The 144,179-nt window shown below is 42.1% G+C and overlaps 2 protein-coding genes and 2 long non-coding RNA genes across 11 annotated transcripts in view; all 4 read left to right on the top strand.

Annotated features, from left to right (window-relative positions):
• Positions 1 to 22,877, top strand: part of TAF1A (TATA-box binding protein associated factor, RNA polymerase I subunit A) — a 34,304-nt gene extending 11,427 nt beyond the window's left edge. For 5 of the 8 annotated variants that reach the window (XM_082349554.1, XM_082349553.1, XM_082349552.1 and 2 more), the window contains exons 5-11: positions 3,530 to 3,728; positions 8,788 to 8,918; positions 9,661 to 9,819; positions 16,428 to 16,494; positions 17,559 to 17,682; positions 19,201 to 19,355; positions 21,852 to 22,877. In XM_082349554.1, the coding sequence (XP_082205680.1) occupies positions 3,530 to 3,728; positions 8,788 to 8,918; positions 9,661 to 9,819; positions 16,428 to 16,494; positions 17,559 to 17,682; positions 19,201 to 19,355; positions 21,852 to 21,964 (948 nt within the window). In that variant the 3' untranslated portion in view covers positions 21,965 to 22,877. Of the gene's footprint in view, positions 1 to 3,529; positions 3,729 to 8,787; positions 8,919 to 9,660; positions 9,820 to 16,427; positions 16,495 to 17,558; positions 17,683 to 19,200; positions 19,356 to 19,941; positions 20,070 to 21,851 lie in introns of all 8 variants that reach the window. The other 3 variants (XR_014233152.1, XR_014233151.1, XM_082349556.1) reach the window with 3 other exon arrangements.
• A 2,722-nt stretch (positions 22,878 to 25,599) lies between these two features.
• HHIPL2 (HHIP like 2) lies at positions 25,600 to 54,116 on the top strand. The gene is made up of 9 exons (XM_082351908.1): positions 25,600 to 29,257; positions 32,324 to 32,976; positions 33,870 to 34,013; positions 35,820 to 36,151; positions 37,725 to 37,851; positions 45,217 to 45,362; positions 49,078 to 49,159; positions 52,416 to 52,498; positions 53,207 to 54,116. Exons 1-9 carry the CDS (start codon positions 28,946 to 28,948, stop codon positions 53,623 to 53,625), a joined length of 2,298 nt encoding a protein of 765 aa, XP_082208034.1. The 5' UTR covers positions 25,600 to 28,945; the 3' UTR covers positions 53,626 to 54,116.
• Positions 54,117 to 60,873: 6,757 nt separating this feature from the next.
• Positions 60,874 to 107,783, top strand: LOC309606864. The gene is made up of 2 exons (XR_014232089.1): positions 60,874 to 63,458; positions 79,239 to 107,783. It is a non-coding gene; the product is annotated as an uncharacterized lncRNA (long non-coding RNA).
• A 143-nt stretch (positions 107,784 to 107,926) lies between these two features.
• LOC309606353 lies at positions 107,927 to 137,207 on the top strand. The gene is made up of 2 exons (XR_014231774.1): positions 107,927 to 117,397; positions 117,758 to 137,207. It is a non-coding gene; the product is annotated as an uncharacterized lncRNA (long non-coding RNA).
• The last annotated feature ends 6,972 nt before the right edge of the window (positions 137,208 to 144,179 follow it).

Raw genomic sequence — 144,179 nt, 5'->3', positions numbered from 1 at the left:
CTTGTGCTTTTGGTGTCACACCCTAAAAAATCATTGCCAAGACCAATATCAAGGAATTTTTTTCTCTGTTTTCTTCTAAGAGTTTTATAGTTTCAGATCTTGCCTTTAAGTCCTTAATCCATTTTGAGTTAAGTTTTGTGAGTGGTGTAAGTTAGGGGTCCAGTTTCATTCTTTTGCATGTAAATATCTAGTTTTCCCAACAACATTCATTGAAGAGACTGTCCTTTGCCATTTGAGTATTCTTGGCTCCCTTGTCAAATATTAGTTGACGATATATGGATGGGTTTATTTCTGGACTTCCAGTTCTGTTCCACTTGTCTGATGTGTCTGTTTTTATGCCAGTACCATCCTGTTTTGATTACTGTAGCTTGGTAATATAGATTGAAATCAGGAAATGTGATACCTGCAGCTTTGTTCTTTCTCAAGGTTGTTTTGGCTATTCAGGGTCTTTTGTGGTTCCATACAAATTGTAGGATTATTTTTTTCTATTTTTGTAAAAAATGCCATTGGTATTTTGATAGGGATTGCATTGAATCTACAGATGGCTTTGGGTAGTGAGGACATTTTCACAATATTGACTCTTCTGATCCATGTGTGAAAATGTTTCAATGTTTCTAATGTTTAGGTGGAACTTTCTCCTTTAATAAAAGCCTTATCCAAAAGAATTGATACACTCCAAAATGTTATGACATCTCCCTCTGTCTAGTATATATGAGACTAAAAGCACTTTCTCAATAAAGTTTTTAAGTGCTTTGCTTTTTAATTTTTTTTCAGTGCCTCTAAACAAAGCTTTATTGGAACATTGCCACACTCATTCATTTCCATATTGTGAGTAGCTGCTTTTAGTAGGACAATGGCAGAGTTGTGGTAGAGACCATATGGCCTGCAAAGCCTAAAATATTTACCCTCTGGTTTTTTGTTTTTACTTTTCCTATTTTCCAAATATTTTTAAATTGCTGTAAAATATGTATAACATAAAATGTGGTATTCTAACCATTTTTAAGTGTGTAATTCAGTGGCATTAATTACATTCACATTGTTGTGTAACCCTCACCAGTATTTCCAAAACTTTTGCATCACCCCAAATAGAAACTCTGTACCCATTAAGCAATAACTCCTCATTCCCTCCTCCTCCCAGGCCCTGGTAACCTCTGATCTGTTTTCTATGTCTATGCATTTGCCTATTCTAGGTATTTCATATAAGTGGAATTGTATAATACGTCCTTTTATGTTTTGCTGTTTCGCTTAGCATAATGTTTTCAAGATTTATCCATGTGTTGGCATGTATCAGACTTTATCCCTTTTTATGGCTCAATACAATACAATATTCTATTGTATGTATCTATGAAATTTTGTTTATCCTTTCATCTCTTGTTTGGTTGTTTCCACCTTTTGGCTATTGTGAATAACACTGCAGTGAACATTGGCATGCAAGTATCTATTTGAGTTCCTGCTTTCAATTCCTTTGGATATATACCTAGGACTAGAATTGCTGGGTCATATTTTTTGTCATATATACAAATACATATATATATATATATATATATATATAAAGTATGTATGAACATATAATTCTATGTTTAACTTTTTTAGGAATCACCAAAATGTTTCCTATAGTGGCTGTAGCATTTTGTGTTCCCACTGCTCTCTAATTTTGAAAAATGATTTACCTAGTTTAGGATTCTTTTCAGATTTTATTAATTTAGGAAAAATTTTTTGCTTCTCTTATGTGCCAGGTTCTCCCTTATGATCTTATTTTCTGGTAGACCACATACATTATAAGTAGAAACTAAATGGAGGCAGCATATGGTTCTACTTTAGGAAGAATTTTGTAAGTGAACAATTGGAAAAAGGGAATGGCCTGCCTTGGTGTTGTGTGCTCCCATTTTCTTCTTTCAGGGAGAAACTGGATAGCCATTTGATTGGAGAGGGAAGGTAGAGTTTTAAGTAAATTATTGGTTAGATCCTTTTAAGCTCATAGAATCTACTCAGTTGAAGTAAAGAAACCTGAGAGGAACCTTATTTCATACTCTGGAGTCTGAGGGTGGTAGTTAGGATAGGCAATTAAACATGTTTTGCTGTTAATAATTTTAAAAACACTTGCTGCTGTTTTCCAGACAATGTGCTAGCCATGGTTCTTGCAGTAGGGGGAGACAGGCATGTAAATGGAATAAATGGTTATGGGTGCCATAGTAGAAATGTACTGTACGGTGAGAAGACAAAGTGGAAAATGGTCGGCTCTCTGGAATTTTGGAAAGGGCTGGGATTGAATGAGTGGGGGAGTCGGAAAAGAAAGGAAATGAGGCTTGAGATGAGTCTGATAAAGCTAGTGGGTATTCACAGTGCATACTGTGGGAAAGAGTAGTCTAGCATGGCAGGGGGTAATAAAGAGTTTAATAGCTCTGTGTCTAATGCTTTAGTTACTCTAAAAACTCATGTGGGGAGAAGCCAGGGGAAGTAAGCTGAACTCTGTGTGCCATTTCTAAGGAGCTTAGATTTTTATTCTGTAGGCAATGGGAACTATTGAAAGATTTTACACAAATGACTAATGAGATTTCTTTGGCAGTCAGATCCATCTTTGAAGATGGATTGTAGTGGGGCAGGATTAGAGACACCAGTTGAGAAATTATTACAATAGTTTAAGATGAAGGTTTGAACTCTGACTCTGTTCAGATGATTAACTGTACTTCCCATTATTCTCCTCCTTAATGTCCTCCCTACTTGTACTGCTCATTCTTTGTGTAATTATTCTTTTTTTTTTAAATTGAAGTATAGTTGCTGTATAATACTGTGTAAGTTACAGGTGTACAGTATAGTGATTTACAGTTTTTAAAGCTTATACTCCATTTATAGTTAATGTAAAATATTGGCTGTATTCCCTGTATTGTACAATGTATCCTTGTAGCTTATTTTACACATAATAGTTTGTACCTCTTAATCTCCCACTCCTATATTGCCCCTCCCCTCTGTGTGGAATTATTCTTATTGCTTCTCCTGTATCAGGCATACACTTTCCATTTGAACCAGTGCCATTCTTCAACACCCCTTATTAAGATGTTTTCTCTGAGTTTATATAACATGTATAAAATAATTTATTGTCTGCTATGGGCTAAACTAGGTATTAGGTGGTATACAAATATCATCTCACTTAATCCCCTTAATGGCCTTCAAAAGAGTTAATAATAATTGTTCCATATGAAAGAGGAGACTCACAAAGGGTAAGAGTAACTTACTCAGGTTTGTGTAGCTTTAAAGTAGCATTTGAGCCCGGACTCTGTCTTCAACGTCCCTGTTCTTTTCACACTGCCTTCTGTTTGTAAGTTTATATAATTTAGTTCTCGTTTACGTAATGATAATTTTTTCATTTGTCTTTCTGCTAGATTTAAATTTTTGATAATGAGGACAATATTGCTCCATCATTTGTGTCCTACCAAGGTCTTAGCCCAAATGTATCATATATTTACTGAGCTTTTTGACTGAGGGTTATCTAATGACCTATATGATGGTGGGCTTTTTCTTACTGTTGCAGATCTCCTTACAACATGCATTATACCTTCTGCATCATGGTATGCTTGAGGATGCGAACAGAAATCTCAGCCAGGCAGAGACATGGCGATATGGTGAAAAGTCGTCTTCTCAGGAAGTGTTAATCAACCTTATTCAGGCCTATAAAGGGCTTTTGCAGTATTATATTTGGTCTAAAAAGAAGATGGAATTGTCTCAGCTTGGTGAGTGAATATGAGTGATAAGTAGTAAGACTGACTCAGAGGGACAGAAAGGGTCTGGAGGAGTAATCTAATTCCCCTACTTCCAAGCCCGGCTTTATCCAGATAGTACAGAGAACAGACATTTCTGTGGATGTAAAATTCTTGATCATCCTTTATAAAATTTCTGATATTTAAAAAAACTTTTCAGACATCAGTTAGGTGATTTATAGATTAAGTTCATGACCATTTTAGATTCACTGCTTTCTTAAACATGATTTCCAAGATAGGTTACAAATTTTCTTCAGCAGGCATTATTGCATATAAGAAGCATTATTTCCTCTGTGTTTACAGTGGAGTTTAGTTTGTTTCATTATGTTGTTTCTTAGGAAAATACGTTTAAAGAGTAGGGCAAGATAATGTTGTTTCATTTCTGTATAAAGGTCAGAACAGACAGTTTTCTTGATTTACTGACCACCCCCAAAATTGACTATGTGTTCTTCTCAAACTGACTCTCCGTGGTGATGTCATCCTCTGCTGTCCCTAAATTTCTGTTCTTTGGAGCAGTGTGATTCTCTGTACTTTTTTTCCCTTGTATAGTTTTTCTCCATAACTCCTCTAGGATTGACCCCTTCCTTTCTATTTTCACATCCTCCACCCAAATCTCAGTTCTGACATTTATCACATCATTTGTGTTAAGCAGTGTTTCCTTACTGTCCTTATGTGATAGTATTTCCTTGGTCTCTGGGCATGTGGGTTCACTAATCTCAAAATTCCCTTCCTGCTTCCCATCTTTGATCTCCCCCAAGACACTTCTGAAATGCTGTCTTCATCATGATAATATTGTGAGGCCTTTGTGCATTCTCCTCCTCTAGAATGCCATCTGCCCTTCAAGACTCATTAGACCCTGCCTTCTTTTACCTTAAGTCTAACGTATCAGCTGCATGTTCAGCCTATATCATTTGGCTCTTCACCTCTTGCTTTTTAATCATTCTAAGTTTTTTCATGTGTGTTTTGTGTTGTATCTCCCTGTCTAGATTCATCAGTCTTTTGAGGTCATATATCTGTCCTCTATTTCTTTTGCTAACCGTGCCATAATGCCTGCCGTAAAGGCTTGCTGATACTGATTTAGGTAAGTTTTAAAGTCAGTATTTACTTTTCTTCTTACACTTTAAGTAGAACTCAAGCAAATATATGATGATTAAAGCAGTTGGAATGTGGCATTTACACCATCACTGCCATGGATAGATAATTCAGTACCTTCTGCAGCTGACACTCTTCTGTAGCAACAAGAGATAAAGATGGGATAATATGTGGCACTCTTTAGATGGTCTTTAACCTCATGTGTCTGTTTAATGAGAAAAAAAGTTAGGACTGGTTTTGTATAACCAACTCATAAGAATGGAGCATGTGAATGTATGCTCAGAGCTGGTTTGGGATTTTTCCTTGCTGCTGTGGCCTGTGCTCGTTGGCTTTGAGGCACTTGGTGGCTGGGAATCCCCTTCCATGGTAAATCCATACCTAACTTGTACTTACTCAGGGATCTGCCTTTATTTCTTAACCATTTTTTTTTTTGATATCATTTCATACCTACTTTCCTGTTACCACTTCATTTCCAGGTTCATATTGATATTTATTCAATTGATCCACTGGGAAGAGAATACCAATCCCTGTTTGGGGGTGGGGGCTACTTTTTTGGCCAAAAAGTGGCACTGGTACCAAAAAGTGTTTGTGCTTCTATCAGCTGTTGCTTTCGAAAGACTGATTCTCCTTTTAAACCTTTAAGGTTGTGAAATATATCCCGAAACAGTGTGTAAAACAAATGTCTGGTAGAATGGATAATTATAAAGCAGACATCCGTGTAACTGCACCCAGATTAGGGAGCACAACATGGCTGACCCCCTAAAAGTTCCCCACGTGTGCCTAATCGCACTTCCTCCCAGTGTCTCAAGAAGACTGTCCTGACTTCAAGGGTAATTACTCCCTTGTTTTCTTTAAATACTTTTACCACTCAAGTATGTATCTGTAATTTAGTTCTGCCTATATCTCAGTGTCATATTTGGATTCACACTGTATATATTCTTTTGGGGCCTTGCATATTTTGTTCAGCATTTAACATGTGTTCATATAGTTGAATTAGCTCTAGTTTGTTCATTTTTATTGTTGTAAAACCATACATTGTATGATATTCATGGAATTTATTTATTCCTTCTATATATTGATGGCCATTTAGGTTGTTAATAGTTTGGGGCTATTGTAATTAATGCTGCTTTGAAATTCTTGGGCACGTGTAGTGATACACATATGTGTGTATTTCTAGGAGTAGAATTGTTGTCACAGAGTATGTATGTCTTCAGCTTTACTGTATAACAGGCTGAACTCTTTCCAAAGTGGTTAACAATTTATATTCCACTAGTAGTCTGATTTGGGCTTTCTTTTGTCTGTCTTCTCCTCATTGTTTGTTATTGTCAGAGTTTTCATGTCACCCAATTTATTGGGTGTGGTAATCTCATGTTTTTTTTTAAGAACAACAGCTTTATTGAGAATTGAGATCTGATTCTTAATATGGTTCACCCACTTAAAGTATAAATTCAGTGGTTTGTGGAATATTCATAGTTGTGCATCCGTTACCACAATCAATTTTAGAACACTTTTATCACCCCAAAAAGCAACGCTATAGCCATTAGCAGTAACTCTCGACTCTCCCCAGTTCCTCCTGTCCTAGGCAACCACTAAACTACTTTTTGTCTCTAGAGATCTGTCTATTCTGGACAGTTCATACAAATGGAGTCCTAAAATATGTAGGACTGACTTCTTTGTTACTGACTTCTTTTCACTTAGCCTAATGTTTTTAAAGGTTCACACACATTGTAGCATGTAATGGCACTTCATTCCTTTTTATTTATTTTATTTATTAATATTCCACTGTATGGATATACCATGTTTATGTATCCATTATCGGGTGATGGACATTTGGGTTGTTTTCCACTTTTTGGCTATTTTGAATAATGTTGCTGTGAACTTTTGAGGGACCTCTGGACTGTTTTCCAAAGCAGCTGTGCCATTTTCCATTCCTACCAGCAGTGTATGAGGAGGGTACTAATTTCTCCACGTCTTTCCCAACACTTGCCATTATCTGTCTTTGATACAGCTATCCTACTGGGTGTGAAGTAGTATCTTGTGGTTTTGATTTGCATTTCCCTAGAGGCTAATAATGTTGAGCATCTTTTCATGTGCTTGTGGGCCATTTGTATATCTTCTTTGGAGAAATTTGCATTCAGATCCTTTTCTCCTATTTTAATTGAATTATTATTTTATTATTGAGTTATAAGAGTTCTTTATATATTCTAGGTACAAGTCCCTTTTCAGATAGGTGTAGGATTTGGAAATGTTTTTTTTTTCTATTCTGTGGGTTATCTTTTTTACTTTCTTAATGGTGTTTTTTGAGTCACAAAAGGTTTTAATTTTGATGAAGTTTAGTTTGTTTTTTCTTTTGTTGCTTGTGCTTTTGTTGTCGCATCCAAGAAACCTTTGCCTACTCCAAGGTCACAAAGATTTAGACTTATGTTTTCTTCTGAGAGTTATATAGTTTTACAGTTGTTTTTCTAAAATTCATTTTGAGTTAATTTTTTTATATCACGTGAGGTAGGTAGGGGTTCAACTTTATCTTGCATGTGGGTATTCAGTTGTTCCAACATATTTATTGAAAAGGCTATTATTTTCCCACTGAATTGTCTTGGTACCCTTATCAAAAATCAGTTGCCCATATATGAAGTTTTATTTATGGACTCTAAATTCTCTTCCATTGATCTATATATATCCATATTTATGTCCATATCACAGTCTTAATTACTGTAGCTTTATAGTAACTTTTGAGGTCACAGTGTGAATCCTCCAAATTTGTTCTTTTTAAAGATTGTTTTGGCTATTCCTGGTCCCTTGCATTTCCATATGGATTATAGGATCAGCTTGTCAATTTATGCAAACAAGCCAGCTGGGACTTTGATAAGAATTGCATTAAAGCTATAGATTAATTTAATAAATCTTCCAACCCATGAACACAGGATGTCTTTCCATTTATTTAGGTCTTCTTTAATTTCCTTGAACAATACTACTTTTCAGACTATAATTTTATGTCTCTTTTGTAAAATTCATACCTAAGTAGTTTATCATTTTTGATGCTATTGTAAATGGCATTATTTTCCTAATTTCATTTTTGGATTGTTCACTGCAAGTATATAGATATACAATTGATTATTGTGTGTTGATTTTATATTATGCAACTTTCAACTCATTTATTAGTTATAATAAGTTTTTAGTGTATTCTTAGGATTTTCTGTGTACAAGATCATGTCATCTGCAAGTAGAGATAGTTTTACTTCTTCCTTTCCAATCTGGACGTTGTTTGTATTGTTTTCTTGTTAAATTGCCCTGCCTAGAACCTCCATTATAATGTTGAATAGAAGTTGCAAGAGAGGACATTCTCTCTTGCCTGCAGTCATTCACCATCAATTCTGATATTAGTTGTGGGTTTTTCATAAGATGCCCTTTATCAGATTGAAGAACTTCCTTCTTTTCCTAGATGTTCAGTGTTTTTATCATGAAAGGTTATTGAATTTTGTCAAATGCTTTTTCTGCAACAGTTGAGATGGTTATGAGGTTTTTGTCATTTTTCTATTGATTTGAAATATTGTATTAATTGATTTCAGATGTTAAACAACCTTGCATTCCCGGAATAGATCCCACTTTATGTGTTGCTAGATTCAGTTTGCTAGTATTTTGTTGAGAATTTTTGTGTCTATACTTATAAGAGATATTGGTCTGTAATTTTCTTGTGTCATCTTTGTCTGGTTTTGGTATCAGGATGATTCTGATCTTATAGATCAGTTGGGAAGTGTTTTCTCTCTGTCCTTTTTTTAGGGGGAGAGTTTGTGATGAATTAGTACTATACTTGAAGTGCTTGTTAGAATTCACCAGTGAAGCCATCAGGGTCTGAGCTTTTCTTGTGGGTAGTTTATTGATTACTGATTCTGCAGAAGTTCTCAGTACTGAATACTTTAAAAAATCTTTTGTCTTTGGACAGATGAGGATGATTATGCTTACAACACAGCATCCCAGAATATGCTCAACCACAGCTGGAAGACATCTATAAACCTTTGTGCATTGATTCAAATTCCTGGAGTTTGGGACCCTTTTGTGAAGAGTTATGTAGAGGTAAGTAAACTTTTCATAAGTTTTTATTAGTTTCATTTTGTTATAAGCTTAATCTTTATTGATCAGAAAGCAACTAATGGAGAAAATTGTTTAAAAATAAAAAGAATATGATGCTTTTTTTTGGTCTGAATAATTTTTGTTTATTTTACCAATATACTGTAAATGTTGCTGCGTTTATTTTCACCACTGGATAATGTGTCATGGCCAAATGCAGTAGTCCCTCAGTATCCATGGATGCTGAAGTCCCTTGCTTTTTGAAAGTTTCATTAGTGCTAAAGTGATAATTATGTTGTCCGAAGATAATCTCTGCAACCGTATGCTAGTGAATCTGGAAATTCCTGTGTCAGGATGGGAAGGAATGAAAGGAAAGGAATTGTAATTCCTTATGCACTCCTTTTGTGGCTAAAGTTATGTAGGGCACTGAGGTTAGTTGCATCGTTTGAAGACTTTATTTCTCATAGGAACACTTCTTATGTTGAAGTTGCTGCATTTTTCAGTAACAAAATATGATAAGGGAAAAATGGGAAACCATGTAGGCCTTTTTTATGATCTTCTGTGTTCTATGGAGGTTGTAACATATGCTGGTGGAAGCAAAAACTGGCATCACTATTGTTCCCTATAAAATGCTGTTTTTCAGTTGTATGAATTTTTTTGTGCTCATCAATAAAGTTAAGTTGTACATGATATTTCATATAGCTATCTTACAGAATTTAGCTAAGATATCATGACTTATTTTATATAGATGCTGGAATTCTATGGGGATCAAGATGGAGCCCGAGAGGTGCTTACCAATTACGCCTATGATGAAAAGTTCCCATCAAATCCAAATGCTCATATCTACTTATACAACTTTTTAAAGAGAGAGAAGGCACCAAGAGAGAAACTGATAAGTGTACTTAAGGTAGAGAATTTTTTTGTTGGTGTTTGAACAGGGTTGGGGATCTACTTTAAGACATTCTTAGGTCACTGCTTTCCAACTTTCATGTTATAGCATCCAGAGAAAATGATAGTGTATGTATGGTACACTGAGGTAAAGACAGGAGGCTTCAGGCTCCCGGCAGACCCCCCCATCACTACCATTCCCCCATCTTCTGCCCAAGTGAGGCGGAGGGGAGAGGATCAGTATTTCAGAAACTGTTTGTCACCCTGGTTGGAAAGTTCTGCATTGCTTTTTTTTTTTTAGGATATCATCTTTATTGAAATTTAACTTACATACAATAAAACAGATATTTTAAATGTACACTGGGATGCATTTTAACAAATATATGCATCCATGTAACACTATAATAATCAAGATATTGAACATTTCCATCACCCTACAAAGTCCCTCATCTCCCTTTACAACCAAGCCGCTCATGTACTCTTGGCCCCAGGCAGTCACTGATCTGCTTTCTGTCACTATAGATTAGTTTTATCTCTTCTAGAATTTCATATAAATGAAATCTGACAGTATGTACTCTTTTTTTTCTTTAGGTCTGGATTTTCTTGCTTAGTAGAATGTTTTTGAGATTTATCCATATTATTGTATCAATAATTTATTCCTTATTACTGCTGAGTATTATTCCATTTTTATACATTCACTTCTTGATGGACATTTGGGTTATTTTCACTCTTTGGCTATTATGAATACCACTGTGAACATTCATGTACAAGTTTTTGTGTGCACATATATTTTCATTTTTCTTTGGTAGTTACCTAAGAGTGGAATTGCTGGAAGGTATATGTTTAACTTAAGAAACTGCCCAACAGTTTTCTGAGGTGACTACACCATTGACATTCCCACCATCAAAGTATGAAAGTTCAGTTTCTCTTATTTGTCTTCTTATTGATTTGGAAGTTTTTTTTGTTTTGTTTTGTTTTTGTTCTTTGCTTTTTTTTAAATTGTGAGAATGGGTACCATTTTTTTTAAAATTAATTATTTATTTATGGCTGTGTTGGGTCTTCGTTTCTGTGCGAGGGCTTTCTCTAGTTGCGACAAGCGGGGGCCACTCTTCATCGCGGTGCGCGGGCCTCTCACCGTTGCGGCCTCTCTTGTTGCGGAGCACAGGCTCCAGACGCGCAGGCTCAGTAGTTGTGGCTCACGGGCCTAGTTGCTCCGCGGCATGTGGGATCTTCCCAGACCAGGGCTCGAACCCGTGTCCCCTGCATTGGCAGGCAGATTCTCAACCACTGCGCCACCAGGGAAGCCCTGGAAGTTTTTTTATATAATCTGGGTACAAATCCTTTGTCAGGTATATGGATGGTAAATATGTTCTCCCAGTCTGTGGCTTGCCTTTTTGTTTTCTTTACAGTATCTTTCAAAGAGCAGAAATTTCTAATTTTGATTAAGTTCAATTTACTCGTTTTTCTTTTACAGTTAGTATTTTTTGTCTAAGAAATCTTTGCCCACTCCAAGATAATGAAGATTCTCTTCTGTGTTTTTATTTCGAGAAGTCTTACAGTTTTATGTTTAGGTCTGTGACAGATTTTGAGCTAATTTTTTTGTGTAGTGTGAGGTAAGGGTCATTGAAAAGACTGTCCTTTCCCTGTTGAATTACATTGGTAACTTGGTTGAAAATCAATTGACCATGCATATAGACTCTATTGTGTTCTAGTAATGTGTATTTCCATCCGTATACCAATACCGCACATCATGACTACTGTAGCTTTACAGCGAGTCTTGGAATCATGTCATGAAAGTCATACAAATTTGTCCTTTTTCAAAATTGCTTTTAGCTTCTCTAGGTCCTTTGACTTTTCATGTACATTTTAAAATCAGCTTGTCAATTGCTACAAAAATATCTTGTTGGGATTTTGAATCTGTAGATCAATTTTGAGAGAATAGACATCTTACTAATACTGAGATTTCCAAACTGTGAACATGGTATGTCTCTCCATTAATTTAGGTATTTTATTTCTCTCTGAAATGTTTTGTAGTTTTTAGTGTATATATTTTGTTAAATTTACCCCTAAGTGTTTCAAGTTTGGGATTGTCACTGTATATGGTATTCCTTAAAATTTTTTTTTATTGTGGTAAAATATATGTAATATGAAATTTACCATTTTAACCATTTTCAAGTGCACATTTTTTCTTTTTTTTTGGCCGCGCTATGTGGCATCTGGGATCTTAGTTCCCTGACCAGGGATCGAACCTGCGCCCCCTGCATTGGAAGCTCGAAGTCTGAACCACTGAACCGCCAGGGAAGTCCCTCAAGTGCACATTTTAATGGCATTGCCATTAAGTACATTCACAATTTTGTGCAACCATCACCACTGTCTACTTCCTGAACTTTTTCATCATCACAAACAGAAACTCTGTATCCATTAAACAGTACGGCTCCCCCAACCCCTAGTAACCTCTATTCTACTTTTTTTTTTTTAATATATTGAAGTATAATTGATTTACAATATTGTGTTAGTTTCAGGCATACAGCAACCTCTATTCTACTCTGTCTCTTTATAAATTTGCTCGTTCTAGGAACCTCATCTAAGTGGAATCATACAGTATTTGTCCTTTTATGTCTTATTTCATAATGTTTTCGAGATCCATCCATGTTATAACATGTATCAGAATTTCCTTCCTTTTTAAGCCTGAATAATATTCCATTATATATATATAATGGAATATTATATATATATTATATAAATATATTCCACATTTTATTTATCCATTCATCTCTTGGTAGACATTTGGGTTGTTTTCAGTTTTTGGCTCTTGTGGGTAACTCCACTATGAGCATTGGTGTACAGTACGTGTCTGAGTCCCTGCTTTCAGTTATTTTAAGTATATACCTAGGAGTGGAATTGCTGGATCATATGATACTTCTTTGTTTAACCTTTTGAGGAACGATCAAGCTGTGTCCATAGCAGCTGTACCATTTTACATTCCCACCAGCAGTGCATGAGGGTTTAAATTTCTCCACATCCTCACCAACACTTTGTTACTTTCCTTTTTTAAGAAATTGATAATAGGTCTCCTGAGGTGTACAAAGCAGTGGTATCTCATTTTTATTTTGATTTGCATTTTCCTGATGGTAGTGATGTTGAGCATCTTTTCATGTGCTTAGTGGTTATTTGTGTACCTTCTTTGGAGAAATGTCTGTTTACATCCTTTTTTTGAATTAGGTGTTTCATTTTTTTGTTATTGAATTTAGGAGTTCTTTATATATTTCATGGTCAGGTTCTAATCATATTTTAGAGGAATAAGAAAAAGAAAGGTCCTTTTCAGCCTATACAAAGGACTGAGAAAAATCCTTTTCTACCAATCTTCCTTTTAAAAAGCCAGTTAGCTCTAATCTGTACTTGTATAGTCATCAAAATTGACATTATCAAACCTTCAGATGTGGAAACTGTACATTTTATAAAGTTTTCAACAGGCTTTGTTTTACTGCATAATACTTAAAAAAATGTTTTTAAAGAAAATCTGGTTTATTCTTGATTCAAGGCACTTTACATTTTCTTAACAGCTTTTTTGAGATAGAATTTATATAACATAAAATTCACTGTTTTAAATGCACAATCCAATTTTTTTTAGTATATGTACAGTGTTGTGCAGCCATTATCATAATCTATTATAGAACATTTAATGACCCTCCAAAGAAACACCGTACCCGTTAGCCCACACCCACCCTCTCCACCCAAACCCTAGGTAACCACTAATCTACTTTCTGTCTCTATAGATTTGTCTATTCTGGACATTTCATATAAATGGAGTCATACAATATGTGGCCTTTTGTGACTGGTTTCTTTCCCTTAGCATATTTTTAAGTTCATCCATTTTGTAGCATGTGTCAATACTTCATTCCTTTTTATGTCTCAGTATTATTCCACTGTATGAATTATACAACATTTGTTTATCCATTAACCAATTGACAGACATTTGGGTTGTTTTTACTTTTCAGCTATTATGAATAATACTTCTGTGAACTTTTGTGTAAAACTTTTTGTGGGACATACGTTTTCAATTGTCTTGAATTGAAAGGGTATGCATACCTTGGAGTTGAATCACCAGAATATGCTAACTTTGTTTTACTTTTTGAGGAATTGCCAAGCTGTTTTGCTAAGGAGCTGCACAGTTTTACATTCTCACCAGCAACGCATGAGGGTTCTAATTACTCCACATCCTCGCTCATATTTGTTACTGTATTATTATTATTATTATGGCCATCCTAGTAGATGGAAAGTAGTATCTCATTGTGGTTTTGATTTGCATTTCCCTAATGACTAATGATGTTGACCAACTTTTCATGTGCTTATGGGCTATTCGTTTATGTTCTTTGGAGAAATATTCCTTTGCCCATTTTTTAATTGGGTTGCTTATCTTTCTGTTGTTGAGATGTAAGAGTTCTTTATATATATTCTGAATACTAGACCCTTATCAGATATATGATCTGCAACTATTTTCTGTTTTCTTCCTTTCTGTGGGTTATCTTTATCATTCTTGATAATGGTTCTTTTTTTTTTTTGGCTGAGTGGTGCGGCTTGCGGGATCTTAGTTCCCCCACGAGGGATTGAACCCGGGCCCTCGGCAGTGAAAGTGCCGAGTCCTAACCACTGGACCACCAGGGAGTTCCCTTGATAGTGTTCTTTGAAGCACAAAAATGATTCATTTTGATAAAGTCCAATTTAGTGTTCTTACTTTGGTTGCTTGTGCTTTAGTTGTGTCATATCTATGAAACTATTGTGTAATCTAAGGTAACACATATTTACACCTAGGTTTTCTTCAGAGTTTTATAATTTTAGTTTTTACCTTTAGGTCTTTGATCTATTTTGAGTTAATTTTTGTATGTGGTGTGATGTAGTGGTCTAGCTTCATTCTTTTGCCATGTGGATATCCAGTTGTCCCAGCACTGTTTGTTGAAAGGAATTTTCATACTCCCATTGAATTGTCTTGGCACCACTGTCAAAAATTAATTGATCATGGATATATATGGTTTATTTCTGGACACTGAATTCTGTTCCATTGATTTATATGTCTATCTTTATATCAGTACCACAGTCTTACTTGCAAACTGCATAATATACTTTTAAAGTTGCTATTTTAATTTTACTCTCCAAGATTTCTCTTTACCCATTTGTGCAAGAAAATACTAAGGACAGTTACAACAAAAGCAAGATGCTGAACTTCACTCAGGTTGTCAATCATTAATGGTGTTTTGAAAAGACTTTAAAAAATGGAACAGAAAATAACTGTATTCAGCACTTATCTTCAAGACAAGATAGATTTAGAGAAATTCTGGTTTTCCTTTTGAAAAATACAATATTTGAAATTAACTCAATAAATGGGTTTAAATAGATTGAACATAGCAGAAGAGAGAATTAATGAACTGTGTAGAAAATCAGGCTAAAGAAGGAAGAGCAAAAAGGATAAAAAGTGTGGAAAAGAGTGTACGAAGGACTCGGTGAAAGGTCTGAACTACTTGTAATTGGAGCCCAGGGAAAGGAGAGAGAGAACGGGGTTCAGAAGCAAACAAACAGGCAAAGGCAATATTTAATGAGTCAATGGCTAAGAATTTTACAAAACTGATGAAAGACTTCCAGAGTTCTGATAGTGTTCTGTCTTTTGATCTGGGTGCTAATTATGAATGTGTATAACTTGTGAAAGTTTATTGAATGGCACACTCATGATTTGTGTACCTTTCTAGTACATATGTTATATTTCAATATTTTTTAAAAATCTAAGTGAATTGAACCATGTACAGAATTCCCTAAATCAAAAAAAAAATGTGATTTTGTAAAAACTGAGTTTTAATAATACTCTCTGATATTGGTATATTGATCATGTTGATTGATCTCTTATTTAAAAACTATTAAGAGAAATTAACAAATTTACTTTTCATTTTGTGGGAAATTATTTCAGTGTAAGGTTAAATTACCTCAGCAGCAGACAGAATAAATTCATCTCTAATATTAAATGTGTTTAAGTGAGAAATATACTTTCAATCTTATTTTTTGCATATTCATAAAAATTGTCCATCCTATTTTTAGAAAGAAAAACCTTTAACTTCTCCCTGTTGTGTAAAAAGATTGTAAAAACATTGACTTGAATACTCTTAATGTACTGTGTTCCTGAACACAATCTCCCAAAATAACTAGCCTTGCCTTTTTTGGGTTTTGTTTTGTATATTCTGTGACCTTTTGTGATCAATAAATATTAAATCTCTTTCCTATGTGATATTGATTCTTTTTCTTTATTTTTTTCCTCAGTCCTGGCTACTGAAAAGAAATTAAGTTTTTAAGTGTGGTAAACAGTATAAGTATAGAGAAAATAAAAAGTCTCCGTCTATCCACATCCCCCCACCCTCCCAACCAACTATCTTGTTATTAGGAGGGATTTTTTTTTTTTAAATAGCTTTACCTAGAACACCTTTCTATACCAAAATTGAACTGGATAAAAGCAAAGTATCTTTTAAATCCTTGATTCCTTTACTGAGGGCATATTAGATAGTAAGAACTTTATTTGAAAGTAAGCTGAAATTAGAGAAACGCCTTTCGAATGTGTAAAAATTACAAGATTATCCTTTCTTCCAGATTTTGTATCAGATTGTACCATCTCATAAACTGATGTTAGAATTCCATAGATTACTGAGAAAGTCAGGTAAGTAGTTTGTTTTAAATCTCTTTGTGCAGACAAGCTGTAGACTGGGGCTCAGCAGACTGTGGCTATGGGCCGGATCCACCTCTTGCCTGTTTTTTTTTTTTTTTTTTTTTTAATATTTCTTTCTTTTCTTCCTTCCTTCCTTTCCTTCTTTTCTTTCTTTCTTTCTGCATTAGGTCATCATTGCTGCACCCGGGCCTTCTCTAGTTGGGGCGAGCGGGGGCTACTCTTTGTTGTGGCGCGCGGGCTTCAGTAGTTGTGGTGCGCAGGCTCTAGAGCTCAGGCTCAGTAGTTGTGGTGCACGGGTTTAGTTGCTCCGTGGCATGTGGGATCTTCCTGGACCAGGGCTCGAACCCGTGTCCCCTGCGTTGGCAGGCGGATTCTTAATCACTGCACCACCAGGGAAGTCCCCTCTTGCCTGTTTCTATAAATCAAGTTCTGTTGGAGCACAGCCATGTCCACTTATTTATATACATAAATATAAAAGCAGTCTTTGGCTGCTTTTGCCCTACGACAGTAGTGTTGAGTAGTTATGACAGCCTGTAAGGCTTGCAAAACTTATATAGTGTCTGGCCCTTTACAGAAAAAGTGTGCTGACCTCTGCTATAGAATTTAGACAATGGTTGCAAAAGAAAAACGGCTTCAATTTATATGATTCAGCTCATTTTAATCTTTACTGGGATTCAGCTCAGTATAGAAAAGAACATAATTCTTCATAGGAAATCCGCTTGTTAAGTCCAGTAGGTACTGGGACTACCTCGGTTCTTCTCCTAATAGAAGAGAACATATATAAAATGCCCAAATAGGGCCAGTACCTTAAGTAATGTTCTCAGTAGTATAAACCATATAGAGATCAGACTCACCACCCTGCCTTCATTAATGTGGACTAAATTATCGAATTCTTCAGATTCATCACAGGAGAGTATGATCACAATGAATTGTTTTAAACTGTTAATCAAACTAGAAGGCTTATGATTCAGTGGTACTTTATCAGTGGAATATAATCTTTTAGCTTTGCGCTCTTCAGTGCTTTCTGTAAACTCTAGCTGTTGTGACCATTGCAGAAAATGAAGAACACCATAAACTGGGGTTGGAGGTATTATTTGGAGTCTTAGATTTTGCTGGATGCACTAGAAATATAACTGCTTGGAAATATTTGGCAAAATATCTCAGACAGACTTTAATGGGGTAAGTAAGAAACATACAGTGTTTATTACTGGATCAGCATAAATAATGTTTTATAATTTTTTAGCTAATAAAGTTCTTTGTTTATGTTTTTGGATTTCTTGAACTGTGTCTTCAGCTGTTTTCTTCTGAGTATGTCAGAAGAACAGGAAATAGGAAGTCACAAGTAAAACATACAAAAATTCTATCCAGATTTTTTGTGCTATCAAAATGGGTAATAGCCCTTACCACTACTCTGCTAAGAGCTAAGTTTGTGCTTTCTAATTGGAAATAGGGACCAGAAGGGGTCACCTCCACTCTTCACTAGATTCTTTGTAAAGCTTTTTGTGATTTGTGTCATCAACTTGTAAGATCACATGGGAAGCAGCTTTTCTCCCAACTGTTCTCAGTCATTTTCAGTGGGTTTTTTAGGACCTCATAAAATCGTCTCGGTTATTCATTCAGCAAATATTTATTAAGTCCCTTGTGAGCTGGGTATCTAAAGCTATCCCTCTGATCAAAATAATCATCAGTGCCACATTTTGAGTAAAAGAAAAGGAGTGGCCCTTGTCATTTTTACCTTGTGTGTGAGAGAATAAAGGATATCACAAAAATTAAATTTCATTGATTTATTATATCCATTTTAGTTGCTTAGGAAATTCATTATCAGTGGGAACTTGCTTCAGGCTTCAGACCTGACTTGACCTTAGAACAGTCTTGATTAGGAAGTATTTTTGGTGTGATATGTTGATGTACTCACTGTAAACCACTTTCCAAATCTAAAGCACTGTACAAACCCTTACTAACCCCAAGGTTCTTGAAGGCAGAGAAATGTGCTGCTCACTTTTTAAACCTCTAGAAGTTTTGCCACAGGGGCAAATAGGTACTAAATAAGTCTTTGCTCTATTAAATTATTGATGAATACTTAGCATTGCCTGGGTTCAACTGTCAAACCTATGTGTTCCTGTGTTTGTATAATAATGCCATCTCAATTTGGATAGTAATTCTTTGTAGCATATAATTTTAAAGTAAGGTTTTAAAGTAACTTTTAAGAAATAAATAACAATAGCTAACATTTGTTGAAAATTTACTTTGTACCATATAAAGCATGCAAAGAGCTTTATATGACACTTGATATACTACAGACCAGTTTAATCTTACTAACAATGCTACGAGATGGGCACCATTAATATCCTCAAGGAAATTGAGGCTCAGAGAGATTAAGCAACTTGCCGAAGATCACATAGATAGTAGATGGAAGATCTGGGATTTGAATCTGAGATTTTGACCTTAGAGTCTGTGCTGTTACCTGCTGTGCTGTACTGAACTGGCTCTTTCATTAAATGGAAAATGGGACGTGGATATCAAAGAGAACGAAAAAGGATTTGCTTTCATGCGTGTGCTATGCCATGGCCATACTCAGAAGCTAGTTTGGAAACATCTTCCTTGTCATCTTTCCACAGACCCTACTTAAGTTCAGATTCTGACACTATAGGTCTGTCTTCATCAGTGACCTTCCCTTTTAACATTTTTCTTTTCCAGGAGTCATCTTGCCTGGGTTCAAGAAGAGTGGAACTCCAGGAAAAACTGGTGGCCAAGCTTTCACTTCAGCTACTTTCGGGCAAAAAATGATTGGAAGGAAGATAAAGCTTTGGCTTGTGAGAAAGCTTTTGTAGCTGGGTTATTGTTAGGAAAAGGTACATGTTTTGTTTTCTTTTTATCTAGCCGTAGCTTTCAGGTGATTTTGAAATTACAAAGCGTGACCATTCATTCATATTAGAGTTTACCCAAACAGTATCTAAGGGTATTAGATGCTGGAAAAATAACTGCTGAGTGGAAAAATGAATACTGAATTCGGGCCAGGTGATCTGCTTGTAGTGAATTTCCATGGATTAGAAACAGTGATTTCATATTGTTCATCATCATTGGTTTTTATGCTCTAACTTGAGTATCTTTAGGGGCCATTAAGATAAAGGATGCACCGTTTTCACAGCAAATGACCATTTGGCTGTGCTGTAGAGAAAGTTTACTGAGTTTGTCTACTATATTAGACATAGAAAAATATTCTTTATTGACCTCATTTTTTTATGACAGCTTTGTTATTTATATTTACTTACCTGTTGCTGTAAGGATGAGACATTTTCTTCCCTTCAGAAAAGAAAAAAAAAATACCTCCTATTAACTTACTTAAAAGTCCTCTTAAAAGAAAGGGAAATTGGTCTTTTCTTTGGGGAATATCTTGGCTGTTAAAACGCTCACCTGCTTTGTACCACTGAAATATAGAAAGGTAGCCAGTACTGAAATGAGACTGCCACAGAACGTGTCCAGAGATGAAGAAAGTGACCTCACAGTGGCCATGAGTAAGCAGTGTGTGGCCAGGGAGTTTAAAGTATCCTAAAGAGATTCTTCAGGTCGGTTTAGATATAATTTGTATTGATTTAGAATTAGTATTCTCAGTTAATGTTTCAGATGGTTACTAAGATTAGTAAGATACTGATTTTATGGGAGGAAAGGGATTAGTAAACATGAAAGTAGTTTTAAAAATTTCTCTCTGATGTACTGATGACAAGAAACAAATGTGATTTGGATTGTGACTTTCTACTTCATGAGTATAGAGGTTTCTGGTACAGATATCAAAAGGTATCTGTGTTTGAGTGGGGTCTGAAGACCTGGGTTAACTTTCCAATTCTCTCCCTTACTTGCCAGGTCACTTAGGTCAAGCAGTTAACCTTTGGGAGCCTTCTGTTTGAGATGGGCAGTGTAACACATGCCCCGTTTGCTTACAGGATTGCTGTAAGCATCACACAAACATCACATCAAAGTGCTTTATACATTCTGAGGTATCCTGCGAATATCAGGCATAAAATGTCTGAGAACGGGCTCACCTTTTCTTCTTTCCGGGTGTTAGTATGGGGGTTGAGTCAGTCTATTGGGAGTTGTGCTGGGTTTTGTTCTTGATCTGGTTACCCTCATCACATCCTGGGATTTGAATTTTCGTCGTGGCCTCCCTTTGCTTTGTGCTTGGAGTAGGGTACCGTGGCTGCCCTTCCTCCCATGCTCTGCTCAGGGTGAACCAGGCCCGCTTCTCCTTGGAGGGGCCTTTCCTCCCAGCACTTCAGGCTGCTTGGCTGCCCTGTGACTTTAGCTCGGTGGGCTTGAAGTTAGGAATGGTAGTTTATTTGGCTTTTTCTCTGTGTTAGATTGGTAGCAGAGTTTTTTCCAGTTTTCTGTATTCTAGACAGAAGCAGAAATCTGTGTACAAAGTATTTTGTTTTTGCTGAAGTGGTAGATGTGTTTAGCAACACAAAGTATTATATTAACACCACACACACCACTGCTTCCCAGCTAATAAAATATTAGCAGTTCTCACCTACTATTTTCAGGGATAATAAAATTGTTACTCTAGGTACAATATATATATTCCAGCAATTTCCCAGAGAATATGAATAAATGCAAGCTGAGACTGTAATAAAATTAATTTTCCTATTTTTTTATGGTCTCATTTATTAAATAGAGAAAATCTCTTATAATATCCAGCTTACATTTTTCTTACAGGAATTTGATTCACGTCTCTGAAATACTTAACTAGTGATCCTCTTAGCTTTGTAAGACTATGAAAAGCAGGTAGAACTTGTGATGAGCACCTTTGGCACCTTTGGCACATCTGCATGATCACCATCCAGCTGCCTGCTAGATGGCGGGAATGGCTAGATTAAATTTTTGATCTCTTCTAATCTATGATTTGTTTATTCTAATTCTTCACATCAGGGTTTTCTACAGAGAACTTCCTTATTGTCATAGATGTGTCTTTGGCTCTTTTACCAACTTATCATTGAGAAGGAAGCTCTAGTAGTTTGCTTCTGGAGAAGGCTCATTTAATATATGAATATATATATAATATGCATATCACCTTAACTAAGGTTTAGGAGGGAAGGTAGAAAACAAGCTAAAGTATATGCTTTAATTATGATGGATCAGAAATATTTTTGTATGTAGGAAGCAGTACATTTCATTGGTGACAGCTCTGAGAATGGGCTTAGACATATTGGTGTAGGTAATACAAATCCGTCTACTTTTATAATCATCAGTATGCCAGAGTTGAAGCAAAATTTTTAAAATGTAGAAAAATACTTGAAGAATTTGATGATAAGTATTAAAACTTTCTGTTTATTTTGCCTTGTTTTGTTTCTTAGGTTGTAAATATTTTCGGAATATTTCAAAACAAGATCATCAAGTCTTAAATAAGAAAATTAAGCAGATGAAGAAATCAGTGAAAAAATACAGCATTGTAAATCCAGGACTCTGATACTGAATTTTAGTTACTTCAGATTAGTAGCTACAGAGTAGTAACTCAGTTGATAGCTTTAAATGTATTTATTTATTTGGTATTTTAAGAAGGTAGCTTATTTGGCTATGAAAAGGTTATTTTTATATTTTTTTATATTTTCTTTTACTATCCGTTATAGCTAGAGAAACAGTCTCATTGCCTTTGCTCTTTGTAAATATATTTTTTCTTTTTTTTGTACTGTTAAATGTAACATTTATTAAGGAATAATCTTCAAATAAAAATATATTTGTTTAATCAGAGCATATAGCTCTACAGCAGTTATTGCTGTTTGCAGATAATTTGCCTCTGATAATTGTGTAATAAAATATAACTTGTGGGACTGTTAAATGAACATGTGTATTCTTTTACATGCTCAATGATCCATGTTAGGTTTACCACCATGAAGAATATATTGGTGATGAGTTCTGTTGAGGAAACAGAGAAGGACTTAGAAAAGAACTCCTCCTGTTTCTCTTTTTGGTAGTAAGACATGGCAGTGTGGGGTTAAGTGACCTCTGGTAGAGAGCTACCTTTGACTCTGGAGGACTCATTTGGGTCAGAGAGGGTAGAGGGGCCTGGTTGCTTTTAGCTGGCACTGGCCTGACTTTAAAGGATTCCAGCCTGGTTGGTTTGCATGTTTGCCTGGCACAGCAATCTAAGACGTGCTCTAGAACTACTGTGCGCCTCTCCTTTCTCTTGGAAACCGGAACGCAGTGCAGCAGTAGGTAGCTGGACAGTGGAGAAGTCGCGTCCCAGGGTCGTACAGGAAGCCCACGGGGAAAGCTTCGCTCAGAAGCCAAGGACAACTTGCCTGGGATATCAGCTGAGCTTTATAATACGTTGTGGTAACTGGTGGAGTAAGTGCTTCTTGAAAGCTGTCTTGGCTCATATACATTTACTGTTCAGATAACTAGTATTTGAGTTCCACGAAGGCTCCCTAACTTCAGAGCAAGTCCGATATTAAGATGGCAAACCACACGTTTTCCCCATTGGCTTATATATTCCTACCAATTTCAAACCATCTGTCAGAAAATTAGGGGACAAATTATGCTTTGTCAATAATTTAATTCGATATTTTATATGTACAGAATTGTTTTTTTATTTTTATTTTTATTTTTTTTTTGGCTGTGTTGGGTCTTCGCTTCCGCGCGAGGGCCCTCTCCAGTTGCGGCAAGCGGGGGCCACTCCTCATCGCGGTGCGCGGGCCTCTCACTATCGCGGCCTCTCTTGTTGCGGAGCACAGGCTCCAGACGCGCAGGCTCAGCAGTTGTGGCTCACAGGCCCAGTCGCTCCGCGGCATGTGGGATCCTCCCAGACCAGGGCTCGAACCCGTGTCCCCTGCACTAGCAGGCAGACTCCCAACCACTGCGCCACCAGGGAAGCCCAAATTCGATATTTTATACTTCGTAAATAAATGACTATCAACAAATAACTACCCAACTTTATAATATTTGTGTGAAACAAGTAGGTGCCCCACAGAACCAAAGTAAAGCAAGTGAAAACTACCAATGAATAGGGCCGGCTTCACCACTGGGAGTCCATGCTTGGGTGGTAAAGGAGTTCCGTATAAGATCAACACTATAAGGGTGAAAGTCCCAGAGGATGTGGACAAAATCTCAAAGCCTAAGCCAAGATCGTCAGGGCATCTACTCCCTGAAACCTATAGTCAAAAACTCTAAAATAGGATTTATGAATTCTCATGATCCCTAGCAGGATGGAGGTGAGAATGAAGGAGAAATGAGTAGATATGGTTATCAAATGTTCGTATCTAATAGCACAATAAGAGCAATGTGAAATTTTTTTCAACTGTGAAATTTTTTAAAGCCCTCTAAGATTAAAGCTAGTTTCATGAGTCATAATGGCTAAAATTTATCAAGCACGTTGGGCTTTACATTTCGTCATCTCATCACTGCAGTCCTATGAATTATCCCTATCTTAACAAGAAAGAAAGTGGTGTCCTCAGAGATTAAGTAACTTGCCCAGGGTCACAGCTGGTAGGTGCTGGCTCTAGGACTGTAATCCGATCAGTGTGGTTCCAAAGGTCACACTCTGTCTGTGCTATGTGTACTGCCTTCCAGTTTAGTCATGTTTATAACCTGCAGCGCCCTGAGCTAGGGAGCAGGAAAAAGAATAGAGGGGATCCATCTCCCATCCTTTCTCCTGGGCATGGAAGGTTCCCTCTCTGTGTCCTCACTGATCCCTCCCCATACAGCCTCTCGTGAAATCACCACATTGTTTAATAGTCTTTGTACATCTGTCTTTCTCAGTTGTATATTACCTAGCCTTAATAATCTCCGTATCACCAACACCTAACAGAATTTCTGGCTTATTAAATATTGAGTAGAACTGAATGAAAATTTATGAAAGTTATGGACTGAGCACGCCTGTCCCATAGGCAGTAATAACCTTGGTGAATTTCTGCCAAGGGTAGGGCCTCAGGGGACTGTTAGGTTTGAATCCTGGGTTTATCATAAGCTTTCATTGTTTCTTTACCTACAGAATGAAGACAAGTAAAATTGATTGCTGTACTTTCTTTTTTATTTTTATTTATTTATTTATTTTGGTTGTGCTGGGTCTTAGTTGAGGCATGCGGGATCTTTAGTTGCCATATGCGGGCTTCTTAGTTGCGGCATTTGGACTCAGTTGTGGCACGCATGTGGGATCTAGTTCCCCGACCAGGGATCGAACCTGGGCCGCCTGCACTGGGAGCGCAGAGTCTTACCCACTGGACCACCAGGGAAGTCCGTGTACTTTCTTTAAAAAAATGTTTTTATGCATCATGATGGAATGAGAAAAATCTGGGATGTAATTCAGAACACCTAAATTTTCTTGCCATCTTTTGCAGTCACCTAAAGCATGACCCTGAATGTTTCATGGAACCTCTCAGACTTAAGCCACTTGTCTATACATTGGTAATGGCATATCTACCCTGCTTAGCTAATAGAATTATTGTGAAGATCACATGAGATGAAGTGAGAAAATACTTCATAAACTATAGTACATAATACAAATGAGAAGAATTGTTAATACTTTCCCTAAGCTCAAACGTGCCTGCTCATTTTCAGACTGTGAGAGAACGCAGATAGATGCCAGAGAAATCAGTAAACTATATGAGAGGCTACTGAGCTGGGACATTTCTTTTTCTATTTTTTCTACTTTATTCCATGACCTGATTCTAGGATAAACACCAGACTCTTAACCTCTCAAAATCGTTTTTAAAAGGAACTTGCTGGGCTTCCCTGGTGGCACAGTGGTTAAGAATCCGCCTGCCAATGCAGGAGACACAGGTTCGAACCCTGGCCCGGGAAGATCCCACATGCCGTGGAGCAATTAAGCCCATGTGCCACAACTACTGAGCGTGCACTCTAGAGCGCACGAGCCACAACTACTGAGCCCGCGTGCCACAACTACTGAAGCCCGTGTGCCTAGAGCCCGTGCTCCACAACAAGAGAAGCCACTGCAATGAGAAGCCCGCGCACTGCAAGGAAGAGTAGCCCCCACTCGCCGCAACTAGAGAAAGCCCGCATGCAGCAACGAAGACCCAACACAGCCAAAAATAAATAAATAAATAAATAAATTTTTAAAAAATTAAAAAAAAAGGCACTTGCCATAGGAAGCAACATGTGTGTATGTGTAACTGCTATGGGATGAATTGTGTGTCCCCAAAAAGATGTATTGAAATCCTAACCCCCAGAACCTCAGAATGTGACTTTATTTGGAGATTGGATCTTTATAGAGGTAATCAAGTTAAAATAAGACCATTAAAGTGAGTGCTAATCTGACTGATGTCTTTATAAAAAGGGGAAATTTGGACACAGACATGCACACAGGGAGAAAGTTGTGTGAACACAACGACAGATATTGGGGTGATGTATCTACAAGCTAAGGAATGCAAAACATTGCTGGTAAACCCTGAAAAGCTAGGGGAGGGACGTGGGCCAGATTCTCCCTCCTGGACCTCAGAAGGAACCCACCCTGCCGACACCTTGATCTCAGACTTCCAGGCTCCAGAGCTGTGAGACAGTAAATGTCTGTTATTGAAGCCTTGCAGTTTGTGGTACTTTGTTACGGCAGCCCTAGCAAACTAATACAATAATTTTTAAAGAAAATATCATGCCTGCTTCAAAAGTGAGAGCTAAAGTGATTTCAGATACTCAGTCTTGGCCCAGCTGGTGGTTCCAGGTTTATCTCCTAAGCTCACCTCACAGTCAAAATTTGTCGTCCGTTCTTCCCCATCTGTGCCTTATCTCAATACCCTGCTCAACCCTCATTAAGATTTTTTTCTTTGTCCCCTCCAGCCTGATGTCATCTCTCCCTCCTTGGAATCCACTGGCAGTTTGTTCCTTCCTTATTATCTTAATATAATCTGCCGTGTATTATTTGGAAACTTATTTTAACTTTTCTTCTCAGAGCATAAGCTTCTTGAAAAAGTTTGTTTCGTGCATCAGTTTTCTGTTCAACATTCCTCTTCCAGCATAAGCTTTGCACATGATCATACAAACCTACTGAACTGACATTGAGACATCTATTATAAAATTAATTACTGCATAATTATTATATAACCACATGTATTATGGTATTATATCTCAAATATTATGCAGTCCCATCTGAAATATTACATACTTTAATAATGAGAAATTCATGCTGTCATTACATCTGATGGGACCTGCAAGCCAATCTCTCCCTGCTAATTTTGTAATCACTCTGCCCAAAGCAATAAGATCTGATTTACATGTCCTGGGTAGGTAGGAAGATTTGCGTTTTCATATGTCCAAGTTTATTTTTTTAATGCCGAGTTCTAATTCTGTAAACAGAATCATTTAGAATTATTTTCCAAAAAGGAGGCATTCCTTTGGACTCAGTTGTTTTTTCATGGCAAAGGAAAAGTGAGACAAACGTTAGTACAATCAAAAAGTACTCTCAGGTCCTACACGGAACAAGAGAATGCACTCATTCTTACACGTCACAGGGTAAACGGTCACCTCCCATTTCTGAGAAGGCCTCAGGGCTGTAGATTCACTGGCGGAAGTTGGTCCAAGTGTAGCTCCTCCCGCCCAAGGCTTCCAGAGCGATGACGTTATCTGACCTTCGAGCAAACAACCCCGTGGAATCAGCACAGCCACCAATGAATTACTGATGCTGTATTATCTTTTAAAAAGCAACATTCAACGAGGTATGCTGTTGAACAGTACCCCCAGGAGAGCAGGGCTGTTTGGGGATCATTCTAAGCACTCCCTCCCCTTGACTTTTCTCTTTAGTTACAAAAACGTTGCTTGTATTTTAAAAGCTACTTTGGGCTTTCATAATCCAGAGCATCATGAGCACAGCCTTGGCTAGATTGAGGCTCAGTGTCCCTTCTTGGTGACGCTCTGGCAAAGGCTATTGGTGGTGGTGGTGGGGAGCCAGTGAGAAGAATCTTTGACTTTGTCTGCATTTCAAAGGCCAGTTTTTGCCAGTAGGGACATTTCAGGCTGGAGTGAAACCGTGGAAAATACCCAAAGGAAAGTGAGCTCAGGTACCAAATGTTCCCTGTGAGCCTGAGCCCCTGTTCGTGCCTCTGTTTGGGTTTGGGTTTGGGGCCGTGTGAGTTTGGGGTGCCGTGTCCTTTATCATCATTCAAGAAATATTTATCAAAGGCCCGTTATGTGCCAGGGACATGTATAAAGCAAAAGATGTATTAGTATTCTTCAGTACTAATGTTGAAACATATGCTAAGTGAGGAGGGATGCCCCCAAAGCAAGTATAGGTTTGGCAAAAATAAAGAACCCAGATGTTCTGTGCTTCCTGATGAAACTGTCCCTAAAAGTCCTTGCCGATGCCGTGCTTTCACCTGGCCACCCTCCCTCCTTTTCCTTCACCATCTCCTCTTTTTTTTTAAAATTTTCTTTCAGTTTTATTGTGTTACAGCACTGTATAAGTTTAAGGTGTACAGCATAATGATTTGACTTCCATACATTATGAAATGATGACCACAATAAGTCTGGTGATGGTCTATCATCTCACATAGATACAAAATGAAAGAAATAGAAAAAAAGTTTTTTCCTTGTGATGAGAACTCAGGATTTACTCTCTTAACTTTCATATGAAACATACAGCAGTGTGAACGATATTTATCATGTTGTACATTACATCCCTAGTACTTATTTAGCTTATAACATAGCATAACATAAGGAGGAAGTTTGTACCTTTTGACAGCCTTCATCCAATTCCTCACCCCCCGCCCCCGCCAGTAACCACAAATCTGATTTCTTTTTCTATAAGTTTGTTTGTTTCTGAAGAGTAATTGACCCACAACACTATGTTAGTTCCTTTTACACAATGTAGGGATTGGTTATTTCCATACATTTCAGAACGATCACCACGATAGTTATATTCACCGTCTCCTCTTAACTCGTGAGATGTCCCCTCAGAATACCCACCCTTCCGGATGGCAGGAACTGCACCATCCACTGCCTCCCCCATCCCCCCTCTGTCTTCCCAGACCCACACCCGTGTTCCCGTGTTGCTGCTGGCACGGCATCGCCTTCCAGTCTGCTGTCTGGGACCGTGTAATGTGTGGCGTTCTCCTTGGAGATCCTGGGCTGCTCAGCTTGTGAAGGACTATAAACAAAGTGGGGAATTCCTGCAGGAATTCTTTGCAGTTTTAATGAACCACGGCATGTCTGCCGTGGACATCACCGCACCTTTCTGCCAGCACCCCAGTAGCTCCGCAGTCAGGGCAGGCCTTGTACCAGCTTCCTGTTTAGGGGACTGGAGGAGAAGGGACGCCTCTCACTGCTTTCACAAGAGACAGCTACCCAGCTCCCAGAAGGGACATGGCTCAGAAACCGCCTCAGTGAACCTGGTTGTGGGGGGAAGAGAAGGAAGGAAGAAAAACTCAGCGCGGGAGGGAGGGAGGGAAAGAGCAGAGAGCAGGAAGCCAGCCTGAGCACACAGCAGCCGGAGTGTGCCAGGACCAGGATGCTCAGGAGGTCCATTCCCAGGGGTGGTCGGGCCCCCTGGCTCCTTACCTCTTCTCGAATTTTCTGCCTCTGCCTCACGGTCTTGTTGGGCCAGGGGGGCTTGCTGCAGGGGCACCCCCAGTGCCTGGATTATGGGCCCCCCTTCCAGCCCCTCCTGCACCTCGAGTTTTGCTCTGACTATGAGACCTTCGGCTGTTGTGACCAGCGTAAGGACCACCGCATCGCTGCCCGGTACTGGGACATCATGGAATACTTTGATCTGAAGGGCCACGAGCGGTGCGGCGGTTACATTAAAGACATCCTTTGCCAGGTAGGTCTGAGCAGAACCCTCTGGGGAAGTGAGGCAGCCAGCTTAGAAGAGTGCCCTCCAGCCCCAGCTGATGGGGTGCTGGGCTGGCCGGCGGGGGTCCTGGCAGGGAGGGCTCTTTGGGCGCCCAGCCCTTTAGAAGCTTGCTCACCCGCCAGCTGCCTCTACCTGGGGCTTTAGGCTCTGGACAGACACACTGAGGCAGAGTTTGGTTCCCACAGGTTTCCCAAAGCTCTCCCTCTGGGGTTCTGCGGGCCCTGATGCTTTCTCAGGCCCCAGAAGAATGCGATTGGTATTCTTCACGGAGCTCCCTGGGCAGCCGTGGTCTGGGTCCTCCCTGCAGGGCTCTGAGAGCTGGGCACGGCACACACCTGTGGTGCTCACGGAGCACATGGGGGCACTGGTGGCATCCGTTGGGATGCAGCCCTCGTCCGGGTCATTTGTGCCCGGGGGTCTCTGGTGTGATGATGGGGGCTCTCCCCAGCTTTCCAGACCTGGCCTAGGAGAGCTTCAAGCTGCTGAGTGGCAATGACTCAGAGGTTCTGCTTCTCCTGGCTCTCCAGTAGCCAAAACCCACATCCTTGGCAGACATCACCTCAGTAGGGCTCAGCCCGAACCCACGCTGGATGCAGACTGCACACACTGACTTTGTGGGAAGAGGGGTTCAGGGGTAGAGGGGAGAGTCCGTGTTGGAGAGCAGGTGAAAGAGGTTGCCGTGAGGAGTAGCGCTCTAATGACGTGCTGGGGGTGAGACACAGCAAATCCAGGCAGACCTTTGATCTGAGACCCGTCTGGGCATGTCAGCACAATTACTTGGCTCTCCTGCTGTGATTCCAGAGCCAACTGGCCACCCCAACTTCCAGTGGAGGGAACTTAGCAGAGCCTGGCACAGAAGCCAGCCACCTGTGAGGCCTCGCTCCGGGCTGTCCTCTCTCACCTCAGGCTCCACCCCTTGGCTGTTTCCTGGAGAATTAACTCTGGGATAACCATCTGGGCAGAAGCTGGGCTCTTATGAGCAACACTGAGGCTCTTAATTTCTGAGATATTCCCCTGATAAAAATGTCTCTTCCCTCCCTCTCTCCTGCCTCCCGCTTCCCTTTTGGGTGAGGTTTCAGAAAGCCAAATTCAACAGCTCTTCTGTTTTAAGGATTTGAGGAATAAGAATAACCTACACATGTCTATAACGGGAAAGAATACAAAAACGAATATATATATGTATAACTGAATCACTTTGCTGTACAGCAAAAATTAACACAACATTGTAAACCAACTATATACTTCAATAAAATTAAAAACAAAACCAAGAAGGAAACAAAAAAAGAATAAGCTACAAGTGTCTATTTATTAAAATTCACAACTTTATTCTCCCTCTTTCTCACCCCCCCCCCACACATGGTGTGTTCCCAGCAATGATCCTGTAGGCATCTACTAGGACCCCCCATTTTACTGATGAGGAATCAGGAGTTTTAAAGGACTTACTGAAGGTCAAACAGTGTCGGGGCACAAATCCGGAGGCTCAGGCTCCAAGTCTCGTGCCCTTTTGATCACACCACGCCAAAGTAGAGTCACAACGGCCCTGGCCCATCCACTCAGTGGTTCTCTGACCTGGGGCAAGCGTAAGCTCCACTAGAACAGAGCCTTTGTGCACCTTGCACGCTCTCATAGCCCCCGTGCAGAGGACAGTGCTTGCTTGGCACACAGTAGAGACTCTTCCTGGGCCTTCATTTTCTAAGACAGAGAAACGATAGTTCCTGAGCTGATTGAGTAAAGGCAACTGTGCACACTCTAATATTGCTGCATAAGAGTGTGCCATGGGAGTGATTATATGTCCACAGCCTCCTTTGCTCCTGGGTATTTCATCCTTATTTTTGTCTTCCGTCTCTCTTCTTCTTTCTAGTCCCCAGCGGCGGACAGCTCAGTCAGGGACTCCGAGCCGTTCCTATGGCTTCTTGTCAGCAGCTCTGACAAGTATCCTAAATAGAAACAGACGGCCCAGGGAGAGACGCTGTGACTCTCTGGGCTTTCTTCTGCTCTTCCCGATAACCAGGAAGTCGCTCTGCAGTCTGCAATCAGGGCTGAAATAAGAAAGAATGGGGAACTCAACATATCTGAGAAACGCTGCTGGTCCCTCTGTTAAGTGATGAGAGAACAGACGTGAATGAGTCGGCCCTGGGGGAGGCATCAGTGGTCAGAAGCGGGTTCTGGGCCAGAGGACCCTGCCCTACTCCACAGCCCCAAACCACCCCCTTTAAATTGGTCTTTCTTACTTTCCTCATCTCACTTGCCTCTGCCTTTCATCACTACTGAGAGTTGGTTGTCTGCCCACAATATTCTATTTTCCTCCTAGAAAACGCTATAGTTTAGGGAAGCCCAAGTAGCAGATATTCCTTTGGTTCACAGTCCTTGTATGTTTGTCAAGAGCAGTCATATGGCCCCAGAGCCACAATTTAAATTTCTGTGGCTCCCAGCATGGTGTTTTGTATATATTAAACACTTTAATATTTTTAATAAATAAGGGAAGAAATTGCTAGATGCCTAATCTCTGGGAATGATGTAGCGTGTTCATTTTGATCATTTTATTTTTAAATTATACAATATTTTGAACATACGGGAAAGCACAGAAAATTAAGTAATTAACACTACGGATCCAACACTGAGATTCAACAAATGTAAAGCTTTTGCCACATTGCCTCAGATGTGCATAAAGGAATTAAATCTTACAGACACAGCATTTATGATAAAGGGAAAGTACATTTGGTACTCTCTCTTTTTTAGAAAAAATTGATCGTTTAATAAAACTACGTCAAGAATGAACTTAAAATGCTAGAGATAATGTAGTGAATATGAGGCTTTTTTTTTTTTTTTTTTTTTTTCCTTTCTGCTTTCCAGAAGCATTAACTGGGTAGAAAATTTGGGTCCCAGAGAGGAACTTTACCAGTAGTTGGTAAAAGGAGCTCCAGAATCCTGGCTCTTTCCCAGATCTTTTTTCCCACTGTTTGCTCAAAAACTGGTTCCAGCTCAGTCGTGGTCAGTCTGCCCGCTGGGGCTGAGCTGCCTCTTCTTTTCCAGGAGTGCTCGCCCTACGCAGCCCACCTCTACGATGCTGAGAACCCGCGGACGCCCCTCCGGAACCTTCCCGGCCTCTGCTCTGACTACTGCTCTGTATTCCACTCTAACTGCCACTCTGCCATCTCCCTGCTCACCAATGACCGCCGCCTCCAGGAATCCCATGACAAGGATGGCGCGCGCTTCTGCCACCTCCTCAACGTTCCCGACAAGGACTACTGCTTCCCTAACGTCCTGAGGAGTGACCATCTCAACCGCAACCTGGGGGTGGTGGCCGAGGACCCTCGCGGCTGCCTGCAGCTCTGCCTGGCCGAGGTGGCCAACGGGCTGAGGAACCCGGTCTCCATGGTCCACGCTGGGGACGGCACCCATCGCCTCTTCGTGGCCGAGCAGGTGGGGGTGGTGTGGGTCTATCTGCCTGATGGGAGTCGCCTGGAGCAACCCTTCCTGGACCTCAAGAGCATCGTGCTGACCACTCCCTGGATTGGGGATGAGAGAGGCTTCCTGGGGTTGGCTTTTCATCCCCAGTTCCACCGCAACCGCAAGTTCTATATTTATTATTCATGCCTGGGCAAGAAGAGGGTCGAAAAGATCCGGATTAGTGAGATGAAGCTTTCTCGGGCAGATCCCAACAGAGCTGATCTCAAATCGGAGAGGTGAGGCATACCCACGAGAATCTGCGGCTGTGTACTGTGTTTCAAAATATTGCCAGTCAGTCCTCTGAGATGATATAGGGGAGCTTTCCTGGGTTTCGAGCTACTAGCTTATAATGATGATAAAGGAGTCATTGTTGATTACTGAGGTTAACCCAAGTTAGCTTCTTGAGTCCATGGCTTATTCATGGCTATAGCCACCCACCTTACAGTTGTTATACCTAGAACCATGCTTGCTTGATTTTACAGAGGGTAAGCAAAGGCCGGCAGCCATAAGGATTTGAGAAATGATTTTAGATAATATCAATATATTAAATATAATAGCAGCCTCTGATTATTGCGTGACCATTAGATCCCAGGCCCTTTACCATGAACATGGGAATTCTCATCCTTGCAGGAAGCTGTGACGCAAGGCTGTTAAGTTACTGATGCCTGGTCAGATGAAGGGCTCAGTTCTAACTGACCCCACGCTCCTGCTCTTCCACTCTACCATTCCGCCTTTTTTCCTTCTCCTTTCTGCCTTGTCTCTCTCTTCCCATATAGACAGGTTAGGGGATTGAAAAGAGCACGAAGAAGTGATAGACTGACCCCTGTGTGGTTGCCCAAAGGAAGTGACTGAGGGTTCTTGTAGAGCAGAGAGTAAGGCTGAGCCCCAGAAAAGGGTGATTGTTACCCAGCTGTGTCTACAGCTCATGTATTCAGGATATGAAAGAAAAATGATCCATGAGGGAGTCATACTAGGAAACAAGGGGTGTCCCAGAGCCCCCGAACTACCTGCTTTGTGATCCTTGGGAACTCTGAAGCAGGTCTTGGCTGGCTTGGACCAGTCATTTCTGGATGTCTCAAGAGGATGCTGTTTCAGTTTGTATCAAAGCATGGTTTCTTTTTCCTTCCAGGGTCATTTTGGAGATAGAAGAACCAGCCTCAAATCATAATGGTGGACAACTTCTTTTTGGCCTGGATGGCTATATGTACATATTTACTGGGGATGGAGGACAGGCTGGGGATCCCTTCGGCAAGTTTGGAAATGCTCAGAACAAGTAAGCTGGATGGAGGCTGGGCCCCTGTCCCTAAAATTTAGGATGAGCCCTGGTGTAATGTTTTTGCTGAGATGGAATCTGCAGAGGGTCAAACCCAGATCACTTACTGTAAGATGTAACCCCCTCTGTTGATGTAATGGGAAGAATATTTGGTTTTCTGTCCTATACATTTCAGGCATAATGTAATTTGGTAATTAATATTATGGGTGCTCAATGTAACTCTCAGAGGGCCATGTAGAGATGAATTCAGAATTTTTAAAAAATATGTATTAGCGGGACATTATTTACTATGCCAAGATCTGACCGTCCAGTTCAATTCAACTCAACAGTATTATTGATCACTGTGTTCCAGGCACTGTGTCTCATGTGGAGACACATGAGAAGTCAGTTAATAAGAGCTAATGTATACTGGATGCTCACTGTGTGTCCAGTGCTGTTCGAAAAGCCTTATGTCTATTTGAGCATGTAATTCTGACAACCACAAGGGCAAAAATTTTAGTCTGTTTTCTTAATTGACGTATCCCCAGCACCTAGAATAGTGCCTGGCACCGGAGTCATGCCATAAATACATCTGGAATGAATGGATTCTATGAAGTGTAGGTATTATGATAGCCATTTTATAGACAAGAAAATAGAGGCAGAGAGGAGTGAAGTAGTTTGTCCAAGGTCACACAGGGAGTCAGTGGCAGAACCAGAATTCAAACTCAGACAATCTGGCACAGGAGCCCAGCGAGGCTGTGCTAGCTAGATAAACGACACCTGATCTTTCTGCCCTTTGCACCCAGCAAGCACGTGGCTCTCAGTATCCCTAGTAATAAAAATATTAGGGTTGGTAATACAATAATAAAGAGCTAACATATGTCAAATGCTGACTGTATGTTAGGAATTGCGTGACATGCTATATACACAATAACTCATTTAACCCTTACATCACAACCACGTTTCAAGGTAGTTACTCTCCCCTGCCTTACAAAGGAGGAAACAGAGGCTCAGAACCACAGTCATTGGTAGAGCTTCTTAAAAGCCTCTGTTCTTTCCACTGATGACATTGTTATATGAGGAAGAATAGAACCAGCTCCTTTAAAAAATTCATAGTATTAGACCAAACCTGAGAGAAACCATCCCATTATAAAAATAGAAAAATTGAAGCTGCAACTTGCTCTGTGTCACATGGACCAGGACTACATCAAACTTTTGCCTAGTAGCTCTCTTTGAGTCAAAAATCAGGAAGTCTTAACACTATATATGGTATATATAGAGCGAGTATGTGTGTGTATATTACCTCCCCATGTGATTCTTGGTTGTCACTTGAGACTAACTATCAGTAGGCTCTCTTGGGCGGTCTCCTCTAGTTCTGTGACATTTTATTTTATTTAGAATACGTAACATGAGATCCACCCTCTTAAAAATTTTAAGTGTGCAATGCAATATTGTTAATTGTAGGGAAAATGTTGTACAGCGGATCTCTAGAACTTATTCATCTTGCACGCAAATGGCCAACAGGTACATGAAAAGGTGCTCAATGTCATTAATCATCAGGGAAATGCAAATCAAAACCACAATTAGATATCATCTCACACCTGTTAAGATGGGTATTATAAAAAAACAAAGGACAAGTGTTGGCAGGATCTGGATACATTTGAACCTCTGTATACTATTGGCGGGAATGCAAAATATATAGTGCAGCTGCTATGGAAAACATTATAGAGGCTCTTCAAAAAATTAAAAATAGAACTAGCATTTGATCCAGCAGTCTCACATCTGCATATTTATCCTGTGCCTGTTTCTTGGCCTTCTTCTTTTCAGAAGTTCCCTGCTGGGAAAAGTGTTAAGGATCGATGTGAATGGGGCAGGCTCAGGTGGCAGGCGGTACCGAGTGCCCCTGGACAATCCGTTTGTTTCTGAGCCAGGGGCCCATCCAGCCGTCTATGCCTACGGGGTCAGAAACATGTGGCGCTGTGCCGTGGACCGAGGGGACCCCATCACGCGCCAGGGCCGAGGCCGGATGTTCTGTGGGGATGTGGGACAGAACAGGTTTGAAGAAGTTGACATCATTGTTAAAGGCGGGAACTATGGCTGGAGGGCAAAGGAAGGGTTTGAATGTTACGACAAAAAACTTTGTCACAACGCCTCTTTGGGTAAGTGCGAAGCTCTCTGATTTCTTGAATGAGTTCAGTGAGTTGCAGGTGGAGGTGGGGGAATAAAACCTGGGAGTGTCTTGCCCTGCAGGTGCCTTTGTTTGTGTCCTGTGGGCTCGTGCTTCTTAGGGTGGTCCTCCAGCCCCTGGCACCTGAAACGCCTTGGTGCTTGTTAACCTAATTAATTTAAATACTGGGTGGATTGGGGGGGGGGGGTGGGATTGACCTAGGAATCTATACTTTAAATAAGTTACTCATGTGATTTTCAGGCATACAATTTTGAACCACGGGCAGAGGAAAATAGGTGGCTATATGTTTTTATTTATTTACCATTTGAGAGGGCCCACTGAAATGATATTCTGTGTACAATCAAGTAATAGTATAATGCCTAAGCATCAATAATCAAGGTGTGCTTTAGAAACTTCATTTGGCTTAAAATTCCAACTTTCTGACTTTATCACCATTGCTTAGTCTTTTTTGTCCTCTTGTTACCGAACTCAGGTTTGGCTGCTTTGTCGCTCAAGATTCCAATACTGAGAGACAAGTGTTGGGTAAAAGGAAAGATAGTTTTATTGAGGAAGCTGGCCATCCTGGGGAGAAGGTGGACTCATTTCCCAAAGAACCAATTTCCCCTTGCCACTCAGGTGGAAGAGTTTTAAAGGGGGGTTTCAAGGGTGTATAGGTGGAGGGAGAGGGCTACGTGCAGGACAGCACAGGCATCTCCGACGATCATCTTGAAATTGGTCACGCGGTGTGGTCCGATCAGAGTCATCTTGATTGGTTATTTTTTTTTTTGATTGTTTTAAATACAGTTAATTTTTAGTTCCAGGGTTGGTTTGTTTCCACTTTCTTGAGGTCAGTTCTTGGAAATGTGGAAGATGGAGCTACTTATGTCATGGCTACAGTCTGGCCATCATGTAGTTAACTTCTTCCACCTGTGAGGGTTTCAGTATCTGTAAAACAGCCCAAAGGATATGGCTCAGTATATTATCTATCGCCTTTGAGGAGGAACTAAACATCCTTGACTTTGTTTAATGACTAAATTATTATTATTTTGTCCTGTTTGACTATTTTCCTTGCTTCTGCATTTTTTCATTTATCTGATTAAATTTATTCTTTGGCTAACGTTTTTCTACAAACAAAAGGCAGGTGGAGGGCTCGGGGTGGTCTGTCCTGGGAAGGCCTTGGAGGGTCCTGTTCTTTACACTCTTAAGTTACAAAGCAGACATCCAGATCCTTGCAATATTCCAAATCCTTAAACCTGAGGATCTGCAATATCAACCTAGGGGGAAAATTTAAGTGTGTGGATTTCCAGGTCACTGCCCCACATATGGGAGAATTTTAGGCTTCCTCTCTGCTTTCAGAGATCAGTCAGATGGGAAGCTCAAGAATATCATGGCTGGTCTGTTGAGAAAAATAGACATGATTCGCTTGGCTGCCTGTTCTCCCAAAGACCAGGAGTTGAAATATTCTCCACTTAGTCAGGCAACTGCATTAAAAAGCTCCCTTCTTCCTCCTTGAAGCTCCCAGTTTTTAGCCATGACACTCACTCTTTTTCCTTGTTTCTGGACAGATGATATTCTGCCAATCTATGCTTATGGCCACGCAGTGGGGAAATCTGTCACTGGAGGTTACGTCTACCGTGGATGTGAATCCCCAAATCTCAATGGCCTCTACATCTTCGGGGACTTCATGAGTGGGTAAGGAAGGATTGATGTCCTCTCCCCTTTTTTTAATAATTTTATTGAAGTATAAGTTACATATGACAACATGCAGTGTCTTAAGAGCATGGTTGGATAGTTTTACAAATGTATACACTCATATTAAGACCAATCATATCAAGATACAGAACATTTCCATCACTCTAGAAGGCTCCTTCTTGACTATTGGTTGTGAGTACCACCCCTTTCTCTCTCTCTCTCTCTCTCACACACACACACACACACATACACACACACACACACACACACACACACACTAAGCCAGAGATAACCACTCTCATCACAGATTAATTTTGCTTCTGGAACTTCATATAAATGGGATATATAGTATGTGCTCTTTTTTTGGGTATGCTTCTTTCATTCAGTGATGTCTGTGAAATTCATCAATGTTGTTGCATGTATCAGTAGTTTGTCTCTTTCATTGCTTTGTAATATTCAATTGCATGAATATGCCACAGTTTATTCATCTGTTTTCCTATTGATGGATGCTTTGTCTGTTCCCAGTTTGGGGATATTGTGAATAAAACTGCTACAAGGCTTCGTAGTTTTCACTGCAAAGGACTTGCACATTTAAGTATTTCATAGTGTTTGATGCTATGTTAAATTTTGTTAAATATATTTATAGCATGTATCCAGCAACCTTGTTGAACTCCTTATTAAAGTGACATTTTTGTTGATTCTATTAGATTTTCTATGTAGAAGATCATTTTGCTGTGAATATAGATACTTTTTTCTTTTTCTGAATTGGAAGCCTTTTATTATTATTTTATTGACTTGTTGCTTCACTTCAAACCTTCAGTACAATGTTGGATAGAAGTAGGGGAAAGCATTCAATTTTTTACCAATAAGGATGATGTCAGCTGTAGATGTTTTGTATATGCCCTTTATCAGATTTAGGACATTTCCTTCAATTCCTAGTTTGCTGAGAGTTTGTATTAGGTATGGATGTTGCATTTTGTCATATGCACCTTTGCATCTGGTGAGAGAATCATGTGGCTTTCTCATTTTTAGCTTGTTAATATGGTGAACTGCATTGATTGATTTTTTTGATCATTGAAGCAATCTGGCATTCCTGGGATAAACACCACTTGGTCAAGTTGTATTTGATTAACATATTGTTTTTGTTTTAATATATTGTTGAATTCAATTTGCTAATATGTTGTTTGGAGTTTTTGCATCTATGCTCATGAAGAAATAGTGAGCTGTAGTTTTCCTTTCTTGTATTATCTTTGTCAGATTTTGTTATCAGGTTAATGTGAACTTTATAAAATGAGTTGAAGAGTATTTCCTCTTCTTTAATTATCTGGACTAGTTTGTGTAAAATATGTGTTTCTTCCTTCTAAGTGAAGCCATCTAGATCCGATGTTTAATGGTAGATAACACGTAGTTGGGTCCTGTTTTTTGATCCACTCTGACAATCTCTGTCTTTTAATTGGTACATTTAGGCCATCAACATTCAAAGAGATTATTGATAAAGTTGCATTAATATCTGCCATATTCATTACTGCTTTCTATTATATTCGTTGACCTTGCTCTTTGTTCCTATTTTTTCTTCTAGTCTTTATTCTGCCTTTTGCAGATTTAATTGAACACTTTATCTGATTCCTTTTTTTCTCCTTTCTTAGCATATCAGTTACACTGTTTTTTGTAATCTTTTTTTAGTGGTTGCTTAGCGTTTGCAATATACATTTACAACTAAGCTAAGTCCACTTTCAAATAACATCGCACCACTTCAAGGGTAGTCTGTGTCTTACAATAATACAATAATCCCACTTCCTCCCTCTTGTCCCTTGTATTACTGTTGTCATTTATTTCACTTATATGTAAGCATACATAAATATATATAATAATCATTAATATATAATAATTTTAGCAATGATATATTAAATAATAATTATTAATATAATAATATATTTTATAATTTAATAATACTATTATTTTACTGTATACATAAGCATATATAATCAAATACATAGTTGCTATCAGTATGTTGAACAAACTTCTATCTGTTAGATCAATGAAGAATAAGATAAATAAAAGTTTTGATTTTTACCTTCACTTATTCCTTCTTTGATGCTCTTCCTTTCTTTATATAGATTTGAGTTTCTGACCTATATCATTTTTCTTCTCTCTAGAGAACTTCTTTTAACATTTCTTGCAAGGTAGAGGTACTGGCAACAAATTACCTCAATTTTTGTTTGTCTGAGAAAGTCTTTATTTCTCCTTCATTTTTGAAGTATAATTTCACAGGTACAGGATTCTAGGCTGGCTGCTTTTTTCTCTCAACACTTTAAATATTTCACTCCACACTGTTCTTGCTTGCATGGTTTCTGAGGAGAAGTTTGATGTAAGTTTTATCTTTGCTCCTCTATAGGTAAAGTTCTTTCCCCCCTGTGGCTTCTTTTGAGATTTTTTTCTTTATTTTTGATTATCTGTGGTTTGAATATGATATACCTATGAGTAGTTTCTAAAGCATTTATCCTGCTTGGTGTTCTCTGAACTTCCCAGATTTGTTGTTTGGCATCGAACATTAATTTGGGGAAATTCTATATAATTATTGTTTAAAATATTTCTGTTCCTTTCTCTCTTCTCCTTTTGATATGCTTGTTATGCTTATATTATACCTTTTGTAGTTGTCTCACTTTTCTTGGACACTTTGCTCTTTTTTTCTCCAGTCTTTTTTCTCTTTGCTTTTCAATTTGGAGGTTTCTATTGAGAAATTCTCAAACTCGGAGATTCTTTCTTCAGCCATGTCCAGTCTACTAATAAGCCTGTCAAAGACATTTTTCGTTTAAGCTATAGTGTTTTTGATCTCTAGCATTTCTTTTTGGTTCTTCTTTAGAGTTTCCTTATCTCTGCTTATATTGCCCATCTGTTCTTGCATGCTGTCTACTTTATCCATTAGAGCCCTTAGCATATAAATCATAATTGTTTTAAATTCCTAGTCTGATAATTCCAACATCCCTGCCATGTCTGAGTCTGGTTGTGATGCTTGCTTTGTCACTTCAAACTGTGTGTTTTGCCTTTCAGTATGCCTTGTAATTTTTTACTAATTGCTGGTTATGATGTACTGGGTAAAATGAACTGCTGTAAATAGGTCTTTAGCAAAGTGGTGTTGAGGTGTGGGAGAAGGGAAGTGTCCTAGTCTTATGACTAGGTCTCAATTTTTTAGTGAGCCTATGCCTCCGGACTGTGAACTTCATCTGTGTTTCTCAGTTTCTCTCCCCCTTCCATACACATTTAGGTGGGACAGGATGGCTACAGTGGGCTGGAGATAGGTACTTACCTTCCCCAGGTCTGTGAGGCTCTGATAAAATCCTGGCAGGTTAGTCTCTGGTTAGTTGCTCCTGAGGAGAGACATTTGTTAAGAAAAACAGAAAACACTGGTGTATTTCAAAATGGTTCCTTTTTCCCTCCCCACTGCTGGAAGCACAAGGAGATTTTGCTCTGATATTTACTGTGGGAAACTGGTCCAGTTCCTGGAGGTAAAAGTCACAAAAGTGTGGGGACCCTCGATGACTGGGCACTCCTGCAGCTTCTAACTCTCAGACTTGCCCACACTGAGCTTCTAGAAATTTGTCAATCATAGGTTAGGTTTTCCAACCCCAGAACTGATTCCTGTGAAGGTTTCTGCTTGTGGTTTTCTATAAGTTGTAATTCTCTGTATCTGCCTGTTCGTCTCTCCAATTTTGGGGGCAGTGGTTTGCCCTGTGACCTCACTTCTCTTAGGGATCTAAGAATAGTTGTTGATTTTTCAGTTTTTTCAGCCTTTTGCTTATCGTTAGGATGGTGTGATGACTTCCAAACTTCTTACATGCTGGACCAGAAACTAGAAGTCCTCTGAACTTTTCCTCGTGGAGATTTTTAACTACAATTTCAATTTCTTTAATAGATACAGGCTATTCAGTTTATTTCTTTCTTTCTGAGTGAGCCTTGGTAGTCTGCCTTTCAAGGAATTCATCCAGTTCATGTTATTTGTCAAATTTATTGGCATAAATATTCTCTGATTATCCTTTTAATAACTGTGTCACTTATACCAAATATTGGTAATTTGTGTTTCTCTCTCTCTCTTTCCTGATCAGTCTGTCTAGAGTTTTATCAAATTTATCGATATTTTAAAAAACCAGCTTTTGGGTTCATTGATATTTTTCCTATTATTTTCCCGTTTTCTATTTCATTGATTTATCCTCTTTTCTTTCTTCCTCTTGCTTTGAGTTTAATTTGCTATTCTAGTTAAAGTTTCTCAAGATGGAAGCAGAGCTCATTGATTTGGGACCTGTCATCTTTTCTAATGTATATGTTTAGTGCTATAAATTTCCCCTCAAGTACTGCTTTAAAAGCATCCCATTAAATTTTGATATATGTTTTCATTTTCATTCAGTTAAAAAAAATATTTTCTAATTCCCCTTTTGATTCTTTGTCCCACAGTTTATTGTGAAGTATGTTGTTTAGTTTCCAAATTATCTGAAGGTTTCCAAAAATCTTTCTGCTATTGATTTCTAATTTAGTTTGATTGTGGTCACAAAACATACTGCATATGATTTGGGAGATTATCCTGTATTATCTGGATGGGTCCTAAATGTAATCACAAGCATCTTTAGAAGAAGGAGGTAGAGGGAAATTTGAAGACAGAAGAGGTAGAAAGCAATGTGACAATGAAAACAATGAGAGAAAAGGCAATGTGACATGGGACCATGAACCAAGAAATAAGGACAGCATCCAGAAGCTGGAGAAGGCAGGGAAACAGATTCTCCTCTAGAGCCTCTGGTGGGAGCACAGTCCTGCCAACACCTTGATTTTGGCCCAGAGAAACCCATTTCAGAATTTTGGCCTCCAAGACTGTAAGAGAATAAATGTGTGTCGTTTTAAGCCACCAGGTTGTGGTAATGTGTTACAGTGGCAGTAAAAATGAAAACAGTTACCATTCCTAATACTCTTCATTCCTTTGTGGAGATTCATATTTCTTTCTGAGATCGTTTTTATTCTGCCTGAATAGCTTCCTTTAACATTTTTGGAAAAATGGGTCTAGTGGTCATGAATTCTTTCCACTTTTGCAGTCTTTATTTTCCCTTCATTTTTTGAAAGATATTTTTGCTAGGTATAGAAGTGTATGTTGACATATTCTTTCTTTAATTCTTTAAAAATGTCCACTATCTTCTACTTTGCATCATTTCCAATGAGAAATCTGCTGTCATCCTTATATATGTTCCTCCATATTTATGTGTCACTTTTTTCCTCTGGCTGCTTTTAAGATTTTCTCTTTACCACTGGTTTTCTGAAATTGCATTAAGACATACCTTGGTGTAGTTATCTTCATATTTCTTGTGCTTGGATTTGGTTGCACTTATTGGATCTGTGAATTTATAGCTTTCATCAAATCTGGAAAATTTTATTTTTATTTTTCAAATTTTACTTCTGTTTCCTCACTCCCTTTCTCTCCTCTCATTTGGATACATTTATACTGGGGCATTTAAAGTTTTCCTACAGCTCACTGATGATCTATTCGTGTTTAAATTTTTTGGCTAAATTCATTTTTGGATAGTTTCTATTTCTATGTCTTCAGTTCATGAATCTTTTCTTCTGTAATATCTAGTTTGCCATTCATCCCATCCAGTGTGGGTTTTTAAAAAAAATCTCAGATGTATTTTTTGTCTCTAGAAACTTGACTTTTAAAAAATATATCCTAGGTCTCTATTTAATGTTTTGAACATACAGAATATAGTAATAATCACCTTTTTAATGTTCTTGTCTGCTGATTTTAACACCTGTGTCAACTCTGTGTCAGGTTTTGTTGATTTTTCTCTCTATTATGGGTCATATTTTCCTCATTCTTTACCTGCTTAGCGATTTTTGATTGGATGCCAGACATTGTTTACTTAACTTGTCGGTGCTGAATATTTTTGTATTCCTATAAATATTCTTGAGCTTTATTCTGGGACACATTTCAGTTACTTGGAAATAGTTTGATCCTTTCAAATCTTGCTGTTAATATTTGTTAGGCAGGACCAACATAGAGCTTATTCTAGAACTATCTATTCTTCAGTATTGAGGCAAGACTTTCCCAAGAACTCTACCCAATGCCCTGTGAATTACATTCCCAATATTTCTGACCCTGAGTAAGTGCCAGGTACTTTTAGTTCTAATTATTTTCCTTGATTTAGCTATTTTCCTCACATGTGTCTGCTGTTAAGTATACTGATAGATTCTTGAGGATGACCCTTTGCAGATCTCTGGAGTCCATTCTCTGTGCAGCTCTCTTCTCTCCAATACCTGTCCTACAGACTCTTCCTGCATTGGTCTTCCTGGACTCTCATCTCTGTCTTTTCAACTCAAGGCCTGTGCTAGGCTCTGCCTATGTTTTTCTTCCTTATGCTAGAAACTCTTTCAAGGTAGTAAGCTGGGACAAGTGTAGGGTTCACTTTGTTTATTTCTCTCTTAGGGAACACAGTCCTCCATTGTCTGATCTCTAGTATCTTTTAAACCATTGTTATTCTATTTTGTCTAGGTTTTTGACTATTTAAGGTGGAATGGTAATTCTAGTCCCTGTTACCCCATGTTAGTTACAAAGGATGTTAATATTTTCATGCTGCAATCCTTCATTACAGAGATAAGGTAGAGTTAGTAATTGGGTCAGTTCCTTTGTCATCACTTGTTAGATCTTTGGGATTTAATTGTTCTTTATGTTTTTCCCATAACCCGCATCTACAATGATTCTTAATTAAAGCATATGCATTAGAATTACCTGTGGTTGGGCATCTCTGTTTCTATAAAACTCTTCAGGTGACACCCCTGGTTACCCAACTTCCTTTCTTTTTTCTTCTAAAAACCTGCTTTTAGTTCAGATAGATGACAGAGGAATAGGAGACATCTATCTGCTACTATACAGACATAATAATAATAATAGCTACTGGTTTTGAGCCCTCACTATAGGCCAGACACTTAGTGAGATATTTATATATATTATCTTATTTAACATTCACAATGCTTGCCTATGGTAAATTCTCTTACCATCCCCCATTTTATAGATTGATAGATTTTATAGAGGCTTAGAGGTGTAGAGCAACTAGCCAGTTAATAAAAATTAGATTAGTCTTTTGTAGTGGTGCAACCTTCACAGGGCACCAAGCTCCTCTTATAATAGCAAGTGAACTTCCCCATCTAGGGCAAGTGGGTGACTGAAATATCTCTGCAGCAGCTTTCTTGATTCCTGAGGGAGGCTAGTTATTGATCTCCTGTGGGAAACTCAGTCCTAGTAGTCAAGGATTCCCTGATTCTAGGAGGAAAAAATATCCTGCATGGTGGAAATATGGATTCCTAAAATATAAGGTTTTGCTTTTCATCTAGTCGACTTATGGCTTTGCAGGAAGATAGAAAAACCAAGAAATGGAAGAAAAAGGACATTTGCCTGGGCAGCACTGAGTCCTGTGCCTTCCCAGGGTTGATCAGCACATACAGCAAGTTTATCATCTCCTTCGCTGAAGATGAAGCAGGTAACAAACGTACAAGGTTATTCTATTTCTGCTTACTGGAACTTAGATAATCACAGGCATTGTGAACTGAACATTTACTATCATAATAATCATTATTATTACTATTGTTATTATTACTCTTATTATTGTTATTGAAAAAGCAACTACCACTTTTTTCTATTTTCACTGTCATTTAGTCACCTTTTATAATGTACTGGATACTGTTCTAAGCACTTTACATTTTAAAATCTTATTTAGTAATCACAACACCCCCATGATGTAATTATTATGTTTATTTCACCAATGAGGAAACAGATTGACTATGTCGACTTACCCCTTCTTTGCTGAACTGCACAGCTCACTGTGCAGGGCAGACCAAGGTCTACACTGTAGTCTCTTCAATCCTTTGACTATGAAGGAGGTGCATGTGCTCCTTCCTTCCTGATTTTATTCTAATCTGCAATTATACAAATGTGAACAGGGCCAACAGTGGGGCAGACAGTGGGTGTTTATCCTGCTGGTGTTGCCTGAGAGAAAGTACCTCTGATGATCCCCCGGCTGGGCTGGGCTCTTCCTGACCCTGCCAACAGTTTGTTAGGCAATTTCTGTGAATGAACGACGGAGAATTTCTTTCTTGAGAGATCTGAGAAAAGGGTAGACAGCTAGGTAGGAGGCTACTCCCTAGAGAGATTAGGCATATGTTAAGGGCATCAGCAAAGCAAGGAACGCGTGCACATAAGAGCGGGGGGGAGGGAGGGAGAGAGAGAGAGGGACTCAGCTTTAATAAATATCCTCAAATTTTGAAATCAGAAGATGAGGTTTTAATTTCAGCTTTACATAAGTTATGTGTCAATTTGAAAGTTAAATTTTTTTTTTTGTTTATGTAAGTGGCAACAAGGCCTGTGATCCTTCCGGTATTTGGCACTGCACCTAGCCATGCTTGGAGGCAAGGAAGAGAATAAAATGATCTCTTAGGGGTCCCTTCCAGACACAGGACTCTCTACAAGTGTAAACCAAAGCCGTGATGGTTTTCTCAGTGTTTGGTTACTTTCCACTCTGAACCATGGCTGGCTGTACAAGAGCTTCACTTGAGTTGGACGTAAGGAAAACCGGTCAGCAGCTGCACCGTTTCCTCTCAGCTAGCTTATGAATAGATAGTTCAGGATGAATATTTTATAGGAGAGGATATTTTGGAAAATTTAAGCATTCTTAATAGAGAAAAGTCTTTGTGAGTTCCACATTGGAAGTCCAAACATACAAAAAAGCAGAGAAACCACAGGCTGGCCGGTGATGCTTACTGGAAAGTAGATGATGTGAAAGCCACAGGCCGTGGTGGGGCCTCTCTCCTGCTGGTGCCCCAAGGAGGCTGGACCCCCCAGAGGCTGGAGACCCTAGGAGGCAGCCTGCCTGGGGCCCCTGGGCTGCCACATTCTGTGGCTTGCTCCTTTTCAGGATGCCACAGAAAACCCAGGTTTTGGAGGTTTGGTTTGTTGAGCCGGTAGACTTCTTGCAGGAGAAAACAAGGCAGTTTTTGAATACCACTCAAGTACATTTGGCAGACAAAACGAAGTGTCCTTGGCCGAATTCGATGGAGTGGACTTGCCAAAGTGTTCCCAAGCCAGACTTTGCCCAAGGGCAGCCCTAAAGCCAGGGAGGCTCTCCCCAAGGCAAGTTATTTTCTTCCAGAGTTGCTTGCTTTTGTGTTTTTGCAAAGAGTGATTCAGATTTTCTGCATGTGTTATAGTCTTTCCCATTATTGACCTATTTAGAAGTCAGTATTATTTCATTATTTTACTATCAGTCACCAGCTTGAGATAAGCCACATTTTAGTTGCGCCAGAGCTCTGTCTTCACTGTTGCTACAGTTTATTTCCTGAGTTCTTCTAGCCAACAGCTGACACAAATAAGTGAGTGAGTAAATAAATGAGTGAGTGGCGGGCGTGGGGCTACCTGCGGCTGAGTTCTGATGGGTTGGATTTCTGAATATCAGTCACTGGAGCACATCCTCAAGAGGACTGGCTGAGGTCATAAAGCTTGTAGTAAATTCACATTGCATGCATTTTGCTTTACATGGCCTGTTATAGTTTTTTGGTGTGTTTTTTTTGCCCTAAAATACATTTTAAAAAAATGTCAGACCCTACAGATGAAATTCACTTCTAGCATTGTCTTCCCCTAAAAATGCAGTGGGAAATCTATGGCATGTTTGGAACATATAATTTACACCAACTGTAGTCATGCGTAGGGAATATGCAGCAATGCAGGGTTTCCAATTCTCCTTTTAGACCAGAAATTGTTTGCATGGTTGGGAGGGACCCCTGCCCGAGGGTGACCTGTGCACATGCAGACAGCTGGTAGACACCTCATTTATCTAATGTCAGTATCACCTTGGATGGTACCTGGGGTTTCTAATCAGAGGGGCAAACTGGCTCTAGGGAAGGGTTTGTCCTAAGTCCTCAGACCCCCTTACAAGGGGAGGATTATAAATACAGTTTGTCAATACACAAAACCAAAGTCTATTAGGCAGTTGTTACCTTGTGTGCGTTACCTCTGCAAAGAACATCAGTCTCACAGTCGGCCGGAGACAAACATTAGTCACTGCTCTCCACGAATTCAAGGAAGAAGATTGTTTAACTAGCTCAGAGCTGTCTAAAGCTCTAGGCTTTTCCAATTTGCACCTGATTAAGACGTTTCCTTCCATCAGGTTGAGGGAGAGCTTGTGTAAAGCACACAACAGCAAGTGCATTAAACCCAGTGCGATAGCACAAAAGTTGTGTCAGGCTCACAAAACTGTCACGGTGCCAGCCTTTAGGGAACAGAGACATAAGGAAGTAAGAGAAACTGCCGATGACGGAACACTTTCTCATTTAATACCTAATAATCAGGGGAGATAGTCTTATCTCCCTTTTACAAATGAATAAATAACACGAGGGTTATCCAGGTGGAGAGGTTGCCCAAGACGACACAGATGGTAATGGGTGTTATCAGATTTCAAACTCAGATTTATCTAACCAAAGTTGGGCTCATAAACCCTACACTGTCCCTCACAGGGAACCGTGAAACGAGGTGGAATGAGGTACTTACTATGAGAAGGGAGCGGTGTTTTCTGGAGTTCAAATACGAGGAAATGGGAGGAAACAGGGGCCCCTGGTAAAAGAGATGTGGAAGACGGTGGGTGGAGGTGATTTCTGTGGGGTGTGGAGAAGACCAAGGGGGTGCTGAGGAGTGGGGGGTGTCGCAGGAAATAAGGAACCCAAGACTGAAGAAGGTGGAGCTGGAGGACAGAGTGAGATGGGGGAAGGGGGACTAACACAGTAAAGAAGGGGTAATAGAATATAAAGTATCTAATAAGTGGTCCTCAGCCTGTGGCTTGCCTACCTCTGGGCTTCACGGAGACTCCTTATCAGTAGTGAAGAACTGGGGAGGGAGATGGAGGCTCACCGAGGAGAAGTTTCTGAAAGCAAAGAGGTGATAAATGAGATGAGAAGCCCTTTGGTTCAGGGAACAGGAGCAGAAACGTGCCTCTGCTGGGGGACACCCCAAGCCGGTCTCGGGGGCTGAGATGGACTTTCTCCTTGGGGAGCTCACTGACAGCCTCACTGTCAGTCGGGATTTCAGGGACCCCTTCCTGGGGCTCACGCATTTCAGGGCCACAACCCCTGGTGATGATTTTCTGTGTGTTCAGCTGTCTTGGCCCGGCCTTGTGTCCTGTCCTTGATGGCCTGTTCCTATTTTATCAGGGGAGCTCTACTTCCTGGCCACCTCTTACCCGAGCGCCTACACACCGCATGGATCCATTTACAAATTTGTTGACCCATCGAGGTGAGACTTGGGTTACCTTTTCTTCTCAGGCGATTGGAATTGGTCTTTATCTCCACGGCAGGTCAGAAAAACAGTCCTCACTCCCCAAGAATTACCAGATATGATCAACGAAGCGTATCTTTCTTTTAGATGCAAAGCAGATTGGTCTGGGACTTCCCTGGTGGCGCAGTGGTTAAGACTCTGAGCTCCCAATGCAGGGCGGCCGAGTTCAATCCCTGGTCAGGAACTAGATGCCACATGCACGCTGCAACTAAGGAGCCAGTGAGCTGCAACTAAGGAACCCGCGTGCCACAACTAAGACCCGGTGTAACCAAATAAATAAAACAAAAAAAAGCAGATTGGGCAGACAAATGTGTAGGACAATGCATCTGTAGGAATTATGGAATATTTGGGAAACGGTCTCTTTGTGGTTGGATATGAGGATTTTGAGCCTTTCTAGGATGACTAGTCTAGACCTGTGGCTCCTGTCTTTTTTTTTCTTTTTTTTTTAATATGCTTCTGGAAACTTCTGTCTGGGATCATCTGACAGTGGGTGTACACCTCTGCCCACCGAGTAGATATTGCTGCCCTATCCCGTGGGTTGTTCTTTGGCACATACAGTTGGTCCTCCGTATCCGTGGGTTCCATGTCTGTGGATTCAACCAACTGTGGATCAAAAATATTTTTAAAAATTCTGGAAAATTACAAAAAGCAAAACTTGAACTTGCCACGCCCTGGCAACTATTTATGTAATATTTACAACTAATTACATAGCAGTTATATTTATTTACAATTATTTACATAGCATTTACATTGTGTTAGGTATCATAAGTAATCTAGAGATGATTTAAAGTATATGGAGAATGCGTAGGTTATATGCTAAACACCATACCATATTACATAAGGGACTTGAGCATCAGCGGGTTTTGGTATCTGCGAGGTCCTGGGACCAATCCCCAGGAGCTGTATCTTAAACTGTCAGGTTTCTCAGTGTCTCCACCTGATCCTTTCTGGAATTCAGTGACAGTATTTATTCACTTGGTAGACTCTATGATGTTTAACTCTGCTTCTCTGCCCACCTCTCTCAGAGACTAACCAACCTTCAACTCATCAGGCAAAAGCCATACTACAGCCTCCCATCTGTGAAGCTGTTGAAGGTGTGTCCGTATCTGTCCCTGGGAGAGAGATGCAGTGTATACATCCTGAGAGCTCTGGGCAGTGTGCGGGATTTATCTCAGGATTCTTACCCAAAGCCAGAAAGTCTCCCCATGAGTCAGCTTGAAGGTAGACCTGCAGAGGAAGACTTCCCTGTGAGGTTTATGTTACCATATCCGGGGTGGTGTTCAGAGGACCTTTGCTGCTGGTGAGGGCTCAGAAGCCCAGCCCAGCACAGCTCCCCTTGGCAACCGGGCTCGGGTTTGGTGTTCTCAGAAGTTCCCAGAAGAGACTCAGTCCCTGAGGCTGTGCCCGGGGGCTTTCCTGGTGGAGTGCAGGGTTGTCAGGGGTGAATTAGGGACAGGCTGTCTCCACTGCTGGGTCCACTCCATGCAGATCTCCTGTGCTTGAGGGATGCAGCAAACCCAGGGTCTTTAAAGTGTTTCCAGTGGCTGACGGTGCCCGGGTGGGGAGTTTTCTGCTCTTTCTATCAACAGGTTTCCTATGTGAATCCCTTTTTCTTTCCTTTGACAGTTTCCTGATTTGGTTGGGGGATAATTTAGCTTACCTCTAGTGGCATGAGAGGTCAATCATAAAGCAACTGTAGAGGCTGCTTCACAATGAAGACACCCTTTCTCATGCACCTTTCTCTCAGTTGACATTTATGGAGTCATTTCCGTGTCCCAGGCAACGTGCTGGGTGCTGTGTGTGTAGGCTGACATTTGATGCTGACAGAATCCCAGTGAGACAGGGTAACACCCTCAGTCTACAAATTAGGTAACTGAGCCTAGCTGCCTTCAATCCCTTGCCCGAGGTAGAGCTGGTGAGAGGTGACAGAGGATAGGAATGCATTCCTCTTTCTGGCTCAGTCATTTCAGCACTACCTGTTCACTTCAGTTATAATGACGACTTGAATTGTACAAACTTCTGTAGCAGTGGATCCAGTTTCTGCTCTGCTTACTTCTTCAGCCCGTCTTTGCACTAAATGCACCCTTCCCAGCATTCTAAGGAGCAGTTGGGTTATTTATGTATGATTTCCCCCTTCCATCTTTTCCTTCTGCCCTTCCCTTAGAATCATAGACCCTGGATGCTGGGTTTGAATCTTGGCTTTACCACCAACTAGCTGGGAGTGTTCCTAGTCTGCAAAGTCCCTTTTATTTCAGAAGATGCACCCAGGGGACAGCAGTTTAAGAATCAGAATACTAGGAGGCAGAGAGGCTGCCATTACTTAAGGGGCCATGCCATGAGTATCTGAAGAGATTTTCTTTAAAGGGAATCACTTTTGTACATGCTGAGCACTGCTCCAAGTGTTTTTTAAAATCTCATTTAAAAAATAATTTAAAAAATTATATATCGGGGCTTCCCTGGTGGCGCAGTGGTTGAGAATCTGCCTGCCAATGCAGGGGACACGGGTTCGAGCCCTGGTTTGGGAGGATCCCACATGCCGCGGAGCAACTAGGCCCGTGAGCCACAACTACTGAGCCTGCGCGTCTGGAGCCTGTGCTCCCAACAAGAGAGGCCACGATAGTGAGAGGCCCGCGCACCGCAATGAAGAGTAGCCCCCGCTTGCCGCAACTAGAGAAAGCCCTTGCACAGAAACGAAGACCCAACACAGCCAAAAATAAATAAATAAATAAATAAATTTAAAAAATAAATAATTAAAAATAAAAAATAAAAAAAAGAAACTGCCAAAGTGTTTTAAAAAAAAATTATATATCAGTCACTTATGGTGTGCCAAGCATGCAGTTCTTATTTAATCCTCCCCATCTCCCTGTGAGGATGGGTGATATTACTTTTCTATTTTATAGAAGCGAAAATCGAAACTTAGCAAGGCTTACTTGCCCATGGTCCCCAGGATTTGTACCCTATTCTCTCTGTTGCCAAGCCCATGCTCCAACCCCCTCACTACACTGTCCCCGAAGCGCCTGCAGTGTCCCTCTGTTGTCCATGTCCTTTCTCCTCTCTGTCTGGGCTCATTGCAGATTTCCTGTTACATCTGTCCCATCCCTATGGATAAGGGAGGGCTGAACCCAGTTCTTGCACATGTATGCCTTCTGGTGACCGGGATTTCGTGGTTCCATCTTCAGAGTCTTGTATCCTCACTTTTTCTCTCTGTTTTTAGGCGAGCACCTCCAGGCAAGTGCAAGTACAAGCCGGTGCCGGTGAAAACCAAGAGTAAGCGGGTCCAGTTCAGACCACTTGCTAGTGAGTCCATCTCTGTCTTTAGGCTCAGGCCTTGGCATCGAGGTGCCGGCACAGTGCCCTCTGCAAACAGCTGCAATCCCGGGGTGGCAGGTCTTATTTTCTCACCTAAGGCTTATCCTCTGGCTGAGGGCTATGACCTGTGGCTCAGTCATTATGTCTCCTCTGTGTACCAGGGTGAGAGGGGGCAGCACCTGCTTCTGCTGTGACCTGCTGCCATTCATTCATTCGTTCGTTCAAGTATTCATTCATTCATTTAGTACTTACTTTGTGGCAGTCCCTGTGCCAGTCCCTGGGGATACAGCAGTGAACTTGACCTGTAGGAGTTTAGAATCAAAAGAGAGGAGGGCATGTAGCGCAGGCAAATGAAGAAGTAAATATGTCATTGATATTATCCTTCTGGCAAGAAGGATGTCCAGGGGACTGAGAGGGCCCTCAGAGTGAGAACCTCTTCCTCCCGGTAGGGTAGTCAGGAAAGACTTACAGGGGAGGGACACTATCTTAAGGGAACTATTCTAGAGCCATGCATCTCTGGAGTGGTCCCATTACAAAAGTAATCTATTTAGATCAAGGCCAGGGAATTAAACATATTAATTTCAAAAGAATTTATATTCAAGAACCCTCAAGTGGGCATAGGATTCCTGGGCGGCACTTCCCTTCGAGCTACTTTCCAGAACTAATATTTCTCCTAAATAAACGCTTGTTTCCCAGAAACGGTGCTGGACTTGCTAAAGGAGCAGTCCGAGGAAGCTGCTAGAAAACTGTCCAATGCAACTTTAGCCTCCAGTCCAGACCGGGCCTCGTCTCAGAAAGGCTCCTCCAAGAAGCCGGCTTCTGCCACAAGCAGCAGGAAGACTTTTCCAAGGTCTGGTGCAAAGCAGAGAGCCAGAGCGTGGTCCCCAGGCCCCCAGGGGAAGAGGAAGAAGAGCCCGAGACGCCCCCGAGGCAGAGGCAGCCAGTCGGCACAGTGGAGGCGAGCTGGCAAGAGTGTCCCTCTTCGGTCTCGGCGGCTGGTCAGGGGACGAGGGCCCAGAGAACCACCTTGCCACGCGGAAGCTGCTACTGCTGAAGGTGACCTTAGACGTATGGGAAGCCGGGGGTGGAGGTGGGAACCGGCGGAGAGAGCTTGATTTAGGCGGCACGGTTGTCCTGTCCACGGGAATTTTTCCATCTAAACGGATGCTCCTTGTCAGCTTCTGCGGGGAGACCAAACCCCATGTTGCCTGGGCACCTGGCTACTCATGTGCACTGGTCTGTAAACCTGCTTGGAATTCCACTATGCGTTTATGTTTTGCTTTGTAAATGCCTGTGACCTAAGGTAGTAAATCAGCGCTTGCTCAAATGGACAAGCTCCTTTGAGCTCCTTTATGTTTGTCTGGCATTAAGAAATGTGATGTGCCTCACCAGTTTGCCTAAGAACGATGTCACTCCCATGCCTCATCCCAGCTCAAAGAGGAGGACTGTAGAAACAGGTTTCCAAGGAGAGCCCCTCTAAAATGGTCATCTCCTTTGCCCCCTGTAAAGATCAGGGTCTGAATAAGGTCAGGTCCTGTTCTATACCTCCAGTGCCTATTATTTTGCCCTGGCAAATAGCATAATAAACGTGACTACGTTTTGCATACCTGTTGTGTGCTAAGTTTATATATTATCTGAAACCTCAAAACCTTGCTTCTTATGTGTTGCCAGATAACTTACGTTGAAGGTGAGGAAAGTGAGGCTTGGTGAGGTTAAGCCATGTGCCCTCGACCACAGCAGCCAGGGAGCAGGGAATTGTTCAGCTGGACTTGAGCCAATGCCCCTGTCAACCTCCGGTGAACTTGCCTCCCTGGAGGGGTCTCAATGAGGGTTGGTGGCTTTTAACCAGGTATTTGAGGAATGAAAGAGCTAAGAGAGGAAATGATCCCTGTCTTCAAGAAGTTCTCCAAATTGTGCAAAGCATCCAGCATGGTATAGGCAATTTGACTCAAGCAGAGCAAAAACAAAAGTGCCCGGGTTGTTAAGGACTTTTAGAGGTCACGTGATCCTTGCTTTAGATGAGGCTAGACATATCCTGGACAGGTTATTTTAGACTTCCAAAGAAGTAGATTCCATTTTTTTCTTTAGCAAGCTCCATTTGTAGGGTAACCTAACCTAACCTAAATACACCAAGCCTCTCTGATTCTCTTCCTCTTGTTTTGTCTTTATTAAAGATGCAAAACACTGGTCATCATTTTCTGAAGATCATTTTTAGACCATCTCTTAGCTACCTTCCTTTGCCCTGTCTCATGCTTTTGCTTTTCTTTACTTTTGCCTACCTTTGTAGTTCTTATGAACACTCTAGTTGACTGAAAAAAATCGCACAATCTAAAAGTTGAGAATTATACTTTATTTGGCAGACTTACTGAGGACTATAGCACAGGATAGCAGCCTCTCAGGTAGCTCTGAGGGACTGTTCCAAAGAGGTAAGGGAGGAGCCAGGATATATGGGAGTTTTTGCTGAAAACAAACAACATGTGGTTGAACATCAAAAGATTAATGCTAATCACAAAAAAGAGACATTTCAAGTTAAAGATCTTAGTGCTTTTCTATGTATGGGAAGATGCAAGAGTTTGGGCTCATTGAAATTATTCCTTAGGTATGCATCTTAACTCTCTAGAGCCAGTCTCTTGTTTTTCTCCATCCTGAATTCCCCTCAGGGTGCACTGTCAGGGGAGGCTGCAGTGGCTGATGGTTTGATAGCCACAACATCCTTTGTTTACTGAAATGGCAGGCGACATTCTTTGTACACACTCTCCAGGATAGAAATGAACTTCAGGGTCTGACTAACCCTGATATTTTACACTTTTAGCTTCTCAGATGAAGATATCAACATAAAGATGGGAGGGCTTACACCCTGCATCATTTTGTTGAAAGATGGCTGAAAATCCTGGTGCAGTTCAGGGAGACTGGATCTAACCTCTGGAAAGAATATATGAGCTCACTCTGTCCCATTTTTTTCCTGTACAATCTTTCTTCAAAGAAGTGTGGCAAAAATAGGGTCTGGCCCTATTTGATGAATATAAATGAAAAAAATCCTCAACAAAATATTAGCAAACTGAATCCAGCAATACATAAGAAGGATCGTACAACATGATCAAGTTGGATTCATTCCAGAGTTGTAAGGATGGTTCAACATATGGAAATCAATCAATGTGATATACCACATTAACAAAAGAAAAGACAAAAACCATATGATTTTCTCAATAGGTACAGAAAAAGCATTTGATAAAATTCAACATCCATTCATGATAAAGACTCTCACCAAAGTGGGTATAGAGGGAACATATCTCAACAAAAGCCATGTATGAGAAACCCACAGCCAACATGATACTCAATGGTGAAAAGCTGAAAGCCTTCCTGCTAAATTCAGGAACATGACAAGGATGCCCACTCTCACCACTTCTATTTAACATAGTATTGGAAGTTCTGGCCACAGCAATCAGACAAGAAAAAAAAAAAAGGTATCCAAATTGGAAGGGAAGAGGTAAAACTGTCATTATTTGCAGATGACATGGTCCTCTATATAGAGAACCCTAAAGACTCCACACAAAAACTATTAGAACTAACAAATGAATTCAGCAAGGTAGCAGGATACAAGATTAATACACAGAAATCTGTTGTATTTTACACTAACAATGAAATATCAGAAAGAGAAAGTAAAAAAAAAAAAAAAACTGTTTAAAATTGGGTTAAAAACAAACAAACCTAGGAATAAACTCAACCAAGGAGGTGAAAGACCTATATGTTGAAAACTTTAAAACTTTGATAAAGAAAATTGAAGATGATTCAAGAAATGGAAAGATATCACATGCTCTTGAATTGGAAGAATTAATATTGTTAAAATGGCTATACTACCCAAAGCAATCTACAGATTTAATGTGATCACTATTGAAATAACCATGACATTTTTCTCAGAACTAGAACAAATAATCGTAAAATTTATATGGAACCACAAAAGGCCCAGAATTACCAAAGCAATCCTGAGGAAAAAGAACAAAGCTGGAGGTATAACCCTCCCAGACATCAGACAATACTACAAAGCTATAGTAATCAAAACAGTGTGGTATTGGCACAAATCAGACATATAGATGGATGGAATGGAATAGAAAGCCCAGAAGTAAATTTACTTACCTATGGTCAATTAATCTATGACAAAGGAGGCAAGAATACACAATGGAGAAAAGACAGTCTCTTCAGCAAGTGTTGGGAAAGCTGGACAGCTATATGTAAATCAATGAAATTAGAACACACCCTCACATCATATACAAAAATAAACTTGAAATAGTTCAAAGACCTAAATATAAGACATGACACCATAAAACTGCTAGAAGAGAACATAGGCAAAACATTCTCTGACATAAGTCGTGGCAATATTTTCTTAGCTCAGTTTCCCAAGGCAAAAGCATTAAAAGCAAAAATTTAAAAATGGGACTTAATCAAACTTAAAAGCTTTTGCACAGCAAAGGAAACCATCAACAAAACTAAAAGACAACCTATGAAATGGGAGAAAATATTTGCAAATGATGCTACCAACAAGGGGTTAATATCCAGAATATACAAACAGTTCACACAACTCAATATCACAAAAACAAACAATCCAATCAAAAGATGGGAAGAAGACCTAAACAGACATTTCTCCAAAGAAAACATACAGATGGCCAACAGGCATATGAAAAGATGCTCAACATCGCTAATTATTAGAGAAATGCAAATCAAAACTACAATGAGGTATCACCTCACACTGGTCATTAAAAAGTCTACAATAATAAATGCTGCAGAGGATATGGAGAAACGGGAACCTTCCTACACTGTTGGTGGGAATGTAAATTGATGCAACCGCTATGGATAACTGTGTGGAGGTTTCTTAGAATACTAAAAACAGAGTTACGATATGATCCAGCAATCCCATTCCTGAGCATATACCCAGAAAAGATGAAAACTCTAATTTGGAAAGACACATGCACACCAATATTCATAGCAGCACTATTTACAATAATCAAGACATGGAAACAACCCAAGTGCCCATCAACAGACAATTGGTTTAAGAAGATGTGATATATATACATATATATATATATATATATATATATATATATATATATGTATATATATATGTATGTATGTGTGTGTATACACACACATACACACAATGGACTATTAGTCATAAAAAAGAATGAAATATTGCCATTTGCAGCAACGTGAATGGACCTTGAGAATATTATACTAAGTGAAGTTAGGCAGAGAAAGACAAATATTATATGATATCACTTATACATGGAATCCAAAAAAATAATACAAATGAATCTATATACAAAACAGAAACAGATTGCAGACATAGAAAACAAACTTATGGTCACCAAAGGGAAAAGAAGGTGGGGAGGGATAAATTAGGGTATGGGATTAACAGATACAAACTGCTATATATAAAGTAGATAAGCAACAAGGATTTATGTATAACACAGAGGACTATATTCCATATCCTGTAATAACCTATAATGGAAAACAATCTGAAAAAAATGTATATATATAACTGAATCACTTTGCTGTACACCTGAAACTAACACAGTATTGTAAGTCAACTATACTTCAATTAAAAAAAAAAAGGCTCTGGCCTGGAAGTGGGGTTTTTTTTTGGTCATGTTTCTATTTAATTTAATGAATTTATTTATTTGGCCATGCTGGGCAGCTTGTGGGATCTTATTTCCCCGACCAGGGATTGAACCTGCACCCTCAGCAGTGAAAGAGCAGAGTCCTAAACACTGGAAAGTGTTTTGAGCCCTGGGAGAAAGGTGCTCAGAATTCATGTGTTAAAATAGAGGACCACATCCATCAAATTCAAGGCTTTCCGAACACAGCTTTTCAACAGGAGGATAGCGGGTCTAGAGAAGGGAACTGAACAGGTACCCTGAAACTCCGGGAAGCTGGGGGAGAGGCAGGGTATTTCTCTCCGGCAAAGTGGCTTTATTTTTTGGAAGATGGCTGGCAATGCCCGTGAACTTTCATGAAGGGGTAGGACTGTGAGAAAACAACCACTAGGTCACAGCCAACATGTATTCAACTTCCTTAGAGCCTGAGGAGTTGAAAGGTTCAGAAAAATGCACACACGCATGTGCTTGTTCTTTATAGAAACCGGCAGGAGGAGGGGGAAGGGGATGAAAGATGAGGACTGGGAATGGCTGGAGGGAGATGGGACTGGAATGCATCTTTTTCTTACTAACTCTGTTACTTGATGACCATGTAAAGCCAGGGTAAGGAGTCTTGGTATTACGGTATTTGAGGACCTGAAATGGCTTTGCAAAAAGGCATTCAGCGCCAGTGAAGTGATACCCCTTATGTGATAATTATGTATATTTTTCTTGCATGAATGGGGCCTATTTCTTCAAGACACTCTGACCACTTGTCTCCCAGTACTCCTAGCAGCAGATATCCAGACCATAGAAGGGCAAAATAACCAACAAAAGCATGTGTGTTTTTCCAGAGCTAAAATCTTGCAAGCCAAGATAGAAATTCTTACAGTTACATCATTCTCAAAACTAAACCCCTTTAAGAAATATTCTCTTAATGGACTTGAGGACACGGTGGGGCAGGGGGAGGGTAAGCTGGGACGAAGTGAGAGAGTGGCATGGACATATATACACTACCAAATGTAAAATAGATAGCTAGTGGGAAGCAGCTGCATGGCACACGGAGATCAGCTCGGTGCTGTGTGACCACCTAGAGGGGTGGGATAGGGAGGGAGGGAGGGAGATGCAAGAGGGAGGAGATATGGGGATATATGTATATGTATAGCTGATTCACTTTGTTATAAAGCAGAAACTAACACACCATTGTAAAGCAATTATACTCCAATAAAGGTGTTAAAAAACAAAAACAAAAACATTCTCTTGTTCTCTGTGGAGTTTTAGATTACGCTGGGGAGATACGTGATTTCATTTCAACCAATGCCGTGCTTACTGCTTGCCAGGCACAGTACTGGCTCTGGGAGACCCAGAGATGAAAGGTTTACCTGGTGTGAGCACAGGTTAAGAATTAACCTTGAACTCAAGGTCACAGGACCCTGGCTCCTTGAACCTGCACCATCCAACAGAAATATGAGCTGCAAATGGGAGCCACATATGTAATTAAAAATTTTCTAGTAGCCACATTAAAAAAATAGGTAAATTTAATGTATTTATTTTAATTAATCCAATATATCACAGTATTATCGTTTCAATACATAATCAATTAAAAATTACTAATGGGACAGTTCACTTTTTTTTTTGGTACTAAATTTTCTAAATCCAATGTGTATTTTATTCTTTCAGCACATCTCAATCCGGAATATCCACGTTTCAGGCACTCAGTGGCCACATGTGGTTAGTGGCTACTTTACAGGCAATCCTTTATCAAGAAATCCTGGGTGGAGAGAATTTATTTATTCAGAAAAGGCTCTCGTGACTCTATTGTCACGCGACATTCTGGAATTCAGGGAAAAAACGGAGAAATGAAACCGGTTGCAAAACTTGGCTTCCCAAACAGCCCGAGACTATTTTTATGAATCGCTCCCCCTTCCTCTCGAAGGGGGCAGGACCTTGGAGCCAGGCTGGGCTCCGAAGCCAGGGCTGCCACGTGTCATCACAGCGCGGGCCTCAGTCCAGGCCACGCTGGCCATTCTCTGAGCCCCGGGAATAATGTCGGAACGTGCACTCGCCGGCCGGGAACAGGAGAGTGGGAGCCTGGCCACAGCGCCGCCCGCCGGCCGCGCGGCGTAACTGCAAGCGCAGCACCTACTCCGCGCGCCCCGCCCGCCCCGCGCGCCCCGCGCGCCCCGCCCGAGGTCGAGTTCCCAACGCGGGCCGCCCCTCTGCCTTTTGTAACTCAGTGCTGGGAGTCTGCAGGGCGTTGAAAACGAGCCGGTGGAGCCTCGCGCCTCCCTTTTACCGGTGCTTGGGCCTCAGGTCCGGGTAGCGCTGGGTCGCAGAGGACCGCTTTTCTTTTCTTTTTCCTGCTCTTTGTTGCATTCCAGGATTTTCTCTTCCGGGTCACTTCTAAAGCACAGTAAGGATGCTCATGATTTGCATTTCAGGAGTAACTTTTAACCCTGCCAGAAGTAACGTGTTCAGAAATCACTTTGCATTTTGGTGCGTGTTTACACAGAACGATTTTTAAAAAAAGCACGAGTGAACACGAGGCCCCAGCGAGGATCGAACTCGCGACCCCTGGTTTACAAGACCAGTGCTCTAACCACTGAGCTATGGAGCCTACTTGCTACCTGCCCTTCTCTAGTTCAGGGACATTGGAAGCAACATCGCTCTCTGGCAGTCTGAAACTGACCCTGTGCATCCTCTATCAGTGACAATTATAAAGACAACATAGTAAGTAGAAAAAAGCCCAGTCTCAAAATTGTATGTTTATTACAAAATACTAAATCATACCTACGATAAGTTATGCATACAGATAAGTGCTGGAAGGGAAAATGCAAAAATGAAATAATGTTCTGATGATGTTATGAATGATACCTTTACGTCTTAAAAAATTCTCCAGTCTACTGTTTCTATGACAAATTGTATCAAGTTTCGCACTTGTAGGGAAGTTATGGGGGGTGTCTTTGGTTCTTATAAATTAAATAAGTTATTGATTATGGATGAATTAATTGATTCAACACATTTATTGAGTAATTACATACTATTAGACATCAGAGTGAATCAGTAAAGCTCTGTCTCTGCTCTTTTTTTAATGATTGGGATCATGAAACGATGCCTTATTTCCTTTTGCTTAATTAACTCTTTACTGAAGGAATGAAATTATGCCCGCAGCATGATCCATCAGCGCACGAAGGAGAGGATGATGGTCACGCGCTCCCAGTGGCCTGCAGGCTTCTCTCCCTTACCTTCTTCAGGTGTCTGCTCACATTCCGTTTCTCAACAAGACACCCCCCCCCGCCCCCGCCCCTTTAAAGCTGCACTGTCCTCCTTATCCTGCCCTTTTGCCCCATGCTACTTAACTTTCTTTCCTTCTAGATAATGTGCTTATTATTATGTCTATTATTCTCTCCAGGTTAGGATGTTCCTTCTTAGAGGCCAAGGGTTTTTGTTTTATTCCCCGCTGTATTCCCAGCATCTAGAATAGTGTCTAGCACACAGTAGGTGCTCAATAAATGCTGAATGAATGACGTCTACGATGATGTTCATTTTGTGAGCCAGGAGAAATCAGGGAGACATTTTGCGAGGTGTCGTGTCATCATTTTCCTTTACTTCCACTCCCACATCCTCTCCGTACAAGTTGGAATTTTTAACACCCTTTAGTTTCCTTGGCCTATCAGATTTTCTTATTGTCCTGTTTCCCCGCCCTTTGCCCTGAGATTGACTGTCCTATTGCGAGGCTTTCCTCCTTCCTCTGCTCCAGGAGCCTCCAGGGGCTTCTCATTGTTCTCAGGATAAAGGGCAAACTCCTCGGTTAGTTTCATTTTTTGCATACAAACTTCTCCTCCCTCTCAAGCAAGCCTAGGAAACCCCTCCATTTCTCATTTTACGTGGCTTCTTCTGCCTGTAACATCTTAGCCTGATTTTAATGTCTCACATCATCTTGCCAAAAGCACCAAGAACTGGCTTATTTTCCATCGGAGGTGATTTTGAAGAGTGCATTTGTTTCTAGCCCTGGCAAAATATCAAACACGGTGGGGCTTAAACAATAGAAACGCATTGTCTTACAGTTCTGGAGGCCACAAGTCCAAATTCAAGGTGTCGGCGGAGTTCTTTCCTTCCGAGGGTTTTGAGGAAGGATCCCACCCAGGCCTCTCTCCTTGGCTTGTAGATGGCTGTCCTCTCCCGGTGTCTCTTTCCTCTATATGCGTCCATTTCTGTGTTCAAATTTCCCCTTTTTATAAGGACACCAGTTATGTTGGATTAGGATCCACCCTAGCGATCTCACTTTAACTTGATTACCTCTGTAAAGACTCTGTCTCCAAACAGGCCACATTGTGAGGTACTGGGTGTTAAGACTGCCGCATGAGAATTTTGAGGGGACACAATTTAACCTGCAACAAGTAGGTCAGGCGTTGAATCAAGGCAGCAGCAAGGCCTCCCTCCATTCCCTTGATCCCATGCTGCTTCTGGCCTGTGGGAGCTTCACCAGCGATTTTCACCTGCACCAGCCTTCCCCACAGCCCTGGTGAAGAGGATCTGCAGGCAGCCGCGGGTGGGATGTGATGGAAAAATGGACCCTCTCCTCTCAACTCAAACTTCTGAAATGTAGGATGAAGGACGGGATGAAAGATCAGTTGGGTGGGCATCCTATAAAGACTTTAATTTGCTCATAAGTAGCACGGCATTAGAGGAACATGCCTGGGAGGGTTTTATGTTTAATTTTATATCCCTTCCTCCTTCTCCTGACCCCCTCCATCGAGCCCTAGCTCAAGCCCTTTCACCACCTGTAAAATGGAGGCCATCATTTTGGCTCTATCTCAGAGCACTTTGGGGGATTCAACACGGTTGTGAACTTGACAAGTGGTCAGAGATTGTGAAGTGCCAGATACAAGCATGATAGGCATTGTTCTTCATAGGCTGAACATCTCCCCCTAGTCTATGGTTGACCCAGAGCAGAACATCTCAGGGGGAGATTCCAGCTTGAGGCACTGGGAGCAGGGAAGGCATCCAAGGTCCAATTTGGGTGAAGGGAGAGGAGGAGATGGAAACAGAAGTCCCTCAACTATGCTGTGTTTTTTTTTTTTTTTGCTGTAAGGCAGCAGTTTGCATGGCAGTTTGCTTTGCTTGCCCATCACCCACAAGCTGTCCTTTCTCTCCAGCTGTGCAGGGCTGAGTCTCCTGCATCCCGGAGGTGGGGAAGTAGGACAGAGGTCGGCTCTCCACCCACCTGGGGCAGCGGCTCTCCTGCACCATCCTCGGCATCACTGTTCCTACATCCGCTGTCCTGGGAGCAGGCCTTATTCTATCCCATCCCAAATCAGGTGAGGATGTGAGGTGTAAGGGTCAGGGGGGACTTTCAAGTTTATGTACCCTGCACTTCATTTTGAAGATGAGGAGTTCGGCCCCGGGAGGGGAAGGGGCTGACGTCCAAGATGAAAGGTAGGCTCTTTAGTGGGGACCCGAGGGTCAGGATGTGAAGAGAGGGAGGAAATTGGAGGGTCCTCCCTGGGATCTGGTCCCTCTGTACACCCACCCACAACTGATCTAGGGGTGTGGGGTGGGAATAGGACCCCTTAGCTGGGAGAACCCCAGAGTCTGGGCATGGAGAGAGGGAGGGGCAACACTAAAGAAGGGGAGGGGCAGGAAGCCGAGGACCCTATTGCTTTATAAACCCGACACAGATTCACAAGCGGAAGTGACGGCAGTTAGGGACTGTGGCCCCGTGTCTCAGGAAGCATAGAGCATACAGGGTTGTCTAGTTACAGGAGATTCCAAATGAGCAGGATAGGAATCCCTGCCATCCAGGTTTCCATTCAGTGCCAGAGAGGAGGGATGAATACCCGAGTGCATTGCAATGTTCTTGGTGTCCAGTGACGCTGGCTGCATGGCTCAGGTGTCTGAATTCTGACCCGCCGCCCCCCCCTCCCAGGTTGGTAGGAACTCAGGACACAGGAGGGGCTCAGGGGCTCAGAATCTGGGATGCTGGAGTCAGGGGCCCTGAGTCCTAGATGACCCTCTCCTCCATTTGCCCAGACCCTTGGTGGGAGGGGCTGTAGCATCCTCCAGAATGACTCAGGGCACACAGCTCTTCCCAACAACCTGGACCCACACCACTTCCGGCTGTCAAGAGTTCAGGAAAAAAAAAACAGAAGTAAAACCAATGAATCACTGAAGCAGTAAATAGTAAGAGTATTGTGCACGCACCAAAAGGATAGTTTGCAAGTGGGGAACACTCAAACCGAACCATGGAACGAGGGTCCAAGGAATATTGCTATAGAGCAGCTTATATAGTGTAGAGTCTGTGACTGTTGATTCTTCGCAGCGATTGGTTACAGTATTAGAATTGTTTACAATATTAGAATTCTCTGAAATGAAAAAGAATTGGTTTCTTGGTTACCTCGTATCAGTTTTGGGGAACAGTTTAAGTTTTGCTTTTGATTTTCAGCAGGGTAAGGAAGAAGTGATCCAGGTCACGTTAACCTTGCTTGTTTGGCAAAAGAAGCTAAATTAAGCTTTGCTTGTATAACTAAACTGGTCTTGTCTGCTCAGGGACTTTGTGAGTCTGGTCTCTGTTTGTGTTTGATTTTAACAGGCCAGACGCCTCCCACACGTGGGTGGGCAGAGTCTGACCTTCCTGGGGGCAGTTCAAGAACGAATGCCTCCCTGCCCTATACCGGATGGAAAGCACCCGCTTATTAAAATCATTGTAACAAAATTCAGCTCCTGGATGTTGGTCCCATCTCATGCAAGATAGACTTCTCTCAGACAGAATTTTAATCAGATTGCTGGCCTTTTGGATGGGATTGATGCACGGGCTTCAATTCCGAGTCTGGAGCTAGGTGTGCACCAGCCGTGCAGGGGTGTCATTGGGTCAGGGTGCACGGCCAGTTAGCGGTGGGACCGGGGTTGCTGGTGTTTAGGTTGTCCTGCGGGGGGTGGGGGTGGGGAGGAATCTGGAGGGGTGAAGACCAAAGAGGCTGGAGAAGATGCACCCCTAGCCCCACCACCTGCTGAGCTAATTTACTAGCTCAGACGAGGTCTCGTTTGGTTGGCGCCGCTGATCCTGGCATCTGTTCATGAGCTGCTGAGCCAACAAAGACTGGCTCACCCCGGGAAAGTGAGGGTTGATCACTTGCAGATCAAAAGGCAGGGGGAGGGCAGGGCAGCGGGGAAGACCATGGACTTCGGGGTCTGGTAACTGAGTTTGAATCCAGTGACACCTGGTCCTGGTCACCTTTTGCTGACTGCAGAGGGCCCCAGGCTGCACCATGGACCAGCTCAGTCTTCATTGTCAGAGGGGCCTGGTGCCCAGCCCAGCTCTGCCCTTTGCTGGCTGCACCGAAGTTACCTAACTTTTGAGGATCCGTTTTTTTCACTCGTGCAGAGGGGCTAAAGTGTCCATCCTTCCCAGGGTGGTCGTGAGGATAGAACAAAATTCTGGTGTAAAGATGCCAGCCCAGGGCCAGCCTCACTTCCCCTTCAGGTACCACCACGTGGACCTGCGAGGTCTGGTTGGCTCTCTGGCCTTCCCTCTGGCTGTGGCAGAGACAGCCGGGCCCTTGCAATACCCACTCTGCCCTCTATCCCTCGAGATATCTCAGTCTCCACTGGATACTTCCCATCAGCTTTTAACATGCTGGAGTCTCTCTCACAAAAAGCATAATAAAACAAAACAAAACAAAACAAAACAAAACAAACTCTCCCTCCACTCCAGGGAGTTGTCTTCACTTGTTCTGTAACAGGGAAGAAACTTTGTATTCTGCTACAAGCTAATCACTAAAAGCATGTTGCCTATAAGCTTAAATTATACACAATGGCCCCTCTCTGGGAACCCTGCCTCCCAGGTAATGAGCATTAAGCGAAAATACCTTTGTTTAGCTCACAGGCCCAGGCCCATGTGTGAATGGCTGCAGGGACGAAGAAATGAACACATCTCCTCTGGAGTTTGGCTGGAACCAGGACTCTCCCCCCTCGTCTTTTAGTATAAAAGAAGCCTGAATTCCAACTTGAGGAGGATGGTTCTTTGGGACACTAGTCCGCCATCTTCTTGGGCTGCTGGCTTTCCAAATAAGGTCGCTATTTCTTGCCCCAACAATTTGTCTCTCGATTTATTGGCCCGTCTTGCGGCGAGCAGTACAAGCTTGGACTTGGTAACGGTTCTCTCCGTTCCTCATCTCCCACTCATTCAACTCTCCAGCTCCTTTCTACCCCAGAGCTCCCCTGAAATGACCCTCCCTGGCCTCGTCATGGATAAAACCTTGGTATCTTGGCAGCACTTGACGCCACTGGCCATTTATTCTCCTTTGATACTCTCTTTCGTGTCTGTCATGGTCCACACTCCTGACAGGCTGCTCAGCTCCCAGGAAATGGTTTCTCAGCCTTCTTTACAGACTTTCCAGGCACGTAGGGGCCAGCCTACCTGAGTCTGAATTCTGGCTCTTTTCCTGCCAGTCTGGGAGTCAGTGATGAACCAAACCGGATGTGGTCCCTGTCCCTGCAGAGCTCATGGGCCGGTGGGAAACCGCCATCATTCAGATAGTTGGTGGCATCATGGGGACCAAGGCCGAGGAACAGGAACGGTGAATGCAGACAACTCGCTTTCCTCATTTGTAAAATGGGGATAATGATGATTATGATGTTAATAACAATAACGCCTTCTCATGTGGGTACTTGGGAAGAAGAAATGAAGCAGTGCGTGTCAATACTCTATCCGGAGCCTGGTGTCTGGGGAGCGCTTACTGATGTAAATTACTTTTATTACTCATTTGTACCTGGAAGTACTGAGTGAAGCCCTCCTATCGTCTGTGGGAGTGTTGCTCACAGAAACGGAGGTGGCAGGAGGCAAAAGAAGGGATGCAGCCCCATTTCTGCAGCCAGAGCTCCTCTCGGGGACCTGCCGAGTGAGATGTTATCACTCTCCTTTGAGCTGAAATAGGAGGCAGTGAGTCATGTTCAGAAAGAGGAGATTCTCTCACCTCCCCAAAGACCACGGATTAGAATTAACCTTATTGAAGTCAGACAGGGCAAGCGCTCAGTGAGGCCAGGCGGGGGATAGTCTTTCAGTGGACGCAGCTGTCAGCTGTCTTCTGTCATGTTCCCTGCTCTTTGCAGCCTTTTGTAGAAGGAGTTTCCACCCACCACCTGCCATAGACCGTGGGGTGGGATTTCCAGACTTTGGGTTGGTAGGATGAGAGGCTGGAAATATTGAGTTCAGGGACTGGAGGGCAGTTGAGACACTGAGGGGGTCCCAGGAAATTGTTCAAGGCTTTTGGGACAGTCTTAGGAGACAGAGAAGCTAGGCACCCCCGAAACAGCTTTGTGTGTCGTGGAAGGGGGAAAAGAGGACCTCCCGTCTAAGGGGAGTTGGGTCCTAAGGTAGAAACACAGAACGTGAGGGGCTTAGTCCCATGAGTCTCAGTTCTGGCCGCACACTGAGTTACCTGGGGGCTTAGAAATGTTATTGCCGAGGCCCCAGAAATTCTGGTTTAATTGGTTTGGGGTGACTCCTAGGCATTCCTTTTAGTATGCTCCCCATACGATTTCAGTGTGCAACCAGGGTTGAAAAGCTCATTTAACCCATCCTTTTTATCTTGTAGAGGAATAAACAGAGACTTTGAGAGCTTAAATAATTGACCCCAAATAAAGGCGATACACTCAATTATTGACCACAGGGTCTGAACCCAGACCCAGGGCTTTCCCCTGGAGCAAAATCTCCTCTGCCATAACACTTTGGATTGATCTTCTTACAGAGAAGAGCTACAGTCTTTATGTCTTTAAACCTAAATCTGGATATACTATTTTAATGGTGCTAGCACACTCTAGAAGGACTGTGGACAATCAAGACTGTTCCAGAAACACCTGTGATCTGTGGTCCCAGGATCTGGAGGTGGTGATGAGCTCAGGGTTTGGAGTCACAAAAGCCTGGTTTTAAATGGTAACTCTGCCACTGCCGGCTGTGTGACCTTGGCCACATTACCTGACATCTCTGAGCTCCAGTCTCTTTATCTGTAACGTATTTCCTTAGAGAGTCAACACAAACTGGTTTCTTGGTTGTGAAGATTAAATAAGACAATGTCATAAACCCCTTAGCATGCAATTTGTGCCTTTTAAATGGTAGCAGTGGCAGTAGTAGTTGTTGTTGTTAGTATTACTGTTTTTATATTTCCGTGTACTTGCCTTCTAGAAGAGTGGTTCTCAACTAGGGGTGATTTTTCACGCCCAGGGAACATTTGGCAATGTCTAGAGATATTTTGATTGTCATAACGGGGGAGAGGCGTGCTACTGGCATCTAGTGGGTAGAGACCAGGGACGCTGCTAAACATTCATGGTGCACAGGACAGGCCACCCACCCCCCAAACAAAGAGTCATCCAACTCAATGGTGCCAAGGTCGAGAAACTCTGCTCTAGATATCTGGAAAGAATTGGGAGCTTGAAGGCCAGAACCACTGAGTGATAATGGGATGATAGACTTTGGTTCTTGCACTGGCAGGGAAGCAAAGGGGCACCGAGTTTACGGGGGCTGTAAACAGCCCCATCTCTGGGTAGTTGCCACAGAGGAAAGACTTAACACCTCTTTACATGTGAGTTCCTGCAGGTAATAATAACACTGAGATTTATACTCCTTAGGGGTTCTGTGAGGATAATCCTGCATCCAGAGCTTAGAGTCGCTGGTATGAAAGGCTAAATAAAGCCAAGACGATTGCATCAGGTCCCGCGGGAGGGCTGCCTTTCTCCACGGTTGTGCTTCGGGCACCTGGGGGTTGCATTAGTCCTCCTCTCTCATGAGCTCATCGTTTATAAATGACAGCCACCCAAGTTGGAAAGTATGACCCGGAGTTGGCAAGTAGAAAACTTACTCAGCTTTCTTGTTGGAGCCTTGTGTCTTAACTTATTTATCTTAAAAATAAGACAAATATAATACTGCTAGGCAAGCTCTATTATGCGAGAAGAGAAGAATGCGTGTAGCAATTCTCCTTGAGAGCACGAAACTTTTGTCAAGGTTAACCACCGTTATTTATCTTGGCTGCGGTTGCGCGAGTGGACACTAGGTGGCGCTACGTTCTCACGCGAGAGGACGGTGCCTTCCGTGTTAAGGTATTAATGTCAGTCTTGGAGTACATGCACCCCAGAGTGAAAAATATAGTAACAGGAAAGATTTAGTTCTTAAAATAAGTCAGCAGCCCAATGAAGCAAATACTACCATGGCAGGTACATTCTCTTGCTGGAACTGATGGAAAAGGGCATTTATTGCTTACAGGCATCTGGCTACATGTATCAAATGATAAAAATACACAATTAAATGAAACCTCCCAGCAGGCCTGGCCTCAGAAGAGAGTGAGAAGCAGCTGAGCTCAGCCATAGGCCTGGGATCTGGCACTGATGTGCCTCTGTCACGACTGTTGCATAAATGTGCAGCCGTCACGCGAAGACCCTTCTAATTGTCTGGTTAGCTCTTCCCGAATTATGAGCGGCCTGGCCCTGTACTTAGGCAGCCATGCCACTTCTTTTGACCCTCAGGTTTTTTACCACTTAGAATAGGGATCACTTTTCTGGCCCACGTTAGAAGGTAAGCAGAGTGAAGATCACAGGTGGCCATGGATGGGACTGGAAAGGAGGAAGTGCTGTTTACATGTTGTCATGGTGATGGGACCAAACTTCTCACTGGCCCCCTCTGGCCAGCAGTCACCATGCGGGCTCTCCAACCCAATTGTAAATGGATTTGGACTCACTGGCTCTGACGCAAATTCACAATCATCTTGCCACTGGTCTCCACAATCTGTAGCCACTACTGCAAAGTCCCACGTGGGTCAGGGCTTTAGAAAGGGAGGTAACAGGATTGAGAAGGTGACTGCAGACCCAACAGTCCTGCATTCCAGCTCTGCCACCAACTAGCTCTTTGACCTTGGAAATGTCATTTCACTGAAGCCTTCGTGTTCTGCTGTCATCTGTAAAATATAGATTGAATGGGCAGGATGGTTGTGAGAGGGCCTGAACTTCTCCAAAAGCATGCACATCGATCAGAACCTGAGGTGGTTTGCAAATCAGGTGGCCAGACAGCCACACGTGGCATCAGAGGAAGTGTTCAAGCCAGTAGAGGGGCCTCGAATTGAGATGGGCTGATGCCATTCCCACCAATCCAGTCCCTTTTCATTTTTGCTTGTGTCTGCCCCGACTCGGTCCCTACACATGCTTAATAAACTGTTACAATTTAGTGTCTGCTCTTCAGTTTCCTGACGTGTAATAATGTACTGACAGCTCTCATGGACGGCGCAGTAGGGGCAGTGCTAGCACTTTAGGGACATCAGCTTTCTCAGTTAATGCTCACGGCACGTGCAAGGTCAGTACATCTGAGGAAACGAAGGTGAATCACTTCGGAAAGTCCTGGGGCAGGTGGGTGGTAGAGCTGGGAGGCTAGCTCAGGTCTCTGAGGAAGCAAGTAGGCAGGAGACTCAACTGCCCCGTATGAGAAGCAGAGACTCTGCCTTTTCCCTTGGATTAGAAAGTGCCTAGAGGCTGCTCTGGAAAGAATATGCAATGAGTTCTCGTTCAATCACTGATGATAATTCGAAGGACATACAGATATACATCTACTCCTCCACGTAGGTGCAGGGCTTTATTTTTATCCCGAGTTGCACACATTCATCGTGTTATAAAGAACCATGGACTCAACTGGGTGTCCCACAGGGTGACTCTCCTAATGGCCAGTTTAAGACATCTGTCAGCATGGAAGGGGGACATGAGCTTGCTGGTCCAGGCCAGAGCGAGTGAGCCCCCATCCTCCCCCATTTGGTTTGGGACAGGCCAGTCCCCTTACTGCTGGGCTATTAAACCAGGGCTGTCTGGGCCAGTGATTCTTCGGGGCTGAACATTCACCTTCCTGCCAAAGTGACAGAGTGGTGGACAGTCTCCAGCTCCCTGCTGAGGTCAGACCTTTGAGATGCAAATGATTCTTGAAATAACTCTGATTTTGAACTTGCTAGCATCTCGCCATCTCCCAAACCTCGTTTCAGGCCCCCCGAGAGTCAAAGAGCATCTTGTCTTCCACATATTGTCAAAAGAGCTGAGCCCCACCGCCCTCCCCAGGGCCAGGATCTTTGAGCTTTGGAATGTAAAGGACATTTGTCAGCTTTGCCTGTCTCCTCCCAGGTCATTCTGTGTCGTCAGTTTCAGGTAGGGTGGCTGGGCAAGGGAACTAACATTTGTTGAGGGCACACTGTGTTTTAGGGACTCACGAGGTGCATTACATACATTTATCTCACTTACTACTCACAACCGCCCTGTCTGGTAGCACTAATTAGCCTTGATTTAGAGATGTCTTCAAGGATGACCTTGTCTCTGATTATGCAGCTTGAAAATGTTGTAATTGGATTTTAGGCTCAGATCTGAACTCTTCCTAGTGCATTGTACTATTGAAGTTTATGCCTCAATCAACATGTACTTATTTAGGTCTCTTTTCTGCAAAAAAGTGCTGCCCTAGGTAACCTAGAGAGATACAAGGAGTACAGGACATGGTTCTTGCCCTCAGGGAATTAGAGTTGCGGGAAGAAGACTTACACAGATGGAAGTTAATGAATAATATGAAGAAGTATCACAAATGCCCCGTAGGAAGAGATGACATGTTCAGTCTGAGGGAGTGACACCTGGGTGGTCAGTAGAGGTTCATGGAGAAAATGGGAAATGAGTTAGTTCTTGACATATGCATATGATTTGGGCGGGGCCAGAGATCAGATAGAATCTAATTGAAGCAGACCTGCATGGTATGTTCTGAGAGCAGGAGTTGTTTCATGATAGGGGGTTACTGGTGGGGGAGTAGGAAATTTGGGGTGGGAGCCTTAATGCCAGATTCTGGAGTTTGGACTTTGCCCTGAAGGCAACGGGGGAACTGTCAAAGTTCTCCAGATGGGGTGGGGAGTAGGCAAAGATTTGAGAAAAGTAGAACTTTCAGAAATATTAAAGAGGAAACAAAGGGTAGAAAAGAATAGAGAGAAGACAGACCAGGGAGAAAGGAGGAAGGGAGAATAGTCAGGAGGCTAGTCATTTGCCCATCATGTACCAAGTAATATGCTAAGAAACTTTATAATCTCTTATCCTCAGCCTGTCCCTCTAAGACAAATATTATTAGCCCAGGTTAATAAGGTATCCGTGTGGCATTATTGTTCAACAAATCTGTTTTCTCTTCTTCCTGGGAATACAGTTAGACCAAAATTTCCAGATCCTCTTGCAATTAGGTGTGGCCATGTATAGCGCCTCCAGGCCTGACTCATACCTACTTCTTGGGAAATTGTCTACTTTCTCTCTTCCGTTATCAGGACCAAGGTGACCATTGTATAATAAAGAATCTGTCTGATCTTTGTCCCAGGTTCCTTGGAGGGAGTGTTTGTCTTTGTTATTCATGATGGGCCCTGGGACCACAGCTGGGTTTGTGCTGATGAGGTGACTCACTATGGGCATGCTGATAGTTTCAGGTTGGCGGTTGGCCATGGGAAAGAACAACCATGAGATCAGAAGATGGAAGTTTTGAGTCATGTGATATCAGCCTGATCTCCTGACTTCTGGGAAAGGGACGGGGGTGGGGGGGTGGGGGGGTGCTGGAGGTTGAGTTCAATCATGTGACCAATGATTCAATCAATCGTGTCTGTGTAATGGAAACTCTGGATGCTGAGACTTGGGTGAGCTTCCTGGTTGGTGAACACACTGATGTGGCAGAAGGGTGACACATCCTGATTCCCTGGGGAGAAGACATGGAAGCTCCACATTTGAGACCCTCCCAGACCTTGCCTTCATTTGGCTGGTCTTGATTTGTATCCTTTGTAATAAAACTGTAATTGCAAATACAATAATTTTCTAAGTTCTGCAAGTCACAGTGAATTATCAAGCCTGAGGGGGTTGTGGAGACCTCCAAATTTGCAGCTAGTTGGGCAGAAGTGTGGGTGGCCTGAGCTAGCAGCTGGTGTCTTAAGTGGGGTCCATGCCCTAAACTTGTGTGGTCTTTGCTGAGTCTAGATAGTTGGTGTCAGAATTGCACTGCAGTGACCTTGGAAGCCGGGTGTTGAAGATGCCTGACGCTCTCTTAGCCTGGATCCTGAATGCCTATATGGACCAGAACTCCATCCAGCTCTCCAGTACCGAATGGATTTTATAAGAGCAATAATTAACTTCTTTTGGATTAACTCTTAATATTTGGGGGTTTATCTGTATAACATTTAGCATCACCTTCATTGACAAGCCATTGAGAGGCCTGAATAGCTTAGACTTTGGAAAATATACCCATGTTGGATTATTTTATCGTTGAGCTCCTAGAAAACGGCCAGGTCCTTACAGGTAGGGATGGGATTTTACTGTTCAAGAAATTGATGTTTCAACTGTCAATCATCCTGGGCAAGAGTAAGGCAGTCCTTGGGCTGGGAGAAAGAGCACCTTCCTTGTTTTTCAGGCCCAGACTCTGATTGCGCGAAGGCCTGGGGCACCTCCGATGTTGGGGATGAGCTACCCTTGACCCTGCAGGGTGACTCCCAGCTGTGGCAGTGGGGGAACAGCTTCAGCAGTGTTTGGCTTGTGCCTGCCAGGTGCACACCTCCATGCAAAGCCACAGGAGAAGCCAGGACTGATTTTACGGATCCACAGAGCTGTGCTTGTTCCCTAAAGAATCTGTGGCTGGAAAGAGGTCATTGCTACGAGCCATTGCCCCTGGTCCAGGCTGTTTCTGCTGAATGAGCAGGTCAGAAGATGAGAGGTCTGGTGGTCTTGGGATCCGTGGGTGAGTGTGGAGAGCACTGGTCACAGCAGCTGTGGCTACTGTGGGCCTTCTCTTGGTCCTGCTTTCATTCTCTGGGCTCCATCAGGGAGCCCAGGCCTCTGCCTTGAGACAGCAAATGGGCAGGAGGCAGCGGAGACCAGCATCAGGAGGGCCATGATTGCGGGAACAGGCCGCAAGGAGCTCCCCTTCTCCACAGACCATGTCCAGCGATGGGGAGAAACTTCTTGCCCTGCTCATCTGGGCAGGCAAGGGCTCCCTGTGATTGTGCTTTGAACCCTGAAGCAAACATATTTTATAGAGAAGAAGACTTGTAATAATAGAGCTGTGAGTGAGGGCGGTGAGAACAAAAACCAAGCGGTGAAAGTGATCGACAGTACGGGGTGAATAAAAGACCATGTTTGGCCATTGATTAAAGACTGAAGAATCTGGAGTGTAGATTAGAGACGAGATTAGGGCTTTAGGGAGGTGTCAACGAGACCCCTTCCTGCTCCTCTTGGAAGTACACTGTCCACAGGCGCGCCGGGTCCTAAACCCTCTCTCCCATCAAGTGCTTTGCTTCTGCAAAGACCTCTTCTCTTTTCCCCATAAATTTTCCTTCTCCACTAGATTACACCAGCATACAAATATGCGGTAATCTCCCAACATAACAAACCCCACCCTAGATTTTGTTTTCTTTTAGCTGCTGCGCCAATTCTTTGCTCCGCTGAATATCAAAGCTCTGTGGAAGACTTGCTGTTTCTAGTTCGTTTCTCACCTCTCGTCCTCTCATCCGTCTCCTTCTCCACACGCCACTGTCTCGTCTCCGTGACCTCCGTGTTGCCAGATCCAAGGGTCTATTCTGTCTTCACCTCACTGGGGCCCTGGCCTCGGTTGACCTTCCTGAAACATTTTCCTGCCTTTGCCTCTAGGCCCTCATTCCTGATTGTCCTCTTACTGCCCTAGCAGCCCCTTCTCGGTCTCCTATGCTGCCCCACCCCCCCCTCCTCATCTCTAAACATCAGTGTGTCCCGCGGTGAGATCTTCTTCTCTTCTCTCTCCAGACTCATTTATTGGAGGAGCTCATCTTGACCTAGAGCGATAAACATCCGCGTAAAATAGAGCGTCTCGCTGCAGCTGTCTCTGAAGCCTGCTGTGTTTTCTTTCATCACCATCTGGGTTGTAGTTTATATCTATTTCTTTGATTACTGTCTGAGTTCTCTCATCCCTGAGGGCGGGGGCCTGATTCTGCCCGCTGCTGCATGACCTGCCCTGTGCTTGCGGAACAAGTGGATGGACAGAGACGTGGCATCTCTGACTGGGAATGTGCTTTGGGAAGATGATGAGGAATCCAGTGTTAGAAACGTGGAGCTGGCAGGACTCCCAGATGCAGGTGTCCAGGGCGCTGCTGGAAATTCCAGCCTGGAGCCTAGAGGGGCCCGAGTTGGGGGTTGTGTCCTCATGAAGGGGAGGTGGGAGCCAAAGCATAAGTGAGCTCTTCAGGAATGAGGGATCAGAGGTCTGAGGCTGGAACTTGGGGGACAGGGGTGGGTTAGGGATGAGGCGGAAAGGGAGCCAGGAGGTGCTGTCCTGTCCTGGCAACCAAGGCAAGAGATTCCGGAAAGAGGGGCTGTTTAGTGGTTTGAAATCTTGTAGAGAAGTCCAAGAAAATGCTAACCAATCTGGCAGTGGGATTGGAGGATGCAGCTGAATGGGAGAGGGTGGCCCCCATTTCAGGAGCTTCAGGTATGGGAGGGCATGATTCAAGTTACTGTGAGCAGGGTTTGATAAGGAAAGGGAGGTGAGACCCAGGATGGCAGTTTAAGAGGGCAGCATGTGTGACAGGAAAGTCTTCTGTCCCTTAGGAGTGGGGAAGCATGGGTACATGAGTCACATATCAGGGTTTTTAGAGATTCAGGATTTACAGATGAGTAAAACCAGCAAATTGATATAACAAATTATTTATACTGACAAATAATATTTATACACCAGCACAAAGAAATCACATTTATATAACACAACAGCATAACAACTCTGTTCCCATAAACGACTGAAGTCTTATAATTGATCAAGATCTATATTACACATCGATGAGAGTCGTGAATTTGCCCAGCAGCTCAGCTCTGCCTAGAGATGTGAGAGGCTTAAGGATGGCATTGCTATCTGGATGATAGCATCACATTTTGATCTGAATCTAAAAGACTCTTCCATGACTTGGCTATTATAAATAGTGCTGCAGTGAACATCGGGGTGCATGTAGCTTTTTGAATTATTGTTTTCTCTGGATATATGCCCAGTGGTGGGATTGCTGGGTCATATGGTAGCTCTATTTTTAGTTAAGTAACCATACTGTTCTCCATAGTGCCTGTACCAAATTACATTCCACACCTTCTCCAGCATTTATTGTTTGTAGATTTTTTGATGATGGCCATTCTGACTGGTGTGAGGTGATACCTCATTGTAGTTTTGATTGGAATTTCTCTCATAATTAGTCATGTTGAGCATCTTTTCATGTGTTTTTGGCCATCTGTATGTCTTTTTTGGAGAAACGTCTATTTAGATCTTCCGCCCATTTGTTGATTGCATTGTTTTTTGGGTTTTTTTTTGATATTGAGCTGCATGAACTGTTTGTATATTTTGGAGATTAATCCCTTGTCGGTCGCTTTGTTTGCAAATATTTTCTCCCATTCTGTGGGTTGTCTTTTCATTTTGTTTATGGTTTCCTTAAGCAACCTAAATGTCCATCGACAGAGGAATGGGGAGAGAAGATGTGGTACGTATATACACTGGAATATTACTCAGCCATAAAAAAGAATGAAATAATGCCATTTGCAGTAACATGAATGGACCTAGAGATTATCATACTGAGTGAAGTAAGTCAGACAGAGAAAAACAAGTATCATATGATATCGTTTATATGTGGAATCTAAAAAAATGGTACAAATGAACTTATTTACAAAACAGAAATAGAGTCACAGATCTAGAAAACAAACTTATGGTTACCGGGGGGAAAGGGGCTGTGAGGGATAAGTTGGGAGATAGGGATTGACATTACACACTACTATATAAAAAATAGAAAACTAATAAGGACCTACTAAATAGCACATGGAACTCTACTCAATGCTCTGTAATGAGCTATATGGGAAAAGAATGTAAAAAAGAGTGGATATATGTATACATATAAATGAATCACTCTGCTGTACACCTGAAACTAACACAACACTGTAAATCAACTATAGTCCAATAAAAAATTTTTAAAAAAGACTTTCTGAGATAAGGGGCCCAGCCAGGATTTTCTCACTTGATTGGGAGTGAGGTGTTAATGTCAAATGCTCTTCCTCAGAGAAAAACTGATTCAATTAATATGGGAGGTTTGATTGGTTCATACTGGGACTTACTCATTAATCTTATGTTTGTCTCATCTATTGTAAGGAAGTTTTAAATTATTATTTGTTTATTTATTTTTGGCTGTGTTGGGTCTTCGTTTCTGTGCGAGGGCTTTCTCTAGTTGCGGCAAGCGGGGGCCACTCTTCATCGCGGTGCGCGGGCCTCTCACTATCGCGGCCTCTCTTGTTGTGGAGCACAGGCTCCAGACGCCCAGGCTCAGTAGTTGTGGCTCACGGGCCTAGTTGCTCCGTGGCATGTGGGATCTTCCCAGACCAGGGCTCGAACCCGTGTCCCCTGCATTGGCAGGCAGATTCCCAACCACTGCGCCACCAGGGAAGCCCTGTCTCATCTATTGTATACCTACTATATGCCAGGCCCATTGCAAGATATTGAGGAATGCCCAAATAAGAGTAAAAATAAGTGATCTCTGTTCTCAAGGAGACCTAACGTTATCTGAGAGATGGGTTTTATTATCTTAATGTTTATAGTTGAGGTTAAGTGAATTGCCCAAGGTTGCCCTGGGCAGAGCTGATCCTGGTAAGCAAAGGAGAAATAATTTATGGAAATTTAAAGGGGAAGATGCTGGAGGGAGGGAGAAAGATTGGGAGAAATCAAAACAAGGAGCAGGGTCCTGAGCACAGGAAAGGGCAGCCTTTGGAAGGAAGAAGGCTGGGTCTCCTAGCAATGTGGGGAAGAGGGGAGGATGGGCGTAAGTGGGAGAAATGGAGGCATTCACTCTGGTGGCCCCAGGATAATGGTAAAGTGTGCCATGAGGTGGTAGGCCTTGAGAGACTGTGCAGTTTTTAGCGAGGGCAAAGAAGGTTTGAACTATGTGCTGTGGGCATATGGGAAGGCCTCATGAAACCGAGCAGGACCCTGTGGGCCTCCTGGGCACAAAAGCCTTTCTGTGTCCCCCATTTCTTGATTACAGGACATAAGCTTCATTCAGCCTCCATGACCTTCCCTGAGTTCCAAGGGTAGGTTCAAACAATTGCTAATTAGGGAAGGGAGGGTTTTCAGAGACAAGGGAAGAACAGCCAAGAGAAACAATACTGCAGCCTTGGGGCAGGGTCCTGGTTCTCAATTAATGGATACACACAACAATATCTTTGCAGATACAGTACCCCCCACCAGGTGGGAGAAGTTAACTGTATGCTGCCTTCAAGCACTAGACCCCAGACCGGTTGGACCCAGAAGGTTGACGACGCTGACTCCCACTTACCTCACCACCAACCCATCAGAAGAGTGTCCACGAGCTGATCACGCCCTCTTTGACCCACTATATAAAACTTCTCACTACAGCCTCCAAGTTGGGACACATGGTTTTGAGGCCATTAGCCCGATGTTGCCCCTTTTGCATAGCAAATCAAAAAAAGCTATTCTTTTCTACTTCACCCAAAACTCTGTCTCCAATATCTTATTTGGTGTTGGGGTACAGAGGCCAGATTCGACTTCACTCACAGAGCTGCTGGGTTTGGGGTCTGGTTGGAATTGGGTGCCTGGATTCTCAGGGGACTTGGTGACTGCTACAGCTTCACCTCCTGGTCCTGGAGCAGAGATGGGGGAGCATTCTAAGCTGCACATGGGCACTGGGCATTTTTCTTGATTATTAGATCCTACAGTGAAGGAATTGAATCTTTCTAATTAAAAAAAGAAACAATTCTGTGTTGCTTTGTGCAATGTCTTGCACATAATAGGTACTCAGTAATTTTGATACTGAGCAGGGCCCTGTGGGGCTCCTGGGCACAAAACCTTTCTGTGTTCCCCATTTCTTTCATTACAGGAAATAGGCTTCGTTCAGCCTCCATGACCTTCCCTGAGTTCCAATGGGCAGGTTCAAGCAGTTGTTAATTAGGGAAGGGAGGGGATGCGAGACCAGGGAGAAACAAACAGTCAAGAGAAACAATAGTGCACCCTTGGGGCAGGGTCCTGGTTCCCCATCAATGGATACACACAACTATATCTTTGAGCTGTTTTGCAGATACTGAACCCCCCTCCAGGTAGGAGAAGTTAACGATTAACAATGGTATGCTGCCCACAAGCACGTAGACCGCAGACCAGTTGGAACCAGAAGGTTGATGATGCCGACTCCTACTTACCTCACCACCAACCCATCAGAAGAATGTCCACGAGCTGATCACGCCCTCTTTGAACCATTACTATAAAACTTCTCACTATCTTCTCCAAGTGGGGAACACATAGTTTTTTGAGGCAGGAGCCCGCTGTGTCCCCCCTTTGCCTGGCAAAGTAATAAAGCTATCCTTTTCTACTTCACCCAAAACTGTCTCTGAGATTCAATTCAGCACCGGTGTACAAAGAAGCTGAGATTTTGGCATCAATTTTGGGGGAGGGGAGTTGAATTGATGATCTCCTGTTTCTTTAAACAGGTTCTTGTAAGAGGCCAGAGAGCCTCTTTCTCCTGGTTGCTAGCCTAAATTCTCCTTCATTTATTCCACACTTATTTATTGACTTCATACTATATGTGAGAGATTATACTGTGGGAAACATACAGATGAATAACATACTGGTTCTGTCCTTAGGGAGCTTCAAGCTAAGGTTTGAGTTATACAGTATTAAATGCTATATGAGAGGAAAAATGAAGTGCCCTGTGAATTGAGGAGGGGGCCACACCCACTGGGATTAACCTGGAAGGCTTCATAGGGGAGGTGGTTGGGAATTCAAAGAGTTTGGATTTGGCCGTGCAGAGAAGGAAATATGGTCTAGGTGGGAAAGCTCTGAGGGCAAGTACAGAGATGATCAGGTAGTTCAATTTATTGTGCACTTAAGAAGTATCTCCTAAAAACAAATATCGTATATTGACGCATATATGTGGAACCTAGAAAAATGGTACAGATGAACCGGTTTGCAGGGCAGAAAAAGAGACGCAGATGTAGAGAACAAACGTATGGACACCAAGGGGGGAAAGCGGTGGGGGATGGTGGTGGTGGTGGGATGAACTGGGAGATTGGGATTGACATATATACACTAATATGTATAAAATAGATAACTAATAAGAACCTGCTATATAAAAATTAAATTAAAAAAATTCAAAAAAATAAAAAGAGGTATCTCTTGGATGAATGAAGGAAAGTTGAATGAACTAGGGCTAAGAGAGTCTGATGCCACTTAGGTGATCAGAAATGTGGACTGAAATCCAGATAATGATAATAACAAACTTATGACGCTTATCATGTGCCAGACACTGTTCCAACACAGTTATATACAGATAGTAACTTAATCCTCATGGTGGCCCCATGACATGCAGTCATGATAACCCAGTTTACAGGCAGGGACTTGCCCAAGGTTTCACAGCTCTTACGTGGTGACCTGGGATTTGACTCCGGACAGTCTTGTTGGATGACTGAACGCTAGACTGTGATACTGTGATTTATAATAAGAAATATATATTTGGTCTTTGTCTCCGTTTCCAGCACAGAGCTCCTAAAACCCTTGGAATTTCCTAAGTGATGAGAGTGATAAAGATGTCTTTTGTTGTATTAATGAGATGACTTTTGGTCCTCACCTAAGGATGGGGGCTGGTTGGCAATGGAGCCAACCATATGATTACAGGGCTGGAACTTTCAGTCCCACTGTAGACCTCCAGGGAGAGGAGAGGGATTGGAGGTTGAATCAATCAAGGTTGGCCAATGATTTAATCAATCATGACTTTGTAAAGAAGCCTCCATAGAAAACTCAAAAAGAGAGAGTTAGGAGAGCTTCCTGGTTGATGAAGACATGGAGATTTGGGGAGAGTGGTGAGCCTGGAGAGGGCATGGAAGCTTTATGCCCCTTCCCCATACCTTGCCTTACGCATCTCTTTCATCTGGCTGTTCCTGAGTTATAACCTTTTTTTAATAAACCGGAGATCTAGTAAGTACAATGTTTCTCTGAGTTCTGTGAGCTGCTCTAGCAAATTAATCAAAACTGAGGAGGGGGTTGTGGGAATCTCTGATTCATAGCCAGTTGGTCAGAAGCACAGGTAACAACCGGGGCTTTTGACTGGCATCTGAAGTGGGGTGAGGAGGGCAGTCTTGTAGGACCGAGCCCTTAACATGTGGGATCTGATGCTATCTCTGTGTAAATAGTGTCAAGACTGAGTTGAATTGTAGGACACCCAGCTGGTACCTGAGAATTGCTTGGTGGTGTTGGGTTCCAAGTCCCATTGGAATTGAGGTGCTCAGAACATTTTACAGGCCAAGAAGTCTGGATCCTTCTTATACTTCTATCCGCTGTCACCAGGCTGCTCACACAAGGCCTCATCTCCATTTTCATCTCATTATTTTATGCACCCTCTCCCTCTCTCACACCGAACATTACTACCCTCACTCTGTCCGCCTTACTGAGGATGGAGATGGCATCGGGAGGCTGCAGGTGGCACCAGAGACCTCAACAGGTGGCATGCAGAGCCCCAGGGGAACACTGGCTATTTCCGCACAGCTCACTGCAGATTCAGGCAGTAAGTGGTAATTGCAAGTAACTGCAGGAGGGGGTCTTGGTTTAAACTTGCCCATTACCAGAATTCTGCATTTTTTTTTCATTTTATTTATTTATTTTTAAATTGAAGTATAGTTGATTTATGATGTTATATTACTTTTAGGTATATATAGCAAAGTGATTCATATATATATATATATATATAATATATATGTATTTATTCTTTTTCAGATTCTTTTCCACTATAGGTTATTACAAGATATTGAATATAGTTCCCTGTGTTATACAGTAGCTTCTTGTTGTTTATCTATTTTTAATATAGCAGTGTGTTTCTGTTAATCCCAAACTCCTAATTTATCTTTTCTTCCCCCTTTCCCCTGTGCTAACCATAAGTTTGTATTCTACGTCTGTGAGTCTATTTCGTAAATAAGTTCATTTGTACATTTTTTAAAGGTTCCACATATAAGTTATATGATATATTTGTATTTGTCTAACTTACTTCTATGATAGTCTCTAGGTCCATCCATGTTGCTACAAATGGCATTATTTCATTCTTTTTTATGGCTGAGTGATATACCATTATATATATATATATGTGTGTGTGTGTGTGTGTGTGTGTGTGTATACACACACACACCACATCTTCTTTAGCCATTCATCTGTTGATGGATATTTAGGTTGCTTCCATGTCTTGTAGACTTTGCAGTGTGGTGATAAAGCCAAAATAATTTGGATAAATTTAAGCTGTGCAAACTCCTTGGCCTGGGATCAAGTTTTTCCTTTTCCGTATCTAGTTTTTCACGTGCACTGGCGAATAGGCCAATCTGTGTGTCTGTATTAATGAGTCATCACAGTGATGAAAATGCTTCATTGTGGGGCTTCCCTGGTGGTCCAGTGGTTAAGACTTCACCTTCCAATGCAGGGGTTATGGGTTCGATCCCTGGTCGGGGAGCTAAGATCCCACATGCCTCGTGGCCAAAAAAGCCAAAACATAAAACAGAAGCAATATTGTAACAAATTCAATAAAGACTTTAAAAATGGTCCACATCAAAAAAAATCTTAAAAGAGAAAGAAAGAAAGAAAATGCTTCATTGTGCCTCTGTGGGTCAGAGACCTGGGGATGAGAAGGCCGAAGTGGTGGGGACAACACTGAAGTGTGTCAGTAGCCTGGTGTCTGGGGAAGGAAAGTTGGCCTAAGAGGGATCCCATGTATTCTGATTTATATTTTAACAGCTTATGCTGAACCCCTGTAAAGGCACAAGGACCTTCTGACATCTAAGACCTGGGTAATGTTCCTCACTTTGGCTTGATGGTTGGACTTTAACCCGGACCACCAACGTGAGGACCAATCACATGCCAGGAGCAGGGCAAGATGTTGGAGATCTACTGATGCCTAAGACCTGGACCTTGCCCTGAGGGTATCCCAGCTTAGCAGAAGAGACAGATACATACATGAATGACTCATCTGCCGTGTGCACGGACTCGTTCAGAGATGTGTGGGTATAGGGTGCTCAGGAACACAGGTGAGGGGGCATGAGGAGGGAGGGAGGAAGGGAAGGAGAGAGGAGCTGACAGTTGCAGGATGGGTGAATGTGAGCCTCCTACTAATCACGTGTTAGTAGATCTACAGTACTATTTAGTTTGAAGGGTCTGCTTCGGCTATTAAGTTGTTCTGCAGGTGAGTGATTGGGTGAGACACAAATATCCATACCGAGGTTGATTACAGTTGCTGTAGTCTGAATCATGCCACAGTTCCCTCCATGACCGCACCATTGCCTCCACCAAGGACCAGCCTCCCTCCAAGGACCAAGTGCAGGTGGTCTCTGTGGTGTTGATTCCTTCTTCTGTGATGAGGGAGGCTGACACAGGTGGGAGAGACCCAAGGAAGGTGGGGACACTTCTCTCTAGAGTCTTGCTAGAGAGATTGGGAATCAACTGAATCACCTCGCTGACTCCATCCTGGGCTCCTGAATCTGGGCGAACTGGGAGGATTTACAGCTGCTTCCCTGAAACCATGACAAGGTCATATTGTTGCCCTCAACACCCCGAAGCCGGGGTAGGGGGTGAAGGATCTAGTCTGTGGTCATCCACGCTCTCTTTCTTCTAGCTCCCCCTACAGCTGTGAGTCTCTAATCCAGAGTATTCCATACCTTGCCTTGGAGGAGTGGGGTGAGAAGGCACAGACGCCGTATCAGGGAGCCCCACCATTTACTCACTGCTTGACTTTGGCCAAGTTACTTTATAAGCTGCAGTTTCCTCATTTGTAACATTCAAGTCGAGTTAATCCTAGTTTCTACCTTTTTGTAACTCTGAAGCTTTTAGTTACTCTGAAGCTTAGGTTAGATTGTGTATAAATACCTATTTATACAATGCTGAGCACATGCCTGGACATTACATAAAATACATGAGATCATAAAAATATGTAGTTTTTTTTTAAGCTCTTAGTTGCTCTGATGAAACGCTTATTTATTTATTTATTTATTATTATTTTGAAAATTGATGGTATAGTTGATTTACAATGTGTTAATTTGTGCTGTACAGCAAAGTGAATCAGTTATATATATATACACACTCTTTTTAATATTCCTTTCCATGGTTTATCACAGGATTTTGAATATAGTTTCCTGTGCTATACAGTAAGACCTTGTTTTTTATCCATTCTCTATATAATAGTTTGGAAATGTTTGTTGGTTGAGTCGAGTGCTTTTGGAATATTTGTGGCCTTAGTCATCTGAGTTATTTTCCTCCCACAGACTTTTTGAGAATTTGTTGACTGTCCTGCTTGAAGTGTTCCCGATATTATGACTCATTTGACACATGTTTATTGAGAACCTACTACATGCCAGACATCGTTCCAGGCTCTGGGTGTGCAGCAGTGGACAGTCAGACATTGTGCCCGTGTTGTGAGCACCCCCTGGGGTTCCCACCGTGGGCTGTGCTGGCTGGACTGTTACCGGGTGTCCTGGGGTGGGGCTGGGGGCAGAAGCTGTTTCCATGGGGTGGGCTGGGGAGTGCCACGTTGACCCCATAGATGGTGAGCTGGTGATTTTTAAAGTCTTCAGCTGCTGCTGACCTGTCTCTGCAATGGACTTACCTCAGCTCTCTGTCTTCTCAGTGGGCAGAAGTCAGCCACCCACCAATATACCTTCTGTTTGTGAAGATGCCCTGAGAAACTGAATGAAAACGCAACACCATTCCAAAGTGAGGACCTATGCTTTGGGCTGTATTTGTAAGGAACATTCTTTGAGTCTTTCCACCGACAAATCTGTCCCGCTCTGAACGCAGTATATTGAGGCTCGACCTTGGCTACACTTACTTGGAAGCTTTGAAAAGAGGCTGATGTGCCAGAGGGGAACCCCCACCCCCACCCCTCCCCGGACCAACAAAATTGGCCTCTGAGTGGGCCTGAGCATAATTTATTTTAAGTTTCCCAGGTGGTTTTAGTGGCAGTCAGGGCTGAAGCAGGTCTTGTCAAAATCTTGCAGGATAGAAGCTCCTAGATTTTCTTCAACCGTCAGCAGGCAGTTTGTCGATGATCATTGGTGAAAGTGAGTCATATCAGTTCCCCAAATTGCTTCCCTAAACTTCCTCCTGAGAGTTTGGTGTGTTTGTTAAGAAGAGCTTATTTTCAGATGTGGCTTCTGCTATTTTGTTCCAAGTGGACTCCCTTTTTATTTTTTGATGAGTTCTGAAAGCTGTTTGGAAAGAGATAAGGCAACCTCTTGCCTATAAAAATGGGACCAAAATAATACATGATTTCTCACTTACAAATTAGGAACATAAAAGAGACAGTCAGGTAGAGTTAACTAATGTAAGAATTAAAATTTTACGAGGCACTTATATGCCATGTATTGTGCTAAGGGTGTGTTTGTGTGTGTTTATACATACACATATATACAAGATGAATAAAATTTGGTCACTACGCTTAATCTAATGAGAAAAGAAGTCCTCCCTGCCATGAGAGTAAAGCAGGAGGGTGGGAAAATGGAGGGCTTGGAGTCTGTGTGGGCTCTGGGGCCAGGCTGCCTTGTCTGGATTTGAATTCTGGCTCTTGCACGTTTCAAAATTCATTTGACCTTTATTTACTTTAGCCCTCTCCTCTCTGAAATGAGAGACAAGAATCATACCTAGTTAATTACGTTGTTGTGGGATTAAATATGTAACATATATAAATTATGCAGAATAATGCCTGGCAAATAGGAAGCACTTGATGGATGAGGGAAATTATTGTGTCAAGATCACAAACGGAGCATTACTGTTTCCCATTTTCAACGATATTAGAAGTTTCTGGAATGGCAGCTCAACAGTGACTCAGTCAGGTGTCCTCCACTTCAGACATGGGGAGGTTGGCTGTCCATTTCCTCAGTCCTCTCTGGCCTTGCCTGGGATATAGATGCTGCGAGAGCATCCTTGGGTATGTTTTGAACGTGTCTGAGCCATGATTTTATCATCTGTCAAATGGGAAGACTATCTATTTAGCAGAGCTGGTGTGAGGATAAGATCCCCACACAGGGCTTCCTAGCATAAGAGCTCAACAGATGTTCTTCATTCTGCAGAAATGACCGTGTTTTGTTGGAGCAGACACTGCTCTAGGCATGGGATGGTACTGAGAGGAAAGCAGCTGGAGGGAGCTGGGAGGGGTATGCGGGGACAGGGGGATATTGAGGTTGCAACTTGGTAACATTAACACTTATTTTTAAAGCTCTCGCCTCCACCTGGCCCAAGTCGATACCATTACGCTTTGCATTTGATTTAGCGGCGGGATTAAGTGTGCCCCGGGATTCAGGGGACGGTGGTGAAGGCGAGCCGTCTGACATTCTCATCTGCATGAAGGGATAAACTGTCCTTGCATCTAATCCACAACCTCGTGTGAAGCTTGTCGGCCGGTCACGAGGCAGAGCTTGATTGGACCACGGCGTCTAGAGGGGTTCTTCACACCTGGCAGATAGTTTTGGAAAGAGGGAGCATGCATGTTAATTCCCTTCCTCTGCAGGGTGAAATTTACTTACAAGCAGGATTGGCGTGTTTCACAGCATGCCAGGATCCGCAACTGATGAGAAGAAGTGACGATGACAATAGAAGACAATTTTAAGCCTAAACCAGAGCCTCAGGGAGGCTATGCCCTCCTCTCGTGGTGGTTTGCTCTCCAGCCGCACTATCTGACTGTCTGTTTCTAGCTCTGCCAACCGGGCACGCAAGTCTTTAGCCTGCTTCCTTTACAAGGGTGTGAAAACTTAATAAAATGGCTGAAAATTTCTCTGCTGCTACAAATTGGCCCAGAAATCCCTATTTAGAGTACAATCATATATGAGGCATCCAATCAGACAAACACCTAAAAAAAATGCTGAATCATTCACCCCTCTACTTTTATTTTTGGCCTCTGATTCTTCCAGAAAAGCAAGTGCTGGGAAACATCAACAGAGATAATTAGCAGTGAAGCCGAGGCAGCGGGTACTGCTAGATGGTCCATGTCTAGCAAAAAGTTAGGGCTGGGATAAGCACTCGTTTCATGCAGTAATTTTGGGGGAAGAAAACTGAGTTCGACTTCTCTACTTTGATGATGGTTTCCCTAAAGGGAACCAGTGGCTATTTACATATTCCAGAAGAGGTCGTCTGAACAGTGTGACATTTAGTTGCTATATTCTCTTTAATTTAAAGCATCATTTCCTAAATGATAAGCCACAGAGCACTGCCCCTGAGTGGTGTCTATGAGGAGGGTTTTGTGGTCACAGTGGCCTGGGAAGCCTTGGTACTATAGTACCTCCTGGAGATTCACAGCTCATATTGGCAGGTTAAAGGCTCTGAAAAGTCCTGCAGAGAAGAAATGGGTTTCAAGTTGTCTAACCAAGCATGTTCCAAATTTATTTGACTATGAGGCCCTTTTTACACATATAACACCTACCTTCTGGGAACCTGGGTCAAAGTGAAGGGAGTAGCATTTACTGAACTTCTTCCATTGCAGGAAACCTGCTAGATGCTTTATAGACATTAGGTTGTTTCTTACATTAGCCTTCTGAAGTGTACATTTTCATTCCCATTTTACAGATGAAGAAAATGAGGTTTGGCAAGATCAAGGAGCTTGCTCCAGGTTACACAGGTAGTAAATGATGGAGCTGAGATTGGAACCTTGGTCTCTGTTACTCCAGATCACATTCTCTTTTTACTTCACCAATTCATAATGCCGTTCCCAGTTTTAACCAAGGAGGCAGAAAGGGGATAGATGGGAAACACTAAAGGACTTAGTTTGAGGGTCAGTCAGATGCAAGTTTGATATTTTTTTTTTCCTGATGGAGGCAGTCAAGACCTTCCACCTTGTAGGAACATCTCTCTGCTAAGAGAAATGTTTGAGAGGTGGCCAAGTCCCATAAATTTAGGAGTTATTGTGATGAAGAGGTGGCTTCCCTTGAGTCTGGAGTACAGAGATATTTAGATGGGTTAACAGAGGCCCACAGTCTATATTAGGATCCTCCTATTCCGAGTGATCCTTTTTTTTTTTTTAATTTTTATTGGAGTATAGTTGATTTACAATATTGTGTTAGTTTCAGGTATACAGCAAAGTGAATCAGTTATACTTATACATATATCCACTCTATTTTTTTTTTTTAGATTCTTTTCCCTTATAGGCCATTACAGAGTACTGAGTAGAGTTCCCTGTGCTATACAGTGGGTCCTTATTAGTTATCTATTTTATAGATAGTAGTGTGTATATATCAATCCTTATCTCCCAATTTATCCCTCCCCCTTCAAGTGATTCTTTCATCAAGTCATCCCCATCAAGTTCTCCATCTGCTGAAGTTCTGGTGGGTGATGAAATGTATCGTCTAGTTCTGGTAAAGAATAGTTGGCCACCAGCAGCCAGCAGGGTAAACATGTCTGATGAAGCGACCTGTTCCCTGTGGGCTGCCCCTCATCCTCAGATGCCCTGTGTGGGAGGTGCTTCTGCCTAAAGGCCCTCGGGGGAAGGGTCTGCTCTGGGGCTTGGGGAGCTGGCACAGGGCTGGCATCCTCAGGACATTGCTGCTGCTAAGTCAGGATCCGAGGCCCTTCTCCTGCTTTTCCCTCTTCTGACTCTCTCCTAGTGTGTTGTTGACCGTCCTGGTGTGACAAAGGGGTTTTGCTACCAAACCTGGTTTCCAAAGCATAGTTTAAAGAGATTTCTTTTAGGTGGCCTGTCCTAGGACGTTATCTGGAGTGAGAGGTGGGACAGAAAACTGTCAGGGATGGTGAGCATCCTTCATGACTTCCCTCCCTGCTCTGAAAAGCAGGGCAGGAACGCAGCTCCGGCTGAATAATGCTGGTCTTGGGAGAGAGTTGGAGAATTAAGTAGAGAGACCAGGGTCTTGGTCAGTGGATTCAATTCATCTAAAATGCTTCTCATGCTGGCTGGGGGCAGAGCAATGAAGAAAATAAAGATGAACAAAATCAGATACTCCTGGGAGGACACATGTAAACACGTAATTGCAAAACAGTGTAGTCAAGGCTTTAGGAGAGGCACTTACTTACAAGGTGGGAAGGCAGCGAGGAGTCAGCACAGCCTGGGAGCGGGGGTCCCAGCTGAGCTTGGAAGTGGGAATTTCTTGTTGGACAAAAGGGCAAGGAGGGAGAGAAGGACGTTCCAGGCAGAGGTAACAATGTGTGAAAGAGAATAAGGAGGTTTCTGTAGCCAGTGAGGGTTGGGGAGGAACTTCCCCTGGATGGAAAACACAAGTTCCTGGATGCAGGCTTGGGGCAGGGCTTGGAAAAGCAGAAAGGAAAGCCACAGTTCAAGGATACAGGGTAGGGAAGAGGACGTTCAAATACCTTTAATATAACAGGTGTTACGCCGAGTCACCGCATGGAGAACGAAATTATCTTTGGCGGAGAATCTTGGGCTTGGTTTTGTCTAAGGGATGTGAGATTTATCATCTCATCCTCCATCTCTTTCCCCGGAAAGACAGTGGGAGAGGGAATGACAAGGCCCCTGTCCAGACTTTTGCAAAGCCATGTGCTACATCTAAAGCTGAAACTTAATATGACTGTTCACCACGTGGCCCAGGCAGTGTGGAGGTGATGGCAGGACCCTTCAGGATCCTTACTTGTTCCCGAACCTTCGGGGCAGACAAGTGAGCCCTTTTCCCAGCTGTGGTTGAGCCACCTTCCTGCTGGTGCCTGAAGGCCAGCTCTGTCCCAGCTTCGAGTCGCAGGCCGCAACAGAGAATACCCGTGTTGTGTGGGGAAAGGCATTCTGCGGCGCTGTCAGGGCCTGAATATATATATATACAGCAACTGGGTTGTAATATGTCCAGAGTTGCCATCGAAAAGAAAATAAGGGAGATCTCCGCATTCGTCAAGATGTCACACCTCGTGTATTTATAGCTGGACAGAGTGACTTGCTGACCTCCATACTACTCACAGGGGCCACATCCATCTTGCCCTTCTCTAATCCTTCAGCCTCCCTTTGACGCCGCAGCTGGGCCAGGCTCTGCTGATAAACACTGGCCTGAGGCCGCATGTCGCTCTAGCAGCTCTGCCTGCGGACGAGGCCCATGCGTCCCCGGAGAAGGATGCACGAGGGACTTTGTTTGCTTTTTCCTATTTCTCTGCATCACCCTCAGTGACCTTCCTCACGGTTTTTATGGAATGGAAACAGTAGGAAAATGTATGGAAGAGAACCCGGGGCGATAATGACAAACACCAGCTCCGTGGCCTCCTGAGTTCCTTCTTGCACTCTGAGTCGAGGCCGTTCACGGAGGCCTCCCCAGGATGAGCTGGATCAGGGGGTGTTTCCAATGGACAGGACTGGGATACAGCGGGGGGAGCAGAGCCAACCAGCATATGGGCCTACAAGCAAAAGGCAGGCGGGAGGAAAGGCTGGGTACCAAGGGGCCTCGGAGAGAGGGGCAGGGAGAAGTGAACACATGTGTCGCAGGTGAGGCCAAGGCCAGGCTGTGTGGGCCCAGGCGTTGAGATGGAGAGGGCTTCCAGAGAGCCAAGGGCAGGGAAGGAGCTACAGTTTTCCTTCTAGGGCTCTTTCTCAAAACCCTTAGAAAGGCTATGGTGGAGGAGGATGGTCATGAACTTGTGAAAAGAAGACTTGACCCAAAAGAGCAGGGTCTTATGAACCAAGCTTTTTCTTTTTCTCCTCCTTCCCTCTCCCTCCTCTTCCAGGCTGCCCCACTCTGCACAACTCCAGGTTTGAGGGGAAAACCTGCATTCTGTTCCCACCCTCAAGCATGAGGTTTCATGGGTTCAAAGGCTGAGGCTCTAACATAGATACTTCAGGCTTCTGATGATGGGCTGGCGAGTGTGTGTTTCTCCCCTCAGGGTAGGAGAGGCGGTGAGACTGCACGAGAGGTCTCTTGTTTGCTGCCTTTTCTCTTGCAAACTGTCCATCTCTATTTGGGGGAATTGGGTGGGTCCGGGAGCTGAGGGGCAGTCATGGCCATCAGTGGGAGGTGTGAATGTTGTGGACAGGCCGGGAGAGGGCAGGTGTGTCACATGGGTGAAGCCAGCTTGCAACACTGAGTCAAACTTTGGTCCCCCTCCCTGTGAGGAGGGTGAGAAATTTCGATGTCAAAGCAGAATTCCAGGTTACAGAGGCTCTGGTGGTTGACACCTGTCTCTGCTTGGAAGCAGCAGCGATGGCCACCTGGCTGTCTGAAAGGCAGGAAGGGGCCCAGGTGCCTCCAACGACTTGCTCCCTATTCTGCTTTGGTGAAGGAAAGTGGTTCCACAGCCCAGAATTAGAATAATTCGATTCTCTCTTGGCACCATTGAATCATGAGCCCAGGGTGTTTATCGGGTGGAGTAATCAATCACACAAATCCTTTCTCTTCCTCCTTCTATTCCCTGGTTTTTCAAACACACACTCAGATGAACAAACTGGGAAAACAAACAAAAAACAAAGCAAAAAAGGGTACAGCCTGGACGCAAATCATAAGCACTTAGAATAGAAATCGTCTTCTTCATAGGGTCCCCCCATTTAACTGCCATCTCTCCTACCCCACCCACTTGGAGTGATGTTGAAAGCTGGAATTTTCATTGTAGGAAGCCAGAGTCTGCTTTCGGATGGCTTCATGAAGTTGGGGATAGTATACTGCCAGGGAGTATCAGCCTGGGGGCAATGGAGACCATCCTTTGCCTCCCACTGGGTGTGGTGGGGAGGAGGGTGGTGTGTGAGCGTGGGACTACAGTCCTTGAGCTCAGAAGCGGCCCCTGGGCGAATGGGGGTCTTTGCTCTTGACCTCGGCTCTCTGGTTCCATTCATTTCTGCCATTTTGTAAAACACTTTTGAAAGCACAGTTTATAATTTTGAGGTGTTCTAAATGTTTTAATGCTGGGTAAACCCTGGTGGCCTTGTCCTTGTCATAGCTCTGGATGCAGAAATAAGGAATTTATGCAACGAGCTACCTTATTTAAAACAACTGAAAAATAGTCAAGAAATATTTTATATTAATACCAAATCCTTTAAATATGTCAAGTCCTTAAAAAGTCCTGTGGGGAGTCAATAAACTTCTAGGATTTGCATACCTTCGTCCACCACTAGACACAGTGTTAATGGTTTTGACCCTGGCAAATCGAGTCTCTCCCCCATGACATGGTATCCTTGGCGACAGGAGGAACTAATAGTTGTTCATTTCAGCCACGCTTGGATGCTTCACATTTGTTAGCTCAGTCCCTCTGCCCTGTCTCCCAGCCCTCGACACAGGTAGGTGTCTCTCCCTACTCTGCAGGCGAGGATGGTGAGGCTCAGAGTCTGGGTAACCTGTCCAGCTAATCAGTGCTAAGCGGCAGGAGTTAAGGAGGGTTAATGCTGGCATTTGAGCCCAGGCCAGTCTGACTCGAAAAGCTTTGCTCTTTCCATTACCCCATGCCATCTCTCGATGGCTTTGGTTCCTGTTTTAAAGGTCACACACACAAAATTCCATCTTTTCAGGTCAGCTGTGCCAAAATTCCTGGTTTGGCATTGGACCCTTGGACTCTGTGAGTGCCTTCGAGGGGAAGCCCGTGATCTGTGTGTATGCCCCCCTCTGCTTCCCACAGGTGTGGGCTAAGTTGGGTTGGTAGGGCAGGTGGCACATAAGGTGGATAATTGATTTTCTTCTCATGAATATTTATTTGAGGTTACTTCTCCAACTGCTCTCCTTCTGTACTTTCAGAACGGTCACTGAGCACTGCACAGGAGCATGCCCGCCCCTCTCCTTCTAGGTCACTCCTCTCACCACTGGAGGAACAGGACTGAGCCAGTGATCACTGGAAGGTCTGAATGGAGAGCGCTGGGTACGCTGTCTGGGTTTGGGGCTTTTCCACATTGCATATCCTTAATTGCACAGAGCTCTTTGGAACCATCTGATGAATTGATTCTCAGCACGGCCATCTGCACAAACATGCAGGGCTGCTTGCAGGACTACGAGGCAGTTATGCCCGAGTTATGTAGCTGAGCCCCTGGGCAGCTCTGGAAAGAGGAGGATACATAGGTCACCGATAATAGCCTATGATGGAGAGGAGGAACCATAAAGTACAGAAGGCTCATTAGTTTTGATGGATTGGGCTCAAATAATACACCATTTTAGTCCCTTGTGTAAAATCTAGGCTAAGTACAGAATAGAAATGTCTCTTTGGGCCCATGGTAACTGCCTTTTGGGGGAAGGGAAAATTGGTGATCCTTTTATTATGGTTCAGGGGTTCAAAAGTGACTAAGTTTGTGTAGAAACCATGTCTTTGCCTCAGAAAAGGCTGTTTATCCGGTGTTCTATCAACAAGAACTGAATATCAAGCGACTCATCGCCCATCAGTGAAATGTGAGAATTGATATTCCTACTTATGTCTCTGAAAGATGGAAATACCTTAAATGCCCCCCCCCCCATATTATTATGGATGGACAAACTATGTTCATTGAAGTTTTAATGTAAGATGTATTTCATAGGTTCAATTCTGGGACCAATTACAACGTAGGGGCTTTTTTCTCCACACCATCACGCAATTCTCAGACACCAGCTGGGTGACCTACAGTTCAACTCCATTCTGACACTATCTACCTGGAGATAGTGTCAGATCCCTCAGGCTCAGGGTTCAGTCCCACAAGACTGCCCGCTACTTCAGATACCAATTGTAAGTCCGGGTTGTCATTTGTGCTTCTGACTGACTGGCTATAGATCAGAGGTGCCCACAGCCCCTTCGTTGGGTTCAATTAATTTGCTAGAGGAGCTCACAAAACTCAGGAAACCAGTTAACTCACTTGATTTCTGGTTTAATACAAAGGATAGTAAAGGATAGGAATCAAGAACCAGGTGAAGAGATACATAGGGTGAGTTCCTGAGCAAAGGAGTTTCTGTCCTAATGGAATTTGGGTCCCAACACAATGGCACATGGAAACGTTCTGGTTCACCAACCTGGAAGCTGTTCAAAACTTGTCCTTTTTGGGGTTTGTTATGGAGGATTCATTACATTGGCATGATGGATTAAATCATTGGCCACTGGTGACTGATTCAACATCCAGCCCCCTCTCCCTCCCCAGAAATCAGGGGGTGGGACTAAAAATTCCAACCATCTATTCAGCTTGGTTCCCCTGGCAACCAGCCCCCATTCTTAGGTGATTTCCAAAAGTCCCCTCATTAACATAAACTCAGTTGTGGTGGAAAGGGGCTGATAATGTGATACCCATTTCACCTTGAGGGCTCTGAAGGGATTTCAGGAAATGAGGATAAAGGACAAAATATTATAACAAAAAGTGATCCCATTTCTCTTCTTGTTCAGGAAATTCCAAGGGTTTTGGGAGCTGAGCCAGGAACCCTGAAGGATGACCCAAATATATATTTATTATAATCACAATATCACAACAGGATACAAATTCTTTACAAATTGTTAGTCTTTGCATTGCATATTTAGGAATATGCTCAGTATTGAGATAATTAGTATAATTCTGACCATGATGGATAACATATAGCTTATATTAGATTTCCCATTCAATATTCATTCATTCATTCCTCATTAACAAGTTACCCTTTCATTCTTAACACAGCGCCTGGCATGGGGTAAAAAGTTAATAAAATTTAGATTTTAGTATTATCAAAAAAAAGAGTATTAATTGAACACCAGTCTTAGGCACTGTGATAGGCATAGGTGATGGAGTGCTGAGTAAGACACAGCTAGTGCTGGAATGGAACCTACATCTAGTGGGGGAGACAGGCCAGGACACCGGGCAATGAATGCCTCTGTGGGGGACACATGGGAGGGGCACGTTTCCCAGACTTGAGGTGCTCAGAGAGTCTGAAACAATTGGAAATTATCCAGGCAAAGAGGACGTGTAGCTGGGGGAGCAGAGTATGCCTGATGGTGAGAGTACGTTGTGTTCCCAAATAATGAGTGCATTCCTGGAGAGAGACCACTGACCTCTATTTTGGAGTGATCACGCTGTAGCCTCCACACTTTCCTTCTAGGTGTCATCTGTGTGAACTCTTGGTCTACACCAGTGGTTCTCAACCGGATTTTGCTCTCCCTCCTCCCCATCTCCAGGGACATTTGGCATCATCTGGAGACATTTTTGGTTGTCACAACTAGAGGGAGGGGGGGCTGCTACTGGCAGCTAGTGGGCAGAGGTAGGAATGCTGCTAAATGTCCTATCTATGCACTGGACAGCACCTCAACAAAGAATTCTTCAGCCCCAAATGTCAGTAATGCTGCAGCCGAGAAACCCTGGTCTGCATTAAATCTCTGTACTAAGTCTTTGGCCTCTGAAGTCCCTTGATGAACAGTCCCTGAAGGAGGAAGTGGGAGGTGGGCCCTGGTGGATGGGATATGGGGGCACCAACCAGGAGCCTTTGGTCACGTTCTCCGCTAGATGCTGGAGGAATTTCCTCTCCACCCTTCATGTTCCTGTCTGTACTAATAGAGAGCAGTTGGCTAATAACTCTAAAACGTATCAGAGTATTGTACAAGCTGCTGCCTTCCCAATGGCATTTTAGCCCTAATCGTCATCCGGAAGAGTTTGTGTAAAATGAGATAGTGATGTCACATTGAGTGATTGTGACAAGTAAAAGAGATAACATATGTGAAGCGTGTGGCATGGAATGATCCACAGGTGCCTCTTCTTCTTCTTGTGTTTACTATGGTGTGATGGCTTCTTTGATGTGTCAACTTGTGTAGGCTACAGTCCCCAGTTATTCAACAAACACTAATCTAGGTCTTGCTGTGATGGCATTTTGCAGATATAGTTATCTATCATGTTGCCCCCAAGGAGGTGACTTTAACTAAGAGAGATCATGCTGGATCACCTGGGGGGGGGACATGACTGAATCAGGTAGAAGGCCTTAAAAGCAGGGCTGCGGCTTCCCAAGGAGAAGAAGGAATTCTGCTCTTGGATGACATCTTGAGCCTCTGCCTGTGTGTTCCAGCCCCACCAACGTAAGCAGCTTTTGGCAGGAAAGAGCTCTCTGTGGGAGGCCGCTTTGGTCTTGTCACTAACCTTTAACCAGGCCCCGCCCCCCCCCCCCCCATGCTCTACTCACCTCTGGTCCAAGCACACCTTTCAAATCTTTTGATCACACAATACCTTGCCTAAGGTGTTGGTTCTCTCCGTAGATCAAGTAAGTGGAAATGAAGAATAAGTGATTAACAGATGACCAGATCTCTTCCCTAGATTCCCCTTCAGTAATCTCCCAAACTGTGTGACTAAACTGTGTGAACAACGTAATATCTAGAGGGAGATCACAAGGAGTCAACAAGCCTGCACACAGTGGAGCATGGTAATGACTCTGACCCCCTATCTCAATGATTGAGATTACTTCCCTTTTACCCTTTAAAAACTTTCATGGTCGAGCAGAATCTTCGGAGATGGTTTTTGGGGGACACTGAGTCCACCATCTCCCCAGATTGCTGGCATTCTGATTAAAAGCAACTTTCCTTTCTACCAACATTCGTCTCTCTTTCGAGTATTGATTTTTGAGCGGTGAGCAGCCTGACCTGAGTTCGGCAACACTGAGATCTTTCTTTCCTGACTCACTGCCTTAGGGATAGCGGTGTGCTCAGCCAGTGCCCACAACTGCATAGGTAATTTCTTGTAATGAATCTCTTAATATAAGCTCTTACTGCTTCTGCTTTTCTGATTGAACCTTGACTGAGATGATTAGTATTCAAAGTATTTGATGTCCACTTGGTAAGAGGTATTTCACGGTTCTTGAAACGTATTTAAAAACAATTTCTGCTGAAACCCCTGTCCCCCTCCACTTCTGAGTGGACAGGTGATGATCACAGAATACACAGAATAAAAGGAAAGATCTTTTTGTCAAATCTTTCAGGAGTGGAGGTCAAGAAGGTAGATTGGATGTGGAATTGGTCTGGCTGATTAAGTGGACATGATCTGTACCCTCTATGAACTTGCAATCAACAAGTAGGTTTCAGGGAAAGCTTATGTAATTTTGATATATAGTTCAGCTTTCTAATGAGGGTGGATCCCAAGGTGAAGCATTTATTTGTTGGGCTGGGTGATGATGGGGCAAATGCAAGTTGGAATGAATCTTTGCTACCTAAAGCATGGAGATGGACAGAAGCTGAGGAAGGGCTGAGAGAGGAAGGGGGCTGTGTCCAGGGGGCTTCCGAGGCTGGAAAGGGGGCTGTGAGAAGAGAAGATGGGTGATGTGGCTATTAGGAGAACTTCATGGGAAAGAATAGAAAAGTATGCAGGGAATTTTAAAGAAAATTTTCCTTATGGTATGAGAATGTAAACCTTATTCCTTGTCTTCCCATGAACTCTTCAATAAAGTATTCACTTTTATTAATGAATTATGAATTTTAATCAATTTTTGGGGTATATTGAGGTGTTGAGCCCTGCTGTAAGAGGAGTGGATAGTGTGATGGAGGCTTCATATGCGACCTGGTCACACATGGCTTATAAATTTTTAAGGATGCACATTACATTGTTTTGTTAATGCAGTCAAAAGTTTGTTATTTATGATAAAATGGCTCACCCATGCGTTTCTCATCTATTTATTGCACTGTCTGGGGGCACTGTGATGGGCATTGGGCATAATGTCTGAAACCAAGACTGCCATGGGAGTTATGGTCCGGTTCAGGGAACATGGTACAGATAAATAAAAGGCAACTATAATATAATGATGAAATGGCGAGTGAGAAGGTGTTATAGTGGCCCTTGAGAGCTTACAACCTGGAACTGGTGGGTCATGGAGGCTTTCTGGGGGAAGTGATACTGCATCTTAAACCAGAGGATAGGTCGGAGGTAAGAAGATAAAGAGCCAGGGACAGGTGATTAAAGCTCTTAGTCTAGCAAACAATTTGTTAAATAGGTGCCATGTTTCTTGTTGCCACTTTTCTATTTATATTCTTTCCTGGAAGTTCCATATGGACCTCATACCTTGATATAAAGTGGGAACTTAATGTGAGGCTAAGGCTTTTAAAGTTTTTTTTTTTCTGGTAGAAAATCATCCACTGTGAAACCCTTCCAGGCAGAAATAATAACAGTCCAATCTGTCTGTTTTTCTGGCTGTCCAGTATGTACAGGTTGAGGGTGGAACACTAAAAGTTAAGAAAACTATAAGGGAACAAACATAGCACAAACATGGACTTGACGGTAAATTTCACAGTAACAGAATTTAGAGGCAACCCTTAAAGGCTTAGAGAAACAGTTTAAGGACAAACACAAGCAAAGCCTTCATTGACTCTGTTATATGGAACTTTTATTCTCTAAAACACATCACGGATTGAGATTATAGAAAAGTCCAAGACCTTGGACAAGTTAATATATGATGGCTTCATAATGAGCTATTAGAGGAATCAAGGGATATTTGGAATAAATCACATTACCATCAAGTTTTGACATCATGGAAGTCTTAAAATGCCTCAAATGCTACCAAAGGGAGACACTGGAAGAGATGGTCATGAGACTCCAAAAGACAATGACAATGCTTTTCCCCCAAGCAATATATATCTAGAATGTTTTTATTTGCACACTCTCTTGAACTTCTCTCTCTCTGCCTCTCTCTTTATCGAAATAGTTGACATACAATATTATATTAGTTTCAGGTGTACTACATAGTGATTTGACATTTTCATACATTATGAAATGATCACCGTGATAAGTCTAGTAACCATCTGTCCCCATACAAAGTTATTACAATATTATTGACCATATTCCTTATGCTGTATATTACATCTCATGGCTTGCTTATTTTATAAATGGAGGTTTATACCCTTTAATCCCCTTCACTTATTCCCCCCTCCTGCCCAACACCCACTCCCCTCTGGTGACCACCCATTTGTTCTATGTATTTATGAGTCTGTTTTCTTTCTTTTTGCTTGTTTTGTTTTCTAGATTTCACATATAAGTGAGATGATATGGTATTTACTTTCTCTGTCTGACTTATTTCACTTAGCATAATATCCTTTAGAACCATTCATGTTGTTGCAAATGGTAAGATTTCATTTTTTTTAAATGGCTGAATGATATTCCATTGTGTATATATATATATATATATATATATATATATATATATATACATACCACACCTTCTTTATCCACTCATCTCTCTGTGGACATTTAGATTACTTCCACATCTTGGCTATTATAAATAATGCTGCAACAAACATAGTGGTGCATATATCTTTTTAAAATAGTGTTTCTGTTTTCTTCAAATACCCAGAAGTGGAATTGCTGGATTGTATTTTTAATTTTTTGAGGACCCTCCATACTGCTTTCCATAAAAACTGCAACAACTTACATTCCCACCAACAGTGCATGAGGGTTCCCTTTTCGCCACATCCTCGCCAACACTTGTTATTTGTTGTCTTTTTGATTGTAGCCATTCTGACAGGTGTGAGGAGGTGACATCCTGTGGTTTTGGTTTGCATTTCCCTGAATGATTAGTGATGTTGAGCATCTTTTCATGTGCCTGTATGCCTTCTTTGGAAAAATGTCTATTCAGCTCCTCTGCCCATTTTTTGATTGGTTTGTTTATATTTTTTTGATGTTGAGTTGTATGAGTTCTTTGTATATTTTGGATATTAACAGATGTATCATTTGCAAATATCAGATGTATCATTTGCAAATATCTATTCAAACTGTCAGAAAGAGAAATTAATAAAACAACTCCATTTACAATTGCATCTAAAAGAATAAATTACTATTCTCTTATTCAGTAGGCTGCCTTTTGGTTTTGTTAATAGTTTCCTTCATTGTGCAAAGGCTTTTTCATTTGATGTGGTCTCATTTGCTTATTTTTGCTTTTATTTTTCTTGACTGAGGAGACCCCCCAAAAATATTGCTAAGACCAATGTCAGAGTGTACTGCCCATGTTTTCTTCTAGGATTTTATGGTTTCAGGTCTTACATTTAAATAACTTTAATCAATTTGAGTTTATTTTTGTATATAATATGAGAAAGTAGTCCAGTTTAATTCTTTTACATGTAGCTGTCCAGTTTTCCCGGCACCACTTATTGAAGAGACTGTCTTTTCCCCATTGTATATTCTTGCCTCCTTTGTTGTAGATTAATTGACCATTAATTGTGTGCCTGGGTTTATTTCTGGGTTCTTTAATTTGTTCCATTGATCTATGTGTCTGTTTTTATGCCAGTACCATACCTTTTTGAGTATTGTAGTTTTGTAGTATAGTCTGAAGTCAGGGAGCATAGTTCCTCCAGCTCTATTCTTTTTTTCTCGAGATTGTTTTGGCTATTCAGAGTCTTTTGTTTTTCCATACACATTTTGAAATTGATAGGGATTGAACTGAATCTGTAGGTTGCCTTAGGTAGTATGGTCATTTAAAAAATATTAATTTGGGACTTCCCTGGTGGCCCAGTGGGTAAAGACTCCACGCTCCCAAAGCAGGGGGCCTGGGTTTGATCCCTGGTCAGGGAACTATATCCTGCATGCATGCCACAACTAAGAGTTAGCATGCTGCAATGAAGATCCTGCAGGCTGCAACTAAGACCCAGGGCAGCCTAAGTAAATAAATAAATAAATATTGAAAAAAAAAGTATTAATTCTTCCAATCCATGAACATAGTATATCTTTCCATCTGTTTGTGTCATTTTCAGTTTCTTTCATCAGTGTCTTATAGTTTCCCGAGTACAGGTCTTTTACCTCCTTAGGTAGATTTATTCCTAGGTATTTTGTTCTTTTTGATGCAATGGTAAATAGGATTTTTTTAAATTTCTCTTTCTGATAGTTTGTTATTAGTATATAGAAATGCAACAGATTTCTGTATATTAATTTTGTATCCTGCAACTTTACTGAATTCATTGATGAGCTCTAATAGTTTTTTTGGTGGCATCTTTAAGATTTTCTATGTATAGTATCAGGTCATCTGCAAATAATGACAGTTTTACTTCTTCCTTTCCAATTTGGATTCCTTTTATCTCTTTTACTTGTCTGATTGCTGTGGCTAGGACTTCCAATTTTATGTTGAAGAAAAGTGGTGAGAGTGTGCATCCTTGTCTTGTTCCTTATCCTAGAGGAAATGCTCTCAGCTTTTTACCATTAAGTATGATGTTAATTGTGAGCTTGTCATATATGGCCTTTATTATGTTGAGGTATGTGCCCTCTACACCCACTTTCTTGAGAGTTTTTCTAATCATGTATGGATGTTGAATTTTGTCAAAAGCTTTTTCTGCATCTATTGAGATGATCATATGGTTTTTATTCTTCAGTTTGTTAATGTGGCATATCACATTGATTGATTTGCAGATGTTGAAAAATCCTGGGATAAATCCCACTTGATCATGGTGTATGATCCTTTTAATGTATTGTTGGATTCAGATTGCTAATATTTTGTTGAGGATTTTTGCATCTGTTCATCAGTGATATTTGTCTGTAATTTTCTTTTTTTGTGATATCTTTGTCTTATTTTGATATCAGGGTGATTCTATGCTAGCCTCATGGAATGAATTCAGTAGCTTTCTTTCCTCTGCAGTTTTTTGGAATAGTTTGAGAAGGATAGGTGCTAACGCTTCTCTAAATGGTAAAATTCACCTGTGAAGCCATCTGGTTCTGGACTTTTTTTATTGGGAGTTTTAAAGTTACTGATTCAATTTCATTACTGGAAGCTGGTCTGTTCATATTTTCTGTTTCTTCCTGGTTCAGTCTTGGGAGATTATACATTTCTGGGAATTTGTTCGTTTCTTCTGTCCACTTTATTGGCATATAATTGTCCATTTTATTGGCATATAAATGTCCATTTTATTGGCATGTAATTGTTCATAGTAGCCTCTTATGATCCTTTGTATTTCTGTGGTGTCAGTAGTAACTTTTCCTTTCTTAATTTCTGATTTTATTGATTTGGACCCTCTCTCTTTTTTCTTGATGAGTTTGGCTAAAGGTTTTGTTTATCTTTTCAGAGAACAAGCTATTAGCTTCACTGCTCTTTTCTATATTTTTTAGTCTCTATTTCACTTATTTCTTCTCTGATCTTTTTGATTTCTTTCCTTCTATTAACTTTAGGTTTTGCTTGTTCTTTTTCTAGCTCCTTTAGTTGTAAGGTTAGGTTGTTTATTTGAGATTTTTCTTGTTTCCTCAGGTAAGCATGTATTGCTATAAACTTCTCTCTTAGAACAGCTTTTGCCATTTTGGATAATTGTGTTTTCATTTTCGTTTGTCTCCAGGTGTGTTTTGATTTTCTCTTTGATTTCTTCAGTGACTCATTGGTTATTTAGCCTCCACGTGTTTGAGGTTTTTGCAGTTCTTGTAGTTGATTTTGTCTCATAGCTTTGTGGTTGGAAAAGATGCTTACTATGATTTCAATTTTCTTAAACTTACCAAAGATTGTTTTGTGGCCTAGCATGTAATCTATACTGGAGAATGTTCCATGTGCCCTTGAAAAGAATGTGCATTCTGCTGTTTTCAGATGGAAATCTCTTTATATATCAATTAAGTCTCTCTGGTCTAAGGTGTCATTTAAAGCTAGTATTTCCTTATTGATTTTCTGCCTCAATGATCTGTCCATTGGTTGTTGTTTTTTCTTTTCATCATTTGAACACATTGTGCACTTACTTCTGGCCTGCAAACTTTCTGCTAAAAAGTCAGCTGATTATCTTATGGGATTTGCCTTGTATGGAACTAGTTATTTTTCTCTTGATGCTTTTAAGATATTTTTCTTTATCTTAAAATTTTGCCATTTTAATTATAATGTGTCTTGGTATAGATCTCTTTGGGTTCATCTTGTTTGGGACTCTCTTTGCTTCTTGGACCTGTGTGTCTGTTCCCTTCCCCAGGTTAGAGAAATTTTCACCTATTATTTCTTCAAATATGTTCCCTGCTCCTTTCTCTCTCTCTCTTCCTTCTGGGACCCCTATAATGTGAATTCTCTTAAACTATCCTCATTTTTAAAAATTCTTTTTCCTTTTTATTCAGTTCAGCTTGCATGATTTCCACTTCTCTGTCTTCCAGATTGCTGAGCCATTCCTCTATCTCATCTAATCTACTGTTGATTCCTTCTAGTGTATTTTTTATTTAGTTATTGTATTCCTCAGCTCTATTTGGTCTTCTTTATATTTTATAACTTTATTGAAATTATCACTCATCCATTCTCATGAGTCTGGTGAACATCTTTATAATGATTACCCTGAACTCTTTATCAGGTCGTTTTCTTAGCTCCACTTTGTTTTGTTCTTTTTCTGAGGTTATGTTTCATTACTTTGGAAAATAGTCCTCTGTTTTCTCACTTTGCCTAATTCTCTTTTTATTTCTATGTATTTGGTCAGTCGGTTACATTTCCTGATTTTGGAGAAGTGGTTTTATGTAGAAGATGTCCTATGGGGCCCAGCAGCATGCTCCCCTTGGTCACTAGAACAATATGCTCTAGGAGTGCCTCCTATGTAGGCTGTGTGGGACCTTCTTTTGTGGCAGGGCTGACTTTTGTGGGCACACTGGCAGGCGGGGATGAACCCCACCATGGTTTGCTACAAGCCCATGTCTTGTGCAATGGCTGCAGGTCTGCTGGAGGGTGAGTTATGCTTCTTTTGTAGTTGTCTGCACAGCCCAGAGGGGCTCTGGGCTGGTTCCAGCCTGTTGGTGTGTGGGGCCAGGTCCCTGATGCTTATAGGCTAGAGGGAGGATTCCAAAACGTGTGTGCTTGCTACCATTTGTGTTATCACAGTAGAACAAGCTCCCCAAAATGACTTCTGCCAGTGTCTCCATCCTTGGGGGGGAGTGTCCCAGTTGCCTCCTGCCTCACCAGGAGGCTGTCCAAGATCAGCAAGTGGGTCTGACCCAGGCTCCTTTCAAACTACTGCTTCTGCACTGGCCTTGGAGTGTGTGAGATTTTGTGTGCACCCTTAAGAGTGATGTCTCTTTTTCCTATAGCCCTCTGGTTGTCCACATGCAGGCCCTGCTGACCTTCAAAGCCAGACATTCTGGGGGTTCATTTTCCTAATGGGAGACCTCAGGATGGGGAGCCAAATGTGAGGCTCAGACCCCTAGCTTCTTGGGGAGGACATGTATGATTTTGATATTCCTCCCATTTGTAAGTCACTGACCTGGGGTGTGGGTCCTGACTATATTGCATCTTTGCCCCCTTACTAATCTTGTTCTGGTTCCTTTTTTGTGTCTTTAGTTGTGGGAACTCTTTTCTGCTAATCATTGGGACATTCTCATAAATAGTTGCTCTGTAAGTAGTTGTAATTTTGGTGTCTGTGGCAGAAGGGAAATTCAGGGTCTTCCCACTCTGCCGTCTGTTTTTTTTTCTGGAAGAGGGACTTATAGCATCAGAGAGCTATGATTAACTGCAAATAGCAAACTGAAGCTCTGTTACATGTCTCACTACTCATTTCCACCCATCATGCTTTATCCATATGTCCTCTGTCTATCTCCTCTTTCCTTGCTTCCTTTCCTTAGACCTTGAGTCCATACAGCTGACTTTTTATTTATTTATTTATTTAAGCAGAGGGAGCTTTTTTTTCTTGGGGGGGTGGGAAGGAAGGCCGTTAATCTTTATGGTGGAACAACACACTGAGACTGTCCCCAGCCAACCCCACTTGTCACTTGGCCTATTTCAGGGATTGCTAGAGCTGACTTTACGTGTTCGTCCATCTGAGGGCTCTGGTTGAACTGAAGCTCTTTGAGGGCAGAGGCCCTTAGTGTTTCCCTCTCCTTGTGCCTCACACCATGCCGGCATGGGGTGGTGTCACATTTATTTCAGTATGATGGATGTCCCAGACTGCCCTTTACTCTCAAGTGGTTGGTTTAGGGAGTTTTTAAAATTTTTTATTTATTTATTTATTTATGGCTTCGTTGGGTCTTCATTGTGGTGTGTGGGTTTCTCATCACGGTGGCTTCTCTTGTTGCAGAGCACGGGCTCTAGGTGTGTGGGCTTCAGTAGTTGTGGCACATGGGCTCAGTAGTTGTGGCTCACGGGCTCTAGAGCACAGGCCTAGTAGTCGTGGTGCACAGGCTTAGTTGCTCCATGGCATGTGGGATCTTCCTGGACCAGGGCTCAAACCTGTGTCCCTTGCATTGGCAGGTGGATTCTTAACCACTGCACCATCAGGGAAGTCCCACAGCTGACTTTTTAAAAAAGTCACCAGTGTCTGCTGATTTATTCTTTTCAGAACTCTGGTATTGAGTCATTATTGTGGGAGTCTCTTTCACATGTTTGTAAGAGAGTCTGCCAGATGAAAAGACATTAGCTCATCATTTGATATGGCTCATGGATGAGTTGATTTGTAAGTGGAAGTCTCTTATGTTGATTACAGGAGGACATGGAGAATAATCTTCAGGAAAGGACTATGGAAAATAATTTCAGCTGAATGGGAAAAGAGTTGTCATGCTATCTTTTTTTTAGTATTAAGATTTTACTTTTTAAAAAAAGTTTAAGGCTTCCATTCTATCTTGTTTTTAAGGGGCTTGCTTTCCTAACCTCAGTGGAATGGAGAACCAATTATTTAGCCAACTCTTGTTTCCAATTAATTTCTCTGAATCATCCAGGTGTATGTTTTAGGCTGTATTTTTGTCAGCATTTTTATTGACACAGTTTTCTATTTTACTTTGCAGTGTGCAAAGATTAAGCCATAATTTGATGAATTACAGGAATAGGAAGATTTGTCAAGGGGTAGTGGTGAGGGTGATCTTGAGGATCTACTCTGAGCCCTCCTTGAACTCATTTCTCTAGCCGTTTCCTGGCCCCTCTCTGCTGGGATGGGTTTGGGCTTGGTGATCCTCATCTACCTTCAGAATTATATTGATACCCTGCTGTCCACTACCCATTTCTCAAAGTAGCCTTTGGCCTTGGTCTGACTGGGGCAATGTCTTTTTACTTCTGCCTGCTATTAACTGACTTGTTAAATTCTGGTGTTTTCATTTGAAAAATGGAGAGAAACTTGGGTTAGGAAGGTTGTTGGTTTGGAATGTGATTCCTGACAAAGGAGTGACCTTTTAGCCCTGGCTATATCTGGTAAGACACCAAATGTTTTCCTTTCAAGCTGAGATGGAAGAATTTCTTTGATGGAGCAGGAGTAGGAGTTGACTTCTGATTCTGCAATATTCTTTGATTCTAAGATTCAAATAACAACTTATTATTTTTCTACATCATCTCCAAACAGATTTATTTTTGTCATTAAGTGTGTTGAGTTAAATATAAAATTTCTTTAATTTGCTTTCTTTCTGAAAGCTTGTGCTCTGATTGCTGTATCAACTAAAATTCTCCTCTTCTTAAACCCATTGCCCCCCAGCTTTTGCCAATTTATTTGGTAGATTGAAGACAAAGTAAGAAATTAATACAGACTCATTGTAATGTGTGAAACAATACAAAGATGTATATAAAATAGCTAGTAGTATTCTATCTACCACCCAGCCCATTCAAATCATATTCTCATGAAATAACCAGTGTTAAAAGCCTGATGTATACACTCTTTAACATCTTTCTTCATACTCATCCAAGCGTACATAAACACACCTGACATGTGTAGGTTCCTTTTTCCCCTTAAACATGAACTCTTACTATCTAATATCCTCTACCTTGCATTTCCCCCCTAAAAACACACCATGAGCATCCCCTTGAATGAATAGATTTCTCTAACCTTGTTCTGTTCAATACAGAGCCACTAGGCAGGTGTGGGTATTGAGCACTTGAAATGTGGCTAATCCAGATTTCCAGGACTTAGAATGAAAATATAAAGGATGTAAACTATCTTGTCAATAATTTTTTTGTTGATTACATGTTGAAATGGTAATATTTAGGATACACTGAATTTAAATAACATATATTATTAAAATTAATTTCACCTATTTCCCTTTACTTTTTAAAATTGTGGCTACCAGAAGATATGAAATTACTTGCATTATATTTGTATTGAACAACACTGCTTTAATCCATTCTTTTTAATAGGTAATTATATTCCAAAGAACTTCATGTAAGTTGGTGATCTATATCTGCACAAAAGTATTTTGTTTAAAACTCTTTCCATGGAGAACTCTTTGACCATTATAGTCTAGAAAAGTGGCCTTTTTTTTCTTAAAGACTACATCAAAACAGTCATAGGTAATGCCAAATACACATTTCTAATGGGGTACTGAGCTCCTTGCAAAATCCCAAACTACACCTGTTGTACCAGCAATTCCTCTGAGCCCTGTTCTTTTTGAATAGCTGTCATACAAACAGAAAAATTATACAGAATTCCATATATTTAGTACTGAGACTGGAGGCACTGAACCTGTTAAAACAGGTAGAGCTTTAAAGTCAGGGAGGCTTTAAATTTGATATAGAGTTTGCTCAGCAAGATCCATGTGGTGTTGTAATTTGGAAGAATATTCTAGGAAGGGCAATAACTGGTAAGTTTCAGTAATAAGTTGTGCAGAACCTGCAGCATTTTCCTTTTGTGGAGAATGAACCATATTTTGGAATCAGAAGACCTGGGCTGGAATTTGGACTTGGCCATTTAAAAGCTGTGAGATCTTGGATAAGTCATCTAATTTCTCTGGGTCTTGGATTTCTCACTGGTGAAATGAATTTAGATGACTCCCCATATAGTACTCTTTTCTTTCATGCCATGATGCTTCTCAAAGTTGGTGGAAGGAGCAGATGATTTGAAATGAATAAATTAAGTCATCAAATTATTTAGTTCTTTTTATTAAAAGTAAGGTCCATTTTATAAATATGCAGCAGTAATAATGTCATGGACATATATGTATATATATTCACATATATATGAATTATATATACGTGTGTGTATATATATATATATAATTTATATATATATATATTATATATATATATATATATATATATAATATATATATATATATATATATATATATATATAATTTACTTCTAGTTACCTGCATTGTGTTCCTAGTTCCCTAATTTTTCTTTATTTTGTGGTCACGGATACAGAGAACTCCAACTTGGTCACTGTTGTACGTACATTAGTGGTGGAGACAGGTCCAGGTTCTCAGTCCTGTTCTTAACTGGGTTCCTTGCCCTTTAATACATACCACCACACTGTTTCCCAATAACTTCAAGCCTTCTTCATGTATTTCAGTGACTAAATCCTTCCAAGAAGGAAAACTATTTTAGGAGTGGAAAATCTGGGGCCTATATATCTTGGACAAAATGTTTGGCTAAATCGTATAAGCAGGAGCTTTAAAACATGGCTTTACTTTACTAATGACTATTACAGACGGTCTCACATTCACTGGCAGGAATCTTCTTTGGGGGATTCTGGCTGCCCCTGTGCAGTGGTCCTCGCTCTTAGGTTCCAGTGTCTCGCATCTGTGATGCTGTAGGCTAGAGGAAAAGTGGAGTTACTCCATGGCTAATAGAGAGCATCAGCCTTGTGATTGCTGCATTGGGTTTGGCTGACTGTCCAGGATTAATGACCTTGTTGCAAGGCCTTTATCAGTCACTACACAGGGTTGGATGATTTCTATCAAGCAGGCTGGGCAAATATCAGGGCTTCAGACTGAGCCTCCCAGGGAGAAATGAAAATGCAGAGGAAGGGAGAGAGGGACATCAGAGATTCTGGCTGGGGCAAAGTAAGCTGTGTGTGTGTGTGTGCGTGCGTGTGCGTGTGTGTATGTCTCACTCTCCAGATATGGTTACTCTTGGCTACCAGGCAAGGATCACCCTACTCTTGTAAGTTATCTTCAAGTCCTCCAAGAAGAAATTTTTCTATTGTAACTCTGATAGTCCCGGGGCTGACTGTACTTTCCCAGAGTTTCACATTATTCATTTCCAGAAAGTAATTTTAGTTGATTGCCTTGTGGTCTTTTTGAATGAGGCATTTTAAGAAAGAGGAGACAATTGAAAGGTTTGGCTCACCGTCAAAATACATCTCTTCTGAGTGCTCCTAAGGGAAGTTCAATTGCCAATTTGGAATGGAAACTTGTTGGAATTTCCATCTCTGGAGGATTTTAATGGGCGATGAGACAACTATCTTTCTTGGTCCATTTAGTTGGACGCCTGCCTGGAACAGAGGCATCTGATGACCTCGTAGTCCTTTTCAGTATTGACTTTTTATGATTGGGTAGTAGATTCATGAGACAATACTAGGCTGAGGATTTTATTCATCTGCTTTATTATTTGGCCCAATGTCTCTCCACCTTGTCTTTCTAAGCAGATTTTAAATTATTTGAAGGCTGGCATGCTGCTTTTTGTTTCTTTCATGTTCTTCATGGAAGGGGTGGGGGGTAAGTTATGGAGGTTTCTGGAGGAGACCATGTCCAGGGAGATAAGAGCAAGGTCCTAGGTGGAAGATACCACATCTTCTGAGGTTGGAGGGAAGGAATCAAAACTGATATGGGTGTAAATAAATTAACAGATAATTGTGAGAAAAGATGAGGAAGATCACACTTCATAACCTCAGCTTCACTGATGAAGAATGAGGTAAGATCATCCACTGAAAGAAAGAAATCTAAGGGATAGAAAGAGAATGGTAAACATTTGGAATAATTATTGCAGAGAATGGAAGAGGGCACTGACCAAGGACAAGTCAAAGGTTTGCTGGTTGGTGCTAGAGCTCAGATGAATTTTGAAGCCATGAATATGTAGTGGAACCAACCCTGAGAGCTGCCTGATTTTTGTCAGTGGTGCAGTTGGTGGATACAGGGATGGAGAAGGAGGATTGGAGGGTTGACTCAGGGTTGGAATATTCCTAAGTAATGTGGTAGACAGATAACAATGCAAGGTAATCAAGGTTAGCAGACAGGATAGTTCAGGTAACCTATTCAGGGATGTAGGCTTGGATGGGAAGGAAAAGTACTGCTGGTTGCAAAAATTTGAGAAGCCAAGAGACTAGAATACTCTGTGAGCCCAGGGAGTAAGTGTAGTAGGAATGAGAAACTACGGGAACTTAGAGGCTAGAAGAATGGCCAGAGAGTAGAATATTGGAGTTCAAGATTTTTGGGTGATGACAAAACCAGGTGTGGTCATGAGGATAGGTGGTCCAAATGCAGTGGAGTAAATGAGCAGAGTTAGGGAGATCCATGAACTTCAAGATCACATTGTTGGATGTATCATCACGTGGGTGGTTTACCTTCATGGACATGCGTATCATCTAGGATCTGGTTAGGAGTAAGAGTGGAAAGGACTGTGAGTGAGGACTTAAAGGGCTATTATGGGGGGAGAATACAGTGCTTTGTGGGTCCATAGGCAGGTCTTCTAACCCAGACCTGGGGAGTCTATAGACTTCTTGGGAAAGTGATAGCTAACATGAGCCCCAAAGGATGAGTGAAATTAGCCAGGGGAGGGAAAAGTAGGGCAGGGAAGAGAGTATGATTGTTTCAGGTAGAGAGAAGAAGAATGTTAAATAGATCAATGTTTTATAAAGTGCTTAGGTTCATAAAATTAATGATAATCTGGAGATGTAGAGCCTATTATTAAATAATATAGTCTATAGCTTGGCAATTTTTTCCACTTACAGTAGCCCTTATTCTGTTATTTTTAATTAAAAAACTTTTTATTAACTCAGACTTCTGGGGGCTAAAGTTTATATCCTCACATTCATAACATCTGGTGAAACCATTTAATATTAGGAGGGAGATGAAATGTTCCCCAGGACCTGTCCTCCTCACATACTGTACGACTTAGCCCTCTGTTTCCAGATTAATTTTCAATTATAGAACAAGTGTATTATTTATCCTACATGGCTGAATTGGAAAAAGGAAAAAGAAAAAGAAAACATGGAACTGGCAAAGCAGAGGAGAACATACAGTGGAAGATGGATAATATACCCAAGAGCATGTTGACTTGTGTCTTGGTAAGGTGCAAATGAGGGGGTGTTATTTATATGTGCAAATATTCTCATGCTAAAAGTAGATTAAGAAAAGAGAAAAGCACTCAGAGAAGAGAGCCAAAATGTCTGCAAGGAAAAAAAAAAGTCATAAAAGAGGCCAACTCTACTTCAACCAAGTACTGGGGTCATAAATTACATCCAAGGAGATTTAGTTAACAGACGGGTTGGACTTGGAACCCACATTCCTTTTTCCACCTCGTTCTCACTGTGAGAAGGGGTTGGTTGTGGCGCAGTGTGAAGAGCCCAGGCATTGGACCAGAATGGAGCTGGACCTGCATCCTGGCTCTGTCTCTGCTGATGAGCAGTGTGACTTTGATCATGTGTCTAAGCTTCTCTGAGCCTCCATTTCAGCATCAGTAGAAGAAGAAGCAAAAACTCAAGTCAAAGTGTGAACGTGATGATTGGAAATTATGGATGTGAAGCACTCAGAACAATATGTAATACATAGGAGGCAGCTAATAAATGGTAGCTATTAGCTATTACTACTGATGCCACAACTACTTCTATTCCTAAGGATACCAGCATTCTGTTGGATAAATGAATCTGTGCAACAGAGGGAATGCTTGCCAGGGATATGTCATATGTGTATGTGTATGCTACACTCTTAACAAATTCTTGCCCTAATAAAACAATTCAAAATACAAATGGAACCTCTGTAGTCTTGCAGGCAGGGCCACACTTCCTCCAGGAGGCTAATAGACATTTGTCCGTGACCTTATATGTGTGTGTGTGTTTGTGGGGAGAGAGTACTGGGGAGAAAGGAAGGTGATTGGGAAGCTGGAAGCAGCTTCCCTTCCTCTAAATAGAGTCTGGAAGTTTAGCACCATAAGACCCAACCCTGGTATCAGTGCACACATGCCCCTAGGATCCATTTTCCAGATGGAAGATGTGATTCTTGGCAGTATCCCCAGCTCCTTCTTCGAGGAAGGGCTCAGAAAAGGAGTGTCATTGGAGTGGTTGGCATGACGGTGACCTGGTGGAAGGGGAGATTAGTGCTGAGCCTCCTTGTAAGAGCTCCTGTGTTACAGGTCTGGATGGGGCTCCAATGCTCACTTTCTTGGCTTAAGCCATGGCATGTGTCCAGCTGGATGGAGTGCAGTGCACCTTTTGGTTCTAATTGTGCACATGTCCTGAGTTAGGTGCCAGGGAGCTTCTGTCTTCCTGCCTGATAAACAAGTCAAGTTTAGACTTGGCTGTTTACATAGTCTCTGGCACATACATTTTTAAGTGTGTAATATCTGTCTTGATGTCATTGGAAATAAAAAGCAAATTTGGTGTGCTAGAAAAGCTACATGAGAAGGGGTCATTAGGAAAATATAGCAGAGATCAAGAAAAAATGGAGGAGGGAAGGCAAATATGGGCTTGGTGATTTTAGAACTGGGAAGCACAATCCCAGGAGGAGAAGTCTCTTTTGGTAAACATGATTAAATTTATAGGAAAATTACCTGGGGAAACTGTGAGTTTGTCTTCTTCAGACTTCTTGAGGATAGACCTTTGTCTGCTTGGAATAAATGAAGGAAGCCTGCCTATAGGCAGGGAGATTGATTAGATCATTGCTAGTCCCACACTGTACCTTTTTGATTCCATAATAAAGAGTAGAGAAGCACATTTTAAACAAGGTATTTTAAAATATTTAGATGAGCAGATTTCTGGAGTCATGCAACTCACAAAGTATTACATCGTCTTAATTCACTTAGGTGATCCTGGCGTACACTGGCAAATGGATGCTGGCAATTGATAAGATGGTCCCATAGATAGTGACACTGGGACATATTGTCACTGCTTGATGTCCCTTTTTGGCCCATTGTCTTTATTCCATTGCTGGCTAAATCCTCAGGGTTGACAGCTTGGTCTGACATCCATTTCCAATTTGGCTCCGGCTCTCCTGCAGGACACGGCACATGACTCTCCTCACTAGTCTCACCTCTGTGACCCCCTCCCGCCCTCCATGGGCTCCACCCTGGACCCCAAGGAACTGAACAACCAGGACCAGCCAACCTCTTGTCCCCTAACACTCTACTCTGTCAGAGGAATGAGAAAGAGTTGCATTAGTCTTTAGGGTTAATATATCTATTAAAGGAAGAATAATCAGGTACTTTATATAAAATAAATAAGTAAATGAACACCAGATACATGTATCTTTTGGAACTATGGTTTTCTCTGGGTATATGCCCAGGAGTGGGATTTCTGGGTCATATGGTAGTTCTATTTTCAGTTTTTTAAGGAACCTCCATACTGCTCTCCATAGTGGCTGTACCAGTTTACATTCCCACAAACAGTGTAAAACTATTTACAATAGCCAGGACATGGAAGCAACCAAAATGTCCATCAACACAGGAATGGATAAAGAAGATGTGGTACATATATACAATGGAATATTACTCAGCCATAAAAAGGAACAAAATTGTGCCATTTGCAGAGACATGGATGGACCTAGAGACTGTCATACAGAGTGAAGTTAGTCAGAAAGAGAAAAACAAATATTGTATAATATTGCTTATATGTGCAATCTAGAAAAATGGTACAGATGAACTTATTCACAAAGCAGAAACAGAGACACAGATGTAGAGAACAAACTTATGGACACCAAGGGGTGGGGGGAAGGTGGGATGGACTGGGAGATTGCTATTGACATTTGTACACTACTATGTATAAAATAGATAACTAATGAGAACCTACTGTATAGCACAGGGAACTCTACTCAATGCTCTGTGGTGACCTAAATAGGAAGGAAATCCAAAAAAGAGGGGATATATGTATATGTATAACTGATTTGCTTTGCTGTACAGCAGAAACTAACAAACACAACATTGTAAAGCAACTCTACCCCAATAAAAATTAACTTAAAAAATAAAATAAATAAGTAAAAACATATAAAATGTAATGTACAACATGGTGACTATAGCTAATAGCACTATATTGCAGATTGAAAAGTGGCTAAGAGAATAAATCTTAAAAGTTCTTGTCACAAGAAAAAAATTTTTGTAACTATAGTTGGCCTTTGAACAACATGGATTTGAACTTCAAGGGTCCACCTATACACAAATTTTTTCACTAAATACGTATTACAGTACTAGACGGTACATGGTTGGTTGAATTCAGGGATGTGGAACCATGGCTGTGGAGCGGAGGGCCGACTGCAAAATTATGCACAGATTTTAGACTGTGTGGGGGGTTGACGTCCCTAACCCCTGTATTGTTCAAGGGTCAACTCCATGTAAGGTGACAGATGTTGACTAGACATCTTGTGGTGATCATTTCACAGTGTAGACAAACATTGAATCATTATGTTGTACATCTGAAACTAACACTATGCTATACGTTAATTACACTTCAATAAAAAACTAACCAAAAAGGTAATTCTTAGAGTCAATGCAATATCTTATTTAAGAATCCATGAGTTCCTATTGATAGTTTCAACTTAATTTTAATAGTAGTATGTACAGTATATTTAATTTCTTTGATTTTTATAATTGCACATCTTGCTGATTACCCTGGAATTATTGATTGCTAACATCAATGTATGAGTTTCCCGTGGCTGCTGTAACAAATGGCCACAACTTGATAACAACAGAAATTTACTCTCACAGTATCAGAAGCCAGAGGTCTGAAATCAGTATAGTTAAACTGAAATCAAGGTGTTGGCTGAGCTGTACCCCCTCGGGAGATTCTAGGGGAGAAACCATTCCTTGCCTCCTCCAGCTGGGTGGCTGGGACCTTCCATGGCTCATGGCTGCATCACTCCAATCTCAGCCTCTGTGCATGGTCGCACTGCCTTCTCCTCTGTATGTCTGTGTCAAATCTGCTGCCTTGCTCTTATATGACACATGCGATTATATATAGGGCCCGCTTGGATAATACTGGCAGGGCAGTCTCCCCATCTCAAGATCCTTAACTTGATTACCTCTGCAACATAGTTTTCTATATGAGGTATAGTCATGGGTCCCAGGGATTAAGTTGTTTGTTGATTACTTATCCATCTACCTATCAATCTATCATATATCTATTTTACTGAGATATAACTGACATACAACATTGTGTAAGTTTGGGGTGTACAATGTGTTGATCTGATAAATTTATATATTGCAATATGACTGCCATCGTAGTGTTAGCCAATACCTTTGTCATGACACATAATTATCATTTCTTTTTTGTCGTGAGGACAAGTAAGAAAAAAAAAGAAACTTCATAGTGCCTGTGACTCTTTCCTAGAAAAAGGACATTTGTCTTCTTTACAGATTTCAGAAAATAAAAGTATACTTGCAATTCTGCAAATTACATTTAAATTTGCAAAATATTGCCAATCAAGCCAGGGAGTCAGGCTCAGCAAACCAATTTTCAAAGCTAATGGTTCTAATGACAAGTCCTTTTAATTGAAAATTTAGCACAAGAAAGAGAGATACACATATGCCTGAACTTACTAGTTGCTCACAGACATTGACCTTTAGCTGAGAGGACACGGCATCAAACTTCCCATTGCCTCTTGACTGGGCCTTGGAAAAGTGGAGAATTCTGGAATCTAGTCTCTTCCCGCTATGGAAGTTCAGGGCAGGATTACTACCGAAAACTCATTTATAGAAAGAACATCCTGTGAGGAGTAAATCTGTTTCACAAAAGTCTAATCGTGATTCTCCTGTTCACGGAAGATGAATATGATAATGAGGACCGTGCTAGGTCTGGGAAGGAAGGACGCCATCAATCAATCAATCGATCGATCGATCAATCATCACTATCATTGTGTCATCGAAACCACTTTATGTCGTATCTCCGAGTTCATAAAACACTGTCATGTGAGTGATCTTGCTTGATTCTCCCAACAATCTCAGAGGTAGACAAGTCAGGTATCATTTATCGCCATTTTGCAGATAAGTAAACTGTGGCCCGGAGAGGTATGACACTTGCCTGAGCTCTCACAGCTAGAAAGTGGCAGGTCTTGGACTAGAAACCAGCTCTTTGAAGTCTGAGCCTATGTTTTTGCTCTGCGCCATTCTGCGTTGAAAGTGTATATATGAACTCTGCGAGGGTCTTGCTAAGTGCTTTATGAGGCCGATGAATCATCGTACTAAGTGCCTAGGAACTATCCAGCATTATTAATCGCTTCACTTCTGATCCCTGTCTTTAGACTCTCCAGAGAGGGAATCCAGCCTATTAACACTCAGCATCCTTTGGTCATGCCCTGCATTAAGCTGATGGAGGTTCATTTGTTCTTATGTGGAGTCTGCTGCTCTGGGGTCTGGTTCTGGCAAGCCATGAGCTGCCCCGGCCAGGGGAGGCAAGAACACAGGACCACTATCTATCACGCAGATTGACTGCGGCTCTCTAATCCTTGGAACTCATGTCTGCAGCTAACGATTGTAGAACGAAAACGGTGCATCCAGGGGAAGTAAGCCACCACAGGAAAACGGGGAAAATAGAGTCACAAAAGTGGGTACATGATCATGATAATGATGCACTTTGCCACATCTTTTACTCCAGTCCAGAGATGATAGAACAGGGCATTATATTATGTGCTGATGTCCACAGCAAAAAACAAGGATGTAAATGATTAGAAAAAGCCCTCTGAGCTGGCAGCCGGCAGCATTCTGGCTCTGGTTCTCCTGTAAAGTGCCTTCAGCTATAACTATATCCGCCTGCCCCTAACATACTTCTCTACTTTGCCATGCTTTCTCCATAGGTAAACTGGGGAAGGTTTTGCCTAATTTCATCTTTACTATAGGATGAAGCAGATGGCAGATGTAAAGTGCCTGAATGAAGTGTTGCATAGACAAGATGATAACAAACATCTCTGGCTACCTGGGCGTACGTGAGGGAATATTTGGAAGGTATCATTAGCTGGTATCACAGTATTTTATGTAACATTTTTGCATACATTTTTCCTTTGTATGCCCCAAATTATTATTCCTTTTTGCCTTTTAGATCAGGAAACGGGGCTAATGCTCAGGTCAGATCACTGGTAAAAGGCAGGGTTGCAGTGGTTCCTGACTCTGAAATACCTGCCCTTCCACTCAGGATGCTCCTCCCCCATGGAAGGTCCAGGTCAGGTTTTGGGCTTTACTCTGATATAAGTATTCTGTGTTTTGGCCAACTGCTTGGGTGTTTTATTTCCGTGTTCTCTGTTGTTTTGAAATACTGGGAAGTTTTACCTTCTACTTTGTTTTGGTGGGAGGGACAGCTCCCTGATTGGGGTCTGCATCCCTGCACTGAGCAGAAGCACAGACACAAGATGCTTCTTGCATAGCTTCGTGAACACTGCTGGGGCACAGACTCTGAGGCTGTCTCAGGGCCAATATTGTGAGGGTATCTGTGAGTCTACCACGGCTTTGGATGAGAGATGAGAGATAAATGAGGTGCTGGTTTATGATACTCAGACCTTGGGGTTTACCCTCATCATTCACTGTAATATTGCTTTACTAAGAAAAAAATTGGAAACAATGTAAATGTCCATCAAGAGGGGATGGATTAAATACATTATGATATATAATTAAAGAGAGTAAGGTGGGGCTTCCCTGGTGACACCGTGGTTAAGAGTCCGCCTGCCAATGCAGGGGAGACGGGTTCGATCCCTGGTCCAGGAAGACCCCACATGCTGCGGAGCACCTAAGCCCGTGTGCCACAACTACTGAGCCTGCGCTCTAGAGCCCGCGAGCCACAACTACCGAAGCCCGCACGCCGCAACTACTGAAGCCCACGTGCCTAGAGCTCGTGCTCCGCAACAAGAGAAGCCACTGCAATGAGAAGCCTGCGCATCGCAATGAAGAGCAGCCCCTGCTCACCACAACTAGAGAAAGCCTGTGCACAGCAACGAAGACCCAATGCAGCCAAAAAAAAAAAAAAAAAAAAAAAAAAGAGAGTAAGGTAAATTTGTATGTGCTAATATGGAGAAATAGCCAATTAGTAACATTAAGTAAAAAAGGAATATATATTTTACTATGATTCCATTTTTAAAAAGAAAAGAGCTATCTATCTCTCTATCTATCATCTATTTTACTGTCCTAACTGATGAATAAAACACTTTGGAATGATATTCTTAAAATAAGGAAGGATTCACAATGAAATTTTAATAGTTATTAATTTTAGTGAATAGTCTGAGGGTTGGAGAGGGAGGGGGATTTTAACTTATCGTTTAATACCTTTCCATAGTTTTTGAAATTTTAACCATAATCCTTATTTTCTCTGTGCCTTGGTTTCCTCATTTATAAAATGAGGGTAATAATAAGTGGCTGAAGTTTCGGTTCGTGACACCCAAACCTTGGAGTTTACCCTTGTCTTTCATTGTAATACTGCTTTTGTTAAGAAAAACATCAGAAGCAATCTAAATGTCCATCAAGAGGGGATTGGTTAATATCTCATAAGATATTTGAGGGGTTTGAATAATTAAATACACATAAAATGCTTAAGTGCTCACTAAATGTTAGTGATTGGTTTCAGAGTTTTTAGTAAAGAGGAATAACTGCTTACATTTGAGTTCTGCCAGAACCATATGTCTATTAACAGAACAAGCACAGGGCTTCATTCCTAGGTCTGTCCTCACTTGAGCCTAGTGAGAGATGATGACAGAACCCAGACTCAACGATTCTGTCTGTCCCTTTCCTCTTACTACTGCAGATGGCAGCTGCTTTGCATTTAGCAGAGTACTATAGAAGATACTGTGAGGTCAAGTTGATGACATTTAAAAAAAGTTTATATCAGACAGAGGAATAACTGAGTGCGTCCTCGCCTAGGGACGGGGTGAGGCCGGATGTCTTGGGTTCCCTGTAAAACACCTGTGCTGGTCAAGTGTGTGGTGAACACAGGAGATGGAACGGGACTGGGTCTTTAGTGGTTGACCTCGGTGATGGAATTTGGGTATATTTGTCCCTGGTTCCTGGCACAGAGCTTCAAAAACCCTTAGAATTTCCTGAGTGAAGGAGTGCCTTGGTAATGCTAATGAGGTGAATTGTGGTGGATCCCTCCATAGCTTCAAGATGGATATTGGTCACCAGAGAGACCAGACACGTGATCAGAAGGTTGGAACCTTGGACCAACTCACCCTCTGAGGAAGGGAGGGGGCTGGAGATTGAGTTCAATCATGTGGCCAATGATTGAATCAGTTATGCCTGTGTAATCAAATGCCAATAAAAACTCTGTCCACCGAAGCTCAGTGGAGCTTCCTGGCTAATGAACACACTGATGTGCTGGGACGGGGAGGTGCCTGATTCTACAGGGGAAGGGCACGGAGGGTCTGACTCTCTCCCAGACCCAGCCCTGTGTGGATCCTCTGTAATAAGCTGCAATTGTAAGTTAGCACTTTCCGGAGTTCTGTGAGTTGTTCCAGTGAATTATTGAACCTGAGGGGGTCCTGGGAACCCCCAAATTTGTAACAATTTTGTCAGACATGTGGGTGGCCTGGGGACCCCTGAAACTTGTGGCTGGAAGCTGGAATAAGGGTGGTCTCGTGGAGGGCTGAGTTTTTAAGTCTGTGGAGTTTGATAATAACCCCAGATGGTTAGTGTCAGAATTGAGTTGTTGAAGAATACCCAGCTGGGGTAGAAACAGAGGACAGAGTCACTTGGTTTAACTAATCATTAGCAAGATCTCTCACTCTCTTTTCTATCAACTAGAGAGCCCATTTCACTGTAGTCGTTATGGGGTAGAGTAATCCAAACCAGAGGCTGGAAGTAACTTGCTGTTACCATAAGCCCTTTTCCCTCACTTCTCATCCTCTGCCTTTTGATGCTTGTGAAAAGTCATTAGTAAAAATGATGGTGAAACCACTTAAGTGCCATTTTTCCATTTGTACCCAGGAATTTTTCTACGCATAGATCGAATGCAGTCCTTCTTGGTGCACAAATTGCAGTAATTGGTTTTCCTTGTTTTTGTTTTCCCACTGACTGTCCTCAAATAGGGACCGCCAAGGACATATGTTTGCTGAATAGCAATTTCATTTACAGGACCTCCCCGATCTGTTAGACTTGGAGATCACACGGAGTTGCTGCTCAGGTTTAAATGTAACTTATTAATTATAAGACACGTTACTCATCTCACTGCTTAGATTTTTAAGGAATGCAAATAGCATTTTATTTCAAAGCTGGAAAAAGCAACCAAAAAAGTGCCAGGAATTGTCTTGACTGGTTTTAGGTAATTTTTAGTGCAAGACATACAAGCCCTCTCACCATGGATTAAACAGCGTCCTGTGTCCTGATGCAAAGCTGTTTTTTTTTTTTCTTTTCTTTTTTTTTCTGTTTTTAATCTTGATCATCCATCTGCAAACCAGCCACCACTTCCCATTACCATCAGCATATTACAGCATTTCCTCCTGTCAAAAAACAAAACAAAACAAAACAAAACTGGTGGGTACTTAGGAAATGCATACCTGTTCTATTACCAGCATCATGAAACAAAATAAGAAATGCAAATATGTTAGCAAACATGTATAATACACCAGCACCTCAGGGCAAATAGGTACAGGTGTACAGAGACTCATTAAACCCTATGGCTCTCCTTGGGGGATCAGGATGGGGATGGCGGCAAACCATATTTGTGAAAAACACACAGAATTAAAACATCTTAGAGGTGAAAATATCATCTTAACTATGAACCCCTTGTACCATCCCCCTTATAAAAAGTCATCTAGGTTCTGTAGGAACAGTCAAAATACAGTGAAGGGTCTCATGGACTGCTGGGTGGTCCACACCCAGTTAGGTAAGCAGCTCTAATTGTTACATGATTCTTTTTATGTTGAGCTGTGTCCTGCGACCAGTGATCCTGTTTCTTCTTGCTGACTCCACACAGAGGTAGTATACACCCTGTTTGATGTAGCAGTCATTCTCATGTGGGGAGACAGCTTTTCCATGGTCAGCATCAATACTGGTTTCTTACGGTTGCTGTAACAAAGCACCATGAACTGGGTGTTTTAAAAAAACAGAAACTTATTCTTATGTAGTTCTAGAATCTAGAAGTCTGAAATCAAGGTGTCAGCAGTGTTGGATCCTTCTGAGGGAGAATCTGTTCCATGCTTCTCTCCTAGCTTCTGGTAATGGCAGATGCTCCTTGGAGTTCCTTGGCTTGTAACGACATCACTCCAATCTTTGCTTGCATCTTCTCATGGCATTCTCCCTGTGTCTCTGTGTCTTCACATGGCCATCTTCCCTCTGTGTCTCTCTCTTTTTCTTATCAGGACACCAGTCACATTAGATTAAGGGTCTACCCTATGCCGGTATGACCTCATCTTAAGTAATTATATCTGCAACAGCCCTATTTCCAAATAAGGTCCCATTCTGTGGTTCTGGAGGTGAGGACTTAAACATGTCTTTTCTGGGAGAGCCAATTCAATCTAGAACAGTGCTTGAGTCTCCTTAACTGTTCTTGATAGGGCAAATCTTCCAGGCTCCTCCTTAACCAGTTCATCTTCATTCACAGGGTCCAGGTTGTCAATGTCCCCCAGGGAATTATCTTTTACTCTCTCTTTTTCTGAGTCTAAGAATAAAACATTTCTAGTTGTAAATGGTAGAAAGGGTCTGTTTCAAAATAATGTTTTCAGGCAAATGAAACTTTAAAAAGTCCTGTTTATCTGTTAATAAGAAAGTGCCTACATGTCTCGCGGAACTGAAACCTCCTTTGCTCAAAGGCTGCTCCCCCCCTGCCCCTATCCCTGGCTTTCTCAGGATCCCAGAACACTGTATCACCTGCTCTTCTGTTTGCAAAGTGATTATTCTGGAAAACGCATGAAAGTGAACCATACTCAGAGGGCAAAGGAAACCACAAGAGGGCAACCTGTGGGGTGAAGTCTGGATGGGAGGATGTGACCTTCCAGAGCATTTATGTTGGTGGGGTAGGCTGTTTAAGATTGATTTGTGGCCACGATGAGCGTTGAATCCTTTCCATATAGAGATCATCCCCCCCGCACCGAACCCCAGTTGGTTGTGGGGCTCCAAAACACGAGTTCAGGGGAGGAGGGCTGTTGTCCGTTAGCTGTCCTATCGCTGTGGCTCTCTCCATGCTCTTTTCTGCAGAGCCATGTACAGAGTTTTGGAAATTTTCCCTGTTCTTGTCTCATTTTGGGACCCTGACTTGTTGTTACTCACTTTGCCATGTCCTAAGCCTCTGGCTATAAGAAAAAGATCCTCTACAGAGAGTGGGCCACAAGTGAGGATTTGGTGGTGGAGGCATGGGAAGGGGGTTATGGAGAGTGGGTAAAAACAACAAGTGAATGACTGCTTATGCTAAGGTAATGGTGCTTGTAAGTATCCTGGCATAAATATTCCCAACGTTACAACAACAGTGCCTTTGAATCAGAAAATCCTCAGGAAAAGAATCTAAACAAAAGAGTGGCTATATGTATATGTGTAACTGATTCACTTTGCTGTACACCTGAAACTAAGACAACATTGTAAATCAACTACACTCCAATAAAAATTAAAAAAAGAGAAAATCCTCAAATTTATTTTTATAGCAAACATTTTAATTCTTGCCAACTACACTATCCTGCATTTTTAATAGGAGGGAGTGTAATTACTGAATGGGCATTCTTTACACAATGCATCACTAATGCATTGGATTTTGTAATATTTTTCCTGTTGTTATCATTGTAGTGATAGTTTGTGAGTCTAAGGAGATTCATTTAATGCCACTGTGATTTATGAGAACATGCTGTGTTTGGAAACATCTAGAAGTACTCTTTACACAGAGGTGGAAGGAAGACGTTGTCATGATGGTGGCAAGGGGGTGGTAACTCTGTTATTCTATTAAGGATTTAGAAATATTAACTGTCCCCTCGCCCCGTCCTTAATTAGCCATATGTTTTCTCTGCCTTTCTGCATCCCCACGAAGTTGTTGCAAGTATTCATATTTCTATTTATAGTGAGGTCCAATGGAACAAAGCATTGTTTTGTGTCAATACTTCTGGGAAAAGCAGAAATTGGAGTAGAGTTTTGAAGGTAATATAGTTTATGGGGCCAATGGGACAAATATATTTTGATCACTAGAATGATTGTTTTTACTCATTGACTTGAATTTAATGATACAAATTTAATTTCATTTAACTATAGCACTATTGAGTGCCCACTACATATAAAGTACATAGCAAATGGTGTGGGCGGATCCATCAGAAATAGCTTTAACACAAAGCAGAATGAAAAGAGTATCATCAATGAGATGTTAAAAGTACAATTTGGGGGCAAAGGAAGAAGAGGTCATATTTATTTAGTGTGTCAGCTGAAGTTCTAGGAAAAAAGAACCAGAAACAAAATCTTATAATGTAACACTCTATTGGGGGTGCAATCCCAGGGAAGCAGCAGTGAGGCAAAAAGGGAAGTGAGGCAGGAAGGGAAAGCAAATGCAAAATGGTGCATTGCTAAGCTGGTTGCAGCTTTGCAGGGAACCAGAGGGCTGCTCCATCACATGGGCCATATCCAGAGAAACTGCAGGGAACAGTCATAAAAAAGGAAGAGGGAGCTCTTACCTCTCTCCTCTTTGTTTGTAGCTAAAGTCTGCTCCGTGGACACCAACTTCCTCCCAATTTGGGGTTGTGCTATCCAGCCTTCAGGGGGTCGCTTGGGAGGCCAGAGCCTCAGTGGGTCCAGTCTGTCCAGTGCACAGACATGGTCAGTTTTTAACTGTGAGTGCCTTTTGGTCTGTGGTGGCAGCAGTGGTGGCTTGGGCTTTGTAACCACAGAAACAACATGAGCTATCACTAAGGTAAGTCTGGCCTGGATGTAAGACAAGTGAGTAAGGCTGGGGGTGAGGAGATAGGGTTGAGCCAGTCTAGGGTGGTTCACATCTCTACAGTTAGAATTAGGAAAAGCTTTCGAGGAAGGTAGCACATGAGATGAGTAGGATTTTGATAGGCAGAGATAGAATGATGTTGGTAGTGAGATTTGAATCAAATAAAGACACGAATGTGGGAAAGCAGGGCTGGTTGAGGGCCCAGTGAGTAGTCCACTTTACTTGGACTGTAAGATATGTGTAGAGGAGAAGTAGGAGATAAGGTTGGAAATGTAGACTGTGGGTTGATTAGGGAGGGCCTTGAAAGCAAGTGTATCAGTCAGCTATTGCTGTATAACAAACACAAACACTTACCGACATGTAACAATAGGCGTTTATTTCTTGTATATCTGCTGGTCAGCTGATGTTCCTCCAGGCTTCAGGTCCATGGATTGGCTGGGCAGTTCTGCTCTATACATGTTCATTCTGGGTCCAGGCTGAAGGGACAGGAGGTCTGTGGGGGAAGCTCTTCTCACTGAGATAGCAGAAGCTCAAGAGAGCTTGTCCAACCACACAAGCACACTTTAAACTGCTGCTTGTGTCATGCATAAAGAATTGTGACCAATTCAATCTAGCAGAGCCAAGGTGAGCAGTTTGTGGACTCAAGGAAAAGAATGGTATTTTATTCATTATATTCGTACTCCTAGTGCCAAGCACAGTGCCTGGAACATAGTAGGTACTCCATGTTTTCTGAACGCATGACTGAATGAAGGCCAACTGCTGTGCACACAGCACTGTGAACACTGCAAATTGAGTTTGGGGCTTACCTCCTCCAGCATTTTCTCCAGGTTAGGCTTCAAGATAAAACTCACATCCAATTAGATAAACACACTTATTTCAAGATGGTCTTTTCAAAACTTTGCTTTTCTATGTCCTTTCCTTACTCAAGAACTAATCATAACCTCTTTTGATGACCTTGTCAAGCCTACCTTCTCTGCCTGACCTTCCTTAATCCGACTCTGTTTCCCACCACTCCTGACACAGACTGTCCACACCATCATGCCCTGTCTTTGGTGTTCCTTCCATGCTCCCAATTCCTGTTATGGCTGTTGTTTCCTCAGAGCCTCTACCCCAACTGCTGTTTTTGTAAAGTGTGTCTTCTCTCTCAGCTCTGCCCAAATACTAATTATTCTTCTGGCTTGGCTAAATGTCTCTTTTTCCATAAAACCTTCTGGGACTGTTCCAGACCTCACTGACTCCTCCTTTTTCTGAACACCGATTCCTGCCTGTGAAACATTTTGACTCTTTATTGTTCAACAAATGTCACACGTGGGTGAATCCCATTTGCCCAAACAGCTTGTGAACATTTTCAAGTCAGGTCCCAAATCTTTTGCTTCTTTGAGTTTCTCATAGTGTCTAGTGTGGTGCTTGATACAAAGTAGATGAGTAATAAATAAATATTGATGGATTGATCCTATATGCACTATGGACATTTAAAATTTTTTTTTATCTATTTATTTTTGGCTGCGTCGGGTCTTCGTTGTTGCACGTGGGCTTTCTCTAGTTGCAGCCGGTGGGGGCTACTCTTCATTGTAGTGCACAGGCTTCTCATTGCAGTGGCTTCTCTTGTTGCAGAGCAAGGGCTCTAGGTGCGCGGGCTTCACTAGTTGTGGCATGCAGGCTCAGTAGTTGTGGCGCACAGGCTTAGTTGCTCCGTGGCATGTGGGATCTTCCCGGACCAGGGATCGAACCTGTGTCGCCTGAATTGGCAAACGGATTCTTAACCACTGCGCCACCAGGGAAGTTCCCACTATGGACATATTTAAAGGACTTGGCTATTGACCATCTTGCATGCATTAGAAGGAAGACTCCTTGAGGGCAGCAATAAAGCCTTCTCCATATGTGTGGCTTCCACCCAGTTGTCCCAACCTAGCCCTTGGATCAATAACTATTGAACTTCTGATAGGTAATCAGCCCATTCATCATAGTGCGTTATCATTTAGATGCCCCATGATTTAGAGGCTGATGGGGGTCAATAAAATTATTATCAACAAAGCAAGCTAAGGTCTTGGTCCCCGCTGTACGTGAACCTGTGGGAGTGTGTCCTCCCTCTGCTGGGCTTCAAGGATGGAGCAGATTCCATCATCCCAAGGACCTGAAGAGGATGCCCATTTTCCTCTGGGCTATGTGTTCTCTCTTGTCCATTCTGCAAATGAGGTATGAAAATAGTAGGCTGTTTGTTATTTCTCCCCCTGAAACCTTGAAAATAGTGAACATATGTTTCTAATTCTGCCTGGGATAAAAGGAGAGGTTGAAATTGTCCTCTCTGGTGAGGAAGATTCAGTGTTTCTCTTGCCACCTCCTAAAGTGATGTTCTTGCTTACAGCACACCTGACTCAGGGGCTATTTTTGAAGCTGTCATTTCAAAGGAGGCTAGCTTTTGGGTTACGCTCCTTAGAAGTCTGAATAAAAGCCTTAGCTCTGTCTCCTCCCTATATTATGTGCTATTGACTACAACTTTGTTGATCTGGAGGAGGACTGGCCAAAATCGTGAACAATCTAACTTTATCCTTTGTATATTTCTACTGCACCCTTCTTTCTCCTCTTGCCATGCCTTCCTAGTGCCTTCTTTCTCCGGATATCCATTACTCCAGGACGTTTTCCCCCACAACTGTCTAGGACTCCATTACAACATCCCTTTGTAATGGAAGGGTTGTATGTTCTCAACCTTCTTATCCACCTTCTTCCCAAATTTAAAACTTACCTAACTTATGCTTCATTCTCTCAGGGACTGCTCTCTGCTAAGTCTGACCTGACTATGTGTCATGTCATGGTTTTTAATGGCTTTGTGAGATACTTTTTAAACAGAACTTCCTGGTGAAATGCAAGGAGGTACTCTAAGTCACAAGGTAATCCTGACATTTCCTCTTCGAGAATCAATTTTATTCAGTGGCAGGTGATTTTAAATATCTTAGAAAACTAAGATGGATGCTGACAAACTGTGAAATAGAAGGCAAAGTTCAAGTGAAAGTTTAAGTTAAAGCACGAGACAATAAATTTGTGCTCTTTGTGGGGTGTTCTGGGCTATGACCTCTACTCTCACAGGTTTTAGTGCCTGAAAACTTTGGAGGTGGAAGCCTAAAAAGCATTTTGTAAACACTTCCTGGCATAAGGGGAAGATGGTGCAGAAAAGCAAACCAAAAGGGTCAGGTGAGTTCAGGACATTAGTGAATCAAAGACTGAGTCAGTTCATATCCCAGAGGCAAAGCAACCAAGACTTGTACAGAAATAGCTGGAAGAAACCTGGAGTCCAGCAAGGTGGATGCTGGTAGTAAATCAGGAAGGAAGGAAAGATTGAAAATTAGGAAACAAAGTCAAAGTCTGGGGGACTCTCAGTTGGTTCTGTTGAATTCAACTGCTCTGCATGGGGTGGCTTTTCTCCCAGATGACTTAAAGGAATGCTCTTCACATTGTGCACATATGTTCGTGAAGGTTCACAAAGACTTTCCAGAGAACTTTTAAGGGAATCAATATCAATATCCTCAATTCCTACACACGTTCTCTCCTAAAATTTCTCTCTCTTAAAACAGGCCTCTAGTGTTTCTCTCCTGCCTTCTTATTTACAAGCACCCTGCTTCCACTTTACAAAGTAAATGAATAACTTTCTCCCATTTGGAGTCTTTCCCTGGGGCTCAAAACTGAAGGAGGACTAAATTGAGTTTAGTCTGAAGACCATTAAAATAAATTTTGATTATAGATTATTATATGATTTTTGACCTATACTCAGAACATCAGATAGAGTGACTTTGCTGTAACTAAACTTCCATTCTCATCTACCTATCATCTATCTGTCTATATCTATCTATCTATCTATCTATCTATCTATCTATCTATCTATCATCTATCTATCTCATATATATGAACAAATTTTCTTAGTGCTTTTGTCTATAAAAAAAAGTAGAAATATAACTGATTTTTACAACATAATTTTCAAAAAGGAAAAATCCTGACATACATATATACAGGCAATCATAAATGTTGTAATGAATCTGCTAATACATGCAATATTGCTTATAATCTTCTAGGGCAATGGAATCTAATGTTTGGAATCATGTTTTCTAAAAAGCAGAGATCAATTGTATCTCTGTTGGACAGAATTAGTTTACATTTTCTATGGACAAGAATAATTTTTATTACTTTCAATGTGTTACAGTTTGCAGAGTTGTAAAGTAAACTGTCAAAGACAACCAAAGGCATATAACCCTATAGAATCAGATAAACTTCGTGGGAGCAGGGGCATCTTTCTAGGCAACACACAGATTTTCATTGAAAGAACGCCCCAAAATCTCTTTCGCCTTTGTCAAAATCTTTCACAATTTTCCTAAACAGATCCTAAACTCTGTCTCAGTCTAGCTATAAGTAATTTTATCCACATACAGAAGACCTAATTGATAAAAACCAGCCTCATCAATCTTATGAAAAGATGTAATTTTAAAAATAGCATTTGTTTAATAATTATTTAGTGAAAATTTTAATATATTCATGTTATTTTGATCAATTTTATATTAATAAATATAACAACAACTCAATCCAGGAGAAAACTGAAAAACTCTTAAAGCTTTATAGTTATCAATACTTAAACATATTTTATTGCAGTGAATTATGATAAAACACTTTTATGCAAATAAAATATTATATTAATTAGGATAAAACCTTGCAGAGAAATAGAAGGAAACTAAAATCAAGGAGGAAAAGGAATGTTGCAAATATTCTGACATAAAGGGTTGCTCATTTATTTTAAAAAAATGGATAATGGTGGCTATTAAATTGTTACTTGAATTCCATCTCATATACTTACAAGACTAATATGAGTATTTATCTTAAAATATTAATATTTATAACATCCCATAAATCACACCCTTTGTGATTCTAAACTTATGATGAAAAAGTTTAGATGTCAACTAAAAAAATACATAGATTTTCACAAACATTTTAGGGAGCATGCAAATGAACGTTTGAAGAGGAGTGTTATAAAGAAACCAGTTGGCATCTAATAGGAATATTAACATTTTTATTTTGATAGTTTCTTTCAGTATAGAATTTGCATACAGGTAGCATCATGATATTTTCCCTCAGTGTCAATAGCAGACATTGGTAACTGATCACAGAATTCTTTGTTGTACAGCCTGAAAGTGGCCTCAGTATTTCAACACAGTGCTTGACATAGTCACTACTTTGCTCCATAGTCATCTCCTTTGCTCCATGGAGTATCATTTGAAAATCAAGGTCCCACCTCTAGGATGTATGTCTAGAATCTGATGCTCACTCCCAGCTTTCTAGGACGGACCTCACATGACTTGGGAAGTCAAGCAGCCCAAGTCCGGAACTTGACTTTCCATCCCCCTTCCCAGCACTGGGCACTTCCCCCATGCTCTGTGGCTCAACTGCAAAACCAGAGGTTGAAGTAGTTCTTGAGATCCGGAAGTAGGTCTTGAAGAGCCTTCAAGGCAGTGTTTCACTTGTCTGTATGATTGTTTGCCTGATTAAGGTCAGGAAAGTGTAAGTTTTGGACCTGGTTCTTCTCTGATCCTTCTCTCCTTATGACAATAATGACATTGTTTCAGTGGCCCCATCATAAAATGGGACTGACTATTTTTTCTTATTTTAAGGAAGTGTCAAAAGACAATCAAGATTTTATCCATTAGTTCTCTAGTTAAAACCAGTTGCCCTGTAAACCTCTGATACTATAACTTTTTTATGCTAGACAAGGACTGAGTGTTTATGTGGACCTGAGGGCAGACACAGGAATCCAAAGAATTGCTAAGAGAAGTAGTGCAGGTATTTGTGAGTGGACCTCTGATTAGAAGTGCCTTATCATTAGTGGAATAAATAGGCATATTATATTACCTATGTACATATATATAAATTTGCAAATATATATACATTTGTGTAATGGAAACCATATATTTTAGAACAAGCAAGAGGTATCTTAAGTGCAAAAATCTCCATAAGGCATCACCAGTAATTAAAAACTCAGAGATTGTGATTCGTTATTACAGAGCATTTCATGCTCCCTTAAATGCATCTGATCTAGATATATAAACAAAAACTGAGTTATGAAATGTGTTAAAAGATTAGACCCTAAATTCATGAGAATGGTCTTATGACTAAGTATGCCCCTGTGTGTGCATGTGTGTGTGTGTGTGTGTGTGTGTGGTATGTGTCTGACTTTACGGGGGTCTTGGGGGAAGGGGAGTTCCAGAGAGTAGGCTATAGAGGATGCTTCATCTTTTATTCTGTTTTATTTCTTTTTATCATTTAGGGAGTCATATAACAAAATGCTAATTTTTAATTGAGTGGAGAAACTATGGGTGTTTGTTATGTAGTTTAGTTTTCTTTCTTTTTCTTTTTACTTTCTGTATTTTTATACTTCCTCAAATACAACTTATATAAAAAAAAACCCCTCAATTTTGAGTGAAGCTCTGCGTTTCTAAATCCCGTCATATTTTGTCTTGTCTAACCTGTTACCTGCTGCTGTCAGCTTCTTAGTTTCTATTGGACTCTATACCCTGACTTCCTATTCAATAACCCCTTTGGACACCTGCTATTCTTTCTCTTGTAGAAGAATTGCAACCATCAGAAAGACCTTGACCACATGAGACTGAGCTGCTGGGAATACCTTGTACCCAGCTTCCTTTCCAGGGGTAGAGAGGCTCAGAAGCAGGTGACTGTCTCAGGTTAGAGCAGCAAATCTTGGGTGTCTGAGGAAGAGGGCTCTGCCAATGTGAGTGTCGACATCACTCTGGCACAGAGCTGGGTGCCTTAGGGCTGCATCTGGGGAATGGGACACTCTTGTCTTTTAATGTCTGAAGGGCTGGTCTGGCTGTTTGGAGTTAATGTTTCTTGGACCTTACAGGTTTTAAAAAAGTGCCTTCTCCAAAGCCATCTGCAGAATGAGAGACACACAGAACGATGAAGTGGGACTAAAACTGCTCTTCAACAATTGTTTGGGGGTAGGAGTGGCTGTAGTAGATGACCTGTTAAAGTACTTTCACAGATAAGGGATTTTAGAGGTGGAAGGGACCTTAATGGAAAGTAAATTCTCCAATCCAAACTCCACATTATCTGAATGAGGAAACTTCAGCCTGGAAAGGTTGAAGTGACTTTCCTCAGGTCACACTGTTAGTTTCTGACCAGCCAGGGCACTGGACATAAATATGTCACTAAAAAGACAGGACTTGTTGAATCCATCTGTTACCATTGTATTTTTTCTACTTTTATCATTGTTATTATTTTAACAAAATTTATTTTATATTGGAGTTTATTTGATTAACAATGTTGCGTTAGTTTCAGGTGTACAGCAAAGTGACTCAGTTAATGAAAAAAAATAGATACCACTGCATCTTTTTTATTTAGCAGAATCCATTATGTCCACATTAGAAAAGTTACATTAATATGGACTATTAACTGGGATGTGGAAACAACCTCATTAGAGAGAAGTGGACATTGCAGTGATTCCTGTTAAAATGTTTTCTCATCTGTGAAATGAGAGCATTGCAGCAGATGAACTTTAAGTTCCTTTCTCCTTGAAAGTCTCTGAGCTCCTCTTCACGTGATTGAGGATTACAGTTGCTGGGTTAAGACACATCTTAGGCACCTATGTGAGTGCTTTTGGGAGCATTTGGTTTGGAGTTTGGAGACCAAATTTTACCTCTGTCACTTATCTGTCTTGTCACCATGGGTAATTCATCTCTCTAAACTCAGCTTTCTCATCGGTAAGTTGGGAATAATTATGTCTTCCTTGTTCATCTCCTGGGTTCCTCATCCTAACTAAGGAACGCTGAAGACAACTTGAGTGATGATTTTCTCAATTCTCTTAACCTTGGTACATAGATAGTACCATGAGTAGGAGAGAAGTCAATTCATTACGTATGATGTGTATGCTTGTATGTATGAAGACGTCTGCCCTTTAGCCTTAGAGCATAACTCTCTCCCAGAACCCTAGTTGGGAAGGGCCACTTACAACAAACTATATGACGTGTACAACATGATAAAAATGTAAGAGACTATTTTCCTTCGTATCCAACTCTTATCTTTGTTAATTCTATATTCACATCCCTTGCCTGAAGAGTAGGGGTGAGAGTCTCATGGTTCCCCTATTCTGAGGATGAGGTGGCATGACCCTAGTCCGATGGGGGCAGGTTAGGAGTGGATGGGGGATGTAGTAACTCTTGGCTCCATATCATTCTAATCCAAACTTCAGCTGTCCCACAGTGGCTTTGTTCTCCTCAACTTCACTCCTTTTCACGAAGAACTTAGGTAGTAAAAACTACCTGGGTTTGAGATTGGCTGGCAAATTAAGTAAAGCTCATGGGTAGGGACGGGAAACCTTTGGCTTGTAGACTTCTTTTCATGAAGCCCTTTAAGCAAGGCCCTCTGACAGTCCTTGTGTGGGCCTGATCCTAGATCAGGTGACCTTAAAAATAATAAGTTGGAGATGTAGACATTAAAATAGTCACTTTATAAATAAAGGAAACTGAGGATCAGGATTGTTAAGCACTGGCTCAAGTAGAGCTACTAGTTTACTGCTAGTTAGTGGGTAGGACTATGGCCTCTGGGGGCATCATTCACATTGCAGTTTGTGAACTTCGCTCCCTGGAGGTGACAGTGTGATGCTCTCTGCAGTAGTGCCATAGACTGAGAGTGGGAGAAGGGTGATGTAAATCCAACTCCATGTGACCTAAGTTCTGTTCTGAGCCACTATGGCACGTGCTGTCCCTTCCCCATGAAAGATTGTTTCTAAACGATTGATGAGGTGGGAGTGGGTGGCACTTACTTCTTATCTCTTAATCCATGTGTGATCTATGTGTGGAGACTGATTGAGCTGGGCCACTGAGAAAGCCAGTTCTGACCACAGTAGGGAGCTCTGGAAGACAGACTAGTGGTTGAGAACTTGGGGGAGGTGTGGGTGTTGGTGTGTCTGTGTGTCTGTGTGTGTAACTGGGGTTCCATCTGTCAGGGCTATGATTTTTAAGGAGAAAGATCAGAAAACCCTAGGATATGGAGTCGGTCAGAACTGTGAATCTCCCAGTGAACTATCTTCCTATCTCCATGTCTCATTATAATTTGTGTGTGTGTGTGTGCATGTGCTGAAACTGAAGTTCTGCACACACAGTGGATGTACTGTGGAGAAGAAAGGGTGCAGTGGAGTGTGCAAGAGGCACCTCTCTATGGTTACCCACCCCTGGCAGGCCAAGTAGATGCATTGTCTGTGAGGTGGGAAGAGACTCATAAAGACAACGCCCTATTTTTCCAAGTGACCACATAGAGCTTTGAACAAAGAACAGGGTTGGGAGTCAGAAGACTTGGGTATTGGCTGAGTCATCTTGGGAAATATGCTGAACCTGTGTGAATTCTAGGCCCCTCAAGAAAAAGATGAGGAAGATGATACTCCTATTCACTGGACAGACATAAAATGCCAGCTTTCCCACAGTTGGCCTGTGACAGAGCGATCCACACGTCATGCTTTAGAAGAGGAAATGGCCTGAGTTCTTTTGACTGGTCTGGTTTTTTGAAGGAACTTTTCTAGGTATAGGCCCCTTTCTCATCACATCTCCACTGTCATATAGACTCCAAAACTGACATACCACGTTGACGATACCTCCTCTCCTGAAACTTAACCTTCAATTATGCATCGTTCTAATTATGCCCTTCAGTTTAATGCAGTTAAAAAAGAGACTGTGCTTTACCATTCAGTCTAAATGCTCATGAGAGATCTCTCTCCTCGCAACATCTCACGTTTAGATTGGATTTGATTTTGGAGATGATGGAAGCAAAGACACTGGGAATAGCATAGTTGTTACCTTAGGGCCCTGGGTGGATCGCCAGGGCTGTGATATCATATGCTGGGCACACTGCACTGTACTCTGTATGCAGGGCTGGCTCCTTGGAGGTGTTAGTTTTAATCCACAATGTCCCTTTGCTCTTCTGCAGTTAGAATTAGTTAAACCTGTTTCACAGGGGGATGGGAGCATGAGTGAACATCCTTCCATTTAAGCTGAATTTCACAAAGTGTAGCTAAGTAATTCCCATCTCCCCACCTGAAAAAGCACAAAAGATCCTCATGGTGTCCCCCTTCCCCTAGGTCATGGGCAAACACCTGACTGCCCTCCAGGTGGCCGCTGTATGAAGGTAGTTCATAGGTGGACGAATTACTCTTCTGGGCTGCTGTGGCTGCTGGTTGAGGGGTGGATTGTGTGACCCAAATCCAGCTAGTGTGTTCTTCTTCCCTCTCCTTTTCTGGAAGTTTTTACAAATCCTAGCAGTTTGATACCACTCTAGAATTGTTTAGGAGCCATCCCATTGGAGGGCAGGAAGACAGGGCAGACAACTTCTCAAAGCCCATTTCCTTGAATGGCTCCCCTCCAGACCTAAACCTAGGATATGTGCAAGGAAGTTCATGATCGCATCTTGGCTTCTGTAGATAATCAGCTTAAGAAGGCCTTCTTGAGAGTTCTCTCTCAAGCCTCTTAAGAATCAGTTTAGCATGGGGCTTCTCTGGTGGTGCAGTGGTTAAGAATCCACCCACCAATGCAGGGGACACGGGTTCGAACCCTGGTCTGGGAAGATCCTACATGCCGCAGAGCAGCTAAGCCCGTGCATCACAACTACTGAAGCCCGCACGCCTAGAGCCCGTGCTCTGCAACAACAGAAGCTACTGCAATGAGAAGCCGGTGCACCGCAACGAAGAGTAGTCCCCGCTCGCCGCAACTAGAGAAAGCCCGTGTGCAGCAACGAAGACCCAACACAGCCAAAAATAAATAAATAAAATAAATTAAAAAAAAAAAAAAGGAGACTCAGTTTAACATCAATCTGAAACCAAATCCCTACACTTATGAACTGAGTGTGTGTCCTTCCCTTAAGGAACTACGGGAAGCTGCTGCTGAAGGGAGGCGAGTCTCCAGGGGCTTTCTGTCTGGAGGGGTTACCTCTGCTCCCTGGGGTTAAGACCCCACTTGCCTGGCCCCAACAGAACATCAATAATTCATCGTCTTCACAAACACAGCAGCTCTGGGCAGACATGGCCTCTGTGGGTGAGGCTGTCGATGGGGTCAGGAAGGCATATTGTTCAGGTGGTCAGCCCCTTGGGTGGGAAAGTCTCGGCAGAGGGGCAGGGGACAGATGGATCAAATCAGGACAGAGACATGGCTCTGCTCCTGACCTGTGGCTGTGCTTGGGCTCACAAGGGCTTGTGGAAGCTCTCACTGGGGATATATGAAGCCTGTATTTTTTTTCAATTTTTTAATTGAAGTATAGTTGATTTACAATATTGCATTAGTTTCAGGTGTACAGCAAAGCGATTCAGAGATATATATATATGTATATACATGTGTGTGTATATATATATATATTCTTTTTCAGATTCTTTTCCATTATAAGTTATTACAAGATGTTGAATATAGTTTCCTGTGCTATACAGCAGGTCCTTGTTGTTTATTTGTTTTTGATATAATAGTGTGTATCTCTTAATCCCAAACTCCTAGTTTATCCCAACCCCCCCCCTTCCCCTTTGGTAACCATAAGTTTGTTTTCTATGTCTGTGAGTCTGCTTCTGCTTTGTAAAACATTCATTTGTAACTTTCTTTAGATTCCACAAATAAGTGATATCATATGATATTTGTCTTTCTCTGTCTGACTTACTTCACCTAGTATGATAATCTCTAGATCCATCCATGTTGCCGCAGATGTGAAGCCTGTATTTTTGACGGTGCTGTATTTCAAACAGGGTTGTTATGGATGAAACTGTGCCCCTCCCCTGCCCCTACGTTCATATGTTGAAGCCCTATCTCCCAATGTAATTGTTTTTGAGGACACGGCTTTTAAAGAGGTAATTAGGGTTTGTGAGGTCGTAAGGGTGGGACCCTAATCCACTATGACTGGTGTCCTTATAAGAAGTAGAAGGGACACCGGGGACGTGCACGCCACATGCAAAGACCTTGAGAAAAGGCCACGTGAGACACAGCAAGAAGGCTGCCATCTGCAAGCCCCAGAGGGAGGCCTCAGGAGAAACTAACTCTGCTGATACCTTGACGTTGGATTTCCAATCTCCAGCACTGTGAGAAAATAAATTTCTATTGTTAAGCTCCCCAGTCTGTGGTATTTTGCTATGGCAGCTGAGTAGACTAATATATGTGTTAATCCACTCCTCTTTCAGTTCATGCTATCAAATGCCTTTAGGAATTTTCAGCATTCAGGTACCCACTTCTGTTGTGATCATCATGGTCTATCCTACAGAGGCAGTAGAGGGCCCTATGGCTGGAGCACAGGTGCGGACCCGCACTGATTGGATTCAAATCCTGCCTCCGCCACTCACTAGCTTTGTGATCTTCAGCAAGCTATTTAACCTCTCTGGGCTTCTGTTCGTTCGTCTGTAAATTAAAGATCATAGTAGTACCAACCACAAAGGGCTATTGAAAGGGTTAAATAAATTAATCACTGAAAACTGCTTAGAAGAGCACTTTATACATAACAAATGCTCAATAAATTCTTCTCATGATCACCCTTTCTGGTGTGTTCCTGTGTGGTTGTGGCCCCACTATATTCTAAGCATTATGAGGAAAACAACGGTGGCTGTTTTATGTAGCCTAAGCACCTAGCACATTTTTCATTCACGAAATATTTATTGAGCACTGACTCTGTGCCAGGCATGGTCCCAGGCCTGGGGATCAATGGTGAGTAAAGGCAGACTCAGTTCCTGCTCTTAAAGTGCCTACAGTTGACATACCTTGGGTGGTACCCAAGTATTTGTTGAAATAAATGGATTATACTTTTGTTGTGTCTGTAAATCTAGTCTTGGTAAGGTAGGCCAAAGAAAAAGAGCTAAGGCTTTGGAGTCAGAGAGATCTGAGTTTAAATTTTGGCTCAGTGACTTTCCAGCTGTGTGACTTTGGAGAAGTTTCTTCACTTTTCTGTTCATCAGTTTTCTCACCTGTAAAATGAAGATCAAAGTGCTACCTCATAGGTTTGTTGTGAGGAATAAATGACAAAAACTGCCTAGTATTAAAACATCTCCTGCTTTTCTTCAGCCAGAGCTCTTGCTATGTGGGAATACCCCCTCTCTCCATCCCTCTAGAGCTTCTATACTGTTAAAATGGAGCAAGATCTGAGGATCTGAAGGTTGGCACTAAACTACTCACTCATTTATTCACTCATTCATTCATTCATTTACTCCTTCATTCAACCAATACTCATCAAATTCCACCTATGGCTTAGGATTGTTCTAGCCACTAGAAACATTGCAGTGGACAATCTAAATCCTTGCCATCAAGAAACTTACATTCTGGGCTTCCCTGGTGGCACAGTGGTTGAGAATTTGCCTGCCAATGCAGGGGACACGGGTTCGAGCCCTGGTCTGGGAAGATCCCACATGCCGCGGAGCAACTGGGCCCATGAGCCACAACTACTGTGCTTGTGCATCTGGAGGCTGTGCTCTGCAACAAGAGAGGCCGCGACAGTGAGAGGCCCGTGCACCGCGATGAAGAGTGGCCCCCGCTTGCCGCAACTAGAGAAAGCCCTCGCACAGAAACGAAGACTCAACACAGCCAAAAATACATAAATAAATAAATAAATTAAAAAAAAAAAAGAAACTTACATTCTAAGTGAATACACACAATAAAAAAATAAACAAATGGGTACCATAATTCATGTAATGTTAAATGCTATGAAGAAGATGGCAAATAAAACACAGTTGCTCAAGTGGTAATGATTTTGGTTAGGATCACGGTAGGGGACCATGTCCTGGTATTTGGTTAAGACATTCTCCAACATTCTTCTCTCTCTTATGTCACTTACGGGAAAGGACAGGCTGATGAACTTTGGCTGACCCCCAGGGCCCAGAAGATTCACTGGATACAGATTGATCTCGAGATTCCTCACCCCTAGGTTATTCTTTAACATTTTGGGTGGTTCCCAAAAATCTACAGCATATCAAGAGACTCATTGGCTCACTCTAGGTCAGGGGTAGAAGTCCCAGCCCTGTCCTGAGAGTATGACCCTGGGGAGAATGTGAGCTTCCCAGTTCTGCACCAGAAGAGAAGATCATCTGGGGTGAAGTAGACAGATTGGTGCCCTTTCCATCTCTCTTTTTGGAGGAGGAGAAAGAAAATGGATTAGGAAAGATGAGATGCTAACTCTTGATCCTTCTTCTTCAAGAATCTGAAGGTTTGTGTTCATAGTTCATTAATTACTTGTTTAATGCTAGTCTTCCCAAGTAGGTGATAAGATCCTGAGGCCAGTGACCACATCTGTCAGCCTTGTTCACTTTTGTACTTGATAAATATGTATCGAATTGAATGGAATCATGTATTCTTTAGGGATGTTACTAAATACTACTAAACCAGAATTACATTTGGAGGCTGCAGTTATTCCATAAGATGTTTATTGGATGAGCCCTGTCACAGGCTGGGGACTCCAGGAAGCAGAGTCAGAGAGGGAGTTTAACTTACAGGATGTTTATTAAGGAATGCTCTTGGCATCAACATCCATGGAAGGGAGGGGAAAGGGAGAATATTAGGGGGCTAGAGGGAGATGTCTTACTTTAATGAAGGTCCAGTAGTAGCCTCAGCTGACCCTGTGGGGAGCTTTGGAGCTAGAATACCTCCTCAGGGTTGTATTAGTTATTTATTGTTCAGTAACATTGACCCCAAAGCTTATCTCACAGCCTCTGTGGGTCAGGGATCTGGGCGTGGCTTAACTGGATCTTCTGCTTCAGGAACTCTCACAAGGTTGCAGTCAGGTTGTCAGCTGGGGCTGTGGTCTCATCTGAAAGCTTGGCTGGGGAGAATCTGCTTCCAAGCCCACTCATGTATTTGTTGGCTGGATTCAGTTTCTCCTGGGCTATTAGTTCATCACAAGCTACTGGTAAAAGTCCTGCTCTGTTCTTTGTGGGCTTCTGCATAGAGCATCTCACAAGAGAGTGAACAGGATAAAGGGCAAGAGAGGGTTCCAAGAAGAGAGAGAGAGAGAGAGAGAGAGAGAGCTAGCAATATGGCAGTCATAGTCTTTGTAAGTTTGTCACAGATTGTGACATCCCATCATTTTGCCATATTCTGTCTGTTAGAAGCAAGTCATTCAAGGAGAGGGGATTCCATCTGGGCATGAACAGCCAGGGAGTGGGGACCACAGGGGCTGTCCTAAGTTGGGCTGAGATGGCCAGGCCTCTGTATTCCTGCATGGATCGGTCACTGGATGTGGACCACATGGACAAAAGTGTGACCCTGGTGTGGTGGCTCTCTGCAGCAAAGGCAATACCTGAAGGCTGACAGTTGAAGGCTATCTGCTTACAGCACTTCCAGCAACTGAGGCAGGAAGTCCTTCACTGAAGGGGGATTGGAGAGGCACACTTCCAAATCCACCACAACCCCACTCCACATTCAGACTGCGGACAACCACATCCATAGAGTTTGGCTTAGTAGAGGATTCTGTTGATCCATGTGTGAGAGGAAGAAAGGGAAAGAGAAACTATTTCTTTTTAGTGTCTGTATTTACAAGGAATGATTCTGCTTAATTGTATTCTTTCCCTTTATTTTTCTCTTTTTTGACCCCTGGGTTGGAACTTGTTTTGAATGCTAAATAGAAACTCTACCAGGGAATAAAGTTGTGCTGTAACCATATATCACCCAGGCCATGAGAGTGAAGCCTAGGGCTGGGGCTCATTCAGCCGCACTGCTCTCAGAGGAGTGTTTGAGGTTGCAACTCTGCAGGGCAAGAACAGTGCTGGACCCTGAGTTCTCCCTTAGCAACCTTCCCTCCCTATTATAAATCTCCTATGCCTTCTTTTCATTCTTCATTGCAAACTCACACCCTTTGGACACCTTGAATTGTGGACTCTAAGAAGCCAGTGTTGTAAGGCACCTTAGGGTTTCTCCAGAAGCACAGCCCTAAATGGGGATTCTTCTGCAAGTGCGGGAGTATGCCCAGGAGAGTGAATCAGGCAGGGGATAATGCTAGTAGTAATGAGCTCTCTGCTGGCCGCTAGCTGCAGTCTCGTCCCACAGGATGCTCTGGGGCACGTGTACACCACAGAGTTGATCCTGCTGGGAGCTCAGGGGTCCAGCCTTTTGTATCTCTGTGTCAGCCAGTCAGTCATTGGCTGAGGTGTGCAGTGTGGGGAGTCTGGTGTGGGGCAAGGGGCTAGCTTTTTGTTTGCTAGAGGACGGATCTCCCAAGAAGGGAGCAGATAGCGTTTACTAGTCAACACTCTACAGCACCTGGGGAGACGGATGCACAACTAGGAAAGACCTTGGGGTACGGGCTGGGGTGAGGCACTGATAGCACCCAGCACAATTCTTTCTTATGTTGAATCACTATCTTCTTTCCTCTACTTTTTGCTCCTAGGGTAAATTTCCTTTTATGGAGTAATGGAAAGAATAGGGCTGGGAATCACACAGATGTAGACTGGAATCTAATTCTCTTTCATTGGGAACTGGCTAACTTGGATAAATTATTTAAATTCTCAAGCCTCAGTTTGCCTGTCTGGAAAATGGGTATGAAAACACTTACCTCATAGGGTTGTGGTAAGGGCTGAATGGTAATATTTGTGAGATGCTTATTGCAGTGCCTTTCCCTTCATTCCTCTCACTTGTCCCTCTTGTAGCTATACAGAACAACCTCTTCTCCTCCTGGCACAGCCGTTCAGAGCCCTGAAGACTGTCGTGCTGCTCCCCTTAGCTTTCTGCTTTCCTTATTAATGAACCCCTTTCTTCTTGCTCATGTGACAGCCCTCCAGAACCTGCAGTGTGCTCACTGCTGTCCTCTGGATGAGTTGTGGTTTATCACCTTCTTCTTATAAAGTGGTACCCAGAACCGAACACAGTCTCCTTCCCTGGGTGGCTTGACAGGTGGAAGGCAGCAGATCTGCACTGTCTTCTTGGTCATACCCTAAACTCTAAGAGATGCTATCCAAGATTGCATTTGCTTTTGACAACTTTAGATGCAGCCATTATAAGTAGCAAGAAGATTTAGAGCTCTCAGGGATACGCTAAAATATTGTCCCGACTCTTTCCCAGAAGTCTGTGGAGATCTTTGGGCTCCACCTCCTTCTAGTTTCCTTGCCCAGGCAGCTGGGCTTCCAATCAACCTGGTATAGCACATTTCAGAGCCAGGTCCCATCCTTCCTGTATGTGTGTGTGGCAGCCCAGATTGTGGAGTTAAAAGCAGTATCAGGAAGACTTTACAGTGATGACATAATGGGATCACTGGGAGCTTTTAAAGTTAGGCAAGCTGGCCTTGGAGGTCTGACGTGCCTCTTAGAATCTCAGGAATGGGCATGTGTAGTTTGTACCAGCTCCCCAGGTAACTTAATGAGCTGTTGTCTCCACCTTGAGATTCACTGCTCTGCAGCTTCTGCTTCTGGAAATGAGAGCTTTCCTACCGCTTATCCACCTGCAGATTGACCAGATGTTTTGATAAAGCCCTGAAGCATCTGAATCTCTGCAAGGACTCTAAAGCCTTAGCTCTCTCAAAGGACAAGTGGCATTTCCAGTCTGCCAACCTTTGTGATTTATGTTTGCTCCTTCCCCTTTCCTGACCCACCCCGCTCCCACCAGATGCCTGGAGCCTGGGTGGGCTGCCTGAATATGCAGGCCTTTCTCTCTCCCCCCACCAATGCCCTCCAGCTCCATCCCTGGAGGGGAATCTCTCACTTCTCAAAGAATTGTAGAAGAGGCAACATTTCCAGAGCAATAAATCTTTGCTCTGTGTGTGTGGGCATGCGTGTGTGCATATGTGTGCCTGAAATCTGTGCTATGTGTGTTTTTCTGTGTGTCTGCAGAGTGGAGGACAGAGCCGATAGCATTAAATAAGGGGCTTTAAATTTCTGAAAGTCAAGACCACAAGAGGGAAGGACACATTCAGGAAAGCAAGAGGGAAGGGATGTCAAACTGCTGGGAGAAAGAGGTTGAAGCTGAGGGAAGGGGTGTGCTGGGCAGAGAGTGTCCTCAGTTTGATCTGCTGCCCTGGTGTGTCTGTGCATAGTTCTGCATTAGCCACACAAGGTAAGAATGAGCTGCCCTCCCCCTTACTGGGTACAGTCTCCCAGCTGCTTTGGGGGAGGTGGAAGGGACTCCTGGCTATCCTTGTGTACTTAGCCCCTACGCCCTGATCTGTCAGCCACTGGCCTTTGTTTCCTTAGATGCTACCTTGTATTTCCTCTCTCCTCTCCAGAGGAAATGACCAGAAGAGAATCCCGGAGAAGACTCTGAATCAAGCTTAACTTTCTAAACAGTTTTCTGAAAAGTTGTGAATGAAAACAAAACTCTTCCAACCAACAACCAATGAGGTCACTAACCAGCCCCAAACAGAGTCCAGGTGTGTGGGGATGGCAAAATCGCTGGGTTGTAATCCAGTTTATTGGCTCTTGTTCTCATGAGTGTGAATGAGATTGGGTGTGGTCGAGGTCAGCCAGGGGGCAAAGTTCATTTTGATGGGGGGGCCTATGGGAACCAGGCCTATGGGAACCAGGAACCACCTGCACTCTCACTGGGCCACAGGATTGCTAATGATTGAGCATGGACCACCCTTGAGTCCTCATGATTGAGTAGAGAGGAGCAATATTGATGATTGAAATCCACTTAGAGTTCTGCAACCTTATTTTAACCTCCCCTCCCACACAAATGAATATGATGAAAGAAAGACACCAAAAGATCTCCATAGACATCATGCGTCTGGCTGTTCAGTCAGGTCCAGGGGAGATGCTGGGGTCCTATTAATGTGCAGAGTCTGCAAAGAGTCCTTATCCTTCTAACAAGTGGGATATTTCTGCTAGTGTGATGTCAGGCAGAGGTGGAGTGGAGGGAAGGACAGAGGGCTAATAGGAGGGAAGACTAAGGATGTATTTTGGGTTATATTGCTAAAAAGATGTGGGATCAGAGACAGAATGAGAGTGCAAAGGGGAAGAAGAACACACTTCCTGAGCTGGGAAGAGGCCAAGAGGTCCAACTAGGTATCCAGAAATGGGAACTTCTGTCCAAGCCAACTAGATGGGCCACTGCCTGTGAGAAGAATTTCAAGCTGGAGGCAAAGGGGAGTAGACTGAGGCTCAACAGCACAAGTCCTTACTTCTTCAGGCACGGAAGAGGCTGGCATAGCACCCACGGCTCAGCTTAGGCTGAGAGGGAGGTCGGGTGGGTGGACGGTGATATCCCCAAACTGCAGCCTGAGGTGAACGGGTGGGCTGGAAGAGGTGACACAAGAAAATTCCTGAAAGGGTTTGTTCAGTGCTTTAAACCTATGCAATGGTGGCTAAGTCACGTGGTATCATATGTATTGTGACTTTGCCTCAGTTGCACAGAATCGTGGCCTTAGATTCCGAGCATGTCATGCTGAGAACGTACATGGAGAAAGTTATGAGAGGCCTCACCCCAAGCACGTTGTCTATGATAGGTCACCTGCACTCAATCTTCGTCCTTCCCACTTCTTTCCACTTTGGATCCTTGGGTGATGGCAAAATGTTATCCAAGGCAGGGGTCATAGGAAACGTGTTTGAAGAAATCTTCTGGCTTAGAGAGACAGTTTTTATCCCAGCTTTGATTCAACCAAAGCTTTTGCAGAGCTCGCATGATACTGCTAGATTTGTTGCTTTGAGTCGCATCTCTTTTTACTTCTTTCCATGGTCAACACCCAAGATGCTCACCTATTACAACACCTGGTATGTGCCAGGCACTGCACTAGGCTACTGGGGATGGGGTGGAAATGAACAAGACAAACACAAAAGGTAGCAAACAAATGCCAGGTAGGCCTGAAAATGACCAAAGTTGGCTGGGTTGATACTCAGTTAAAATAAACTATATTAACTACCTCATAAATGGGGGAACTACCAGTTGGTCCCATGCAACAGTGGCTCCATGAGAATGTAAGCTTAATGTTGCAAATCTTCCAGTTTTTCAAGAGAAACGGGAACAGTGTCCACAAGTTGGAAATCACCTCTGGTTCATTCACTCATTCAACAAATGTTTATCAAACACCTGGCCTCTGCCATTTACTGCGGTACAGTGGTAAATGAGACCCATAAGGCCCTCCCTTTATGGAACTCATTCTAGAGGGGGAAGTTGATATGTTTATGTAGACATAGGTAAGGAAACCACCCAATGCATACTTTGGGATAAGGATACATGCTGTGAAGGAACTAGAACAGGGGGACAGGGTAGAGGGTTGTGGAGGGGTGGCCTCTCTGAAAAGGTGAGTGACTTGCCTGATGAGAAGGAGGTTGATACATACAAATCTGAAGGAGAAAGCATTTCAGGCAGGGGGAAAAGGTAAGGAAGCCCCAGGGCTTCGTGTGTTCAGGAACTGAGAGATGGTGGGGTGGGTGGTGTGCACAAAGCAGGGTGGGAAATGTGAAAAGGTTTCTGAGAAACGTCAATCTTGCCAAGCATTTCTTTTGTTACTTTAGGGTGTGTTCTGGCCTCCTTTAAAGGCTCCTGGAAGCCACGGGTACAGAGATCTGGTGCTTTCATGATGCAGTGAGGCAGACCCCCCGCAGAAGGAGCTGGGATAACCCTGCTTAGGGTTTGGACCCACCTTCCCTCAAGCGTGTGGG

This window comes from Balaenoptera borealis (genome assembly GCF_965194805.1).
Source record: "Balaenoptera borealis genome assembly, chromosome: 1".
Taxonomy (NCBI): Eukaryota; Metazoa; Chordata; class Mammalia; order Artiodactyla; family Balaenopteridae; genus Balaenoptera; species Balaenoptera borealis.
This window is presented reverse-complemented; position numbering and strand designations above follow the sequence as displayed.

Bases quoted from the DNA above. Each gene is read 5' to 3' on its own strand.
- HHIPL2 (XM_082351908.1), top strand. From the start codon at position 28,946: ATGCTCAGGAGGTCCATTCCCAGGGGTGGTCGGGCCCCCTGGCTCCTT. The intron at 45,363-49,077 runs GTAACAAACGTA...CTATTTTATCAG, and splicing joins CTTCGCTGAAGATGAAGCAG to GGGAGCTCTACTTCCTGGCC. The intron at 49,160-52,415 runs GTGAGACTTGGG...CTCTGTTTTTAG, and splicing joins AAATTTGTTGACCCATCGAG to GCGAGCACCTCCAGGCAAGT.